This window comes from Scyliorhinus torazame, chromosome 1 (assembly GCF_047496885.1).
Source record: "Scyliorhinus torazame isolate Kashiwa2021f chromosome 1, sScyTor2.1, whole genome shotgun sequence".
Classification (NCBI taxonomy): Eukaryota; Metazoa; Chordata; class Chondrichthyes; order Carcharhiniformes; family Scyliorhinidae; genus Scyliorhinus; species Scyliorhinus torazame.
The window spans coordinates 46345100-46489278 of record NC_092707.1 but is presented as its reverse complement, the minus strand read 5'-3'; the positions used below and the strand labels follow the sequence as shown (position 1 = coordinate 46489278).

The window sequence follows — 144179 nt, the reverse complement described above, 5'->3', positions numbered from 1 at the left end:
GTCTGCCTTTGAAGTGCAGTATCTTTGTTGCCTTCATCTTACAGCATGGAAATGAAAAACATTATTATTTATAATACAGCTTCTATAACTGCAGTAAAAAGTCTATAAATCCTGCTGGGAGTGCAAACATCAGTTGTTAAAAGATTCCATACACATAAAACTTATTCTTTTATTGTGTGGATGTTTATGAAGACCCACTCCCCATAACCATCACCCAATCTCACCCCAGTCTCACCAGCCACTCAATCCGCTGCTTTTCCCAGTCTCTTCCCCTCCTCCCTACCAAATCACTTTTATTTTATTTCCTAATAGTTTGTCAATGTGCTGGGGGAGGGCAGGATGATTGGAGGGGAGGGACTGTACACTAATTCTCTTTGTAAAAGATCCCTCCCTCCATGTTGCAATCATGCCCTAAACAACATGGGTATTCTCAGCCCTCAGGTGTTTTCCAATGTTGACTGACTCAGTTTCCGTGTTAACCTAAAGCATGCAGGTTTCAGCAGCTGGTTAGCGGAGGAATTTCTCTAGCCTTGCGGCCGCTTTTGCTGGAGCTGGTACATATTTAAAGCAATTCTTCAATGCTTCATGATATTAAGTTTGACGTGCACCTTGGGTGGGATTCTCCGATATCGGCGCGATGTCCGCCGGCCGGCGCCAAAAACGGCGCGAATCAGTCCGGCATCGCGCCGCCCCAAAGGTGCGGAAGTCTCCGCATCTTGAGGGGCCGAGCCCTCATCTTGAGGGGCTAGGCCCGCGCCGGACTGATTTCGCCCCGGAGGGGGAGTCGGAGAACCCCGCCCCTTGTTTTGAAGTTAGTCTGGGTGATGCATCGCACTTGCAGCTCAGTCTGTCATTTGGAACTGAGAATCCAACCAATCGACAGGGGCCCTTATTACTTATTCATAAACGGCCGCATTTCCCGGCTTAAAGGGACAGGTACGTCAAAATGCAAAGACCATGAACAGGCCACAACTCTAGGTATTCTGAGATGAGTGGACATTGGGCAAAATTCGGTGAACTCTTGTTCTGGATTGTTGAATTACATCTACTCACTCGATGACAGAAAATCAAACCCAGGCTTATCCACAGATACAAAAGGCCCCCGTAATTCAGCTGCCTCCCCAGCAAGTGGTCACACGGGTTCGTTTTGAAAAACGTGAACCTGGTGGATGGGCTGCCGTGGGGACCCGAGGAGGGGAGCAGCCATCTTTGCTCACAAGCAATGAGCCCGGGAGCACGGGCCATGCTGTCCCTGTGGGTGGCAGCGGGGGGGTGCAGCCCCTGTTGGAGGTGGACTGCTATGCTGGGCTGGGGTTATCGGGGCTGGAGGGGGGGGGGGGGGCCATGCAGGGCAGTGGATGGGGGGGGGGGGGGGCGGACGTGCATGTGTTCCCGTATCAGGGGCAACCCTAGTCCTTGACTGTCTGCCCCACTAACCACCCATAACTCCCGCCGACCGTGGAGGCCTCTGGCCATGCAGCTGAAGGCTAACAGGGAATTGGTAATCATGGTTAAGGGAGCACTTCACACATCCCACGTGGATCCCCGTGGATGTGCGGCCCATGTAGCATGTGGCGCTCATTGCCTAGCATCCCAATCACTCCTTGATGCCTGGACACTGTGTTTGAACACTGCGGGAGGCAGCACCACAGACACAGCAGCCAACCTCCGAACACATAGGGGATGGGCCCCAGCCCCGAGCACATGTCCGTGGCCGGGTATGCGTGGGCAGGGCATGCTGGGCGGGGGCGGGAGGGGGGAGGGCGTGTCTGGGGGGATGGGGCATGGGATTGGTGGTTGACCCGCATCACGGAACAAAGAACCAGAGGCATCATATTGGTTGTGGTGAGAGTATTTGAATGTTTCTCATCCATGTGTACACCACTCCCTACTATCCCGATGGTTCCGTCCCACTATCCCCACCATCCTTCCGTCCCCCCAAAACCCCCACAAAGCCCCGTTCCCCCAACACACACTTATCTCCCACCCACCCTGGCGCCCCCAGTACCCTCAGTGATCATCGATGTGCTGGCCTTCCTTGCTCTACTACTACATCTAGGTGTGTCCTATCAGAGCTGGAGGCAGCAAGCTGCTTATCTCATCCTGTGGCCTTCGGTGCTCCTGGCTGGCGTTTTCTGGGGACTCTGGGGTTGGAGGGTCCTGGCACACTTGTTGGCAGCACATGCACAGCCGTGCCACCCTGTCCCCAGTGCTGACTGTGAGACGCAGCCTCATCAGAGGGGTGCAACTCGGGGGAGCTGGTGGCCACCATCGCCAGTCGATAGGATGGGTCTGGGTTGCCACTCATCACCCCTCCTCCGGCATAGGGCCCTGAGGTTCACCTCGGGATGGAGGGGCAGGTGGTTCAAGCCCCGACTGCTCCTGCATCCTCCGGCTCTGCCAGCCCTGGTGGCTCCCCAATGTCTGCACCATGGTGTCGATGCCCTCGGCAATGCTCCTCAGTGATTGGGACAAGCTCCGCAACGCCTCAGCCATTTCCATCTGAGAGCGGAACATGTCCCGCAGAACGTCATCAAGGCCAGCCTGGTATTGTGTCGCATTTCCCCATCGAGTCGGACATTCTGCAGAGTACCTCAGCCAGGGCCATCACCGACTGTGCGATGCCTTGGACACCTTCACTAATTCTACCAACGTTGTGCACCAGGCTCTCCACTGCAGTTGCCACTCTACCAGCGTTGTCTTCGGTGCCACGCATTGCTGGCAACGTCTCCTACGCCCGTAGCCTCTGGGACTCCTGCAATCGGCTAGTGACCTGCTGGAGTGACATCTCCTCTGAATGTCCCGCCGCTCCATCACGTCTCCATCAGCTCCATGTAAACATGTTCCTGAGGCTCATCATCTGACTGGGACCCAGGTGGGACCTGGGATCCAGCAGCCCTCTGACTGCTGTGGTCGCCTGGGGGTTCCTGCCTCCACCTGATGTGCATCAGCAACTGTGTGGTTCTCACCAGATTGTGCCCCAGAAGCATGTCCACTAATGTTTCCTATCAAGGTGTGTGTATCTGCACTGATGGAGGGTGGGGATGACAGCTGTGACATATCGACAGTGGCATCCTGGGAGCTCTCCTCCAAGGTGGTCTCATGGTAGACAGGGGAGTTGGGGCAACCCCGGATGGGCCATCGCCATTGGCTGAAGGACCTGCAGGGGAATGAACATGTGGTCATTGGGCGGGATGGGTCAGTGTGTATGGCAATAACAACTCACGTGCGACTGTCCATCTGGGTGAGGCCCAGTGGATCCTCACCTCTGTGGCATGCAGCGACCTCCACATTGCTGACCGCTCTGCCCCCGTAACCTCCAGGGCCCTTTGCTTGAAGGCTGTGTGGCACCCCTCCACCAATCAGAGCCCTCTCCCGTGATTGTGGGAGAGCTTCTCCTGTGGAGACACAAAGAGGGCATCATTAGGCTCATCCTTGGGGGTTATTGGGTGTGAAGAGAGGGTTGGGGTTATGGGAGGGCTGGTGTGAAGATAGGGGGGGGGGTGAATAGTGGGTTGGGGGGGCATATGGAGGGTTGGAGGAGGAGCTGGTCACCTTGGGGGTGGGATGTTTCTAGGGGGAGGGGCGGTAACAACTCACCTGTGCTGCTCAGTTTAGGTCATTAACCTTCTTGCGGCACTGGAAGCCAGGCCTCGTGGTCACGCTGCCCGAGCTTACGACCACTGCCCCTTCGTCCTAGGCGGTACTGGCTGCCCTGTGGCTCACCCTCCGGGACCCTTGGGGAACAGGACATCCCTCCTGGCCTCCACCAGATCTAGGAGCCTCCCCAGATCTGCATCCCCGAATCATCGGACCGGTTGTCTCAGCGCCATGGCTGTGAGCTGAGTGGGGCTGGCTGTACAAGAGCTGTTTAAGTGCTGTTTGACCTTGTTCGCGAGGGGGCTGCCGAGCACGGTCCCGGAAAATCGGCTGGTGATCCTTCATTTGCGGAACCTCTTAAGTGGACCAATTAGCGTTGAATAGCGTTGTCGGCAGTTCCCGCTCGCTTCCGCACGGAGAAATCTTTCCGGAGCATCGCGCCCTAAGTGAGGTGGCAGGCAGTTCCGGTGGCACCTGTCCCGCTGACCAGAATGACGCAATCCCGCACCAGATTCAGCACCAGCTTGTCTTCCTGCCCTCAGTTGGCGGGTTCGAATGTCCCGCCGCCGTACTTCGGCCACAGCCCACCACACTCATATCAGTCTCTCCAGCCCACCTGTCTTCACCAGATTGTGCAGGATGTCAGAAACCCAGGGGGAAAAGGCCCTCCACTATCAAACTCTCAGCATGGCATCATATACTCAAACAGCTACTCTCTTCATGGATCGCACGTATTCACTCACGGGGAACACATATCAACACTTACTCTCTCAGCAAGATTTTCACAACACCACCATCCCATCTGTCTTGTTGCCTGAACTTCAATTTCTGTCCCTTCTGGAGACGGCTCACTACACACAGGGGACCTGCATTTCACCCACCCTCTGCTCCACCCCCGCTGGTTACATCTCTTTTGTCTCCACACAAGCAAGAGTGAGTCCAGATAGCCGGAGGGTCAGCAGAGATCATCGTCCTCAACAAATTCGAGGAGGCTGCTGCAGAGCTCGCCGGTGAGGACTGGAATCACTCCTGTGGTGACACAGCGCTTGGACTCCCGCAAGTAACTAGCATGGCTTTCAGCTCCATCACTTCCCCCAATCCTTCAATTCATACTTCAGCTCATCCACAAAAACTTTTGTCTTTTGCAAGTACAAGCAGCCCATGGCAAGCAGCCAGCCCAGCAGCTCTCTGAGAATGAGCGTGCTCAGGAAGAACTGTCACAGTGTCCATCCGCATCCTCCACCAGTGCCGCGATACACACCTTGGTGGGGCATAGCTGTGGGTTAGAATGGGGGTCACTTTCTGGAGAACACCTCACAGATACGTCCCCGCAGCAGTCAGAGGCAGGAACAGCTCAGACCTCCCCGAGGGCCACCCGTTCAGTCCCAGTCAGATGCTGAGCCCTTGGAAGTGGCTGTCAGCTCACTTGTAGGGATACAAAGGGAGGCAGCGGAACATTGGGCAGAGCTTCAACAGTCACTCGTCAGAATAGAGTGCACGATGGAGGAGTATCCCCCCGCGTTCTGTCTGATGTTGTGGTTCTGACATGCGAGCGCCTCAAGGTCATCATGGATAGGTTAGCAGCCACCTTGAAGACCTGTGCAGCAGGTCCTGCTGAATTTGTACTCGGCCATGATCTCCATGGTGACACAATTCAGTAGGTACCATCAAGATGTAGGCCACATGGGGACGAGGTAACTTGACCTCCCTCCAGGTACCCCATCTCCTGCAGGAGTCATTTCAGGGCCCTCTGGCACCCACAGATTTCATCAGCAACAGTCAAACACCACAGAGGTCTCCACTCAGGATTCTCCAAGGATGCGCATCCACTCAGAGTCCCCTCTGCCTGTGCCTGTGCATGCGTCCACTTCAGCAGCGCAGCCCACTGAGAGAGCTTATGTCCATGGGCAGGAGACCCATATCACACTGGGCTCCTCCAGGAGTCGGGCCACCCCAGCGATGCTTACACGTGTGACTAGAATGCACTGATCTCTCTTTGATGTAAACATTGGGGTTTCAGCAATTAGAGCCACTCATCCATGAAGGGAGATGAATGAACCAAGGCTGCAGCTGTTTTGTGGAAGCTGTCAATCACAGCCCACTGCTCGAAACAAATGAATAGTTTGCAGCTAATGGATCTGAGGGGTTGAAAGACAGGTCATAACTGTTCTCCTTTCAGGAATGGACAGTGGAGCTTCCAGGTAAGTGTTACAGCTGTAATTGTTTTCACTAACCCTGCCTGGACTGCTCTCTAGCTTCCAGTTTTCTGGGGTGGGGGAGTGATGTGTTGGGTGTTCTGGATCACAAACAGGTCACCAACACTTGAAGTGGTGCAACTCTATTTTATTATAAGGTTAACTATATTAACATACTTGAACTGTGGGTAAATGCAATACCAGCTTTAACTGTTGACCCTTGCCTAGTCCTAACCAGGTGATGCACTCAGCACATGGTGAATGTCTGTGTTGCAGGCTGTGAGCTCTGTGCTCTGAGCTGGCTGCTACTAGAATGAGCGGGAACGTTCCTGTCCCCTGTCTTGATAGTGCGTGTGCTCTCACTGGTGATTGGCTGCGGTGTTGTGTATGCTGATTGGTCCCACTGCATGTCCATCAGTGTATGTGTGTGTGTCTGCACCATAATATACTGGTGTATATTATGACATCCCCCATTTTATATAAAGAACATGTGCCTGCGTGACAATAAATATTGTGTAGTGAATGTGCCTGACTATGTGTGTGCGTGTTATTTACATGACTATATACATGAGGCATAATATATATTTACACGGGAAGGTGCCTGGTCCAGAGAAATAGGGTGTCACACCAACAACAAAATGAACATTATATACAAACTACTGGAACGTTGAAACAGGATAACAGAACAGATCAAAGAGTCCAACATTGTAAAACTCATAAGTCAAGTCTCTGAGGTGGGCGACGAATTCTGGTTGATCGCCTCAAGGGTGGGTCAGGAGCCACCGGCTGAGGAACGGGCTGGGCCACGGCAGAGTGAGGAGGATACCGAGTATTCGGAATCTCCACATAGTCCAGGTTGGGGACAAGAGGAGGGCGTGGCACCGGTGGAGGATCACGTAGCGAGCGTGGAACGAGACAAAGGGCACGCCGATTGCGGAGGCGAATGGAACCATCTGGCAGACAAACCAGGAACGAGCGGGGAGCCACCTGCCGAAGAACCACAGCAGTTGCAGACCAGCCACCCTCCGGAAGATGGATGCGGACGTTGTCATCCGGCACCAGAGCAGGGAGATCAGTCCCCCGAGCGTCATGCGCCGCCTTGTGTTGTGCACGAGACTGTTGCATCCACTGAAGGACCGGAACGTAGTCGAAGTCTGGGACGTGAATGGACGGCACCGTGGTCCTGAGGGTGCGACCCATGAGCAGCTGGGCTGGCGACAGGCCCGTGGAGAGTGGGGCCGAACGATAGGCCAGCAAGGCGAGGTAGAAGTCGGATCCTGCATCGGCAGCCTTGCAGAGGAACCGTTTGACGATGTGGACGCACTTTTCCGCTTTGCCATTGGATTGGGGGTGCAGGGGACAGGATGCAGGATGTCACATGCACAAAGTTGTACCTGCTGGCAAAGTTGGACCATTCCTGGCTCGCAAAGCAGGGGCCGTTGTCCGATATCACAGTGAGTGGGATGCCGTGACGAGCAAAGGTCTCCTTGCAGGCACGGATGACCGCCGATGATGTGATGTCGTGCAGGCATACGACCTCCGGGTAGTTCAAAAAATAGTCTACAATCAGAACATAGTCCCTGCCGAGCGCATGGAACAGGTCAACGCCTACCTTAGACTAAGGGGACGTGACCAACTCATGGGGCTGTAGGGTCTCGCGTGGTTGGGCCGGCTGGAACCGCTGACAGGTGGGGCAGTTGAGCACTGTGTTGGCTATGTCCTCATTTATGCCGGGCCAGTACACAGCCTCTCGGGCCCTCCGTCGGCACTTCTCCACGCCAAGATGGCCCTCGTGTAGCTGTTCCAAAACGAGCTGGCGCATGCTGTGCGGGATCACGATGCGGTCCAGCTTCAGGAGGATACCATCGACTACTGCCAGATCATCTCTGATGTTGTAGAACTGCGGGCATTGGCCCTTGAGCCACCCGTCCGTCATGTGGCGCATGACACGCTGTAGTAGGGGGTCAGCCGCAGTCTCACGGCGAATGTGGATAAGGCGTTCATCCGTGGCTGGCAGATTGGTGGCCGTGAAGGCCACATGGGCGTCAACCTGGCAGAGAAACCCCTCTGGGTCACACGGGGTGTTGACTGCCCTGGACAGAGCGTCGGCTATGATCAGGTCCTTGCCCGGGGTGTATAGGAGCTGGAAATCGTACCGCCGGAGTTTAAGCAGAATGGCTGGAGGCGAGGGGTCATATCATTCAGGTCTTTTTGTATAATGTTGCCTAGCGGGTGATGGTCGGTCTCGACAGTGAATTGGGGGAGGCCGTACACGTAAATTTGTCGACCCCAGTCAACAGGCCCAGGCACTCCTTTTCGATCGGTGCGTAGCGCTGTTCCGTGGGGGTCATGGCACGTGACGCATATGCAACGGGGGCCCATGATGAGGCCACATCGCGTTGCAGGAGCACCGCCCCAATGCCGGATTGGCTGGCATCCGTTGAAATTTTTGTTTCCTTCGTGGGATCAAAAAATGCCAATACCAGGGCCATGGTAAGCTTGGTCTTAAGCTCCTCCCATTCGTGCTCGTGGGCAGGAAGCCATTGGAAGTCTGTCGTCTTCTTGACCAGGTTCCGGAGAGCTGTGGTGTGAGAGGCGAGGTTGGGGATGAACTTCCCCAGGAAGTTGACCATGCCCAAAAATTGGAGAACCGCCTTTTTATCTACTGGCTTCTGCATGGCCGTGATGGCTGCCGTCTTGTCCGCATCCGGCCGCACACCCAACCGGGAGATGTGGTCCCCTAGGAACTTGAGTTCCGACTGGCCGAAGGAAAATTTGGCTCTGTTGAGGCGAAGGCCTTGGTCCCGTATTCATTTGAAAACGTGCTGGAGGCGACTGATATGCTCCTGCGGGGTGGTGGGCCAAATGATGATGTCGTCAACATTGACGCGCACACCCTCAATGCCCTCCATCATTTGCTCCATGATCCGGTGGAATACTTCTGATGCCGATATAATCCCAAACGGCATCCTGTTGTAGCAGTATCTGCCAAACTGGGTATTAAAGGTACACAGCTTTCTGCTGGACCTGTCTAGTTGAATTTGCCAGAATCCTTTCGAGGCGTCAAGTTTGGTGAAGATGTTGGCCCGAGCCATCTCGCCCGTGATCTCCTCGTGCTTGGGGATAGGGTAATGCTCCCTTATTATGGTGCGATTCAGATCCTTTGGGCCGATGCAGATCCGGAGCTTCTTTACGCACACCATGGAACTGACCCAGTCGGTTGGTTCCTTCACTCTGGAGAGCACTCCTTGGTCCTGGAGGTCCTGCAGCTGCTGCTTGAGGCGGTCCTTGAGGGGTGCTGGGACTCTGCGAGGTGCATGAACAACAGGCGTGGCGTCTTGTTTGAGCAGGATTTTGTAAGTGTATGGAAGCGTGCCCATGCCTTCGAAAACGTCGCGGTGCTGGTCGATGATGGCATTGAGTTGCGCCCTGAAGTCCGCATCCTGGAAGGCAGACGTGTCCTCTCGAGAGAGAGAATGTACTCGTTGAACGAGGTTTAGGAGTTTGCACGCCTGTGCGCCTAACAGAGAGTCTTTCGAGGAGCCCACGATCTCGAACGGAAGGATGGCTTTTCGCGAGCTGTGCATCACTTCGAGTTGGCATGAACCGATAGCAGGAATGACGTTGCCATTGTAGTCCACTAGTTGGCAGGTCGACGGAAGAATGGTTGGTTTAACCCCAAGGGTCTGAATGTCTGACCACGCTAGGAGATTAGCGGAAGCACCAGTGTCCAGGCGGAATCGTATCTGAGATCGGTTGACCATCAGGGTGGCACACCACTCGTCTTCTGGATCAATGCTGTGCACCAACAGAGGCTGGTGGTTTTGATTCGGGGACGGCCTGTTCTTTGTTTTAACAGCGACTCGAAAAGGCTACCCCAGGTCCTCGGTGTCACTGGTCTGCGGGAAGTCGGAATCGGACTCGGTTTGGGTGTAGGTAACTGCTTGTTTCAGGGTTCTTCGCAGGTTTATTTCATTTCCTGGTTCAATTTGAGGCATTGTGCTGTCATTCCAGGTGAAGACAAGGTTGTTTTACAGCGTTAAAAGATTTTCTCTTTGGTTTGGGACGTTTCCCCTTTAAATGGGCATGGTTCAGGGCCTCAGACGTCATGACACACGTGACGTAGCACGTAGGAGGCGTTTGCACATGCGCAGATCGCGGTTCCTTTACTGATGGCCGTTTTCGTGATTGTGCATGCGCGGCGTCGCGTAACTGCGCAAGTGCAGTCCCTTTAGAAAGATGACTGCCGACCAAAATCGTTCTCGGCTCCGGGATTTCGGCCTCGAGGTGAGTACTGGCGCTTCTCTTACCTTTCCTTGCTGGTTGGAGTGTGTTTTCCTCACAGTATTTGCCGAATTTGTCCAGGACTGCCTGGCAGTTGCTCCTGTTTTGCCCCTTGGAGAACTTGAATGTTTAAAGATTTCTTCTGCTCTGGCACCGGCGATGGTGAGGAGAAGCTCTGTCTTTTAAGGACCGGCCAGGTCTTCTAGTTCGGCTGCCAGCAGGAAGATTTCAAACCTTTGCCGGAATGCCCGCCAGTTTTCGTGGAAATCGCCGTGGCACTGGAGCTGCTGCCGAACCCGGATCTTGAACATCTTGCCTGGGTATCGTTGCTGGTTGTCACTGTCTGCTGAGGTCTGGCTATCTGGACTGAACCAGTTCACTCCTGGTATCATGATATGTTGGGTGTTCTGGATCATAAACTGGTCACCAACACTTGAAGTGGTGCAACTCTATTTTATTATAAGGTTAACTATATTAACATACTTGAACTGTGGGTAAATGCAATACCAGCTTTAACTGGTGACCCTTGCCTAGTCCTAACCAGGTGATGCACTCAGCACATGGTGAATGTCTGTGTTGCAGGCTGTGAGCTCTGTGCTCCGAGCTGGCTGCTACGAGAATGAGCGGGAACTCTCCTGCCCCCTGTCTTGGGGGCAGCACGGTAGCATTGTGGATAGCACAATTGCTTCACAGCTCCAGGGTCCCAGGTTCGATTCCAGCTTGGGCACTGTCTGTGCGGAGTCTGCACATCCTCCCCGTGTGTGCGTGGGTTTCCTCCGGGTGCTCCGGTTTCCTCCCACAGTCCAAAGATGTGCAGGTTAGGTGGATTGGCCATGATAAATTGCCCTTAGTGTCCAAAATTGTCCTTAGTGTTGGGTGGGGTTACTGGGTTATGGGGATAGTGTGGAGGTGTTGACCTTGGGTAGGGTGCTCTTTCCAAGAGCCGGTGCAGAATCGATGGGCCGAATGGCCTACTTCTGCACTGTAAATTCTATAATAGTTTTTATAGTGCATGTGCTCTCACTGGTGATTGGCTGTGGTGTTGTGTATGCTGATTGGTCCCACTGCATGTCCATCAGTGTGTGTGTGTGTGTGTGTCTGCACCATAATATACTGGTGTGTATTATGACAGGGAGGGGGAGAGTCACTTTAGTCAAGGCGTAGCTGTGGGGGGGGGGGTTCACTTTTGTTATGGGGTCTCTGTGGAGTTTACCTTTAGTTAGAGCATCTCTGTAGGTGGGTCCCTTTAGTTCGGGGTCCCTGTTGGAGGGGGGGGGCCCTTTTAGTTAGGGGATCTCTGTGGCGGATCCTCTAGTTAGGGAGGCTCTGTGGAGAGGTTCTTTCAGTTAGGGGGTCCGTGGGGGGTCTCCATTTAAGAGGGTCTCTTGGATGGGTTCTCCAATTTGGGGGGTCTCTGGGGGGGGGGGGGGGGGGGAGGTTGTATAGGAGGGGTTGTTGCTCATTTTCGATCCCAACAGCCTCGCCAATACTGTTGCTAATATTAATGATAATGTTGGTGAGCCACAAGCCTTCCCTTATATCGATCAAATGACCACACAACCAGTTAGTTAGTTCAAAAGATGGTTTATTACGTACACAAGGATTATGTCGATATGCAAACACAATATCTACTACGAGTTAAACGACACCTATCAGCTACAATAACCTATACTTAACTTCAGGGTGACCGGCACGGTGCAAATGGATAAGGCCTTTATCTGGATTTCACTTGGCTGGTTCGAAGAAAGAGGCTCTGTCTCTGCTGGGCTCATCCGTCAGGTAGCGATCATTGGTCTTGAACTTAGCTGGCTGTTCCTGCTACAGTTGAGCTGGCACAGGCCGGGTCCAAAAGAGACAGAACACATGGCTGTGTCCTCTTTTATCCCTCTGGGATTTCGCGCTCTTTGGGGTGGTCCTTAACCTTGGACCCAATAATTCAACAGGGCTCTGATCACTGTCTTTGATTTCGGTCAATAAAGGGACCGGTGCTTTGGTAGCTGGGCGGGTCCTTAGCGGTCATTGACCTTGGCAGTTGGGCTCTCTGAGTAAAGGGAGTGGCGCCAATCAGTCTGTGGCTATACCGGTTTCTTGATTGGAGTTCGATTGTCCTGGGAAAATGGGCCATTAAAATGCAAACGAGCGGGGGGTTTTGATCAGGTCCAGTTACCTGTGTTTCAAATACACATAGGCTCTGTATCTGTCGGAGACCTGGGTTGGCCATAATTCCCATGGTTGTTTGCAGATGGCAATCTTAGATGGCTACAGAGTGGCCAGGTAGTGCATTGTGGGGGGGGGGGGGGGGGGGGGGGGGGAGGGTGGCCCTCGGATAAACTTTGGGAGCAACTCCCTTTAGGAGTTACCCACTTGGCCCACCGTGAGGTCCACCATGTCAGGCTCACATTTGGTGACCTGTAGTAATCCCTGCCCACATGAATACCAGCCCAGGGGACTGGGGAATCACGGAGGGCTGCAGAATAGAGTTCCGGCCTGCTAAATGGATGCAAATTGGTCATTATGACCCATTTGCATTCATTCACATCCTCCCACTGGCACGTGGGAGTGAACCTCGATCCCGCCACCAGCAGGGTTTGGAGCATCGCATTCAGATCGGCGTCCACAACACCCGGCACCAATCCCAATTTTCCGATTCTCCGCCACTACCGGTGGTGGAGAATCCAGGCCACAATGTTTTAGTCTCAATTACATCCATGGTAGCAAATTCCACAGGCTCAGCATTCTCTGGGGGAAGGAATTTCTCCTCATCTCGATCCTAAAATTTCCTTAGACTATGACCCCTGGTTTTGGACTTCCCCACCATTGGAAACATCCTTCCTGCATTTACCCGGTCTAATCCTGTTAGAATTTGATTTCTTGTCACATGTACCATGAAAAGTATTTTTCTGCAGCCAAGGGAACGTACACAGCACGTACATAGTAGACAAAAAAGAAAAATCGACAGAGTATATTGACAAATGGGAGTACATTGACAAATTGTACATCGACAGACAGTGATTGATTACAAAGCGGGACAAGGGGCCAAACAAAGCAAATACATGAGCCAGAGCAGCATAGGGCATCATGAATAGTGTTCTTACAGGGAACAGATCAGTCTGAGGGGGAGTTATTGAGGAGTCTAGTAGCTGTGGGGAAGAAGCTGTTCCTTTGTCTGGATGTTGACAGAAATCTTTGGATCCTTGACAGAAATCTTTGGATCCTCGCTGTCTTCAGGGGATGTCCCGGAGGACTGGAGAATAGCCAATGTTGTTCCTCTGTTTAAGAAGGGTAGCAAGGATAATCCCGGGAACTACAGGCCGGTGAGCCTTACGTCAGTGGTAGGGAAATTACTGGAGAGAATTCTTAGAGACAGGATCTACTCCCATTTGGAAGCAAATGGACGTATTAGTGAGAGGCAGCATGGTTTTGTGAAGGGAAGGTCGTGTCTCACTAACTTGATAGAGTTTTTCGAGGAGGTCACTAAGATGATTGATGCAGGTAGGGCAGTAGATGTTGTCTATATGGACTTCAGTAAGGCCTTTGACAAGGTCCCTCATGGTAGACTAGTACAAAAGGTGAAGTCACACGGGATCAGGGGTGAACTGGCAAGGTGGATACAGAACTGGCTAGGCCATAGAAGGCAGAGGGTAGCAATGGAGGGATGCTTTTCTAATTGGAGAGCTGTGACCAGTGGTGTTCCACAGGGATCAGTGCTGGGACCTTTGCTCTTTGTAGTATATATAAATGATTTGGAGGAAAATGTAACTGGTCTGATTAGTAAGTTTGCAGACGACATAAAGGTTGGTGGAATTGCGGATAGCGATGAGGACTGTCTGAGGATACAGCAGGATTTAGATTGTCTGGAGACTTAGGTGGAGAGATGGCAGATGGAGTTTAATCCGGACAAATGTGAGGTAATGCATTTTGGAAGGTCTAATGCAGGTAGGGAATATACAGTGAATGGTAGAACCCTCAAGAGTATTGAAAGTCAAAGAGATCTAGGAGTACAGGTCCACAGGTCATTGAAAGGGGCAACACAGGTGGCGAAGGTAGTCAAGAAGGCATACGGCATGCTGGCCTTCATTGGCCGGGGCATTGAGTATAAGAATTGGCAAGTCATGTTGCAGCTGTATAGAACCTTAGTTAGGCCACACTTGGAGTATAGTGTTCAATTCTGGTCGCCACACTACCAGAAGGATGTGGAGGCTTTAGAGAGGGTGCAGAAGAGATTTACCAGAATGTTGCCTGGTATGGAGGGCATAAGCTATGAGGAGCGGTTGAATAAACTCGGTTTGTTCTCACTGGAACGAAGGAGGTTGAGGGGCGACCTGATAGAGGTATACAAAATTATGAGGGGCATAGACAGAGTGGATAGTCAGAGGCTTTTCCCCAGGGTAGAGGGGTCAATTACTAGGGGGCATAGGTTTAAGGTGAGAGGGGCAAGGTTTAGAGTAGATGTACGAGGCAAGTTTTTTACGCAGAGGGTAGTGGGTACCTGGAACTCGCTACCGGAGGAGGTAGTGGAAGCAGGGACGATAGGGACATTTAAGGGGCATCTTGACAAATATATGAATAGGATGGGAATAGAAGGATACGGACCCAGGAAGTGTAGAAGATTGTAGTTTAGTCGGGCAGTATGGTCGGCACGGGCTTGGAGGGCCGAAGGGCCTGTTCCTGTGCTGTACATTTCTTTGTTCTTTGTTATGTGCGAGTCTTCAAGCTTCTTACCGTCTGCCTGATGAAAGGGACTGGAAGGGGGCAATGCCTGGGTGGAAGGGGTCTCTGATAATGCTGCCTGCCTTCCTGAGGCAGCGGGAGGTATAGCCAGAATCAATGTGGGGGTGGCAAGCTTGTGTGATGCGTTGAGTTGAGTTGACAACACTCTGCAGTTTCTTGTGATCTTGGACCGAGCAGGTGCCATACCAGGCTGTGATGCAGCCGGATAGGATGCTCTCTATGGCACATCTGTAGAAGTTTTTGAGAGTCAATGCAGACATGCCAAATTTCTTTATTGGTTTCTATGAAATCCCCCTCATTCTTCCGAACTCCAGCGAATATAATCCTAACTGACTCATCCCTCCTCATAGGTCAGTTCTACCGTCCCACGAATCAGCCTGGTAAACCTTTGCTGCACTCCCTCCATAGAAACAACATCCTTCCTCAGATAAGGAGGCCAAAACTACACACAATATTCCAGGTGTGGCCTCGTCAAGGCCCTGTCTAATTATAGCAAGATATCCCTCTTCAATCAACTACAAGAGACTAATTTGGAGTAAACTTGGCCAAAAGTGAATTTGCAACAGCTTAAGTCATATTCTTAGGCCATACAACTGGACATGGTCAGTTGGCTGTATGGAATGTGAAAATGTAAGTTATTGGGGAGTTTCCAATACCATCAACGAGAAAGGAAGTTCTGAGAATTTTGGGCATGAGAGATTTCAACAGAAATTTGTGCCAAATTTTAGCGGTGTGGTTGCTCCACTGACTGAACCTCTGAAAAAGCACAGGAAATTTCAGTGGATGTCAGACTGTCAGGAGGCATTTGGCAATCTGAAATCTGTTTTAACCACCACACCAGTGTTGGTGACACCTAATTATGGCAAACAATTTAAGGTGGCAATTGATGCGAGTGATGTGGGCATTTGGTGCTGTGTTATTACAGGAAGACGAAAAAAGAATAGAAAGGCTGTTGGTTATGTTTTTCGGAAACAAAATATTCATCAAAAGAAATATTCAACCATCAAGGAGGAGATATTGAGTTTGGGATTGGCATTACAACATTTTGACATTTATGTTGCTAACAATTCATTAGAGACAATTGTATCTACAGACCATAATCCATTAAAGTTTTTGGAGAAGTTTAAAGCAAGGCTGTTTAGATGAGGTTTGTGCTACAACCGTTTAGTCAGAGGCTTTTCCCCAGGGTAGAGGGGTCAATTACTAGGGGGCATAGGTTTAAGGTGAGAGGGGCAAGGTTTAGAGTAGATGTACGAGGCAAGTTTTTTTACGCAGAGGGTAGTGGGTGCCTGGAACTCACTACCGGAGGTGGTAGTGGAAGCAGGGACGATAGGGACATTTAAGGGGCATCTTGACAAATATATGAATAGGATGGGAATAGAAGGATACGGACCCAGGAAGTGTAGAAGATTGTAGTTTAGTCGGGCAGTATGGTCGGCACGGGCTTGGAGGGCCGAAGGGCCTGTTCCTGTGCTGTACATTTCTTTGTTCTTTGTTGTTCTTTAACTTAAAAATGATACATGTAGCAGGAAGAGAAAACGTGACTGCAGTTGCTTTATCACAATTTTCAAATGTGGGAAAATTGGTACGTTTGAAGGTGGAAAAGAAAGACTGAAATGGACTATACTCATATTACATTTACTCATGCAAATTTAACCATATGTATCTTATATGTAATATATGTATCTTATAGAGTATTAGTTGTGTTTAGTAATGAGAAATGTTCAGAGAGGAACGGCTTTGGTAAATGAAGCCATCTTTTTATATTGCTGGTTCATGTTTTGTAAGGAGGGAGGTGTGATAAATGTAAGAATTTCAATTATGTATTATATATGGGGCTGATTTAGCTCAGTGGGCTAAACAGCTGGCTTGCAATGCAGAACAAGGCCAGCAGCGCGGGTTCAATTCCCGTACCAGCTTCCCTGAACAGGCGCCGGAATGTGGCAACTCGGCGCTTTTCACAGTAACTTCATTGAAGCCTACTTGTGGCAATAAGCGATTATTATTATTATATAATTGGTGCATTAAGGTTTAACAGCCTGGGTTAGTGGACAATACAGTGGTGCAGTGGTTAGCGCTGCTGCCTTATGGTGCCGAGGACCCCGGATCGATCCCGGCCCCGGGTCACTGTCTGTGGGGCATTTGCACGTTCTCCCCTTGTTTGAGTGGTCTCACCCCCACAACCTAAAAATATGCAGGGTAGGTGAATTGGCCATGCTAAATTGCCCCTTAATTGGATTTTTTTAAAAAAGCCTTGGTTAGTGTCTGCATGACATCTGCAGTAGTGTTTATAAAAGTCTGGTTTTTCAAGAGAGTTGGGCTTTTTAGGAGGCAGAGGTCCAATGAAAGCATTGTAAAAGTTTGGGCTAATGGAGTTTGTTTATATTAAGATGATTCCCTGTGGAGTAGTTAATTCTAGACATTGTGTTCAGTTTAGGGAGATGATGTAGTTAATGAGAGTTAATGTTAATGGGAGTTATGTAGTTAATTTAGCCAGCGGCTAAAGCTGTCAAAGTTTTGAGACTTTTATTTTGTGGCTGGAAGGCAAGCTGAGAGGTTTCTGAAAAAATACAGCGAGAATTATTCTGACAGGGTTCAGTCTATCTTTTCAAACAATCTCAAAAGCCATCTCTACTTAGCACTGGGACTACGGCGCTGAGGACCCGGGTTCGAATCCCGGCCCTGGGACACTGTCCATGTGGAGTTTGCACATTCTCCCCGTGTCTGCATGGGTTTCACCCCCACAACCCAAAGATGTGCAGGTTAGGTGGATTGGCCATGCTAAATTGCCCCTTAATTGGAAAAAAAAATAATTGGGTACTCTAAATTTATATGAAAAAAAGACATCTCTACACAGTAAGTATTCCTGAGTCCAAACTGTATTTAAAAGTGGATTGGGATCTGAGATGGTTCTGTTGTTTGAGTGGGAAAAAAGATAACAGTGAAGGGTTATTGTGTCACATCATTGATTGACATTGTTTAAGCGGTAATTGTAAATTCTTTTCTTGGTGATGTTAAGGATATTTTAATACCGTGTTGGTAATAAAGTTTGTTTTAGTATACCATATCCCTATTTTGTGAAATCACTCCTGGAGTGAGGTATCCTTTTCTCATAGTCATACAAAAGTAAAATAAAATATTGGGGTTTCTGTCTGGTATCCTAGTCACTGTTGGGGTCTGGTCCGGGATTGTAATAATCTAAATCACAAAGAAGAACAAAGAAAAATTACAGCACAGGAACAGGCCCTTCGGTCCTCCAAGCCTGCGCCGATCCAGTACCTCTATCTAAAACTGTTGCCTATTTTCTAAGGATCTGTATCCCTCTGCTTCCTGCCCATTAATGTATTTGTCTAGATACATAGAACATAGAACATAGAAAAATGCAGCACAGAACAGGCCCGTCGGACCACGACGTTGTGCCGAACCTTTGTCCTAGATTAATCATAGATTATCATAGAATTTACAGTGCAGGAGGACGACATTCGGCCCATCGAGTCTGCACCGGCTCTTGGAAAGAGCACCCTACCCAAGGTCAACACCTCCACCCAACACATAGGGCAATTCTGGACACTAAGGGCAATTTATCATGGCCAATCCACCTAACCTGCACATCTTTGGACTGTGGGAGGAAATTGGAGCACCTGGAGGAAACCCACGCACACACATGCCATCATGCCCACCTCTACCACCTCCGCCGGCAATGCGTTCCAGGCACCCACCACCCTCTGCGTAAAGAGGAGCGGGCTGCAGAGGGCAGCAGAGTGGAGCTGCTGATTGGCTGTTGTGGGGAAAATTGGCATCAGTGCATTGCGGTCACTGTATCCAGAAGGTGTACCTGGGCAAGACACCCTCTGTGTTCAAGTGAAGGCAAGCATCCAGCAGAGGGCAGCAGAGCAGAGCCACTGATTGGCAGTTGCGGGGAAAATTTACATCAGTGCATTGCGGTCACTGTATCCAGAAGGTGTACCTGAGCAAGACACCCTCAGTGTTCAAGTGAAGGCAGGCATCCAGCAGACGGCAGCAGAGCGGAGCCGCTGATTGGCTGTTGCGGGGAAAATGTGCATCAGTGCATTGCAGTCACTGTATCCAGAAGGTGGTTTGTGGAGGAGCTGTTGTCAAGTGACAGTTAAACCCCAAACACTTCTTCAGTGTTTCCCTCCCTACCTCCTCCTCTAACCAAAAAAAAAACAACCATTGTAAGGATCCCAGCAGAGTAAAGATCAAGAGGGAGACTTGAGGGCAGGTAGAAGTAGAAAGAAGTTGAACCGTGATGTCACAGCCAGCAGGTAAGTGATTGGCTGGTTACTGGTAAGTAGTTTTTCTTTTCCCTGAGGTGTGCAGATAAGGTAAGGTTTTTCTATTTCTATTTTTTTTAATCATGGGATTGGTAACAATTTTTCTTTTTTTTTTTTCCTTTTTCATTTATCTATTATTTGATATTATAGTTGGACTAAGTTAAGCTTTAGATTAAAAATGGCAGGAGATCTCAGACCCATGACATGATGTGGGAATGTCCAGCCTCAATTCACATCGCCATTCTTCCTTGCTGGATTTTATGTTGACAGAGTGAGCACAATACCAGAGACACCGATGGCCACAGCTAAGATCTGACTCTAGTGAGTTGTAATCTCTTCGTGTCCAAGTGTGAATGCAGGACCCCTCCTCTCAACGATGGTTTGACTATTCCCGCAGAAGTCATGAATCAGCTTTGAGGGCAAGAGGAGATGTTTCCTGATGATCGACCTTTCCTTCTTTTGGAACCTTTCATCTATGAGGGTATCATGGGCATCCCTTCAACATCTCCCCTCCTCAATGGCAACTGTCCCTCAGCAAGTCCTTGGGATTCTTGCACCCCTTCTCATCACCTTCCAAGGAGAGCTCCTCCAGTTGACCCTTTGTCAGGGTCTCTCCTCTCTGCGTACCAGGTTGTGATGGGCACAGAAAGCTGTGATTATGCGATTAAACACCCTCCGGTGTATTTTAAAGAGAGCCACCTGTGTGGTTCGGACATCTGCATTGCAGCTTAAACAGTTCCATGGTCTGCTCTTGGAGGGTGTTGTGGCATGAGCAGCGTTGACCCTTTCCTCGGCTGGAATCTGAGGGTGACACACTGGAGTCATGAAAAATAAAATTCAGGTGGTGTGGTTTATACCATCACTGGCAGTGCGGGGCCTGATTGAGCCGGTATGGCAGGATCCATAGAGATCAACGCATCTGGATCGGTACAGAATATAAACATCCCAAATGCCCCCCCCCCCCCACAAACATAGGTGACCTCCCCCCCCCCCCCCCCCCCCCTCAGGGTGAAGCATCACGGGCTCTCCACACTCCCCCACCCACTCCCTCTCCCCCCTACCACAAGCAACAGCCATCGGGGGCTCCCCCTCCCTGCAATGATATGTCACCAGACATTCCACATTGGAGAGGGTGCAGAGGAGATTTACCAGAATGTTGCCTGGTATGGAGGGAAGATGTTATGGCTGAGGGACTTGAGGCTGTTTTCGTTAGAGAGAAGAAGGTTAAGAGGTGACTTGATGGAGGCATACAAGATGATCAGAGGATTAGATTGGGTGGACAGTGAGATCCTTTTTCCTCAGATGGTGATGGCTAGCACGAAGGGACATAGCTTTAAATTGAGGGGAGATAGATATAGGACAGATGTCAGAGGTAGGTTCTTTACTCAGAGAGTAGTAAGGGCGTGGAATGCCCTGCCTGCAACAGTAGTGGACTCGCCAACATTAAGGGAATTTAAATGGTCATTGGATAAACATGGATGATAATGGAATAGTGTAGATGGGCTTTAGGTTGGTTTCACAGGTCGGCGCAACATCGAGGGCCGAAGGGCCTGTACTACGCTGTAATGTTCTATTCTATTCTATGTAACTAAAGGGTTAATCACAACACCTAGCTTTGGCACTACCACTAGAAGGCATTACAAGACCCATTATATAATACAGCCCCCAGAAGCTCTCGCCCTCTTATCCAGCAGGAGTTACCAGAGAACAGCAGTGTAGGTGAGAGGATCTCAGCCGAGACACGTGTAGCTCAGATACAGTTTGTACAGCTGTTTACCCTTACTTTATTGCTATAGTTCAGTTGGACGCCGAACACATTTATTAGTTTTATCGTTACTTAATAAATTCTTTCAATTTACTTCGAAGACTCAAGTGTTCTTCAACATCATCTACAGTTATTAACGACTTATATTACTTAAACCCAGTAATATAACACTCCCAATGGGGCTTTGGGACAGCCTCCTGTCACAGGCTGGCACTGCCCGGGTTTATGTACCTCTCCCCCCGGGGGCTATACTTACCTTCGCAGCCCCTCGACTGATCTTCGTGTTTCCAAACCTGTTGTAAACCCTGCCGACATGACGGCACATCAGTGAGGTTTGTGAGGGGGCTTTGTGGGCATGAAGCTCATTCCGTCAACGGCGAGGGGCGTGGAAAATCGGGAAATCAGACCTCGCCGGCGAGTTCTTTCTGTCAGTGGACGTGGGTGGAAAACCACCCCCTAGGGCTCTTGCCAGATTCTCCATGCCTGCCCTGCACCAAACACGACCGGGCAGGTGTGGAGAATTCCGCCCAGAGTGGACTGTTCTGGAATTTGTTGTTAAAAGGTGGCTTTTGCTACTGTGTGTTTGAAACGGGGAAAGTGGAACACAGAAAGTGGGCAATTGGCCCATTGAGATTGTGCCAGTAAAATATGATTTAAAGGCACTCATTGTTAAAGCAGTCAATAACCTTTCATCAGTAAAACATAGAACTCCGAACAAGATCCTCCCCCTTCTCTGCTCCTCTCTTAACAAGATTGGATTGTGTGGAAAAGTGCAGCAGCTTGGCCACTTCAATAACATTTTAAATTCAATTTTCCAAACACCATACGACATAGGAGCAGGATTAGGCCACTCGGCCCATCGCGTCTGCTCTGCCATTCAGTCATGGCCGATATATTCTCATTCCCATTCTCCTGCCTTCTCCCCATAACCCCTGATCCCCTTATTGATCAAAAACCTATCTATCTCTGTCTTAAAGACACTCAGTATAAGACCATAAAACATAGGAGCAGGGGTAAATTTCCAAGAACAGTCCAGTCCCCTCAGATCCAATAATTGTCTAGGCTAAGAAGTTACTGTTGGCCTCAGTGAAGAGCTCAAAATTAGTTGTGTAAAATTAAAGTACACGGAATTGGGGGTAGTGTATTGAGATGGATTGAAAACTGTTTCTCAGACAGGAAAAGAGATGGAACAGACCAATCTTTTTCCAAGTCGCAGGCAGTGACTAGCGGGGTACTGCAGCGATCAGAACTAGGAAACCAGTTATTCACAATATACATTAATGATTTTGATTAAAGAACTAAATGTAATACCTCCAAATTTGCAGATGACACAAAGTTGGGTGGGAGGGTGAACTGTGAAGAGGATACCAAGCTGCTTCAGTGTGATTTGGACAAGTTAAGTGTGTGGGCAAGTGCAGGGCAGATGCTGCATAATGTGGATAAATGCGAGATTATCCACTTTGGTAGCAAAAGCAGAAGGCAGATTATTATCTCAATGGCAATATATTGATAGAGAGGAATGTGCAACGAAACCTGGGTGTCCTTGTACACCAGTTGCTGAAAGTAAGCATGCAGGTGCAGCAGGCGGTAAAGAAGGTAAATGGCATGTTGCCCTTCATAGCGAGAGGGTTCGAATACAGAAGCATGGATGTCTTCTTGCTGTTATACAGGGCCTTAGTGAGTGGAATGTTATGTGCAGTTTTGGGCTCCTTATACGTGGAGGGATGTTCTTGCTGTGGAGGGAGTGCAGCAAAGGTTTACCACACTGATTCCTGGGATGGCGGGACTGTCGTATGAGGAGGGATTGAGTCAGATCGGATTATATTTGCTGGAAGTTAGAAGAATGAGGGGAGATCTCAGAGAAACCTGTAAAACTCTAACAGGACTTGACAGGTAGATGCAAGAAGGATGTTCCCAATGTCAGGGGAATCCAGAACCAGGGTCATCACAGTCTGAAGATACGGGGTAAACTATTTAGGACAGAGATGAGGAGAAATATCTTCACCCAGAGAGTAGTGAGCTTGTGGAATTTTCCACCACAGGAAGTAGTTGCGGTCAAAACAAAATATTTTGAAGGAGTTAGATATGGCACTTGGGGCTAAAGGGATCAAAGGATAGGGGGGAAAAGACAGGAACAGGTTACTCAGTTAGATGATCAGCCATGATCATCACGGGCGGCATGGTGACACAGTGGTTAGCACTGCTGCCTCACAGCTCCAAGGTCCCGGGTTCAATTCCGGCCTCGGGTGACTGTCTGTGTGGAGTTAGCACTTTCTCCACGTGTCTGCGTGGGTTTCCTCCGGGTGCTCCGGTTTCCTCCCACAGTCCAAAGATGTGCAGGTTAGGTGGATTGGCTGCTAAATTGCCCCTTAGTGTCCAAAAGGTTATAATAATAATAATCTTTATTGTCACAAGTAGGCTTACATTAACACTGCAATTAAGTTACTGTGAAAAGCCCCTAGTCACCACATTCCGGCGCCAGTTCGGGTACAGCGAGGGAGAATTAAGAATGTCCAATTCACCTAACAGCACATCTTTTGGGACTTACGGGAGGAAACTGGAGCACCCGGAGGAAACCCACGCAGGTTAGGTAGGGTTATACGGGGATAGGGTGGAGGTGTGGACTTAAATAGGGTGCTCTTTCCAAGAGTCGCTGACTTGATGGGCTGAATAGCCTCCTACTCCTACTTTCTATTCTGATGACATTTCTCGGTCTATTTAACAGTGGTGCTAATTCATCCAGTTTAAATGAATTAGCAGGCTGGCTAACAAAGAATTCCGTATGAATAAAATGAATTAACATTGCCATTATTCCCATGCTTAATATTCACAAGGGAAGACATATTCAATATTACCTTCATAAATGTAAGTAAAATCAATCAAATTGATTGATTAAATTAATATAAAACTGCCTGAAAGGGTAGTAGAAGCAAATTCAATGGTTATTGAATCTATATTTGAAAAAGCAAAATTTGCAGAGCCATGGGGAAATAACAGGGGAATGGGAGTAACTAACTAGCCACTCAAAGAGGATGATGGGCTGAATGGTCTCCTTTTCTGTGATATGATTCCATCAAACTGAAGGCGGCCCAGAACGTCTTCAAATAGATAATAATATCTATGGAAGCAAATGGGGGCAAAAGCCCGCTAGATATTGAAGAAACAGTGGGATGCTGTGACAGGGAAGGCCGCGGTGCTTCTGGACGGATGAGTCAAGGTTGACCAAGTAGCTTTCTTCGTCTGTAATTGTCCTGTTATCATCCTTCTCTGCCCCTTTTCTTTCCTATCTTTGTTACAGTCAGTACTGGACACTTCCACATGGTGGCGCCACAGACCAACACTGAATTATTAAAAGAATTCATCAGGGTCACAAACCTGACTGAGCAAACTGTAACTCTGAATTAAAATAGGTGGAGAGAAATTACATTCATATGGTGCCCTTCCCACAGGAATCCCAAAGCACAACACAGCGAAGAAAGTACTGTTGAATTGTAGACCCGGTCATAATATAGGGAAACGCAGCAGCTAGACCGTAATTCTCCAGTCGTCGGGATTCACTTTTTCCTCCCCCGGCAGATTTCCCAGCGGCGTGGGGAATGCCATTGACAGGCGGCGAAAGGCACGGGGCCTAGAAACACGCGGCTGGGGAATGGGAGAATCCCGCCCCTAATTTACATTCAGCAATGCTGCATAATCAAAAATATGATAAATGACCAGACAATCCATTTGAGTGGAATTTAGTGACGAATAAACAGTGTTGAGGACACTGGGAGAACCCTTCTTCTTCAAATAATGTCGAACAAGAAACTACGCAATGCCTCGATCCTGCTCCGCCATTTAATATCGTGGCTGATGTGATAGTAACCTGAAATCCACATCCCACCTACCATCGATTACCTTTCACCCCCTTGCTTATCAAGGATCTATCCACCTCTGCCTTGAAAATATTCAAAGACTCTCCTTCCGTCACCTTTACTGGAAGAGAGTTCCAAAGACTCATGATCCTCTGACAGAAACGGTTTGGCCCATCTCTGTTTTAAACGAGTGACCCCCTGATTTTTAAACAGTGATCCCGAGTTCTAGAATCTTCCACAAGAGGAAACACCCTCTCCTCATCCATCCTGTCAGGACCTTGTATCTGATTGCCGCTTACTCTTCTAGACTCGAATGGGTACAAGCCCAGCTTGTCCAACCTTTCCTCAAAAGACAAACCGCCCATTCTCCAAAACTCCATCTACAAGTTTGCTGACGATACGACCATAGTGGGCCGGATCTCGTATAACGACGGTTCAGAATACAGCAGGGAGATAGAGAACCTAGTGGAGTGGTGTAGCAACAACAATCTCTCCCTCAATACCAGCAAAATTAAAGAGCTGGTCATTGACTTCAGGAAGCAAAGTACTGTACTCACCCTGTCAGCATCAAGGGGCCGAGGTGGAGATGGTTAACAGCTTCAAATTCCTTGGGGTACACATCTCCAAAAATCTGTCCCGGTCCACCCACGTCGACTCTACCATCAGGAAAGCACAACAGCGCCTATACTTCCTCAGGAAACTAAGGAAATTCAGCATGTCCACATTAATTCTTACCAACTTTTACAGATGCACCATAGAAAGCATCCTATCGGGCTGCATCACAGCCTGGTGTGGCAACTGCTCGGCCCAAGACCGCAAGAAACTTCAGAGAGTCGCGAACACCGCCCAGTCCATCACACGAACCTGCCTCCCATCCATTGACTCCATCTACACCTCCCGCTGCCTGGGAAAAGTGGGTAGCATAATCAAAGACCCCTCCCACCCGGCTTACTCACTCTTCCAACTTCTTCCATCGGGCAGGAGATACAAAAGTCTGAGAACACGCACGAACAGACTCAAAAACAGCTTCTTCCCCACTGTCACCAGACTCCTAAATGACCCTCTTATGGACTGACCTGATTAACACTACACCCCTGTATGCTTCACCCGACGCCAGTGTCTATGTTGTTACATTGTGTACCTCATGTTGCCCTATTATGTATTTTCTTCTTTTTCCTTTTCTTTTCATGTACTAAATGATCTGTTGAGCTGCTCACAGAAAAATATGTTTCACTGCACCTCGGTACACGTGACAATAAACAAATCCAAATCCAAAATCCATTCCAGGCATCAGTCTGGTGACCTTTCTCTGCACTGTTTCAAAGCATTTACATCTTTCCTTAAATAAGGAGACCAATACTACCCAGTACTCCAGATGTGGTCTCAGCAATGCCCTGTACAATTGAAACCTAACCTCCCTAACTTTGTATTCAATTCCCCTTGGAATAAATGATAAAATTCTTTTAGCTTTCCTAATTACCGGCTGTACTTGCAAGATGAGTCTTTTGTGATACCTCGATTAAGACAGCCAGATTCCTCTGCATCTCAGTGGGGTGATATGCCTGTGCACAGTTCCGTATATAGTTAGCAATGCAACCCCCAACCAGCTAATAATGATAGAGATCTATCATGTGACTCAACACACGGGCTAGTTGGTAGTAAGACGTACAAGATAATCACACTTCGAGTAGAACATAGAACATACAGTGCAGAAGGAGGCCATTCAGCCCATTGAGTCTGCACCGACCCACTTAAGCCCTCACTTCAACCCTGTCCCCTTAACCCAATAACCCTGCCTAACCTTTTTGGACACTAAGGGCAATTTAGCATGGCCAATCCACGTAACCCGCACGTCTTTGAACTGCCGGAGGAAACTGGAGCACCTGGAGGAAACCCACGCTGACTCCGCACAGATAGTGACCCAGCAGGGAATCGAACCTGGGACCGTGGCACTGTGAAGCCACAGTGCTAACCACTATGCTACCGTGCTCCAGGAGAATTCACTGAATTCATTTAGTAGCCATTGTCTGTATTATAGTGCAGTAGTTATCTTTTCTGCATGCTTGTTAATGAATCATTTTTATATTTAAACAATTACATGTTCTGTGTACACATTATATCACAGAACACAACACTCAAGGATGTACAGTTTCTCACCATTTAGATAATATACTTCCTTTTTATTCTTCTTACCAAAATGGACAATTTCACTTTTTCCCATGCTGATTTAGCTCAGTTGGTTCGTGACGCAGAATGAGGCCACAGCGCGGGTTCAATTCCCATACCAGTTGAAGCTATTCATGAAGGCCCCAGCTTCTCAAACTTGCCCCCGCCTGAGGTGTGGTGACCCTCAGGTTAAATCACCTCCATTCAGCTCTCCCCTTCAAAGGGGAAAGCAGCTCATGGTCACCTGGAACTATGGCAACTTTACTTCCTCCATTTTCCAGATCTTTGCCCACTCATTTAACCGATCTATAACTTCTTGTAGCCTCCTTAAGTCCTCTTCACAACTTACCTTATTAACTGTCTTTGTGTCTTCAGCAAATGTGGCAACCATCCCTTCACCCAAGTCATTTATATAAATTATAAACACCCGTTACATCTTGCCAACCTGAAAAAGACCCAGGTACACCTATTCTCTGCTTCCTGTGAGCCAGCCAATCTCTACCCATGCTAATATATCCTTTCTATCCTTCCAAAATATCCTGTATCCTTTAATATTCACGTCCCAATCCATGTCCTCCTGCAGCCATGTCTCTGTAATGTCTATCAAATCACATTTATTTCTATGTGCCCTCTCAGTTCAGCTGTTTTGTTTTAAATGCTTCATGCATTCAGATACAAAGCTATTAGTTTTATCGTTTTTACAACCTCTCGTCTCGTCTGTTAGAATTGTCACGGTCTGTTCTTAATTTCCTGTAATAATACCGTTCCTTTTTCCCTGTCTCTACTCTTTGACTCACTACATCTTCCCAAATGTGATACCTGGTCACTACTACTTAGTTTAAAATCATTTATGCTTCCCTAGTTGTATGGCTCACAAGGACAGTGGTCCCAGCACGGTTCAGGTCTTAACGTACAGATCCCACCTTCCCCAGTACTGGTGCCAGCGCCCCACAGCAACCAACATTGCCCACACCAGCCTTTCAGCCACGCATTCATCTTCATAATCTGATTTATCATATGCCAATTTGCAGGTAGCTCAGGTATTAATCCAGAGATTATGACCTTTGAGCTTCTGCTTCTCAGTATGGTGCCAAGCTCCTCTCAAACTGACTGTGCAGAACCTCCTTTGTCCTTCCTGTGTCATTCGTACTGACATGAACCACAGTGACGGGTGTAATGATATGTATATTGACTGGGGTGTAAAGAATTAACAAGTTAATGATAATGCTTCGTATCACTAGAGGGAACCACAGAACAGTCATATATATATATATATATCATGTGACCTGGGGGATTCTGGGAGTTAAGAGTTAGAAGATGGTGAGGCATGGGAGCAGTTGTGTACTTGAGAAGTTCTGCAGTTAGACATAGCATAGTTTAATATAGAAACCTTCTACTTTAGGAATGCGAATGAATCTTAGTTAGTAGTGCAATAAATTTATAGTTTTGTTCGTTAACACAGCTGTGTGTTATATCATAGATATCATAGAATTTACAGTGCAGAAGGAGGCCATTCGGCCCATCGAGTCTGCACCGGCTCTTGGAAAGAGCACCCTACCCAAGATCAACACCGCCACGCTAACCCCATAACCCCACCCAACACTAAGGGCAATTTTGGACACTAAGGGCAATTTATCATTGCCAATCCACCTAACCTGCACATCTTTGGACTGTGGGAGGAAACCGGAGCACCCGGAGGAAACCCACGCAGACACGGGGAGGATGTGCAGACTCCGCACAGACAGTGACCCAAGCCGGAATCGAACCTGGGACCCTGGAGCTGTGAAGCATTTGTGCTATCCACAAGGCTACCGTGCTGTTCTTTTATTCAACACTACGCATCAAAGCCATCCAGGTAAAGTAAAATAGAGAACACAACAATGGGATCCTCCCTCTCCCACTGCAGGTTACTCTCCAACCCCGAACAGATGTCCTGAACCCTGGAACCAGGCAGGCAGCACAGCAGTCCGGACTCATGCTCTTTGCTGCAGGAAACAATGTCAATCTCTCTGACCATATTTCCTCCGACTACCGCGACATTCCTTGTCATTCCACCTTCTGGAACAAAGCGTCCAGGTAACTTTCCCCTTCCCTGGTCTGCCTCAGTGTCTGCAGCGCGACCTCCGACTCAGTAACTCAGAGCCAAAATTCCTGCAGCTGGGAACAGTTACAGGAGATGTGTTTGTCCTGGATCACACACATCCAGAAGCCCCCACATCCTACAATCGCAGCCTTGCTTGCTCCAAAATGTGTTAATTAATTAATAGTTGCTAATTAATTTATAATAAAGCCAACGCATTTTAATAGGTTTTAGCACTGCCTGTAAACTTTACAATACAGATAAGGCAATACAGTACTTACAATACTGATATAACTGACACTTTGGAATAATTAATAACCTGCTCCTTCTAATGCACCATCATGGAAATGAAATACAGCAAGCTGAAAATAAGTAGAAGGAAAAAGCACTTCCTTCCTGCCCTTCGCCAAACTCCCCACTCAGCTAACTTCTTGCATTGAACATTACCTAAAGCACCTCTTTTCCCCCATGCACTGAATTCCCACTTTGAACCAAATTCGCAAATATACTCATAACATCTGTAAGGTGCTCTCCTTACAGATGTTGCCAGACCTGCGGGGTTTTTCCACCATTTTCATCTTGTTTCAGATTCCAGCATTCGCAGCATTTTGCTCATTCCCGAACATACTTAGTCTCTGTCTTGATCAGGTCGAAGCCTCCACTGTCACTGATGGTGCGCCTTTACAGATATCATAGGATGTTTTGCAAAAAAAAATGTAAACCACTTACTTATTGATATAAACGTCCACGTGGATATCGACAATTCCTAAACATTTGGAATTATTTTAATGCCTATCAATTTCCTAGCTTAATTGTAAATGTTGATGCAGAATCCGTATTGCTATAGAGAACTCACCTATTGATAAGGGTTGATTACGACAAATCCACATTCAGCAGGAGCATTGCAGGCAGAGGCGGGAGGGGACAGGGATGTGGAAGTTTGGAAAGAACGTTCAACCCATGTTTCTGGTGACTCCAGTCTGTTGGTGATGGTACCATTCTAGGGGATCAGATGGTTCATCCTCACTGGGGTTCCAGAATCCCCTGATTCGTATTCAGAGTTAAAATGGGCCCTGTAAATTTTCTGCCTCTAGCCCCTCAGCGACATTCATGACTTGGGGGCTTTTTGCAACTCTCCTGAATGCTGGGCACTGTCCCACTAGTCCCTGGTTGTGATCTCCTGCCGTTACTTACAGGGCAGCATGGTAGCACAGTGGTTAGCACTGGTGATTCACTGCTCCAGGGTCCCAGGTTCGATTCCCCGCTGGGTCACTGTCTGTGAGGAGTCTGCACATTCTCCCAGTGTCTGCATTGGTTTCCTCCGGGTGCTCCGGTTTCCTCCCACAGTTCAAAGATGTGCAGGGTAGGTGGATTGACCATGCTAAATTGCTTTTAGTGTCCAAAATGATGGGGTGGGGTTACTTGGTTATCGGGATAGGGTGGAGGTGTGGGCTTGGGTAGGGTGCGGGCTTGGGTAGGGTGCTCTTTCCAAGGGCCGTGCAGACCTGAGGGGCCGAATGGCCTCCTTCTGCACTGTAAATTCTATGTTCTACGTTCTCTCCTCCACTGGCCAGACAATCAATCAAACTGTACTACCCGTGTAAAAAAAAAAAAAGCTTGGTTAGCTCAGTGGGCTGGACAGCTGGTTCATGATACGGAGCGTCACCAACAGCATGGGTTCAATTCCTGTACTGGCTAAGGTTATCCATGAAGTCTGTGCCTTCTCAACCTTACCCCTCGCCTAAGGTGTGGGGACTCTCAGGTTAAATCACCACCGGTCATCTCTCAAAGGGGAGTGCAGCCTGGGGTTATGGAACTATGGCAACTTTCAAATTTCACCACAAGGTTGTTCAGGTTATTAAGGGCTGATGTGGAACTCGAGAAACTGTATGACCCACATGATGATGCAGAGTCCCGTGATGGTGTGCAGAGAGCATGAAGTTCCGACACCTTGACAGGCTATACCTTGGAGCAGTGGTGGTACACGGGCAGCCCATCGGAGTTCCGAGTGCAGCCCACGAGACATTTTATTGATCTTTGCCCACACGTGGGGTTGCCACAAATTCTGCCGATTTCCATCTTTTTCCTATCATATGACTGAAGCGAAACGTATGTAAAGCAAGGGCAAGTGAAGTCTGGTGCATGCTGATTGCTCACAATATTGACCATGAGATCCATGTGCTCCCTCTGTGTCCAAGGTATAATTTATTTATTTTGTTTTAACGATTTGAAGTTGATGATAAAAGCAACTTATTGCAGATGCTGGAATCTGAAACCAGAGAGAAAATGCTGGAAAATCTCAGCAGGTCGGGCAGCCTCTGTAGGGAGAGAATAGAGCTAACGTTTCGAGTCCAGGTGACACTTTGTCAAAGCTAAAAGACATAGAAAGTGGGAAATATTTATACTGTGGGGTGAGAGAATGAAAGATGAGTCATAGCCATAGAAACCATGGGAACAGAGTGAAGTTGATGATAGTTCTGCTGATAACATATAAATAATTTAGCATTTTCTACAACTTGTTATAAAATACTCAGCCTGTATTAAATGTAGTTAGTCTTATTCATGGGTCATGGTTAGTGAACAAGCCCAATTTCAATCTTGCAGCCCACTAGAGATGGAGGGCCACTCATACGACCCACTCACTCAGCTAGGTTGCCGATCATTGCCTCGGAGATATATATATATATATATATATATATATAGTTGTGTTTACTGTAAACATTTTGTCAAAACACACAAGCCTCCAGACCTCTCATTGAGACACCAAACAATCTTAAAAACCTGGGCGTAGCGACCAGGCCGGAGTCAGTCGACAATTATTCAGGGGATTTAGACTGGCAAGACCTCCATGCCCCGACCCTGCCGAATTCCCGGTCTCCTCCCAGGCTCACTGTTGTCTGGTTAATAAACTGAGACCATTATGACCATTACCATAACCCATTAATACATAGAACGTATTTTTGCAGGATTGAAACAAAAACTTGATGTATACCCAATTTACACGAGGAAGTCTCCCAGCAAAGGCAATTGCTATTATCTCGATTCCACCTTTGAATTTACATTTCAGCAAGATATAACAAGGCTCAAGCTTTTCGTCTGTGGCATTGAGAGACTGATAAGGGCTTAAAATATCTCAACTACTCTCCCTTAGAGTACTCCTGTTACAAAAATACAGCTTTTGGTCACCATGGAGATGCGACAACTATCTGGCCTTGGCATTATTTCCAGATCAGAAGTGGGAACTCAAGCCACTGTTTGGAAGCCTTGGGAAAGTGGAGTTTGTAACATAAAAAGTGTCTCTGGCCCAGCCCAAGCAACAGAGTGCAGCCTGCCTGCAAAATGACATTTTATTACAATTCTGACTCCTCTCCTTGAGGCCTGTGGAAGGCAATGTCCCCTGGCTAATTGAACAGGATCTGGATTAAGTTAAATGAAATGTTCCTGATCCATTTAAGCAAGGACGGTATCTGTATTCATCATTCAAAATGAGCCACACTTTCTTCATGGCAACCATCCACCCACACATGAAATGGGTAGCCACATTTTATGCTGATAAATCCCATATTTATAGGAGGGAGGGGAAGGGAGGGTGAGAATAAAGTGGAACATACCCTTGAGTGCAGTTCTGCCACTACATGGCTCAAATCTACCAGAAAGCCAGTGTGTGCAGTTGAGAGATTCTGGCTGGTGTAAGTCTCAGTTAAACAGTAACACAGATAGGGAGAGTAGTTGAGATATTTTAAGCCCTCATCAGTCTCTCAATGCCACAGACCAAAAACTTTAGAGCTTATCATATCTTGCTGAAATGTAAATTCAAAAGGTGGAATCGAGATAATCGCAATTGCTTTTGTTGGGAGATTTCCTAGTGTAAACTGGGTATACATCAAGTTATTGTTTCAATCCTGCAAAAATATGTTGGAACTGCCTAATGAAGCCTGAGGCGATACCTGGGGTTCCGCCTATCAGGCACATCTCCATTAATTGCTAGTAATTGAGACACGCACTCGTTGAACTCCAGTCACAGGCAAGATTGATTGGATTGCAACGGCAGTCTTTGCACATTTTGTACTAAATGCTGTGCGAATGTTCAGCAGTTATTAATATTTGCGAGCTTGGGCTGAGCAAACTGTATTTGTGTTACTGAGTGTCACAGCTTGTGCCCATCTACCTGATCATTATTAGCAGGCTCTGACAGGCAGCATAGTGTGGGCTCCATGCATTACGGTTCCTTCTGAAGTTCGCAGGGTGCGAAGGAACCACGGGTTGTACACTAATGACAGCATGGTTCACACAAACAAGCTGATGGCCTCAGCAAATGGAGGGTTTGACGGCCTCATTAAATGGAGAGTTTGACATCCCATAAGAGGAAACCTTGCCATCTTTTTTTTCCCCAATCACATCGTAATAAAAGGTGCTGGTGTGGAAAATGTTGTGTCTGCTGAGGCATTTTCACGGACCACCTTCTGCTCCTGCTCATTTTCTGAAGCATGTTCATGTGCTCAACAAAACCAAATGGGACAGTGATCAGAAACTAACTGAAGGCAACAGCATGGGACTAAACTGTTCAGGAGAAATTATCTCGCCGCATGTTTCCAACAGTAATCCAAAGGAGATGAGAACAAAATTCAAAGCTGATTGAGGAGGTATTGAGGGAGTGTTGCACTGCCAAGGGTGCCATCTTTCAGATGAGACCTTAAACTGAGGCCCTGCCGCAATTAGGTGGAGGTAAGTGATCCAAAGGCACTATTTTGGAGAACAACAGGGACGTTTCCTACTGTGACCCACCCAACATTTATCCCTCAATGAACATGAAAAATAAATTATTTGGTCATTACAGCATTGCTTATTTTCGGGATCTTGCTGTGCAGATTGGCAGCCAAGTGTCCTACATTACAACTGTGACAACAGTACTGTATTGGCTGTAATGCATTTTGAAACATCCTGTAGTTATGAAAGGCACTATTTAAGTGCAAGCCCTTTTTCATAGTGATTGAAAATACCTTTATATTCTCAATACCTTGCAGTTAATGGGCAGTGGGCAGCACGGTAGCATTGTGGATAGCACAATTGCTTCACAGCTCCAGGGTCCCAGGTTCGATTCCGGCTTGGGGCACTGTCTGTGCGGAGTCTGCACATCCTCCCCGTGTCTGTGTGGGTTTCCTCCGGGTGCTCCGGTTTCCTCCCACAGTCCAACGATGTGCAGGTTAGGTGGATTGGCCATGATAAATTGCCCTTAGTGTCCAAAATTGCCCTTAGTGTTGGGTGGGGTTACTGGGTTATGGGGATAGGGTGGAGGTGAGAGTTTAAGTGGGGTACTCTTTCCAAGAGCCGGTGCAGATTCGATGGGCCGAATGGCCTCCTTCTGCACTGTAAATTCTATGTTAACAGTTAAAACCTATCATTTTGATCAAGCTTTTGGTCACCTGCCCTAATATGCTCTTAGACGACCTAAAATTAACTTTTCAATGAATGCCCTGGTGAAGCATTTTGGGATGCTTTGCTACATTAAGGGCACTAGAAGTGCAGCAAAAACAGAAAATGCTGGAAAATCTCAGCAGGTCTGACAGCATCTGCGGAGAGGGAAGAGAGCTCAAGTTTCGAATCTGTACGAATCTTCAGCAGAGCCGAGGCATAAACGCAAGTGAACTATAAATACAAGTTGTTGTCAAATTCTCCGTGAATTCCTCTGTGAGATGTCTGACATACTTCTACAGAATAACGACTGACCAGTTAACAAAGACCAGACTATTTCTATAGATAATGCACTTAGGGCAAAGGGGATCAAAGGGTATGGGGGAAAGCGGGATTAGGCTAGAGTTGGATGATCAGCATGATCATAATGAATGGCAGAGCGGGCTTGAAGGGCCGAATGGCCTACTCCTATTTTTTTTTCTCTGTTTCTTTCTATGTTTCTATTGTTCACGGAAGTGGGATCCACGCTTACTTTAAAAGGTATTCACAACCTGTGTTCTTGCATGTGGCAAACCAATCATGGCTAGACCAGAGTCATAGTCAAACTGCAATCTGGACAACCACTCCCAGTGATTCAACAATTGTCAGAGCGACACTATGGTCACAAATTTACTAGGAGCATGATACAGGGAATACAAATAGAAAGAGCAAACATTTGAATACACTCAGGTCCTGCCAACACACAGCAGGCCTTCAATATCTGTAAATATAGGAAAGGACTATATAACCCTCTGTAGAAAAAAAACCCTGAAACCATAAAGATAAGCAAACATTTCAATCAGGGATATGGGCAAAATGGAGAAAAAAAAAATAACAGGTACTCCAAACGCAGGGAGAAAGTTCGCCACGTTTATTGAGGTTGAATGACCTCAAATTGTGTCATAAAAAAGCAGGAAATTGGGAGACAATGAAAGATCACATCAGTGAAAAGAAACAAAACTTGTATTTATGTGACGTCCTTCACAATCTCAAGACACCCTAAAGAACTTTACAAACAATTTGGGGCTTTTAAAATATTGGAGGAAATGAAGGAAGTATATGTAGGGAATGAAGCAGCCAATCTTCACAAGGAAAGACCCACAGACAGCACTGTGATAATGGCCAGGTAATCTGTTTCCGTGTTCTGGTAGAGGGATAAGTATTTGCTTGGATACCCCACTGTAAGGAGGGGAGTAAAAGACTTTCAGTGAACATGCAAAGAGATATGATCAAAAAGACATGGTAAAAGACATAGGTGTGATATGTATCAGAGAATACATCCATGCTGGGGTAAAGTGCTACGTGATGTGCAGTGACATCAGCAGGATGTTTGTGCAGCCCTTCCAAAGTTCTTCACCGTTGATTGTATGAGCAACACCTCCTAATAAAACCGCTCATCCTGTATGAAAGAATCCAGAGTGCGGGCACCTCCCTACCTTTTCTCTTTGTGGCACCCAAAGAAATGTAACACAAAAACTATGCCTTGGATTCATGATTAGCATAAAGTTGAGCCAGCTTATAAATGACCCTATTTTTCATGCCCCCAAAATCATGTTTTTTTGCACATACTCAGTGTAGTGATGTGCATCACTGTATATACACAAGGGTTTAATGTAAATACACTACAACTAAGTAACCACTAGAGGGAGCACCAGAGATGTATATATACACAGACCAACCGGAAGTCATGACACTCTTCACAGGAACGACAGCTGGTGAGCAGGACACAGACAGGCAACTCAGATGTAACATAGTATAAGCGCTGGAGAGAGAACAAGCTCAAAATAAAGCATCTACTTCAACTGTAAGACTACAAGCTTTATTCAGACACAAGGAATAATACATGGTACCAGGGGATTTCAGAATGATTACTAGAAGGTTATAAAAGATGCAGACAAAGCAAGATTGAAAACAGAAGAAAACTCGTACGTGGGAAGACTTCGCTGAGTCGATGAAACTCGTTCGAACTCCATCGCAGCTGAAAACATCCGGTAATTTAAGCCATAGATTGAAAATCTTTACACAAACGTTCGAACTGTATATCGTAACTAATGAGTTGAGCACAGCCTCAGAAGAAATGAAAATAGCACTTCTACTAGCAGGACATGAAGATAAGACAGAAATCTATAACTGCTTTAATTACTTGAAAGGTGAAGACAACACCAAATTAGAAGGAATACTTAAAAAATGTGAAGATTACTGTAACACCAGTAACAATGCTCTTTAAGACATTCAATGCTTGGAAGCCAAATTGCACAGGGAATGAGTGATGCGAAACTCAAACAATCATTATCAGATCAGAAAGGTTTAACGCTGGATATCGCGATTGACAAGCGCAGATCGCAAGAAAAAAATAACTTTAAGTTTTTAACAGGAAAAAACAGCAAAAATGTTCCTTTCCATGGGTCTGAAGAAGTTAAAATGGCATCTGAGCACATTCTAAACTGCCCGGGGAACAAAAGACGCAAATCTGTGTCTGTGCATGAGTAGGAAACGGCAGCCGCGCATGCGCAATTGAAAAAAAAGCAGTTTTGGGTGCTGATCGTTCTGCGCATGCGCAGTTGGACAAAAAGAGCGCACAGTTCAAAGAGGGATCTGCGCATGCGCAGTTTGCGAAAAAGCGCAGTGAAGGAAAATCGATTTGTGCATGCGCAAACGATTCCTACGCTTTACGTCACGAGCGTCATGGCGTCGGACAACTCAGAGCATGCCCACTTAAAGGGGAAATGCCCAAAAATCACGACCAAGACTCTTAAAGGCACAAAGCCAACAAATTTAACCTCAAAAGGCACAACAATGCCTGAACGTCTACCAGCAGTTGAACATAACTTTCGCAGCACCCTGGAACAAGCAGTTTGCAGCACCCGAAGTGAAGAGCACAATGACAAATCCGAAACCAAAGAAGATGATTTGTTCATTGACCATGAAGTGGACAATAACAAATGCAAAACAAATAAAGATGATTTGTTTCTCGAAAAATACTACTCAGACATGGCTGAGTTATTCGGATATGCTGATCATAGCATCAGTGACAAGGTTGAATAGCTCAACGCGGCTCTACTCATGGTAGATGAATCCAATACCATGATGCAATGGCAGATTGTTGATACATTGGATGACAGCAACCTGTCAAATACCCAAGAAGAAAACGATGCCACACAGCAAGTACTGAACGACTCCGTTGAGAGAGAGAGCACAGATCGACTCCAAAGAAAGAACACTGCACGACTCCACACAGAGAGCGATGAATGACTCCACACAGAGAGTGACGCAAGCCTCCACAGACAGCCTGTTGACAAACTCCAAAATGGAAGCAACTAAAGACTCCATAGCGAACGCCATGCATGAACAAGACCATGAAGGTCTACCCACCGTATCGGAGCAACCAGAAGCAGACTATGAAAGTCAACCCAGCTCATATAATTAACAAGAAGACAATGTAAGTCTGCCTATTGTATGTGAGACAAGTGACGAAGAAATCACAATTCCCATACAATATGTGCAAGATCACAGCGAGACTCTCAGATCTCAGCTCGTCTGGACTAAATAACTTGACAATCAAAGCACAACCACTCATGAGTCTAGTGAGACCGCATCAATTGAAATCTCATCTACTCTAAACTACCCACAAGAAAATGAAATCTTGAAGATTTTGACTCCAGAAGAGGAGCACCAAGAAACCAAAGATGATTCAAATGAACCAGAAATGATTCTAGAAGAGGAGTACCAAGGAAGCAAAGAAGAGGAATCAAATCCACCACAAATGACAGATGTCAGCAAGATCAATGCAACATCAGATCATTCCCAAAATCCTCAAGAGGAAACGCTCAATGAAACATCAGATACCACAAAGGACACTGACACCAATAAATTTGAAAATTACTCAAATTATCCACACGGAACAGTCATTGAGCACAACAAGAACAAAAACCACAAGAAGCACAACAGAAACAAGAACAACAAAAACCACAAGAAGCACAACAAGAACAAAAAAAACTACAAGCACAACAACAAAAACTACAAGGACAACAAAAACAACAAGAAGCATAACAAAGACAACAACAAGCATGACAACAACAAAAAGAACGAAAACAACAAAAACAGAAACAAGTACGACATAAACAACAAGTATGACACCGAAAACAACAAAGACAGAAACGACAGAAACAACAACAATGAGACAACGACCTGTACAACATGTTACAACTCTGCACATGAAGGACAATGCAATAGCCCATTCCAAAACAATGACAGGAGTACAAACATACCATGGCATGACAACGAATCTCACAAAGTCACATTTGCTCTGGAACAAACAAGCACACCAGCTTTCAAGGCAGATGACACACTTAAATCGATACAAGCACAGAAAAAAGTCCACGTCAGTCAACATCAGTGGTTCGACCACTCGAACACCTTGTGATGATTTGTTGCTAACTTGAAAACAAGAACACTGACGACATTCACAAAAAAAAAATTCAAAATCAATATCACCACGTCAACAACAGGAAAAAAAAACTCACCCGACCAAATTCATAAAGTTTGGACTCAATTTTTTAAAATTAAGATTGGACTCATAAATATTAATTGTCTTTGCATAATCATCAATATCATAACTTGTGCATATCACTTATCTACCTGTTTTGTACAATTTTCTTTAACAAAGTACAGAAAATATGTAAAAAAGAAAAAAGGGGTGGATGCAGTGATATGCACTGTATATACACAAGGGGTTAATGTAAATACACTACAACTAAGTAACTACTATATGGAGCACCAGAGATGTATATATACACCTAGACAAACAGGAAGTCATGACACTCTTCACAGGACCAGCAGCTGGTGAGCAGGACATAGACAGGCAACTCAGATGTAACATAGTATAAGCACTGGAGAGAGAACAAACTCAAAATAAAGCATCTACTTCAACTGTAAGACTACGAGCTTTATTCAGACACAAGAAATAAAACACTCAGCATATAAATTGACCCCCTTTACAGCCATGGTTTTGGGGGCATGAACAATAGGGTCATTTATAAGCTGGCTCGACTTTATTTTCATGTTTATATTAGCAGTCAGCCTCCATTTTCCACACCCCATATGGATGTTTTATTTACTGGTATATAACTGGCTGTAAGGAATCAAGCAGGTGATATGGGCTGTGTTGCAAAGATGTATGTGAGTTTGAGACACACCCACCCGGTGTGTCAGATGCTGATGACATTTAAAAATGGCGACCACTAGCAGTTCACTTGGGGCAGGATTTTTCATGCAACCCACCGAGAAATGGTGGCCCGCCATTGGCCGGCACGGCAGGGACCTTCTGGTCCTGCCATTGTGAACGGGGTTTCCTGTTAAATGCACCTGGAGGTCTCACCAGCTTGAGCTGCTAGAATGTTCTGGCTTTGGCGTGTAAGCCGCCCCCACTTTTGGAGGAACTTTGGAGTCTTCAAAGGTTGCCAATTATGCCAACATCTATAGTATCCAGAGAGAGTTCAAATCTTACTGCGGCAATTTGAAAGTCTGAATTCAGTTTTAAAAAATAAAGCATAAATGGCTATGAAGCTTGTGATTGCCATAAAAACCCAACTGGTTCACTAGTGTCCTTAGGTATGGTATCAGGGTTTTTAAATGGGAGTTTCTAACACAGATTGCGTATGGAAGAGTTAGAAAGCCAATGAGCTGGCTTGGCATCGAATGTAGTTGAGGATGCTGTTCTTTGGGGTGGGGTAGAGGTTTCATGGTGCTCAAGTTAAAAGAGGAAAATAAGCATTCTCTTTTCTCTCTGTCCTCGTCAGCTCATTGAACTTCTGCCACTTGTCTGCTCCTGGGGTTTAGGGATGCGCCACTCAGTATCAATGCCTTTGCCATCTACATATCTCTTTCAAACACTTCACAAGCTTCCTTCACTGTGAACTCTCTCATCAATGAAATCATGTAAACATACAAAATAGGAACAGAGTAGGCCATTCAGCCCCTCATGGCTGCTCCACCATTCGATAAGATCATGCCTGATCTGCTTGTTGCATGTTGAAAATTCCCACATACCCTGATTAATTTCCCTTGCCTAACAAGAATGTATCTATCTCCACCTTAAAAACATTCAGCGTCTCCTGAGGCAGAGTTCCAAAATCGCACAACCCTCAGAAAACATTTCTCCTCATCTCTTCCCCAAAAAGGGTGACCCCAAACTTTAAAACACGTCCCCTAGTTCTAGACTCACCAACAAGAGGAAATATTCTTCCCACATCCACCTTGTCAATACCGTTCAGGATCTAATATATTTCATTCAAGGCACCCCTTTCTTCAAAGCCCCAGTGGAAATAAGACTAGTTTGTCAAACTTTTCCACATCAGACAATGCACTCATTCCAGGTATTAATCTAATAAATCTCCACTCGACCACTTCAGATGCGTTGACAGGGTTCCTGAAATAAGGGGACCAAAACTGTACACATTAATCAAGATGTAGGCTGTGATTCTTCAAAAAAACAAAATGCTGCCGCGTGCGGGAAAATCGATGAGTTTCCCGTTGGCCCGGACAGCACGAATCGGGTGCTATTCAACGGCACTTGGAAACCTTTTTGGGAAGGAGCAATAAGGCGGCAGAGTAGCACAGTGTTCAGCACTGTTGCTTTACAGCACCAGGGTCCCAGGTTCGATTCCGGGCTTGGGTCACTGCCTGTGCATAGTCTGCATGTTCTCCCAGTGTCTGCGTGCGTTTCCTCCGGATGCTCCGGTTTCCTCTCAAGTCCCGAAAGACATGCTGTTGGGTAATTTGGACATTCTGAATTCTCACTCAGTGTACCCGAACAGGCGCCGGAGTGTGAAACTAGGGGCTTTTCACAGTAACTTCATTGCAGTGTTAATGTAAGCCGACTTGTGACAATAAAGATTATTTTTTTAAGTTTGGCACTGGCCTTCAGAGGGACGGGGCCTAAAAATGCTGGCATGAACGGCACCCAAATCTCAGAATAACACGAACTCCCACCCCAGCCTCCTCTCTTACCCCCACCCATCCTGGCAAAGCCACCTGCACCCCCTCTAATTGCTGGCAAGGCATCCCCCCCACCCCAAGTGAGGGACATCCCGTTATGGGCTCGCCAAATGTCCCCCTTTCGGTGCCCAATTTCAGGCACCTCCTTTTGGCTGTGCCAACCTGGTACCACAGAGGGGAGCAAGGATGTGAGTACCCTTAGGCTGGGGGAAGCTGAGGTCATGGGTCATTCCCAGAATGGGGGGGGGGGTGGTCATGCAGCCAGTGCTCCCTCTGTCATTGAATGACCCGTCAGATGACAGTGAAGGTTTTCCCTCTGTAGCCTTAAACCCTTTAAACTCGCCCCCAGCATGTCAAGTTCAAAGATCTGTTACATCAATGTGTTGGAAAGCTTTGAAGTGTTTTTCACATGTTCAATTTCGTTCCCCTTTAACTTTTTCAAGCTTCTGGGGTTACTGAGCAGCCTAAAAGCTTTCAACTGCATTTTCTACATTCAATTTCATGGTCACCTTTTACCAGCTTCTTGATTGACAGGTCCATGTTATTTCAAAGGCGGGATTAGCTTTGTTTTTATAAATCTTCACAGTCCATTAACTTGGAAATGCTTCCTCTTTGAGCAGGTGTTGTTTCGGACCGCAGAGGAGAGACCTTTAACTACAACTCGGCATGCTGAAAGAACGTTTCTCGATTTTCAAAGCTACAGAGGGAAAACCTGCTCCGACACAAACCTCAACCTGGGAAGAGACCCTGACCTGAGCCCCTTGAACCCAGCCCAAGTCCGCAGGCCCCCACCTTCCCTAAAGGACATCTTATGGCACCCTGGATGTAAGTATAGAAAGAATACTCACCCCTTTGCTCCCCCTCGGTGTCCATGGCTCCTGGCCCCCACTTTTGGAACCAGTAGTGGCGGGGGGCAGGAGCATTCTACTTCAAAACCCACTAATCACATTCAAATGAATTGGGCAGGATCCTGATGATGTTCCCAAGCGGTGGTGTGCCCAAGCATCTGCTGCCCTTCTCGATGGTAGCGGTCTTGGGTTTGGAAGTTTCTGCCTACAGAGCTTTGGCGAGTTCCTGCAGTACATTTTGCAGATGGTACACTGCTGCTATGCATCTGTGGTGGAGGGAGTGAATTTTTCGGGGAAGGGGTGCCAATCAAGCAGGGTGCTTTGTCCTGGATGGTGTCTAACTTAAGAGTGCTGTTGGAGCTCCAACATCTTGAAATGAAATGAAAATCGCTTATTGTCACAAGTAGGCTTCAAATGAAGTTACTGTGAAAAGCCCCAGGTCGCCACATTCCGGCTCCTGTTTGGGGAGGCTGTTACGGGAATCGAACCGTGCTGCTGGCCTGCTTTCAAAGCCAGCAATTTAGCCCTGTGCTAAACAGCCCCATCTTCTAGCAAAGCACAGCTCAGCACTGCATAGGCATGATTGTGGGGGAAGGTGCATGAGGAATATCAGAGTAAGGAGGAACACCAGTGCTGCCAAGAAGAGTAATTTTATTTCTCTCAGTATCCCACTTTCAAATCATTGCCAGCTCGGTGAGGAATTATACAATACGTTTTGTGGGAAAACAGACCTTCATTCAGAATCTTCCAACAGAACCTATGTCAAAGTCAAGAGTCCCAGTCCTCTAAACGGTGAAAACACCATTCCCTGGGGTATGGTGAGGAGATGATGTCAAACGCACTCATTCTATGACATGCTGTGCTGTGCTTTTCAAAAGTCCCTAAAACTCACAAATTGGGGCATTTTAAAAACATTTGCGCTCACCAGCCCACAGTTCAAATTAAATAATTCTGCAGCGTATCTGTTGTCAGAATGGACACATTAAACGTGTCCTTTTTTCAAATGTCAAGGGGCCTGCTGTGTATTTGCACCATTGGTTTTGAATTGTTCAGACAGTTTAAGAGTCCGGCACGTTTTGTCGGTCGCTTGGTGAACTTGAGCATTTAAAAACAAAACACGTCGTAAGCAATCTATAGACAAATAGATTTATTGAAAACCGGAACACACAAAAGATAAATCAGTCAAAAGCATAGGAAAACTGTTAAAAAGTTAAAAGAAACCCCATAGCCATCAGGCTTCCCAAATAGACACCAATCACTCCCTTCCTCCAGTTTCAATAATCTGATGGCCGAGTGATCTCCCCTCGCTGTAGGGCTGACACTAGGCACCGTTCCATTAGCAGCCAAGACACGTAATCAAACTTCACCTCTAACGGCACTATGCCACGGGCATGTTAAAGAAAAATAATTGTAACTTCACAACAGTTCCACAGACATTCTGAACTGATAAAAGTCCTTCAATGAGTAAGAACTTGCAACAGACTTGCAAAAGTACAGGCTTATCAAAACGAGTGGTTAAGAGTCGGATATTTTCAGAAGGTAATTTTGCTTCTCTTATTTCAGAGTTGTTGAGCCACGTGTCTCTCTCTCACCCGGTCTCACAGTATATTCCCAAACCTTTCAAATTAACATTTAATAAGTCCTCCGAAACATCAATCTGTTCATTGAATAATTCAGGTGACAGCAGATATTTCAAACATTAGTTAATTCTTTCCCTTCAGTCACAGAAACATGAAATCTCCCAATTCCTAGTCAAATGGAGCAGTCCAATTCATGATTTTTGTGATCATCTGCAAAGACAATACTCTCCACAAAAGAAAAGGGACAAGGCACCAGATACTTTCCTATGGCACAAAGGAGCATGTAACAGCAACAATTCAGCATCCAGGTCAACAACAGTGCAGCAGTGATTCTGTGTGGTAGTGGTTCTCAAACCATGGTCCCAAGGGGTCTACGGACTTTCCAAGGGGTCCACAAAATAACGTGCAAGTGCTTTCCAATGAATGCTTGGCCTGCAGTCAAGCTACGTGGGCCAGAGGGAAAGGATCGCAACATGGACAGCACAGATTGGACTGGCTTGTCTCACCTCCGAAGGAGCTCGGAAAGAAACATGAAGGTGGTCACCTCTGCAACCAAATGTCAAAGTAAAAGACAGTTTATCCAAATAGCATTATTAAAAACATGCTTTTCATGCATCCCTTGCATGTTCTGTTATACAGGCACATTATCCAAATTCTGGCTGTTGAAAACTGGCCATTTTTCTCTCCGGGGAGTTGGGCGCTATTTCTTGGATAGAGTGCGGGAATGAAATGGCCATTCTCGGGCTAATCCCAGTGGACAGACTCAGCAAGCGCTGTGCACACAGAGCACCAAGGTCCATTGCTTCCAATCCCCCACCATCCCAAATCAACAGAGCGGCGGCGCCAGGATTCTCCTCCATAAAGGTTTGCAGTGTTAGGGCGATGGAGCTGCGTTCCATGTACTATGCACAGATTTCCGACAGAATAAAACATTTAGCACAGTTGCCTCAAGGCACCAGTGACCTGTATTCGATTCCAGCCTTGGGTGACTGTCTATGCAGAGTCTGCATGCTCTCCCTGTCCAAAGATTAAATTATGGGGTTATCGTGATAGGAGTATAGTGCTCTTTTTAAAAAAATATAAATTTAGAGTACCCAATTCATTTTTTCCAATTAAGGGGCAATTTAGTGTGGCCAATCCACCTAGCCTGCACGAATTTGAGTTGTGGGGGCGAAACCCATGCCATCACGGGGAGAATGTGCAAACTCCACACGGACAGTGACCCCGAGCCGGGATCGAACCTGGGACCTCGGAGCAGTGAGGCACCAATGCTAACCACTGTGCCACCATGCTGTGATATAGTGCTCTTTGAGGGTCAGTGCAGACTCAATGGGCTAAATGGCCTCCCTCTACATTGTCGGAATTCCCTGATTAGCAGACTCATTTGGCAATGTTTGAAAATAACTCCTGGCTCCAGGAGCAGGCGCCATTAATGCCTTCCAACTGGGATCCATTTCTTTTCTCCCAAATCCAGGAACAGGGGTGAGATTCTGACAAGCAACCTTGAACCTCCATCAAAACAGCCCAATTCTAATGGTGGATCATCCAAAAATTCAGAATCCAACATAGAGGGGGCTGGATGTTAGTTGGTGAAAGCGCCTGTCTTGTAAACAGGAGATCCAGAGTTCAAATCTCAGCGGTGCGTTTCTACATATATGTTCGACATTTCATGATGCAAGCTGACAATTTTGGGCGGCACAGTGGTTAGCACTGCTACCTCACAGCTCCAGGGGCCCGGGTTTAATTACGGCCTGGCGTGACTGTGTGTGTGGAGTTTGCACGTTCTCCCCATGTCTGCGTGGGCTTCCACCGGGTGCTCCTGTTTCTTCCCACAGTCCAAAGATGTGCAGGTTAGGGGGATTAGCCACGCTAAACTACCTGTTAATTGGAAAAAATGAATTGGGTACTCTAAATTTATATTTAAAAAAGAGCACTATATTCTCTCTCAAAGGTTAGGTGGGGTTACTGCGTTATGGGGTTAGGGCGGAGGCATGGGCTCTTTCAAGGGCCAATGTAGACTCGATGGCCTGAATAGCCTCCTGTTGCACTGTCAATTGTATGTAGGCATGTTGGATACCCAACCTGTTAGATAGTAAGGCCTGGGCTTACTGATCCATTTGAAGTAGAGTCCTTCAACCAAAAATATTTACGAACCACTGCCTATAGTGATTAGGCTTACGTCCCGCAACCCCGCCTCAGACCCTCTTCTCTCTACTGCCGACAATGAAATTCTTCCTTGAAATGCATGATGGAATGGTATAGCAGGAATTATCCTTTACATATGTGAGTGGCTGATGGGACAAGTTCTCCGAATGAGTGGAGCTTTTCGCCACTAATATTATTCCATTGTCACATAAGTCACCAAAACATCTGCCATCGTTTTGTTGTAATCTGTAATATGGCCTCCGAAGGTGAGACACTCCGTCACACACAAAAGGGTGACGGCCAGCGTTTATTTGAATATTATCCATGTGGTGTACGCTCTCTAAACCTGCTGGGCCGATCTTACTAAAAGCACTTTGCAGTATTTTAGGCAGCCTCCAACACCTTACTTTAAAGGGAAATGGTTGATTTTTCCACTTAACTGTTTAATGCGCACGGAACTAACCTGCATCTCGCCACCCATTCACCAAAAATGGAGCAAGTTGGCTCTGTAACTAAACAAAAGGATAGCTTCTCTGCAGGTTAGCTGTGTGTGCATTAAACAGTTTACCAGTCCTTCGGCAAAAAAAAAAGGTATTGTGGCACAGTGGGTAACGTCCCTGCCCCTGAGACAGAAGATCCGGGTTCGAGTCCCACTCCAGGACTTGATGGCTATGGGAAGTGTGTTCATAACTTGGCCAAACACAGGTGGAGTATCAACCTGTAAATCCTTCCAATATGCCAATGGCAGATGGCAAGAGCAGGTACAGAGTGTCTCCTGGTCAGTCATGCTTTACATGGAGTGGTGCCCCTCAAGCTATAGTCTTTGGTGACAGGGCAGCGACCTGCTCCATGTAAAACTAGCTGCGGAAACAGACATAAGCACGTGTGCTTTGTCTGCCTCGGCCATTAGATGTGTGAAAGCTTCAGAGTCTAACCCATTTACGAAGCAGAGCAGCCCAGCACTCCTCGCCAAAACTGATGGAAGTCGTCAGGCTAAACATATTAGGGGAGGGGAACTTTTGTCCTGCCATTGCTACTAAAACGAAAAACATTAAGGAACACATGTGGCAAGTAACAAACCTATGCTGTAAGTCAGAGAGGAAGGCAAGAGGGAAGCTTCCAGGAGAGGCTTCCAGCTCATCCGACGCAACATTTTGAAGTGCAACAGCAGCAGCCCCAGAAATTTGTACAGTGTCTACATTTACCTGTGGTTTTTCCATCAAAGTCACACAAAATGAGAAGGAGAATTTCCACCACCCAACTCCTTAATACCAGTCAGCATTTTTTTTCCATATGTATATAAATATCTTATGCCATATTTTTAATTAAATATTTATACTACCAAAACGTCAACATATCCAGTAGGCTCTGGATGGGTTGACAGTCTACAAGGCAAGGGCTGAACAATTGTATAGAAGAGAAAGGGTGTCAAGCTTTGTTTGAGGGAAAGACTGGCCCCAAAGCAGAGTTCCTTTAATCAAATGACAGGAGGCATCCCCTCCCCGGCACTATTGAAAGACTGCATTAACATGGGGAGACCATGCCTCCTCTCCCATTCATTGTGGCCACCTCCAAATCCAGACTGCCAGGTCCTCCTCTTGCACACACCCGTCTAATATGCAGCTTTGAATAGGTCCCCCTTCAAGATCCTGCGTTTCAGCTCATTCCATAAGAGTACCCGTTCCCTTTGGGTTCCTGCCACCATGCCCCTGTTTTCCTGTGCACGCCTGGACAGGTAGGGCAAAACCTCTTCCACTGGACCATAGGGGACATATTTGTACACTGGGTACCCAGCTTGGCCTGTGGAAGACAGAAAAAAGAGGGTTAATTTAAGAGAAACACTCCCTGCAGCATTGGTAAGGCCCAAAGTGACCTTATTCCAGATACTTTGGGATTCTTAAAATCCACAATTTTAAATGAGTTCTGAACAGGCTCCAGCAGTTACCAGTTGGATAACATTACAGCTTCCTGACCGCGTCAGAGAGTTAAACCCAGCCATGTCTCCCAGCACCCTTTATGGACACCAATGCCCAATTTTTCCAAGCAGAAATAAACTTTAGGTTGCACCACAAATTATCTTCCATAATCTCAATGGATTACCATTTCTGGAACATATCCCAGGAAGTGGGAAGCACTAGAGGTTAGGATCCAACACTGGGATCCCCAGGAAAAGGAACACCCCACACCTGAGTAATGTTCCTGGCGGGGAGCGTACCTGGACGCTGGATTGACTGTGAGGTTCTGTTACCCAGCCGTTAATTTCGTATCATTTATTTCTCGTTCACATACCAAGGGGGAAGCTGATCTGATCAGACATGCCCAGCAATTGGCCAAAGTAGATTTTCTTAGAAGACGGATGTAGTCCAAGTTCGTGCATTCTGTGAGGAAAAGAACAGTAGTTAGTAAGTAATTAATAGAAATTCAAACGGGCACATCTTGAGGTTAGATTTACTTCCTGCAGAAGCAGTAGGGACAGTGGGATGTCTAATCAATCAGGTCACAATCTCAACAGATCCCCTCTGTTCATTAACACCTTGATTATGGATTCCACAGCCAGGCTCAAGGACACGACTGATATCACACGATCCAAGACATCAAGGCAGGATTCCCCCTTCTTTAACGTAACCACATTATCCCAGAATTCCTTATCCCAGAATCACAATTCAGCACCCAAAACGGTGCCATGGTCAAGCATTCCCCCATTACCTGCGCAGTGTATATGCAACGGATTTCTCATTGTGCGAGGCCACCATTACGTTGGCTTTCCTATTCACTTTGATTTCATCCAGGATGTAATCCAAGCACCTGAAATGACAACAGCAGAAGGTCAGAAACTCCAGTATCCCACACCCGCCCATCAGGTACAAGGACAACACAGTAACTCACAGGTGTAACCAAACTGCACGGCGACTTCATTGAATGGCAGCAGCATGAGCGACACGGTGGTACAGTGGTTAGCACTGCTGCCTCACGGCGCTGAGGATCCGTTCGATCCCGGCCCCCTGTCCGTGTGGAGTTTGCACATTCTCCCCCCTGCCTGCGTGGGTCGCACTCCCACAACCCAAAGAGGTGCAGGGTAGGTGGATTTAACATGCTAAATTGCCCCCTTAATTGGGGGGAAAAAAATAATTGGGTACTCGAAAAAAAAAGTGTTTTAAAAAGGCAGCAGCAACCTTGGAGGAAGTCCTTCTCCTGCATTCTACCATATCATTGAATTGCTGTGTGTGAGAGTGTGAATGCGCACGAGAGTGAATGCGCACGAGTGAGTGCGCGCATTTTCTTTAACATGACATGACTAGTTGGTTAATCCACAACCAAGCCATAAGACTTGGCAGTGCCAGGTAACCTGTCTTAAACAGGCCACAGTTCCTCCAAGCAATAGTCAAAATACTCCTTGCTGTTGAACCAAGACGTGTGTAACATTCATCTGCAGAAACTTCCCAAGACTTGTATAATTATTAACATTCCTTCCCGTCAACTAGTGCAATTATGGTGATCTTCCTATGCAACTGCAAGGAGCCCCTCTCATCAATGTAGAGATAGACAGAAACTCCTCTCACTGCAGGGGCATAAACGAGCTTGCTTCATTCCTCTTGCACAGTAACAGAAAGGATCCCTACCGGTGATACACGGCATTCGTGTCTTCATAGGTTTTGTTGATGGGATCCTGGTATCCAATCTCCTTGGCCCGTTTTCTTTCCTGGGCCATGTATGCACCCCTCACCAGCTTTGCTCCAAAGTACCAGTTTTCGCGGCGGGACAGTTCCACGTCCATAGTTACATTATCATAAGCATCCTGGGGGGATAGAAAGGAAATGGAAAACAATCAGTACAGCTTTGGTGAAGCCTTAGGAATGCAGTTCAGTGACAGAATCAGCCAGTGTCAAATTGGTTGGTTCAAAGCTTGGTTCACGTTCCCCCGCCCCTTACTCTGCTACTGGACACTCTGCAATCCTCTGGGGTGCTCAGACCTCCATTTGAACTCCTTATCTCGCTTCCTAGGTGAGGTCTCAGTTGGTAGCATACTTGGAAGGAGCAAACAGCTTAGAGCTCTAGTCCCATTTCATGACTCAAGCACATAATCTCGGATGGCACTTCTGTGCCGTATTGAGGGACGGCTTCACTGTTAGACATGCCATCTTTTGGCTGAGGCATTAAATGAGGTTCACTCTGTCCTAAAGATCATCCTTCTCCTCCTCCTTACCTGCATGCACCACCCACCCCCCCAAAATCTCCCCACCTCTCCCGCCCACTGCCTTACCTTCAGGTAGCACTGGTAGGTATTGAAGATGACGGGCTTCTCGATGTTGAATTTCCGCTGCATCTCCAGGGTCAGTCTGCTGATAGCCGGTTGGAAATAGGTCTGCTCGGCATCGATCATGAGGCGGACCCTCTTCTTCAAGGCTTCCTGTGGAGAGCGAGAATGTCAATACATGATTATTTTCACCCCGAATCGCAAGGGGCTGGAACATCTCCATGCTTCCCCGCAGCACAAATAAAACGCGAACTGCACCGGAGGTCGTCATACAAAGCCATGTCTTTGGCTGCTTCATCTTGAAGTCGGCATCTAAATTCATACAAATTGTGGTCACTGGCTTACTGACTTGAACACAAACGAGGGTCTAAGTAGAGAACATTTGTGTGGGAGAAATACAGGAGGCTGGGAAACATGGCCATTGCGGTTTAGATGATCCGAGCGCCCCTGCCACACCGTTAAAACACTTCCCAGCGGAACTCCCTGTGCTCTTTGAACTCTCTTACCTTTGCCAGGACATCCATTCTCTGCAGCATCCTTTTCATCTGCAGCTCCTCCTCCTCGGTGAACTGGAGGAGAAGTGGTTCAATCTCACCCGCCTGCAAGGAAATTACAACCAGCCGTTACTCCAATCGTCACAGCCGTTTCTTGGCTCGGATGTGCAGGTTAAAACAATCGCAAGATGCCTGCAGCAACTGCACACGAAAATAACTTGTATTTAATATAGCGCCTTTAATGTTGCAACACATCCCAAGATGCTGCACAGGGGTTCGCGAAAAAGAATTGCCATGGAGTCAAAGATAGGTTAGTTTGGGCCAGGCGGTCAAACGCTTGGTCAAAGGAGGATTTTTTTAATGTAAAGGAGAGTGTAAAAAGAAGAGGAAGATAGAGACGGCATTCCCAAGCTTAAGAACCTAAATAGCGAGGCGTGCAGTCAGGCGTTACTGCTGCCACAGATGTGACTCCAGGGTGCTGTGTTGCCTCGCTGGTGCCAGGGTGAAGGCTGCTACTCCGAAGGAGGGTCAACAGTTGGAGAGCGTGATTCAGATTGGTAGAAAGAGGGATGAGGTTCTGCAGCAAGAATTCTAGGGAGCTAGGTAGCAGATTGAAAAGCAAGACCTCAAAAGGCTGTAACCTCCAGTGGTGTACCGCAGGGATTGGTGCTAGTCGTAGTGTACAATAAATGATCTAGGTGGCAATTAATGTGGGGGGTTATGATCAGCAAATTTGCAGATGACAAAAAAATTGCTGGTGTAAATACTGAGGAGGGAAGCTTCAGATTACAGGCCGATAGAGAGAGGCTGATCAGATGGCAGAACAGTGGCAAATAGAATTTAACCCTGAAAAGTGTACGGGGATGCATTTTGAGAGGACCAACAAGGCAAGGGAATACACAATGAACGGGTAGGATGCTAGGAAGTACAGAGGACAGAGGGACCTTAGGGTGCATGCCTATAGATCTCGGAAGTCAGCAGGACAGGTAGAAATGGCGGTTAAATAGGCATATGGGATACTTTCCTTTATTAGACGAGGCATAGAATAGAAGGTTATGATGGAGCTGTATAAAACGCTCGTTGGACCACATCTTGAGTACTGCGTGCAATTCTGGTCACCACACGATGGCAAAGATGTGATTGCAGAAGAGATTCACCAGGATGTTGCTGGGCTGGCGCATTTCAGCTATGAAGAGAGGCTGGTTAGGCTGGGGTTGTTCTCCTTACGGCAGAGGAGGTTGAGAGAGACCTGATTGAGGTGTGCAAAATTATGGAGGACATAGATAGGTGGAAGAGTCCTTCCTTTTATTTATTTTGTTCCCAGTTCTTTCATTTTATTATTTATGGTCTGTGGACACATAATCGTAATGTATCTTTAAGCAGAAGAGTGCTTGCCAGGACAGCGTGTTCCTAGGTTTTGCACCTTGGAGAGTCTTAGGAAACAGCTTTGGAGGCAGTTGGTTCGATTGGTTGGCTAGGGACAGTGTTCTGCCTGACAACAGTAACTAATCGGTTCTGCTGATGCTTTCCGAGAACTGGGCAGAAGTGATTAGACCTTGGAAGAAGACCTCTCTCGCTTGACGAAGTGACTTAACTGCTTTATTTTTGTCAAAAAACCGTGGGAGTGCCTGGCACATTATGCTGTAAACATGAAATGATCCTGAATCTACAGAGAAAGTAGACAACCTTGCCAGAGAAAACCATCTCAAGCCTAGAAGGAAGTGCAGATATACACACACGTATATATGGAAGAAGTAAAGGCAGGGGCTTTGGAAACGGGGTAGTAGATAGTCAGCTACGTTTTTATGTCAGTTTAATTATAATACTGCAGCTAATATAAAGTTGCTTGTGTTAAGGTTACAAACCTGGGGACTGCAGTTTATTGGGCTCAGCCAAGAACCTCGGGTATTTAAAATAAAATCTAATTTTATCTGTGTTGCGACTCCGGGTCAAGGAGGGCAGGAATTGACCTTGCACTAGCCCAGGGCGTTGTGACAATAGAACATAGAACATAGAAAATACAGCACAGAACAGGCCCTTCGGCCCACGATGTTGTGCCGAACCTTTGTCCTAGATTAATCATAGATTATCATTGAATTTACAGTGCAGAAGGAGGCCATTCGGCTATTTGAGTCTGCACCGGCTCTTGTAAAGAGCACCCTACCCAAACTCAACACCTCCACCCAACACCAAGGGCAATTTTGGACACTAAGGGCAATTTACCATGGCCAATCCACCTAACCTGCACATCGTTGGTCTGTGGGAGGAAACCGGAGCACCCGGAGGAAACCCACGCAGACACGGGGAGGATGTGCAGACTCCGCACAGACAGTGACCCAAGCTGGAATCGAACCTGGGACCCTGGAGCTGTGAAGCAATTGTGCTTTCCACAATGCTACCGTGCTGCCCTTAAGAACAAATTAATCTACACTATATAATTTTACCATAATCCATGTACCTATCCAATAGCTGCTTGAAGGTCCCTAATGTTTCCGACTCAACTACTTCCACAGGCAGTGCATTCCATGCCCCCACTACTCTCTGGGTAAAGAACCTACCTCTGATATCCCTCCTATATTTTCCACCTTTCACCTTAAATTTATGTCCCCTTGTAATGGTTTGTTCCACCCGGGGAAAAAGTCTCTGACTGTTTGCTCTATCTATTCCCCTGATCATCTTATAAACCTCGATCAAGTCGCCCCTCATCCTTCACCGTTCTAATGAGAAAAGGCCTAGCACCCTCAACCTTTCCTCGTAAGACCTACTCTCCATTCCAGGCAACATCCTGGTAAATCTCCTTTGCACCTTTTCCAAAGCTTCCACATCCTTCCTAAAATGAGGCGACCAGAACTGTACACAGTACTCCAAATGTGGCCTTACCAAAGTTTTGTACAGTTGCATCATCACCTCACGGCTCTTAAATTCAATCCCTCTGTTAATGAACGCGAGCACACCATAGGCCTTCTTCACAGCTCTATCCACTTGAGTGGCAACTTTCAAAGATGTATGAACATAGACCCCAAGGTCTCTCTGCTCCTCCACATTGCCAAGAACTCTACCGTTAACCCTGTATTCCGCATTCATATTTGTCCTTCCAAAATGGACAACCTCACACTTTTCAGGGTTAAACTCCATCTGCCACTTCTCAGCCCAGCTCTGCATCCTATCTATGTCTCTTTGCAGCCGACAACAGCCCTCCTTACTATCCACAACTCCACCAATCTTCGTATCATCTGCAAATTTACTGGCCCATCCTTCAACTCCCTCATCCAAGTCATTAATGAAAATCACAAACAGCAGAGGACCCAGAACTGATCCCTGCGGTACGCCACTGGTAACTGGGCTCCAGGCTGAATATTTGCCATCCACCACCACTCTCTGACTTCTATCGGTTAGCCAGTTCGTTATCCAACTGGCCAAATTTCCCACTATCCCATGCCTCCTTACTTTCTGCAGAAGCCTACCATGGGGAACCTTATCAAATGCCTTACTAAAATCCATCTACACTACATCCACTGCTTTACCTTCATCCACATGCTTGGTCACCTCCTCTAAGAATTCAATAAGACTTGTAAGGCAAGACCTACCCCTCACAAATCCGTGCTGACTATCCCTAATCAAGCAATGTCTTTCCAGATGCTCAGAAATCCTATCCTTCAGTACCCTTTCCATTACTTTGCCTACCACCGAAGTAAGCCTAACTGGCCTGTAATTCCCAGGGTTATCCCTCGTCCCTTTTTTGAACAAGGGCACGACATTCGCCACTCTCCAATCCCCTGGTACCACCCCTGTTGACAGTGAGGACGAAAAGATCATTGCCAACGGCTCTGCAATTTCAGTTCTTGCTTCCCATAGAATCCTTGGATATATCTCGTCAGGCCCGGGGGACTGGTCTATCCTCAAGTTTCTCAAAATGCCCAACACATCTTCCTTCCTAACAAGTATTTCCTCGAGCTTACCAGCCTGTTTCACACTGTCCTCTCCAACAATATGGCCCCTCTCATTTGTAAATACAGAAGAAAATTACTCGTTCAAGACCTCTCCCATCTCTTCAGACTCAATACACAATCTCCCACTACTGTCCTTGATCGGACCTACCCTCGCTCTAGTCATTCTCATATTTCTCACATATGTGTAAAAGGCCTTGGGGTTTTCCTTGATCCTACCAGCCAAAGATTGTTCATGCCCTCTCTTAGCTCTCCTAATCCCGGTCTTCAGTTCCCTCCTGGCTATCTTGTATCCCTCCAACGCCCTGTCTGAACCTTGTTTCCTCAGCCTTACAGAAGTCTCCTTCTTCCTCTTAACAAGACATTCAACCTCTCTTGTCAACCATGGTTCCCTCACTCGACCATCTCTTCCCTGCCTGACAGGGACATACATATCAAGGACATGTAGTACCTGTTCCTTGAACAAGTTCCACATTTCACTTGTGTCCTTTCCTGACAGCCTATGTTCCCAACTTATGCACTTCAATTCTTGTCTGACAACATCGTATTTACCCTTCCCCCAATTGTAAACCTTGCCCTGTTGCACGCACCTATCCCTCTCCATTACTAAAGTGAAAGTCACAGAATTGTGGTCAATATCTCCAAAATGCTCTCCCACTAACAAATCTATCACTTGCTGGTTCATTGCCAAGTACTAAATCCAATATTGCCCCTCCTCTGGTCGGACAATCTACATACTGTGTTAGAAAAGCTTCCTGGACACGCTGCACAAACACCACCCCATCCAAACTATTTGATCTAAAGAGTTTCCACTCAATATTTGGGAAGTTAAAGTCACCCATGACTACTACCCTGTGACTTCTGCACCTTTCCAAAATCTGTTTCCCAATCTGTTCCTCCACATCTCTGCTACTATTGGGGGGCCTATAGAAAACTCCTAACAAGGTGACTGCTCCTTTCCTATTTCTGACTTCAACCCATACTACCTCAGGGTAGTAGATAGGGTAGATAGGAAATAATTTGCCCTTAGTTGGGGTCAATAACTAGGAGGCATAGATTTACAGCAATGCGCAGGAGATTTAGTGGGGATATGAGAAAAACCTTTTGCACTCAGGTGATAGTGGGAATTTGAAACTCACTGCCTGAAAGGGTGGTAGAGGCAGAAACCTTCAGAACTTAAGCATTTCGATGAGCATTTGAAAATCCATAGCATCCAAGGCTACGGACCAAGTGCTGGAAAACAAGATTAGAATAGATCGGTGATTGGTGGCCAGCACAGGTACGATCAGGGTCAAATGGCCTCCTTCTGTATTGTAAACATTTGGTGACTCTGTGATGCAATAGGAAGCTTCACTTCACATCTCACTGAACAATGGTGAAGAAAAACAGATGGAGCTTAACCTGTATGTAGAGGATAGATATTGCTGTCCATTAAGTCAAAATCTTCCAGCAAGCAACATGGGGGACAAAAAATAAAGAACTTCAAATCAAAAACATGCAGTACAGCTTGGTTAAAAAAAAAACAGGAAGAAAGGCGTCAAGGAAAGATCACGCCTCATCAAGATACAAGAGTTTCTAAAACTCATGGGGCTTGAGGTAGAAAAAGACTCTTAACAACATCCAGAGGACTAGAAATTTGGAATAGTTACCTCATTCTGCTTGGACCTGTGCCCCTTCAAATTATGACCTTTAAAATTCTGGAGTGGGAGAGGGTCTGAGGGGTCTTACCCTCTCACCTTCAGAAGGGTTGTGGAATCTGGGAGAATACTAGAGCAGGAAATTCTGCTCACATGGAACCTGTGCCGGCTCTCGGCAGGGATCGGTTCCACTATTGACTGAAAGGAGATCCAAAGCCGACACTGGATTAGTTAAGCAACCCTGGAGGAAGCAATTCCTTCATTCATTCTTTACAGACAAGGTGTTAAACAACTGGAACCAGATTTCGGTTTTCCTTCACTTCCTGTGGGCCATTCTGACTGCTGCCAGGTGAACTGGGGTGGTGAGCACTGTGGCACACATTGCAAGTGTGAGGCACCACTTCAGTTAGAACATAGAACATAACAGCACAGTACAGGCCCTTCAGCCCTCGATGTTGCGCCGACCTGTGAAACCACTCTAAAGCCCATCTACACTATTCCCTTATCATCCATATGTCTATCCAATGACCATTTGAATGCCCTTAGTGTTGGCGAGTCCACTACTGTTGCAGGCAGGGCATTCCACGCCCCTACTACTCTCGGAGTAAAGAACCTACCTCAGACATCTGTCTCATATCTATCTCCCCTCAATTTGAAGCTATGTCCCCTCGTGCTAGACATCACCATCCGAGGAAAAAGGCTCTCACTGTCCACCCTATCCAGTCCTCTAATCCTCTTGTATGCCTCAATTAAGTCACCTCTTAACCTTCTCTCTAACGAAAGCAGCCTCAAGTCCCTCAGCCTTTCCTCATAAGATCTTCCCTCCATACCAGGCAACATTCTGGTAAATCTCCTCTGCACCCTTTCCAATGCTTCCACATCCTTCCTATAATGCGGCAACCAGAATTGCACGCTACTCCAAATGCGGCCGCACCAGAGTTCTATACAGCTGCAACATGACCTCATGGCTCCGAAACTCAATCCCTCTACCAATGAAAGATAACACACCGTACGCCTTCTTAACAACCCTCTCAACCAGAGTGGCAACTTTTAGGGATCTATGCACATGGACACCGAGATCTCTCTGCTCATCCACACTGCCAAGAATCTTACCATTAGCCCAGTACTCTGTCTTCCTGTTATTCCTTCCAAAATGAATCACCTCACACTTTTCTGCATTAAACTCCATTTGCCACCTCTCAGCCCCGCACTGCAGTTTATCTATGTCCCTCTGTAACTTGTGACATCCTTCCGCACTGTCCACAACTTCACCGACTTTGGTGTCATCTGCAAATTTACTCACCCATCCTTCTACGCCCTCCTCCAGGTCATTTATAAAAATGACAAACAGCAGTGGCCCCAAAACAGATCCTTGTGGTACACCACTAGGAATTGGACTCCAGTCTGAACACTTCCCATCAACCACCACCCTTTGTCTTCTTCCAGCTAGCCAATTACTGATCCAAACCGCTAAATCTCCCCGAATCCCATGCTTCCGTATTTTCTGCAGTAGCCTACCATGGGGAACCTTATCAAACTCTTTACTGAAATCCATATACACCACATCAACTGCTTTACCCTCATCCACCTGTTTGGTCACCTTCTCAAAGAACTCAATAAGGTTTGTGAGGCATGACCTACCCTTCACAAAACCGTGTTGACTATGTCTAATCAAATTATTCCTTTTCAGATGATTATACACCCTATCTCTTATAAACCTTTCCAAGATTTTGCCCACAACAGAAGTAAGGCTCACTGATCTATAGTTACCGGGGTTGTCTCTACTCCCCTTCTTGAACAAGGGGACAACATTTGCTATCCTCCAGTCTTCTGGCACTATTCCTGTAGACAAAGATGACTTAAAGATCAAAGCCAAAGGCTCAGCAATCTCCTCCCTAACTTTCCAGAGAATCCTAGGATAAATCCCATCCGGCCCAGGGGACTTATCTATTTTCACACTTTCCAGAATTGTTAACACCTCCTCCTTGTGAACCTCAAGCCCTTCTAGTCTAGTAGCCTGAATCTCAGTATTGTCCTCGACAACATTTCCTGTGTGAATACTGACGAAATATATTCATTTAGCACCTCTCCTATCTCCTCGGACTCCAAGCACAACTTCCCACTACTGATCTTCCCTCCTCGGTGATTTGGGGTGTGGATCTCCAGACTTAGGCGAGGGTGGAAGACAAGTGCATTAGTGATGCTGGTCTCAGGCGAAACAATCCACCAAGCTCTAAGCTAAAGACAGCAACGTGGCAGTGGTTACCACCCTGATTTACACAGGCATCATTTTGACACAAAATGTCCCACACAGGCCTCTCACAACCCTCCCGATCTACACATTTGCTCACAGTAATAAGTCACGGTTCCGCACCTGGTTTGGAACTACAAAGAGCTTGGCAACTTTTGTGCGGTTGTCGATCAGATTGTTCCAGTCCAACAGGTCAACAGTGCTGAAAACAGGAGAACAACATATACAAAAGTCAATACTATGATAAAATATGCACCCACGTCAGCAACCTGACACAAACAAATAGTGAGCACACGCGTGACAAATTCCCCACAGGACATGTGCACCAGTGATCCAAAATGGATGCCATTTTCATTATTTTCAGCAGTTCTTCTGCTACCTCCTCCCATGTCAACCTCCTTCATTCTCGTCGTGCAGACATGCAGTTTCAGCGATACCATTTCTTGGATACTAACAGCCATTACAAATTCACCCAGGGAACAAGTATTCATGAGTGGCAGATAACATTTTGTGGCGAGTTGATACACTTGGGAGGAACGGGGAGAGGTAATATAAAAGATAATGTGGGTGCAGGAGCAGAATGATTAGAGGGTATAGGTGCACACAATATTGTAGATGATAGGGCAGATTGAGAAAGTTATTAATAAAGCATACAATAGCTTGAGCTTTAGAAATAGGAGCCATAGAGTACACCAGCAAGGAAGTTAAGGTGAACATTTATAAACACCGGTCCGTCCTGAACTGGAATGTTGTGTCCAATTCTGGGCACCAGCCTTTCGAAAGGATGCAAAGGCTTTAGAGATGGTGCAGGAAAGATTTACGAGATTGGTTCCAGGGGATTATATGCGTCATATAACATCAATTATATGTAAGAAGTGGGGCGGTTCTACTGGGAGAAGAGAGTCGAACTTCAGTGGTAGGAAAACTATTGGAAAATTTCTTAGCGGCAGAATTAAACTCCACTTGGGGAAGCAAGAATTCATCAAGGTTAGTCAGCATGGCTTTTTCAATGGGAGATCATGGCTTACAGATTTGCTTGAATTATTCGAGGAGGTGACTAGGTGTGCAGATGAGGGTAGTGCAGTTGATGTAGCTTGCATGGACTTCAGTAAGGCTTTTGACAAGGTCTCGCCTGGGAGACTGGTCAAGGCGGCAAGAGCCGATGGGTTCCAGAGCAATTTGACAAATTGGATCCAAAATTGGCTCAGCGGCAGGAGTCAGAGGGTGATGGTCGAAGGTTGTTTTTGTGACCGGAAGGCTGTGACCGGAAGGCTGTGTCCAGTGGTGTTCCACAGGGATCGGTGCTGGGTCCCTTATGGTTTGTAGCGTACATTAATGAAATGGACATGAATGTAGGAGGTATGATCGGTAAGTTCGCAGGGGACACAGAAATTATCGGCATGATAAATAGTGAGGAGGAAAGTCTTAAGTTACAGCACGATATAGATGGGCTGGTTAGAAGGGCAGAAGAGTGGCAAATGGTAACCCTGAAAAGTTTGAAATAATGCAATTTGGGAGGATTAACAATGCAAGGGAATACACAATGAATGGTAGGATGCTAGGAAGTAGAAAGGATCAGAGGGACCTTGGTGCGCACGTCCATAGATCTCTGAAGACAGCGGGACAGATAGATCAGGTGGTTAGAAGGCATATGGGATACTTGCCTTTATTCGCCGAGGTTTTGGATACAAGAGCAGGGAGGTTATGATGGAGCTGTAGAAAACGCTGGTTAGGCCATAGCTGGAGTACTGTGTGCAGGTCTGATCGCCACACTCCAAGTAGGAAGGGCGGGACTCGCCGTTCCCCGATGCCGATTTTGTAATCGACGATCGGGCAGAGAATCCTTTTTACGCCCAAATTGGGGGTGGTGCCTGTTTTCGGATGCCCCGCCCCCTCCAAAACACCGTCATCAATGAGTACGCCGAGTACCGTTGGGACGACCTCAGGACGTTACTTGAAGGCCCTCCCCCAATGCGCCAGGTTCCCGCCCGCATGGTAGGCGGGTGGTCTCAGCAGTCGGGAATTCGGCGTGGCGGCTGCGGAATGTGTCCAGCGCCGCCAACAGTCGGGCGAGAGCCGTGCTGCTGTATGGCGCAGCCGCGGACCAGGCAATTCTTCAGCCGTTTATATCAGGAAGGTCGGTGCGTTTTACCTGGTGTGGCTGCAACCCCTCACCGGTCGGAGAATCGGTGCTGGGGCTTCGCTGATTTTTCCCACTTAAAAAGGCCACAGATTCTCCAGATATAGCCCCAAACTCGGAGAATCCAGCCCGAAGTGTTTGCACTAGAGAGGGTGCAGAGGAGGTTCCCCAGGTTTCGCCTGGGCAGGAGCGCAGGAGCGTTTCAGCTATAGAGACAGAGTAAACTGGGGTTGTTTTCATTGGAACAGAGAAGGCTGAGGGGGGACCTGATTGAAGTGTGTTAAATTCTGAGGGGTATAGGTAGAGTGGATATGAAGGAATTTTTCCCCTTAGCGGAGGGGATCAAAGATTTAAGGTAAGGTCCAGGACGTTCAGAGGGGACGTGAGGAAAAACGTTTTCACCCAGAGGGTGGTTGAATTCGCTGCCTGAAAGAGGGGTAGAAACCCCATAGCATACATGGCTACAGACCAAGTGCTGGAGAAGGGGATTAGAGTAGGTAGATACTTGATGGCTGGCACAGACACAATGGGCCGATTGTCCTCTTTCTGTGCTGTAAAAACTGACTCTAGGTGTTCAAAATAATGAGGGGTATAGGAATATAGGGGATATAGAATATAGATAGAAACGGTTCCCATTGACAGGAGGGTTAGGAATAAGACAACGCTGATTTGATGGCGATCAGCAAAATCACCAAAGATGACATGAGGAAATGCTTACGCAGATCTGAAACGCTGTGTCCAAGTGTGTGGCGGAGATGGATTCATTCGTGGCTTTCAAAAGAGAATTGAATGAGCTCCTGAAGGGAAGGAAAAAGACGGGGCTATGGGAAAAGGAGAGAGCGGGACTAGTTAAATTGCTCTGGGGAGAGCTAGCGTGATCAGGTCAGGCCATATGGCCTCGTTCTGTGCTTCAACCATTCCACGGAGTGTGTGAATCTGGACAAGGTGAGTCATCAGGCTATTCAGCCACACAGGAAATTAAATTCGCCCTGGATTCTGTCCTCATTTGCAATGTGGTGGAGTCATCGACATTTACAGCATGGAAACAGGCCCTTCGGCCAAGCTTGCCCATACCGCCCACAGTTTCTATTACCAAGCTAGTACCTTAAACATATGCCCTCTAGTTCTAGACTCCTCTACCTTTGGGAAAATATGTTGAGTATCTACCTTATTTATGCTCATTATTTTATAGACCTCTATAAAATCACCCCGAAGCCTTCTACACTCCATGGGAAAAAAGTCCCAGCCTATCCAGCCTCTTCTCAGATCATCAAGTACTGGTAGCATCCACATAAATCTCTTCTGCACTCTTTCTAGTTTAACAATATTCTTCCTATAATAGGGTGACCAGAACTGAACACTGTATTCCATGTGTGGTCTTACCAATGTCTTGTACAACTTCAACAAGACGCCCCAACTCCTGCATTCAATATGCTGACCAATAAAACCTAGCATGCTGAATGCCTTCTTCACCATCCTGTCTACCTGCGATTCCACCTTCAAGGAGCTATGAACCTGTACCCCTAGATCTCTTTGTTCTGTAACTGTCCCCAACTCCCTACCATTAACTGGATAGGTCCTGCCCTGATTTGATCTACCAAAATGCATCACCTCACATTTATCCAAATTAAACTCCATCTGCCATTCATCGGTGCACTTGCCCAATTGATCAAGATCCTGGTGCAATCTTATATAATCTTCTTCACTATCCACTATGCCACCAATCTTGGTGCCATCTGCAAACTTACAAACCATGCCTCCTACATTCTCATCAAAATCATTAATATATATAACAAACAACAGTGGACCCAGCACCAATCCCTAAGGCACACCGCTGGTCACAGGCCTCCAGTTTAAAAAAACACCCTCCTCAACCACCCTTTGGCCGCCAAGCCAATTTTGTATCCAATTGGCTACCTCACCCTGGATGAGATTTAACCTTTTGCAACAACCTACCATGCGGTACCTTGCCAAAGGCCTTGCTAAAGTTCATGTAGACAACGTCGACTGCACTGCCCTCATCTACCTTCTTGGTTACCCCTTTAAGAAATTCAATCAAATTGGTGAGACATGACTTTCCCCTGACAAAGCCATGCTGACTTTCCCTAATTAGCCCTTGTCTGTCTAAATGCCTGTAGATCCTGTCCCTCAATGCTCTCCAGTAGGTCTCACTGCGCAACAGCCAGGAGCAGCTGATTTTACCCTTCTCTGGTCCAGGGGTTCTCCGACTATTGATAATCCCCTTCGCTGAGATCAACTAACTCAATACAGACAGAACCTAGGGCCTTGCTGGCATGTCTGGAACAGGAAACACACTGGCTCACTAAACGTGTCCAAGAATGAGCTTCTCTTCTTGGCACAAAAGCCCAGGATTTGCTGCAGTGGAGTCGTAGTATGCCTCATTATTTAAATTTCCTCCCTCATCCTTTGGCTCAAATAGCTTTGTCCCACAAGTTGCTGGAAGTGTGAGCTGCTAATAAGGATGACAGGGCATCTGGACCCTGGGGAGAACAGTCCAGCTCCTTAAATCTGTTACTGAGGAATGACACAGAAGGAAACTGGATAAATTAGAGTCAAATTCGATACCAGAAAAAGAGAAAGGGAAGGAAGATATGAATGAGCAATGGGGGGGAAGAATAGAAAAAAGTGAACATTTAAAACAAAATTGAAAAAAACATCTGTAACAGCAATTTACTGCCTGCAGGAGTGACACTCCACATTTTCAATTACTACATGCCAGGTTAGCAGCCCTCGACAACAGGGGGGGGGGGGGTTTGTTAGGAGGGCGCACGTGCACAGGGCAACTGACCATCGCGTTAACAGAGTTCGACCATACCTGTCAGAATACCGGAGGATACCTCTTTTACGCTGGAGGATCCCCTCATGTGACTGATTGATAAAACTTGTTCACGCGCTACATCTCCTCCTGCACTTGAAAACTCGCACTTCCCCAAGTGGCCTTTGCGTGGGTGCCAGGAATCTCCCTCGTATCTCTGCTGTGTAATTAACGTTAATGTCAGCACTGCTGGCTCAGCCTATGAAACTTGCACAGAACATTCCAGAAAAGCAGAGGATGTCAGTAAACTGCGCCCACAGACGTAAACACAGTGAGATGCACAGAAATGTGCTTGAACGAGGTGCTTACCCAGACAGTCCAATGTTCTCTCTCGTAAACCAGTGGGTAATCTCTTCCAAGGTGGCTATGCCAAGTTTAGCCAAGCTCTTCTGTGACACAAAGCAAAGAGAAAATGGTTTGAATGTAGAGAATGGAGAAATTCATTCACTCAGGGTGGAGAATGGAGAAATTCCCCACACCAGGCCAAGGCTTTGCCTCCTTTCCTCGATACAAGAACAGCAGCCAGAAATTCCCTGAACCCTTATTTGCTGGAACAGCAGCGAGGTCAGGATTTGCCACCTCTCGCCCACCCTCAGCACCAAGATTTTCCCAATGCTGGCACGAGGATTTACATAAAGGGGGTCAGGAGCAGACCATTTTCACTCTCCCTAGATGTTTCCTATCAGCGGGGAAAAGGATTAACAACACGATTAACTCTTAATACAAAAATGAAGGCAGTGTTAACTATTGCCAAATCAGAAATTGGCACCGTGCCTTCAATTTGGGCAAGATGGACTGTGACAGCAGGTTGTTTGACGAGGGATATCATCGCTGTAGTTCCATAGAATCCCTACACTGAAGGAGGCCACTCAGCCCATCGTGTCTGCACTGACCCTTAGAAAGTGCACGTCACCCAGGCCCACGAGCCCACCCACTCCCCTGCCCCCCCCCCCCCCCATAACATCAGTTAACCTGCACATCTTTGGACGTTAAGGGGCAATTTAGCATGGCCAATCCACCTAACCTGCACATCTCTGGACTGTGGGAGGAAATCGGAGTACCCGAGGGAAATGCACACAGACACGGGGAGAACGTGCCAACGCCAGGTTCAATTCCACCCGAGGCTGGAATTGAACCCGGGTCGCTGACGCTGTGAGGCAGCAGTGCTAACCACTGTGCCACCGTGCCGATTGTGTTAATGATGTAACAATAGAAGCAGGTTGGTGGAGAGGAACAAGGGACAGACACCTGGCAGGTCCAGCCTCTGGCTGAAACTTCGAACCACCCACTTGGTTTGCACCAACTCAGGCCCCAGGAATAACAAAGATAACGGCAATGTCGAAAGTTGTGCACTGATGTTAGTATGATGAAGACAAGTCGTGGTCTGAGCAAGTTGGCACTGCAGCACAGTATGGCTGATAATATGCTATTTGCCCCTTTCTCCGCCCCAGCCATGCCCAAATGCTCCACCAAGCAGCCATCCACGCACTCACCTGCAGTCTCTCCATATCCAGCTTTGTGTCCACAGCAGCCAGACCACCCTGCCCCTGCTCAGCAGCAAGACGGCGAAAGAAACTGCGCCACTTCACCAGGACCTCAGAGAACTGGAGCTACAAAGACGGGAGAAAAAGCACAAGGCTTGCAGAGGGCTGACAGAACACCAGGTTCAATCTCACATCCCCCCTGCAACTCGTCCCACCCCTCACTCCCCCCCACAAACCAGGGCGGTCCGAGATCAAGCAGCCATTCCCTAACCCACCAGCTGAAGGAGGGAATGCCACAGGTGGTTCCAGGGCTGTTGGGTTTTTCCAACACTTACAGTTCAATGTTGAGTCAGGCACATTAAACCAAGGTGGAGTGGAATACACCCACTCATTCTTGTGTGAGAGACAAATCCAGTCATGGAATAAACGGTCAGGCTTGAAAATGAATATTAAAAGCACAAGGAGATAGACAATGCCCCCCCCCCCCATCCCCCAGAGCTTAAACCAGCACTCCAGCTCATTCCATCAGCTTTATTGCTAACACATCTGTTACAATTCAGAGGGATATTCTTCAAGTTGGATGACTCATCGTCTGTCCCCCAACAAGTTATTCCGGATCAGACAATCAACTTTGGGTCCGAGTCCTCCAATTGTTACAAACATGACTAGAATCCTACCAGGAACTGCGGTCTCCCCAGTGCCGTCATCTTGATGGCAGAAAATCCATCCTCAGAACTCCCACCTGTAAAGGACATCAAGACGGGTTAAGAATCATCAGAGAACCGAGCAATGTGTCACCAAACTCCGCATTGAAAAGCACAACCAGCCAGGGAAGGAGTGACCCACACTGTACAGCAGCATTGCTACCACTGAACAGTGAGAAAACGCCAGTGTGGAACAACACACTCGCTGGCAGAAATTACTGGACGAGCTGCCACGCCCCAACAATATCTACACAGATCTCAAGCAAGATGTCCACCCAAGTTGGTGCCATAAGCCGAATCAAGTGCGTTTAATAGCTAGCCGTGTAAGAGTGCAAACCCACCAAAGCCTTTAGCCACACAGAGCCTATCCACACGATGCATTCCAAGTGCCCTGAGCGGCCAACAAAATGGAGTCTTACCAGATGCTGCGATACATTTCAAAAAGGTCTCCATGTACTGGTCACATTTGGACTCATCTGCGTAGAAATATGTCCGAGCACTAAAGACATTTTCTCTGCGATCTCCGAATTGCCGATGAGGCCGGAATTTCTTCTCTCGATGAATGTCGCCTGCAGAGATGAACAACAGTTTATTAGAATGTTCTGGGAATACCATCAGACACAATGCAGGAAACATCGGAGTCTAACTGAAAAATGGTAATCACAACGGGCAGGTCTCGGTAGAATCACTAAGGAGGCCATTCGGCCCATCGAGTATGCACTGATCCCTTGTATGTGCACTCTATCTAGGCCCACTCCCCCATCCTATCCCCGCAACCCTGCGCATTGATCATGGCCAATCCACCTAATGGGAACACCTCTGGATTTTATATCTATTTTTCTTCTTCAAAGAAAATTCATTTTCCCTCCTCCTCCTTTGAAGACACACAGGTGGGACTTTGCAGTCCTTCCCGCCAGCGGGATTTGAAGGCTACACCTCCTCTCCTCTCCCCCCACCATGGCAGGTTGCCCAGTGGTGGGATGGGCGAGCCACACACAATGGAGTCGACATCGATGGGACTGGAATATCCCTTCCCCCACCCCCCTCCCCCCACAGGGGTGGGAGTGAGAAATTCCACCCTCTGGTTATTGGGCTGCATCTTTCAGAGGCATCGACTATACGTCATCTGCGTCCGAGCCTCAACCAAAGGCTCATTACAGATAAACTCACACCTTCACCAGCAAGTCACTGTACATCAGGGGATCGGAATCCACGTTTCCCAACTGCAAGTCTTTTTTCCGCTCCCTACCCTGGAGGCATGGGGTCTAATGAGTGCAGTACAGGCTGAAAGCAACTGAGCAGAGAAACGCCTTGCATTATGCAGTTAAACTGGTCTTCAGTTTGTTCACTTATTCAACTGGCCAGGCAGTATTAATCGAGACAGAGATTTCTTTACAAAATGACTTCAAAAGAGCAGTTTGTTTCGCTGCTTGGGCCGACAAACCCTCCAATACTCCCAGTTTCTCAGCACCATCCATTTGCCAGAAGCTCACCGCAGCAGTCAATCGTCACGCATTAGCCCAAGTAGTGAACGTCGTCAGCTTATACTGACAGCCAACAACTTCAACTGAGGACTGGAGTCTCAGTTGGGACCACTCTTCCCCTCGGAGTCACATAGTTCTGGGTTCAAGTCCCGCTCCAGGGCTGGAGTCCAGTCTAGTACTGACAGCGTGCCGCACTGTTGGAGGTGTCATCTTCTTGTTAAACAATGGTCGCAACTGACAGCTCAAGTGGATGTTAAAGACCCCATGGCACCATCATCATTTTCAAAAGCAGGGAAGCTCTCCCCGCTGTCCTGGTCAATATTCATCCCTCAATCAACATCACAAGAAACAAGATTATCTGGTTATTGTCACGTTGCTTTTTGAGAGAGTTGACGGTGTACAAATTGGCTGCTGTGTTTCTTACATTACAATAGTGACTACGCTTCCATATTGTTTAACTGGCTGTAAAGTGCTTTGACATGTCTGATGATTGTGAAAATGCTATATAAATGCAAGTATTTTTCCCCTCCAAGAAAACAAAATTTGCCCTCCCCCTCTTTAAACCTGTGAGCCTCATGGTGTTTCCGGATCAGGTACTCGTGTCTAAAGCTGCTGAGGGATCAGGGAAACGCACTCGACTTCAGTATAAAATGAAAAAAGAAAAGAAAATCGCTTATTGTTACTGTGAAAAGCCCCTAGTCGCCACATTCCGCCACCTGTTCGGGGGGGCTGGTACGGGAATTGAACTGGCACTGCTTGGCCTGCTTTAAAAGCCAGCTATTTAGCCCTGTGCTAAACCAGCCCCAATGAAGGTTAGGGAGTAGGTTAGGGAGTGCGAAGGAGAAAGGGAACACATCAGGCCTCCTGGAATAGCAAATTATCTGTAAAATACAGCTGCAGTTACCACTGTAATGGCCACGACTGCCAAATAATCTAGGGACTGCAAGCTGTGGATTGATAATAAATCCTTTCTGATGAAAGGGGGGTTGACCCAAAATGGTAATTCTCTTTCTCCCGCCGCTGACACTGCTGAGCATTTCCAGCAATTTCTGTTTTTATTCCGAATTCCCATCAACCGCGGGATTTTGCTTTTGTACGACGAAGAAGCCATTGTCTTAGAAAACCTGACCTCGGGCTCAGTGTTTAATTGCAAGATTGTTTCTCAAGCTCCCAAGGCCTAAACTCACTGAGCCATCCCCACTGGAAAGTACGAGCAAACTGCAGACGTCAGCCTTACCTTTAACTTCCTTCTCGGCCAGAGACTCGCACGACCTGGAGAAGAAAATCAAAACAATTGCAATTGGCAACAGTGCTCGAAATGAAGCAAAAATGTTTGTTTTGCTGCAATGAAGGAATACAATGGGAATCTGCAGGGAGAAGAGGAAAAGTGGGGGTGGGGGGAAAAGAGTAAACAGTGCACAGCCTTAAGAGGGAAGATTGGCTGTCAAGTCACTGCCAGGGAGTGGGGAGCATCAGGGGGCAGAGCATCAAATTAGCAACCCTGATTGAGCTGATTTAAACCATTGAGAACCATTGATGCTCAACACATTGTCAAAACTCTCTACAACTGGACAAAGAGAAGAAAGAATTCAGTAAAGGCAGGGGAAGTGTATTATTCTGTATAAACAGTGAGAAATAAGAGAATCTATCAGCACAAATAGATCATTAAATCAGCCTGGTTTGGTTCTTAGACACATTGCTTCAGGCTGGCGCAAACACTATCCCAACTGCTCTTGAATTACATAATCATTTGGAATTTCTTATCACGCAGGGTTAAACCAGAGATGCGACAACATCACAATCTAATAATAATCTTTATTATTGTCACAAGTAGGCTTACATTAACACTGCAATGAAGTCACTGTGACAAGCCCCTAGTCGGCACATTCCGGCGCCTGTTCGGGTACACAGAGGGAGAATTCAGAATGTCCAACTCACCGAACAGCAAGTCTTTCGGGACTTGTGGGAGGAATCCGGAGCACCCGGAGGGGAAACAGACACCGGGGGGGGGGGGGGGGGAACGTGCGGACTCTGCACATTGAGAACATAGAATATATGCAGTGCAGAAGGAGGCCATTCGGCCCATCGAGTCTGCACCAACCCAATTAAGCCCTCACTTCCACCCTATCCTCGTAACCCAATAACCCCTCCTAATCTTTTTGGTCACTAAGGGCAATATATCATGGCCAATCCACCTAACCTGCGCGTCTTTGGACTGTGGGAGGAAACGGGAGCACCCGGAGGAAACCCACATAGTGATTCAAGCCGGGAATCGAACCTACGACGCTGGCGCTGTGAAGGAACAATGTTAACCACTGTGCCTTGTGTCTTCATACAGGCTTCAGAATCCCTACTATTCCAATTATCTGTGGTCTTCTCACATGATTCGCACCTCAAGTCACAGGGCAGCATGTGGATCTGGCTACTTGTTATGGGCAGGGACAAGGACAAAAGAACTCAATCACTCGCTATGTGGGTAGGACTGCCAGCACGAAAGAGAGAGCTGAAAAGTCAGAGAGACCATTAATGAGGACGCTCGGAGGACGTGGAATTGAAACATTGCTGCTTCGAATATATGTACTGACCCTAGACTGAAAAGGAGGAATGTGCAAGGTTATGAGGGATAAGGCAGGAGAGCGAGACAAGGCAGAATGCTCTTTCAGAGGGCCAGTACAGACCCGAGGCACCAAATGGCCTCCTCCTGCACTGTAAACATTCTGTGATTATGTAAACAACTCCTACAAACTACTGTGTTTCTCATGAGGTGGGAGAGCACAGCCATATACTGCCTTCTTATAAACTCAACCCTCCACTTCCCCGACCAATACTTCCTGATTGACATGCTTCTTTTTCTTTTCAGTCTTTTTGTTGCTACATTTGTCAGGTTTCAAGACGTGGAGATTCTTTTCCTCTTGGGTTTGGCGTTTCAAGTTCTTCCCATAAGAAGTCAGTCAGCCACGATAGCCGGGAGGGGGGGGTGGGGGGGAAATCAAAGCCACAGAATGCTTACATTGGAATCGGAATGGAGTGCTTTCTTCCCTCCCTTGATAGATAGAGTAGCTCAAACGCTGTCTCTGAACAGATTACCCAGCAACTCAAACACCACTGAGTGCCTGCACTGATTCACACGACTTTCTGCACGCAAGTGTCAATTGCATTACAAGGCTTTCCGATGACAGGAAAACTATTTTAAACGGGAAACCTCAATTCGGTCAAATGGAAACATGTAGAATCCAAGTGGCTTCGTGCCAGAATTAGCAAAAGAATGCTCCATGAATCAATGCAGCAAGGAAGCGACAAGAAGCAGTTTTCATCTTCACCCTGTATTAGCAAATGACCCCAGAAAAAGAGTCGCCACACATCCAGGGTACAATGATTACACAATTATAGAGTCTTACATGGTATCTGAAGCTTAAAAGGGGCTAATTTTAAAGAAATAAGAGGAAGTAAAGCAAATGGAATGGAGGAGGACGTTCAATAATATTTCACTGGAAGTTAAGTGGAGCACCTTCAAAGGAATAACCCAGAGAATGAAGGATGAATGATTACCGAAAATAGGAAAGATCAGGCTAAACATACTTGACCCTAAATGAATTAGCAAATCAAAAGGTTTTTTTTTAAAAAACGTTTCGTAAGAGAAAGGACATGGGATTCATTGAAACACATTAAAAAATGGCCAGAGACCTGGAGACAGGGGCGGTCAGAGAAAAGGTAAAATCCAAATTTATAAGTAGGTTCAAAACTCGAGGATAAGCATTGAATAGTTAAAATTCTGGACACTCACTTCCTTCAAATGCTTACCACGGAAAGCTTCAGCATCATGAGCTACCCCCCCCCCCCCCCCCCAAATCTCCCAAAAAGGTAAATCAAGGTGGACTTAATTGCGTCAATATAAATAAGGTGGAAGCGCGAGAGTCAATGAGAGCAAATACGAAAAATCCGGAGGGTTAAATACAACTGTCTCCCAACATGAAGAAAGGTTGGAGAGTTGGAAAACATCCAAGATTTTCCATCAAACACATTGAAACAAGGAGCCAGAAAAGCTCGAAGCATGAAATCACATGGGTGTAATTTAAAGGAAATGAAACATCGTCCCGTGTTGGCCGTGTTTAGCCGGGTGTTTCCCAGCATTGGCAGTGCAGAGAATGACCCCGCTATTAAATGAGACTCTGCTTCTTGGCCCTCGCCAGGGTGCCCTCATGAGCGGGATCCAGATTGTGATGCCTCGCAAAATCTCGTTAGGCGTTACAAGACCGTTCTTACCAGCCTTGTCCCGTCCCGAGTCGGGCATGAGGAGGCCAGGCCGGTAGATCAGACCACATATTTCCTAGAATCAGCATGACCATGTAAACACCACAGCAAACCCTCAATGGCGAAATCTACGGTGGATGAGAGGTAAATATTGAAAGCTGCCAGAAGTGACAGCTAAGGTGTTTGTCATCACCAATTAACAAGCTACAATAAAGATTAGAAGCTTTAATAGCACCATCACATTATCTATCTGTCCCATTACTACACCTCATACTTAGCCAACTGAGTCTCCCGACAACCATCAGCTGCACAAGCAGCCAATGCAGTCCTTAATCTTCCAGTGATTAGCAGCAGCCTGGTGTTATAAATGACTGTGTGTATCCAACTGCAAACATTCAAGATTCTAAGAATAAACCCTCTAACAGAACTCATTACACTCAGGATCTAAACTGGTCGATTAACTAGAACAACAGTTTCCAATCTGTGCTGTGCGTCACAATATGCATTCGGACATGGTCACATGCACACACACCACACACACAAGTAGCCATCAGTTTCAACCCTTCGTTTTGAACTCAAGCTGGGAGGGGTTGCTGGACCAACTAGCGTAATAAGCAATCAATTCGACCTCAAAATGAAAGAGCTTAAGCAGACAATTGTTCCAGGGATCCTTCAGATAGGATCTTACCCCCTGCAATAAATATCCTGGCCGTGAAATTTGCTAGTGTCGCACGGGACGGTTTAAATAATGTGGCAGAGGGGTGGGAACTGGAGCAATAGGTCAGAGGTTAAATAACGGAGGGGGAAAACTAGAGACTAGGGCCACACTCAAGAGGAAGAGCAAGCAGGGAGATGTTGCTGAACACAGCGGGACTGGTGGTCAGAAGTGCATTTGTTCCAATGCGAGAAGTAGAACAGGTAAGTTTGGATTAGTTCTTGGAACTATGATGTTGTTGCCACTACAGAGACTTGTTGAGGGAGGGACAGGATTGACAGCTAAACGTTCCAGGATTTGGGTGTTTCAGGTGGGATAGAGAGTGATGTAATAGGGGTGGAGGAGTTGCATCACTGGCCAAGGAGAATATCACAGCAGCTATACGGAGAGGGGGACACCTCAGAGGTCTCATGCAGCGAGGCAACATGGGTAGCACTCAGGGATAGGAAGGGGGCAGTCACAATGTTGGGGGTTTAGTGTAGGCCTCCCAACAGCCAGAGGGAGATAAGAGGAGCACATATTTGGAAAGATTTTGGAAAGGTAACAGCAACAGGGTTGTTGTGGTGGGTGATTGTAACTTCCCCCAAATTGACTGGGACTCACTTAGTGTTAGGGGATTGGAAGGGGCAGAGTTTGTAAAGAGCATCCTGGAGGGCTTCTTGAAACTATGTAGATAGTCCAACTGGGGAAGGGGTCATACTGGACCTGGTATTGGGGAATGAGCTCGGCCCAGGTGGCCAACGTTTCAGTAGGAGAGCATTTTAGGAACAGTAGTAGCCCTCGGGCAGGAACTGTAGAATCTAGATTGGGGGCGGATGTTTTGAGGGTAAATCAACATCTGACATGTGGGAGGCTTTCAAATATCAGTTGATAGGAATTCAGGACTGGCATGTTCCTATGAGGAAGCAGAATAAGCATGGCAAGTTTCAGGAACTTTGGATAATGAGGAATATTGTGAGCGGAGTCAAAAAAAAAAAAAAAAAGGGTGAGAAGGCTGGGAACAGACAAAGCAAGAGTGGAACAGAATGAAGGTAGGAGGGAGTCAGGAGGGCTAAAAGGGGTCACGAAAAATCATTGGCAAACCGGATTAAGGAAAACCCCAAGGCTTTTTATACGTATATAAAGAGCAGAAGGGTAGCCAAGGAAAGGGTTGGCCCACTCTAGGACAGGGGAGGGAATCTCTGCATGGAGCCAGAGGCAATGGGCAAGGTACTAAATGAGTACCTTGCATCAGTATTCACGAGAGAGAAGGACTTCATGGATGAGGAGTTTGGGGAAGGGTGTGCAGATTGTCTGGGTCACGTGAGATCAAAAAGGTGTTGGGCGTCTTTCAAAAAGGTGTTGGGCGTCTTAAAAAATATGACGGTAGTTAAGCCCCCAGAACCTGGTGGGATCTACCCCTGAAAACTGGGGAAGGAAGGGAGGAAACTGCTGGGGCCTTATCAGAAATCTTTGTACCCTCATTGGCTAAAGAGGACTGGAGAATAGCTGATGTTAGTTTGTTTAAGAAGTCTGGATAATCCAGGAAATTATAGGCTGGTGAGCCTTACAACAGTGGTAGGGAAATTATTGGAGAGGATTCTTTGAGACAGGATTTACTCCCATTTGGAACCAAATCGATATATTAGTGAGAGGCAGCATGGTTTCGTTAAGGGAGGCCGTGTCTCTCTAACTTGATCTAGTTTTTTGAGCATTTGACAAAGTTGATTGAAGGTAGGGCAGTGAATGTTGTCTGTGTAGACTTCAGCAAGGCCTTGGAAAAGGTCCCTCATGACAGACTGGGACAGAAGGTGAAGTCACACAGGGCAAGAGGTGAGCTAGAAAGGTGGATATAGAACTGGCTAAGTCATCGGAGACAGAGTGTAGCTGTGGAAGTGTGCTTTTCTGAATGGAGGGCTGTGACTAGTGGTGTTCTGCAGGGATCAGTGCTGGGACCTTTGCTGTTTGTAGTATATATAAATGATTTGGAGGAAAATGTAACTGGTCTGATTAGTAAGTTTGCGGACGACACAAAGGTTGGCGGAATTGCGGATAGCGATGAGGACTGTCAGAGGATACAACAGGATATAGATCGGTTGGAGACTTGGGCGGAGAGATGGCAGATGGAGTTTAATCTGGACAAATGTGAGGTAATGCATTTTGTAAAATCTAATACAGGTGGGAGGTATACAGTAAATGGCAGAACCCTCAAGAGTAAAAGGCAGAGGGATCTGGGTGTACAGGTCCACATGTCAGGTGGAGAATAGTCAGTCAGGGCATTGAGTATACAAATTGGCAAGTCATGCTGCAGCTGTATAGAACCTTAGTTAGGCCACAATTGGAATATGGAGCTGGATTCTCCACAGCCCCGTGCCAAAATCACGTTTGGTGCGGGGGCAGAGAATCTATGTTTATTTTTTTTTAAGATATATTTTATTCAAGATTTTTTGGCCAAACATAACAGTACATAGTGTTTCCTTTATACATCAATAAAACAATATAAATAACAATGGCCAGTTTTAAACAAATAAATAAATAATTTGAACAAAATCAAAAACAAAACTAAATGGCAACTGCCTTGTCCACGATAAATACTCTCCAAAAATACAATCTAACAATCCAATATACAATTACATATACCAAATACCTATGCATATACAATAACATCCCTGAGAGTCCTTCCTCCCCCCCCCCCCCCCCCCCCGGGTTGCTGCTGCTGTCTTCTTCTTTTCCATTCCCTCTATCTTTCTGTGAGGTATTCGACGAACGGTTGCCACCGCCTGGTGAACCCTTGAGCCGACCCCCTTAGAACGAATTTAATCCGTTCCAACTTTATAAACCCTGCCATGTCATTTATCCAGGTCTCCACACCCGGGGGCTTGGCTTCCTTCCACATTAACAATATCCTGCGCCGGGCTACTAGGGACGCAAAGGCCAAAACATCAGCCTCTTTCGCCTCCTGCACTCCCGGCTCTTCTGCAACCCCAAATATAGCCAGCCCCCAGCTTGGTTCGACCTGGACCCCCACCATCTTCGAAAGCACCTTTGCCACCCCCACCCAAAATCCCTGTAGTGCCGGGCATGACCAGAACATGTGGGTATGATTCGCTGGGCTTCTCGAGCATCTCACACACCTATCCTCTATTCCAAAAAATTTACTGAGCCGTGCTCCAGTCATATGCGCCCTGTGTAACACCTTAAATTGTATCAGGCTTAGCCTGGCACACGAGGACGATGAGTTTACCCTACGTAGGGCATCAGCCCACAGCCCCTCCTCAATCTCCTCCCCCAGCTCTTCCCATTTCCCTTTCAGCTCATCTACCATGATCTCCCCCTCGTCCCTCATTTCCCTATATATGTCTGACACCTTACCGTCCCCCACCCATGTCTCTGAGATCACTCTATCCTGCACCACCTGCATCGGGAGCTGCGGGAATTCCCTCACCTGTTGCCTCGCAAAAGCCCTCAGTTGCATATACCGAAATGCATTCCCTTGGGGCAACCCATATTTTTCCGTCAGCGCTCCCAGACTCGCAAACGTCCCATCTACGAACAGATCTCTCAATTGTGTTACCCCTACTCTTTGCCATGCTCCAAATCCCCCATCTATTCTCCCCGGAACAAACCTATGGTTATTTCTTATCGGGGACCGCACCGAGGCTCCCGTCTTTCCCCTATGCCGTCTCCACTGCCCCCAAATTTTCAGTGTAGCCACCACCACCGGGCTTGTGGTGTATTTCTTCGGTGAGAACGGCAACGTCACCATAGCTTGTAGGCTAGTCCCCCTGCAGGACGCCCTCTCCAATCTCTTCCACGCCGCTCCCTCCTCTTCTCCCATCCGCTTACACACCATTGAGATATTGGCGGCCCAGTAGTACTCACTTAGGCTCGGCAGTGCCAGCCCCCCCCTATCCTTACTACGCTGCAAAAATCCCCTCCTCACTCTCGGGGTCTTCCCGGCCCACACAACTTATAATGCTCTTCTCAATTCTTTTAAAATAAGCCTTCGTGACCACCACCGGGAGGCACTGAAACACAAAGAGAAATCTCGGGAGGACAACCATTTTAACCGCCTGCACCCTCCCTGCCAGTGACAGGGACACCATGTCCCATCTCTTAAAGTCCTCCTCCATCTGCTCCACCAACCACGTTAAATTTAGCCTATGCAATGTACCCCAATTCTTGGCTATCTGGATCCCCAAGTACCGAAAGTCCCTTGTTACCTTCCTCAACGGTAAATCCTCTATTTCTCTGCTCTGCTCCCCTGGATGCACCACAAACAACTCACTTTTCCCCATGTTCAATTTATACCCTGAAAAAACTCCAAACTCCCCAAGTATCCGCATTATCTCTGGCATCCCCTCCGCCGGGTCCGCCACATGTAACAACAAATCGTCCGCATACAGTGATACCCGATGTTCTTCTCCTCCCCTGAGTACTCCCCTCCACTTCCTGGAACCCCTCAATGCTATTGCCAGGGGCTCAATCGCCAGTGCAAACAATAATGGGGACAGAGGACATCCCTGCCTCGTCCCTTTATGGAGCCGAAAATATTCAGACCCCCGTCCATTCGTGACTACGCTCGCCATCGGGGCCCTATACAGCAGCTGCACCCATCTAATATACCCATCTCCAAAGCCGAATCTCCTCAGCACCTCCCACAAATAATCCCACTCCACTCTATCAAATGCTTTCTCGGCATCCATCGCCACCACTATCTCCGCCTCCCCCTCTGGTGGGGGCATCATCATATACCCCTAGCAGCCTCCGTATATTCGTATTCAGCTGTCTCCCCTTCACAAACCCAGTTTGGTCCTCATGGACCACCCCCGGGACACAATCCTCTATCCTCATTGCCATTACTTTGGCCAGAATCTTAGCGTCCACGTTCAGGAGGGAAATAAGCCTATAGGACCCGCATTGCAGCGGGTCTTTTTCCTTCTTTAGGAGGAGCGATATCGTTGCCTCTGACATAGTCGGGGGCAGCTGCCCCCTTTCCCTTGCCTCATTAAAGGTTCTCATCAGTAGCGGGGCCAGCAAGTCCACATATTTCCTATAAAATTCAACTGGAAATCCGTCTGGACCCGGGGCCTTCCCCGCCTGCATGCTCCTAATTCCTTTCACTACTTCCTCCGTTTCAATCTGTGCTCCCAGTCCCACCCTCTCCTGCTCCTCCACCTTAGGAAATTCCAGCTGGTCCAGAAAACACATCATTCTCTCCTTCCCATCCAGGGGCTGAGCTTCATATAATCTTTCATAGAATGCCTTGAACACTCCATTCACTCTCTCCGCTCCCCGCTCCATCTCTCCCTCCTCATCTCTCACTCCCCCTATCTCCCTCGCTGCTCCCCTTTTCCTCAGTTGGTGGGCCAGCAACCTGCTCGCCTTCTCCCCATATTCGTACTGTACACCCTGTGCCTTCCTCCACTGTGCCTCTGCATTACCCGTAGTCAGCAAATCAAATTCTACATGTAGCCTTTGCCTTTCTCTGTATAGTCCCTCCTCCGGTGCCTCCGCATATTGCCTGTCCACCCTCAGAAGTTCTTTCAGCAACCGCTCCCGTTCCCTACCCTCCTGCTTTCCTTTATGTGCCCTGATTGATATCAGCTCCCCTCTAACCACTGCCTTCAGCGCCTCCGAGACCACTCCCATCTGGACCTCCCCATTATCATTGAGTTCCAAGTACCTTTCAATACACCCTCTCACCCTTAAGCACACCCCCTCGTCCGCCAATAGTCCCATGTCCATTCTCCAGGGTGGACGCTGTTCTTTTTCCTCCCCTATCTCCAAGTCCACCCAATGTGGAGCGTGATCCGAAATAGCTATAGCCGTATACTCCGTCCCCGTCACGTTCGGGATCAGCGCCCTTCCTAAAACAAAAAAGTCTATCCGTGAATAAACTTTGTGGACATAGGAGAAAAACAAAAACTCCTTACTCCTAGGTCTACTAAATCTCCAGGGGTCAACTCCTCCCATCTGCTCCATAAAGTCCTTAAGCACCCTAGCTGCTGCCGGCCTCCTTCCGGTCCTGGACCTCGATCTGTCCAGCCCTGGTTCCAGCACAGTGTTAAAATCTCCACCCATTACCAGCTTCCCCGCCTCTAGGTCCGGGATACGTCCTAGCATGCGCCTCATAAAGTTGGCATCATCCCAGTTCGGGGCATATACGTTCACTAAGACCACAGCCTCCCCCTGTAATTTGCCACTCACAATCACGTATCTGCCCCCACTATCCGCCACTATGGTCTTTGCCTCAAACATTACCCGCTTCCCCACGAGTATAGCCACCCCCCTGTTTTTCGCATCTAGCCCCGAATGAAACACCTGCCCCACCCATCCTTTGCGTAGTCTGACCTGGTCTATCAGTTTCAAATGCGTCTCCTGTAGCATAACCACATCTGCCTTAAGTTTCTTTAGGTGTGCGAGTACCCGTGCCCTCTTTATCGGCCCGTTCAGCCCCCTCACATTCCACGCGATCAGCCGGGTTGGGGGGCTCTTTACCCCCCTTGTCGACTAGCCATCCCCTTTTTTTAAACCAGCTCCTCACCCGGTTCCCACGTAGCTGTGTCCCCCCCCAGGTGGCGCCCCTCCGCCCCGCCCACCCCAGCCCATACCAGCTCCCCCTTCTCCCCAGCAGCAGCAACCCAGTTAACCCCCCCCCCCCACCCCCCCAGCTAGATCCCCCACTCGCGTAATTGCACCCCCCATGTTGCTCCCAGAAGTCAGCAAACTCTGGCCGACCTCGGCTTCCCCCGTGACCTCGGCTCGCACTGTGCGACGCCCCCTCCTTCCTGCTTCCCTGTTCCCGCCATAATTATCATAGTGCGGGAACAAAGCCCGCGCTTCCCTTTTGGCCCCGCCCCCAATGGCCAACGCCCCCAGCTCCTCCACCTCACTCCCTCACAACAAGGGGAAGAGAGAAAAGTTACCGGGTTGCAGGATTAACAACTTAAAAATCATCTCTCCTCTCCCCCCTCTTCGCCCCCCATATTCGCCCCACCACTTTGTCTCAAACGTTCTTTTTTTATATAACCCATTTATTCCAATTTCGCTTCGGCAATAAATGTGCATGCCTCATCCGCCGTTTCAAAGTAGTGGTGTTTCCCTTGATGTGTGACCCACAGTCTTGCTGGCTGCAGCATTCCAAATTTGACCTTCCTTTTATGAAGCACCGCCTTGGCCCGGTTAAAGCTCGCCCTCCTTCTCGCCACCTCCGCACTCCAATCCTGATATACGCGGATCACCGCGTTCTCCCACCTACTGCTCCAAGTTTTCTTTGCCCATCTGAGGACCATCTCTCTGTCCTTATATCGGAGAAATCTCACCACTATGGCTCGGGGAATTTCTCCAGCCCTTGGTCTTCGCGCCATAACTCGATAGGCTCCCTCCACCTCCAACGGACCCGTCGGGGCCTCTGATCCCATTAACGAGTGCAGCATCGTGTTCACATATGCCCCGACGTCCGCCCCCTCTGCACCCTCGGGAAGACCAAGAATCCTTAAATTCTTCCTCCTCGCATTATTCTCCAGCACCTCCAGCCTTTCCACACACCTTTTATGGTGTGCCTCGTGCATCTCCGTCTTCACCACCAGGCCCTGTATATCATCCTCGTTCTCAGCAGCCTTTGCCTTCACGACCCGAAGCTCCTGCTCCTGGGTCTTTTGCTCATCCTTTAGCCCTTCAATCGCCTGTAATATCGGGGCCAACAGCTCCTTCTTCATCTCCTTTTTAAGTTCTTCCACGCAGCGCTTCAAGAACTCGTGTTGTTCAGGGCCCCATATTAAACTGCCACCTTCCGACGCCATCTTGGTTTTTGCTTGCCTTCCTTGCCGCTGCTCTAAAGGATCCACCGCAATCCGGCCACTTTCCTCTCCTTTTTCCATCCGTATCCAGGGGGGATTCCCTTCTGGTTTACCGCACAGTGCTTTTAGCCGTTAAAATTGCCGTTGGGGCTCTTAAGAGCCCAAAAGTCCGTTCCACCGGGAGCTGCCGAAACGTGCGACTTAGCTGGTCATCGCCGCACCCGGAAGTCCAGAATCTATGTTTATGACCGAATTGGGCCCTGCGGCACTTACGCAATTCTCCGGAGAAACGCACGCGTGCAAATTACGTGGCGCGGCTAGGGGGCTATTGCCAGAGGCCCTCCCAGCGACACTCCGGACCCGACCAGCCGAATTCCCGACGGCGTGGTTCTAACCACGTCTGGCCGGTCGGGACTCAGTCCGCGGCCGCCCTGGTGGTGGGTGGGGGGGGGGGAAATCAAGCACCGGGGGGGGGGGGCCTTATGGGCAGCCGGAGCGGCGACCGGGCAGGTCAGATGGAGCGGCGCGGGGCAGATCAGTGGGACCTTGTTTGTTGGTCAAGATGACGAATGTGATATGAAATAGTTAGTTCAAATATTAGTTACAGTAATGTAGATGTAGGCCAATTTAATTCTGGTGAGTTCACAAAGGACAAAGCACAAAGGAATTCAGAAAGCATGGCAAGGAAGATGGGGAAAAGGATGCTGGATAACAAGAGGCCCAGGGTTAAGGAATGCGAAGGAATACGAAGTGAGCCAATCAGGATGTATGGCCAGGTCAGGAGGGGTAGAGGAGGACCTATGGGAATCATGTATGTGAAACTTGATGCCATTTGAATGTATTTGCAGAGATCTCTTCGTCTCCGACCTCATTCGTTTTCGAGGGGTCCAGGAGACAGTTTCTGTGTTCTGAGTCTCTGTGAAGCGAGTCAGCCTTGCAAGTTGGTTAAAATAAATAATACTATACCTACAAATCCATCTAGAATTTTATTGAGGCCAGACTGACAGGTAAAGAATTCAATATTGTCATTTGATGCCGAAACCCGGGATTTCCCCAGACGGTCACCGACCAGCTGCGAAATCAGAATTAGGCTGATGTTGGACAAGGAAAGTGGAAAAGGGCCCACAATGTGTGGCTGGAAAATGACCAAACATTGATTTTCCCCTCTTCTCATGGTCTGGTCACTCGCGGTTGGTACGGAACAATCATCTCTACGAAATCAAAGGTCAGTCTGGGGATTAGAAAATTAAACTGATGGGATATCATAAATTGATAGTTCAGTTTTGGGTTAATTTTGGAATTGATGGGACATCGGATGATGGTTTAATTCCATGTGTGTAGTTTTGGGATTGATGGTATATCGGATGATGGTTTAATTCCACATGCAAGTGTTTTGGAAACTATAGTTGATAAGCTAAAATTGTATCCTTGGACTGTAGTGGCGTGAAACGCAGTCTTATGGATTAGTTCCGAGATTATGGGGAATTGCTTGGATAACACGAGTGATCCAGGCAGTCCAGTGCAAATATTGTGATATTTATCCAGATAAAGCGAGAGATTTTAGGAAAATGTCAGCAACCTTAAGGAAGAAATTGGGTGATGAATGGCCACTAGGGGGGCACTAAAGACCTGGACATCATTAAGAAAATTCAGGGAGAAATCTGGAAAAAGGGCCAAAGTATGAAAGCAAAAGAATTAATTGGATTATGGAGACAATATTGTCAAGAGGAGAGGGATAAGATCATGTTATCAAGTTGGCAAGAAAATGCCCTTAAAATGGGAATTCCAATTAGTGAAGGGGGGGAACCAGAAAACTCTGGAAATCTTGAAAAAGGAGTGTGCATTCAAACAACGCGCAAGTAAAGAGTGGGTGGACTCATGTAAAAAATTTTTAAAAATGGGCGACGTAGTTCAATGGCTGGCCTTGCATTGACAGACGCAGATGATGACCTAGAGAATTGGACCATGTCGGTTGGAGTCCCGACTGCACCAGTCGCACTGTCTGCACTAATTCCGGAACCACCAAAGGTATCATAATTTATATCCAGTCACTGCTCCCCAGATTCAAATCATGCCAGCCTCTCCAGCCCCTTCGGTTGATAGCTTGGGTCCTATTTCAGCATCTTCACCATCTGTTAGAGAAGGGGAGCTCTGTTCCACAAGCCCAGTTAGCTCTAGGACCCGATCTCAGACAATGAGAGAGGGGCCTGATCCTATCCAGAAACAATCACGTATACCACCTAGATCCCTTCAGACCGATATGGTAGGACAGAAAAGTATGAGAACAAAGAAAGAAAACGGGAATGGTTCCGAGGAGCCGGAGCTCCCCCTATCGGAAGGGAAAGACGTTGAAGTCTTTGAAGAGCCAGAGGAATCCGCTAAAGCGCCCCCTAGTGAGATTCTGAGACAGTTGCCGATTAGGGAAATACCCAACCCTGATGCTGCAACAGCAGCAGCCCAGCCCACGATAGTAGTTTATTTCCCATGGAGACCCAGTGAGATGATGGCTATTCTGGCTGCAATCCCAGACAGGAAGAAATATCCCGCTGCTTTCGTGGACTGAGAACTACCATCTCAGTTTATCAAGCTGATTCAAGGGACCTCTGGGCCCTAGTCCAGCAGGTTTTAACCCCAGCAGAGTACCGCAATCATCTCAATCACTTGAATTATGCTAGCCACGCCGCACTTCAGCAAACCCATGCTTTGGACGATGATAGACGGGCACAAATCCTGAATGCGTTGCATGTCACATTTCAAAAGCCCATAAACATTTCTGCTATCTTAGACCTCAAACCTAAAAAGACTGAAGAGCCAGAGGAATTTCTGGAACGTTTTAATGAAATCTACAGTGGGCAGTCAGGCGACTTGCCGTACCAAAATAGTCAGAATTCCCCTCAATATTGTGCTATGTTAATGCATTGCCTACCACCTTTCGTGGCTACTGCCGTGAAATGTAATAACATGAATTGGACAGAGAACGACCCTTCTCAGGTGGCCAGGGCAGTCAGATTTTATTGGAAGGAGGGTGTAGGCCAGGAAGGAGGCTCAGTTACAAAGATTAAAACTGAGTATTTAATGAAAGGATGATCTGAGACCCCAGTCAGCGGCAGATATGGTGGCTTACCAGCTGGAACCCCAATATTGTGACCTTGGGTGGGTGGATCAACAAGGGGAGGGAGGATATCAAACCCACCTAAATGGGCCCTCAGCTCCTCTTTATGGCCCACCGTATGCACCAACAGCTTTACAACTGCCGCCCCTCTGAGGGGTCATTGGTCTACTGGGAAAAGAGGAGGGGGCAGATATAGAGGGAACAATACATTTTTTCATTGTGGCCATGCAGATCACTGGCATCAGGAATGCCCCTTTAAAAGACAGGCAGCAGAAGGAGACTACCCGACCCAAAGGAGGGGGTACCCACCAAGGGGAGGACAGGCGAGGTACACGGACTTCTCCCAGACAAAGCCTTTCCCATCACAGGATTGACTAGCGATTTAGTCATAAGGACTCTCCAATCGGACAGGGAACCTATTATTTCTCTGCAGATAGGAGATCAACGTCACTCATTTGTAATCGACACTGGAGCAGCCATATCTTCGGTGCAATCAGAACTTCGACTACCACTATCCGACCACACCATTTGTCGGTGTTCCAAGGACAGGTGTGTGAGTATCCGATTTCTGAACCTGTGACAGTCACTTACGAGAATTAGTCTATGGCTCATCAGTTTGTGACGACTACTGGATTGGACTGTAACTTGTTGGCCCGAGATTTACTGTGTATCTTCCAGCTACAGCTAGAGTGCGGAGACGAAGGGGTAACGGTTCAATGATGGAGGATGAGACAACAGTGCTATATTTCTCACACCCCAGTGGTGGACGTTAGATATTGAACATTCACTGCACCACGTTACCCTGGCCTATGACAGAACCGGACAAAACAGAGAGTTGGAGGACAAATACCGGCCGTTAATTGGGACCGAATGGCCAGTCAAGGTTACAGCCACAGTCACGGGAAAAGGTACAGCCGATTTTTTTACAATACCACCACATTTATAGCCACAGTCAGTTTCTGTAGGCCCTCATATTACACGTCAGGTCCACGACCAGTACCATGCCAAGGGTCTGGGGCCTATGGTAAGGAGGGCAGTGGGTCATTCAGATCCAACAGAGTGCGCACTTCAAGTCATGCCAGACGGCACTTCCATAAAATATTTTGAGGTCCCTGAAAGGATGAACACTCGACTTCAGCATCACCTGGGACGTGACGTTTTGGAATATGTCAACCCACAGGTCTGGGCAGAATACCCTTCACAAGTGGGACAGGCAAATGTTACACCCATTAAGGTAATGATTAAGGACCATGTAACGCTGCCTTCCATTCAGCAATACCCCCTGAAACCCCAAGCTGACCCGTCTATAGACAAATTAATCCGAGAGCTGTTGCAACAGGGTATTTTGCCAATCAGAATGCAACACCCCCATACTTGCTGCGCCTAAACCAGCCAAACCAGATCAGTACCGATTAGTACAGGATTTACGTTCAATCAATGCCATCTCACAGCCATTACATGCTCTTGTCCCTAATCCTGCCCACATACTGGCTCAAATTCCAGCTCGAGCCCGGGTCTTCGCCATAGTTGACCTTCAGCACGCTTTCTTTGCCCTTCCACTCGCATCTGAAAGCCAATATTTGTTTGCCTTCACTTACAATGGACAGCAGTATACCTGGACCCGACTGCCTCAGGGGTTCGTCAACTCACCTACGCTCTTCTCCAGATGTCTGCAGACCCAACTCCAGGCCTTGACATTGGAGCATGGTTCCACTCTAGTGCAGTATGTAGATGACATATTGGTAGTGAGTCCCGACGAGCCAAGTAACAGGGATGATGTGATCCAGTTATTAAACCACCCATCCTCGTTGGGTTATGTTGTTTCACAATCAAAGGTCCTGGTGGCTCAGACAAAGGTCAAGTTCTTAGGAGTTTTACCTACAGCCACAGAAAGAAGTCTCAAACCCAGTAGGATTGAACCAATATGCCAATTCCCCGCCCCTACCACAGTCAAGGAGGTCCGTCATTGGCTGGGTATGGTGAATTATTGTAGGCAGTGGATACCAAACATCGCTGTCTATACAAAGCTGCTGACGCCTTACACTAGTGAAGGGGGGAATTTTACTCTCACCACCGAGGCACTCAAAGCCTTCCGTTGCCTGAAGCAGGCCTTGTTACAAGTACCGGCCCTCGGTAGCCCCCTGTACGACCGAATGTTCCAGATATACTGTACTGTTCTGGAAGGATGTTCAACAGCGGTACTCACCCAGCAACATGGGGATCAGCACCGGCCCGTAGCATATTACTCTTCCAAACTTGATCCAGTGGCGTTGGGCCACCCTGTTTGCACCCAGATCTTGGCAGCGATATATAATAGTTTGCAGGCTGCTGCCAATATAACTCTCCAACAGGATATTACGGTGTATAGCTCCCACTCGGTCATCGCACTATTGGGGCAACTGCAGACTCAGCATCTTACCGCAGCTCGTCAGAATAGGTATGAGATATACCTTTTGAACAATCCACGTCTGACATTTAAATACTGTACCACTATCAATCCAGCCTGTTTTCTTGGCGTCCCCGTCCATGAAGACGCACCTGGCCACGACTGTTTAGCCTTGATTCAGGAAACTACCACAATAAGAGACGATCTGAGTGATATTCCGTTAGAACAACCTGACATGATTATGTATGTTGATGGCAGTGCATTAATAAGCCCCACTGGCTGGAGACTGTCCGGTTACGCAATCGTAGATCAGGATGGTCTGATTCTATAAGCGGCCGCTTTTCAGACCCCTTATTCAGCCCAACAAGCCAAACTTTTTGCCCTTATCCGTGCATGTATACGTAGATGCTGGGGTAGATCGTCGGGTAAATATTTATACTGACTCCCGATACGCCTTCGGGGTAGTCCATGACTTCGGACAGCTCTGGAAGAATAGGGGATTCCTTACCTCGGCCGGCACAGAAATATCCCACCGGGGTTTAGTTAATGACCTACTGCAGGCTCTCCTTATGCCCGCGCAGATTTCCGTCATTAAATGTGCTGCCCATACAAACGGCAAGACCCCAGTTGACGTTGGTAATGAACAAGCAGATTGTGCAGCGCGGACAGCCGCGCAAATTCAGCAAGTGATGGTGCCTAAAATGTTAAGTCAGACTAAACGATCTGCTATAAATAGGTCTGCTTCTGACAAGCCAATGCCAACCGTCCAAGACGTCATAAGGTTACAGGAGGACTCTCCTGAGAGTGATAAACAAATGTGGAAACGGTTAGGTTGTACATATGATTCGGTTTCCTCTTTATGGACCACACCTGCACATCAGACTTGTATGTCTGACGTACTGGCTTTATGGGTCATCGAATGTGTACACTTTGCAACTCATTGTGGGGCTTGGGGGACTAGTGATTTGTTGCTGGACTCTTGGTGGCACCCTAAAATGCAGGGGCTGGCCCAGAGTATCAGTCATTGGTGTTTGATTTGTCAGCAATATAACATCGGCAAAGGTATCCCTTGTGGTATGGGGCAAACCCCATTGCCCAATGGTCCCTTTGAGTCGCTCCAAATGGATTACATCGAGTTAGAAAGGTGTCAATGTTATAAATATGTTTTGGTCATTGTGGATGTGTTCAGCAGATGGGTCGAGGCGTATCCGACTACTGATAATAAAGCTGCTACTGTGGTTAAAGTTCTGATGTGGGAAATCATTCCCCGGTACAGTATACCAGCTCAGTTAAGTTCTGATAACGGGCCTCATTTTATTGGACAGATTAACAAAGAGTTATGCTCCCAGTTGGGCATACGCCAGCAGTTACACTGTGCGTACAGACCGCAGGCGGCTGGGTTGGTTGAGAGACACAATCAGATCCTCAAAACTAAATTGACTAAATTAAGAGCAGACACGGGACTGACATGGCTTAAGTTGTTCCCCGTTGCCCTCTTCCAGCTGCGGGACCGTCCCGGCTCTTTCCTGCCGAGATCCTTTATGGCAGGCCCCTTAGAACTCCCTGGAACCTGCATGTTCCCAGACTGGTTCAGTTTCACCATATGACTAAGAAATGACCACCTATGTTCTAGCCCTCACTAATGTCCTCAAGGAGCTCCATGGCCAGGTCTGCGAGGCTTCCCTACCACCGCCCCCATTACCTAGCTCACTTTCAGTGCAGCCTGGTAGTTATGTCATGGTCAAAAATTGGACTCGGAAAGGGTCGGAGCCACGATGGGAGCGGCCCTTCCAAGTTCTCCTTACCATCCCCACTGCAGTTAAAGTGGAGGGGCGGAGTGCTTGGGTCCACCTCCACCACTGTAAAAAGGTCGTCACTAACCTGCCTCCCTTCCCCAGCGCTGTTTTACAGGTGTGAAGCATGATGGGGTGGCTACGCACCGCCTGTGTAATCTTCAGCCTCGCCTCGCTTGGAGTGACATCGGCGACGGACATGGAAAGGGGAAATATCATCTACATCTGTAACCCCAACCAAACTAGTTATGCAGAGGTGACGTTCTTCGATGCCCCCATATACGAGGACATGGTATCGACTCATGGAAGGTCATCAGGTTAACGGACAATGCAGGACTCATGAAGCAATTGCACCGGTCCCGGTGATGGGAAGGGAACATTACATGGACATTGCCTTGTTTTTGGAGTACATGTAAATTTGATTTTGGATGTGTTAAGATTGGTGCCATAAAGGTAAAGTCAGACCGTGCGGAGAGGGTAGGAAGAGATTGTGAGAGAGAGAGAGGGGGACTAGAGAGAGGACGGAGCGTGTGAGAAGGGGAACTAGAACGTAGGTTATCAGGAGATACACTTAATTCAGAATGTGGAAAACCCGGGTAGTATGAATCTCTTCTACCAGCTTTACCACCGCTTGTATGGCCAGGGACGGGTTGTCTGCTACCCGAACCCCGCATCGGTGTTGAGGTTATTTTCTGTTTCACCGCTTTGGGGCACTCCCCAAACAGTGGTTCATTGTCAGCGTTCCGAGCCACCGCCCGAGCAAGTCACTCTTCCTTACGATCCGGGTTCAGCACCACCGGCTATTTGCCTTCCCCTTCCTCGGGATGATTCCCACTGACAGTATGATAGGCTGCAACGGTGGAGGGCGTACATACCTAGCCACTTCACTCCCAATAGAGACTCCCGGTCGTACGAGAATTGTTTCAGCAGTGACGGGTGCGGCTGTTTGCTGATAAGAGGTGGAAACGAATATACCATGTCTGTTCCCCACCTGTACGGACAGGAGGTGTCATATCACTCAGGCATCCGGCCACTGCGTCTGTTACAACACCACCTGCGTTCCATTGAACGCCAGCCTACAGCCCCTTTGTGGCTGGGCGAATGTCTCTCACATCACTGTTGGGACTATGGCTTTCCGCATTGCTGGGAGGCCCAAATGGACGTTCCAAAGCTGGATAAACTGGGCTACTGGGGGATCCCTACGCAACCGATATACTGATTGTGATGCTAGCGTGTACACGGAGCAAGGATACTACTTTTTTTTTAAATAAATGGCACAGCGACCAATGTTTTGTCACACCCATTTCCCCGCCAAATTGCTATCGGGACTCTAGTCCCTACCACCAGTCCCCTGCCCCTCGGCGTGGATGCTGCACAATCAGTTAGCACGCCGGGCAGTCTCAACCGAATTCTGCGAGAATTTTTAAAAACCTCAGGTTCTCGCACCCAACCAGATGGGGTATTCTGAGCGTCTTGACACTGGGAGGTGTGGGGGGGTTCCTTGGCGGTAGCGATAAGAATTAATTTATTTGTGGCCTTACCATCCTGGGAAACGAAACCTTGGAAGCCCTCGGGCAATAACCAAGAAATTGTCTCAGCTGCGGTTGTTTGCAAAGCAGAACCGGTATGCTCTTGACTATCTTCTGGCCTGTGAGGGTGGGGTATGTGCCATAGTGCAGGGCAAGCGTATCATGGGAGTTCAAGACCTAACCGCTAACATCACTAAATTTATGGATCGCATACGGGATCACCTGGATGGTATGCAGGACCCTGGCACTTGGGGTAACTGGGGATTCGGAGGTTGGAAGGACTGGTTGATAAACATGGCCATGTATTTAGCAGTGGCACTCGGCTGCATCTTTGTGGGCCTGGCCATCCTCAAATGCGTGATGGGTAGAATGCAGGGTGCACAGGAACAGATAGACGCCCCTAGAATCTTGGCTGTTAGGATCCACGAGGGTGCAGCGGATGAAGGGGGGCTGCAATAGGAATTGGAAATGCAGCGACAAATCTTTTTAGATGAGGGGCCGTAGCTACGGATTGAATAGATAGGTTATCATGAAATGATAAAAGGAGGGAATGACGAATGTGATATAAAATAGTTAGTTCAAATATTACAGTAATGCAGATGTAGGCCAGCTTAATTCTAGTGAGTTCAAAGGACAAAGCACAAAGGAATTCAGAAAGCATGGCAAGGAAGATGGGGAAAAGGATGGTGGGTAACAAGAGGCCCAGGGTTAAGGAATGCGAAGGAATACCAAGTGAGCCAATCAGGATGTATGGCCAGGTCGGAAGGGGTATAGGATGACCTATGGGAATAGTGTATGTGAAACTTGATGCCATTTGAATGTATTTGCAGAGATCTCTTCGTCTCCGACCTCATTCGTTTTCGAGGGGTCCAGGAGACAGTTTCTGTGTTCTGAGTCTCTGTGAAGCGAGTCAGCCTTGCAAGTTGGTTAAAATAAATAATACTATATCTACAAATCCATCTCGAGTTTTATTGAGGCCAGACTGACGGGTAAAGAATTCAATATTGTCAAAGACGCCTCTTAAACATCCAAGTCCGCCATCGCGTTCGGTGCGGCCGCTGGAGGCTGCCGCTGTGCACATGCGCGGACTCGGAACTGGGAGTGCGGGGGCCCGTATCTGCAGCCAAAGCTGCGTGAAACTCCCCAGGTCCCTGCCAGCCATCTGCAGGTAGGTGAATTGCTCAATTTTATTTTTCAGAAAAGTCTGGAGTGAAACGCCAGCGTTTTTATGCCAGCGTGGAGACGTAGCCCCATTTTTGCAGAATCCAGCCCATGGTGTTCAATTCTGGCCGCCACACTACCAGAAGAATGTGAAGACTTTGGAGAGGATACAGAGATGGATTGCCAAGATATTGGCTGGTATGAGGAGAGGTTGGATAAACTTGGTTTGTTTTCAACTGGAACGACGGAGGTTGAGGGGCAACCTGATAGAAGTCTACAAGATTATGAGGAGCACGGACAGAGTGGATAGTCGGAAGCTTTTTCTCAGGGTGGCAGAGTTAACCACAAAGGGACATAGATTTACGGTGCGAGGGGCAAAGTTTAGAGGACATGTGCAAGAGAAGCTTTTTTTATACAGAGGGTGCCTGGAACCCGCTGCCGGAGGTGCAGGTGGTGGAAGCAGGTACGATAGTAATGTTTAAGGGGTGTCTTGACAAATACATGAATAGGATGGTAATAAAGGGATACGGTTCTCGGAAGTGTAAAAGGTTTTAGGTTAGATGGGAAACACAGGCTTGGAGGGCCGAATGGCCTGTTCCTGTGCTGTACTTTTCTTTGTCCTTGTTCCAATAAGGGCACAAAACAAGTCTGCATAGATGCTCCCCATAGAAATGCTGCATTCCTTATGCAATCAAGCCCTCAGCCTCGGGTGCGTGTGAATCGAAATGGAGTGCGTACCTGTGTCTATTAGGAGGGGGGCAAAAACATTTGTGTATACGTGGGCTGGTAAATGGCTGTTTCATCCAGTCATAGGTTTACAGAACAGAAAGAGCCCTTCGGCCCATTGTCTCTGCGCCAGCCATCAAGCACCTATCTAATCTACCCCTATTTTCTAACACCTTGGTCTGTAGCCTTGTGTGCTATAGCGTTTCAAGTGAACGGTGGGGCTGGAGGGATGGTGGAGTGCAGGGGTGGCACTGATCTGTATCCAAACATTCCGTTAAGGCAAAGAAGGAAAAATCAGAGACGCAATAAAAATGTGAGTGTCAGAGCCCAAGAGATGTTAACTGCGGAATCAGATATAATAAATATAATGCGTGTGTATTATTTTTAAAGATTCTCCATCTGCTGGTGCCTGAGAGGAAAACGGAATTCAAAAAAGTATTTAATTTTGGTGCAGGAGGAAGCATTTTCTGAAACGTATTTATCAATGACTACAAATGCCGTATAGTCACACAGCTTCCCTACAGAACTGCTGAAACAAAATAAGTGGAAATTTTCCACCTGGATTCGAGCCAAAGGTTATGCAACATTCAGATATTTGGCATCACTGAATAAATACTTTCTCCTCTTAATGGCCCCCTGCCCCCCCCCCCCCCCCCCCCGGTCATGGTACCAGCTACCAATAAGAACAGCCCACTCCCCAAACATTGGTACTGCTACTTCTAAAAGGTCACACAACTGAGTTAGGAGATTTACATATCCAGATTTAGATTAACTTTTAGAAAACATTCTTTTCCCTTCCTTCCCATACCTCGCAAACATTTCTCACACACACACACGTACAGCATTGGTACAGTTCACTGCAAAGGCATGGGATGGATGTTGTCTGCATGATCTTCCACTCTTGCAATTCCTCCCAACTTACTGAGAAAAATTGTAAGTGAAAGTTTTTTTTTGGAAGATAATTTGGGTGCCATGCCAGTGTTAAAAATCATTTAACTGAGCCACAGTCAAGAAGATCCCAGCTTCAATCGCCGGTGGGTCACTTCAGGAGCTCGGTCAACTGAAATTCAGAGCTGAAGTTGAAGTTCACCAGCTCCAGGAGATGGGAATGGAGGCAGGAGTGGGGGAGAAACTGGTTCAGGATGGCTGCCTGTTACTATCCCGCTGCCAGGGAAGGTTCCCCAACAATAGGCAGAAGCGGGGCCCCTGATCAATGGTGGCAGGCAGCCAATTGAGTAATTGTGCTGGATCAGCTGATCTCAAACTTTGGCTACAATCGGGTTAGAATTAGTTAAATTCCTACAGTGCAGAAGGAGGCCATTCGGCCCATTGGGTTTGCACTAACACTCTGAAAGAGCAGCCTACCTAAGCCCACTCTCCCCTGCCCTATCCCCATAACCCCACCTAACCTGCACATCTTTGGACTGGTTGTTTCAATTGTCAACACTGCCCTTTAATTAGGGGCAGGGGAAGAAAATCCAGTTATTTCAACTGGGGAAAAAGCATCTGTGTCAGTACATACATTGATCGGATGGGGGCAAGCCGCTTTGGATAGGGAGCTATCTCACAAAGTTCGCAGAAGTCTGGCTGTTAAAATGGAACAATATTTCTCCAGACCCTCAGTTATTCTGCTGGCTTCTCATCGAGTGAATATTCCCTCCACTGAGCCTGGATGCCAGATCTAATTTGAGAAATATTAAAAGACAGACTTGTATTTTACATAGTGCCATTCACAATTTTAAGACAGCCCAAAGTACTTTACAGCAAAAGTAGCGTGGTCAGTGTAGTGATTGCCCCTTTAAAGGGCAATACAGCAGAGTAAGGGTCACATGGTCTGTGCGACCAATCGGGACTCAAGAGGGTGGAAGCACCCCGTGGAGAGACTCTTGGGCACAGAGAATGCTGGCCCTCAGCAATTAGACTGCTGTACAATTCTTATCAATAAATACCTTATGAAGTTTGTGAAAGTGCATCTTTACATCTGCCGATGTATAGAAGTTTCATGTTATCGCTGTCTTTGGTGTGACACCTGCGAGTATCTGTTTTTTAATGGAAATCTGAAAGAAAGAAAAAGTACTCACCAGAATGCCTCCCTTTGGTGAGCAGATCCATTTGACTCGTCCACGGACGACTGGACACAATATGCCGAGCGCCTTGGTTTTATTTCCAAGCAAAGATAGTAGAGGAAGCGAAATGCAAACCGATCTCCCAAGTGTTTGCGGAACTCAGACTTTTAACCTTATTTGCAGTCCCAAGTGCACTCGATTCCAAATCATTTAGTGAACACATGGATTTAGTGAAGGTTCAATTACAACCTCAACCATCAGTCATACTTCAGAGATTCAAATTTAATTCAGAGGACGAGAGCCCCAGGCAAATCAACTGTGACTTACATTGCTAAATTGAAGCAATTATCGGAGTAGTGAGATTTTGGAGCCACCTTAAACAATGTGCGACTGGATAGGATAGCCGGTGGCATGAACAACAATGCTATTCAACGCGGATTGCTTGCAGAGACTAAGCGAGCAACGAAGACAGGCACTGGCCATGGACAGCACTGAAAAAGGTGCACAAGAGCTGCAAAGCTCATCAACAGGGAGGACAGCAACCTGCAGCCAGCCACGGTGCCAAACAGCTGTGAAGTGATAAACAATTTCAGTTACCAACAAAACAAAAAGGTGCAGAATAGGCAATAAGTAATGCTTAAAGTGGAATGTGGAGGTAACCCCACTCCTGAATCCTGTCGATTTAAGGAGGCAGTGTTTTTATCATCACAGAAGAGGACATTTGATAAAGCAGTGCAGAGCTAAGTCAAGATTGGCAAGCAATCAAGCAACCAACCAAGATGCTACAAGCATACAATGTGGAAGAGCCTAGCACCTGTGATAGTGGTATTCACTCTGTTTAATCTAAAAACTGACAAGATGGACCCTATTACTTTATAGGGTAAATGGGCAACCTCTGAAGATGGAAGTGGATAGAGGGGCTTCAGTCACTGTGATGGGCGAGCGTACATTTCAGTACCTCAGAGTGGGAGTCCAACCATTCAACTTGAAGAGCATTTCTGTCGAGTTGAAAACTTATGTGGTAAGCAATAGAAATAAAAGGCAGCACATTGGTACCTGAAAGGTATGGACAACAGTCTAACCAGCTCCCAGTGATATTAGGGATAGGTGAAGGACCAAGCCTTCTCCGCTGCGATTGGCTTAAAGACGTCAGGTTGAATTGGGCTGAGATTTTTCAAATGTGGGAAGAGGGACTGCCCAAATTTATATGAAAATAGGAGAGCGTCTTCTGTGATGAATTAGGCAAAATCAAAGGATTACGAGCTATGATTTATGTGGGTCCAGAGGGGATACCCTGGTTCTTTAGGGCAAGATCGGTACCATATGCCTTTCTATAGAAAGTGGATACGGAGTTAAACAGGTCGAAAGAAGTAGGCATTATTCAGCCAGTTCAATCTCAGAAAGGCTGGCACCTAAAGTCACTGTATTGAAAAAGACCAAGACCATCCAATTTGCAACAATTGAGAGTTAACAGGCTACCAAGCCGGATACATATCCTCTCCCGACTATCGAAGACAGCTGACAGGCAGTCAATCTTACACAAACTGGATATGAGACAGGCGTACCAGCAACTCGAATTAGATGTGACGCTCCCCGGGGTATGTAATGATAAACAAAAGTGCTCGCTCTTGCCTTTTTTACGTGTCTTTGGCATGTGCAACATTCCAATGAAGAGTCTGCAACCGGGGCTACAACAGGTTGCAGTAAACTTGGATGATGTCCATATAACCGAATTGACAAAGGCCTGCCGAGCATCTAGCAAGCTTAGAAGAGGTGTTAAAGAGATTTTAGGAGGCTGGAGTTCGCCTAAAATAAGAGAAGTGCACCTTTCAAGCCACTGCGGTGACCTACCTGGGTCACTGTGTAAATTCACATGGATTATACCCTGTAGAAGACAAAGTCAAGGTGATAAAGGAGGTGCCGCCCCCATAAGCAATACTGACCTCAAAATACTTTTGGGAATGGTAAACTACGATGGACGTATTCTTAACCAAATCTATTGAAGGCATTGGCCCCCTTGCATATTCTGCACAAGAAACACCATCTTTGGTTTTGAAAGGCTCCCCAGGAGGAAGCTTTCAACAGAATAAAGCAATTGTTGCATTCCTCAAACCTGTTAGCACACGTTGGCCCATCTAAAGAACTGCTATTGACATGCAACCCTCTCCAAATGGTGTTGATGCAGTGTTGTCCCATGAGATGGGCGAGGGTATGTGTCAATAACCCACTCAAGAGGCCGAAAAAGGCTACTCACAAATAGAGGTGGTTGGACAATCAATAGTCTTTGGCGTCAAAAGATTTCACTAGCACCTACATAGTAGACACTTTATCATCGTTTCTGACCACAACCGCTCTTCAAAGAGGACACGGCTATCCCGCCGCTTGCCTCAGCAAGAAGTCAACGATGGACGTTAATTCTGTCCGCCTATGAATAAAATTTCAAGCACTGACCTGGATCACACATAACTAATGCGGATGCTCTTGGGCTCCTACCCTTGCAAGGAAGTACTACCAGTATTCCAGTGCCACAAGAAATCATCATGGCATTAAATGTTTTAGACACGTTGCCAGTCTTTGCAAAGCGGATCAGGAACTGGACGAATAGAGATCCACTTCGGTCCAAAGTGAGGGACAAAGTACTTGGTAAATGAGCCAGTTTCTGAGGAAATGAAACCATTCTTTGCCCACAATAATTAATTGAGATATCAGGATGACATCATACTCTGGGGAGAAAGAGCAGTCATTCCTGTACCAGGCAGAGAGATGCTCTTAACTGAATTACACAGCACTCATCCTGGCATCTCTATGGTGAGCATGCTTGCAAGCATTGGCCTGGTATCAATGCTGATATCGAGAAGCTAGTCAAACACAGTCAACAGTGCCAACTGCAACAAAGATTACCTGCTTACAGCTCCACCCTTGGGAACAGCCTGGCTGGCCATGGGCACAAATCCATATCGATTACGTTGATCCATTCCTGGGCACAATGTTTTTGCTTGTGTTTGAAGCACTTTTTTTTTTTTAATTATCTTTATTAGCGTCACAAGTAGGCCTACATTAACACTGCAATGAAATTACTGTGAAAATCCCCTAAACGCCACACTACGGCGCCTGTTCGGGTATATTGAGGGATATTATATTGCATGCTATCATCAAAAGATTACATAAAGCTTTTCAACTCATGGATTATCTGAAATCATGAGTTTCAAAACTTCCATTCTCAACGGTATTAAACACGTTCGAACTGTGCCTTACCACCCAGCATCAAACGGACTAGCCGAGTGAGCCATCCAAACTTTTAAGACTGGCCGAAAGAAACTGTCAGGAGGAACCTTGGAGACCAAAGTCTCAAGATTCCTCCTTACCTATAGTACCTCTCCACGTGCAACAATGGGAGTTCCACCAGCAGAACTGCAAATTAAACATCTCAGAATGAAACTGAGCCTCGTGTTTCCAAATTTGCCAGGGAGGGTGGAAGCCAGCCAAAGTAATCAGAAAGCAAGCCAGGATTCACACAGTACAGCGCAATGGTAAATTAAGCCGTACATGTGAGAATCTTTAGTAGTGGATCAAGTTAGATCCCCGGAATGATTGTCTCTCAGTCCGGACTCCTTTCATACCAAGTGGACATGGAGAATGGATTGTTCATAAACACGTGCACTTGAGGAGTGCAGAGACGTTCCAGCAGTCAGTGTTGCATTCTAAACCCATAAGCACCGAAGTACCTGATTGACCTGTGAATGACATTACCGATGTCTCTGTGAAAGCAAATAGTGATGAATCATCTGTGCAAGAAGAGGTAACTGTTATTTATTGCAGATCTTGTTAGTGTCAATCCTATGGAAGCATCTCAGACAACAGAATTACGCTGCTCGACAAGAAACAGAAAACCCCCTCAAAGACTGAATGTCTAATTGTCCAACTCACGTACATAATGTTTAGCTAATATTTAGGACCGAGTGAATTAGTTATTGAAGATTGTATAAAAGAGTTGAGGGAGGGATGTGGTGATTGTCCCTTTTAAGTGCATTACAGCAGAGTAAGGGTCACATGGCATGTGATCAATCAGGAGTCTGTAATCACCATACGGAGAGAGGGGCTCCGAGGTGGAGACATTTTGGGAGCTAGCTACAGCCTGCTCTACAATGCTTATTAATAAATCATTAATGAAGTCTGTGAAAGTGCATCTTTGAAGTCAGTGTTGTAAAGCAGTTGATTTAATCCGAACTATTATTTCATAATTATAAAACAGATAAGCTTGCGGTTTGGTTGATAAAGCAGTGTGTTGAAATTGGCTGACTGCTTTGGACAGTGGGAGGAAACTGGAGCACCCGGAGGAACCACACAAATGCACTGTGAGAAAGTGCAAACTCCAGTCACCCAAGGCCGGAATTGAACCTGGGTCCCTGCCCAATGCCGTGAGGGGCTGCTGCCTGTGTAAGTGTGTGTCACCTCGTCTTGCAAGGGAAGTGTGTCAGTGAGTGTGGTGCAATGCGCTTGGCTGTCATAGTTCAACAGCTGGCAGTACAAGCAAGCTATGAGAATGTAGATATGGGACTTGTATCAGTGCTAAGTGCATGAGAGTGAGCTGAAGCTATGAATGTTAGGTACAAGTTGTGACAGTGGCTGTTGGCAGTGATTGATGGGGTGTGGTGCATTGAGAATGATTTGAGGCTATTCGTGGAATTTAGCATTTGAAGAGGAATTCACCGACCTCTGCAATTTGTGCAAGGTAATCGAATGGCTTGTGGCACTACCTCCAGGTTCACATGCTTCGACTCCTGGCTTTATCTGCTCCCACTGCCTTCAGTTCAAGCTCAGCTGCAAGCTTATGGAAAACACCACAACAGTTTCTCTGACATCCAGTCTGAGGAAACTAGGAGACTCATGTTCAAAATATTGTGCGTCAACCTTAAACCGTGGCTGGGGAAAGATATGGTATTGATGACAAGACAGAGTTTGTCAAAATAAAATGTGCGCTTTATGGGGTGAGTGGTGCCCTTTCCCAGAGGTATAATGGAGCTAGGAATTTTCCCACAGTGAAGGAACGTCGATAGGCTTCCAAGTCAGGGTGGCGAGTGACTTGAAGGAGAATCTGCAGATGGTGGACTTCCCAGGTACCTGCTGCTCGTCCTTCTAGATGGTAGTGGGTGTGGGTTTGGAAGGTGCTGTGTAAAGAACCTTAGTGAGTTACTGCAGTGCATCTTGTAGACGGCACATGTGGCTGCCATTGTTCGTCGGTGGTGGAGGGTTTGAATGTTTGTGGAATGGAGAGCAAATCAAGCGGGCTGTTTTGTCCTGGATAGTGTTGAGTCATGTTAGAGCTGTACTCATCCAGGCAAGTGGAGAGTATTCTATTACACTTCTGACTTATGCCTTGTAGAGATGGACAGGCTTGCAGCGGGGGAGGCAGAGGTCAGGAGGTGGGTTACTCACCGTGGGACTCGTAGACTTTGACCTGCCCTGGTAGCCACAGTATTAATGTGGCTAGTCCAGTTCAGATTCTGATCAATGGTGACCCCTCACTCAGGATGCCGATTGTGGGGGATTCAGCAATGGTAATGCCACTGAATGTCAAGAGGCAGTGGTTAGATCCTCTCTTGCAGGAGATGGACATTGCCCGACACTTATGGCACAAATGTAATTTGCCACTTGTCAGCCCCAGTCTGGATATTGTCCAGGTCTTGCTGCATTGGGACATGGACTGGTTAATTATCTGAAGAGTCACGAATATTGCTGAACATTGTGCAGTCATCCGCAAACATCCCTACTTCTAACCTCATGATGGAAGGGAGGTCATTAATGAAGCAGCTAAAGATGGTTGGGCTGAGGACACTACCCTGGGGAACTCCTGCAGGGATGTCCTGGAGCGGAGATGATTGGCCTCCGACCACCACAACCATCTTTCTTTGTGCCATGTATGACTCCAACCAGCGGAGAGCTTTCTTCCTGATTCCCATTCACTCCAGTTTAGCTAGGGCTCCTTGATGCCATATGCAGTCAAATGCTGCCTTGGTGTCAAGGGCAGTGACTCTCACATTAACTCTGACATTCAGCTCTTATGTTTGAACCAAGGCTGTAATGAGGTCAGGAGCCGAGTGACCCTGGCAGAATCCAAACGGAGCGTCCATGAGCAGGTTATTGCTGCATAAGTGCCACTTGATAGCACCGTTGATGACTCCTTCCATCACTATGTTGATGATGGAGAATAGGCTGATAGGGTGGTAATTAGCTGTGTTGGATTTGTCCTGTTTCTTGTGTAGAGGACAGACCTGGGCAATTTTCCACATTGTTGGGTAGATGCCAGTGTTGTAGCTGTATGAGAACAGCTTAGCTAGGGGTGCAGCATGTTCTGGAGAACAAGTCTTCAGCATTATTGCTGGAATATTGTCAGGGCCCAGAGCGTTTTCATAATCCAATGCCTTCAGCCGTTTCTTGATATTACGTGGAGAGAATCGTATTGGCTGACGGCTGACATGTGCGCTGCTGGAGACCTCTGGAGGAGGCGGTGATGGATCATTCACTCGGCACGTCTGACTGAAGATTGTTGCGAAAGCCTCTGCCGTGTCTTTTGCACATATGTGCTGGGCTCCTCCATCATTGAGGATGGGGATAATGGAGATATTTGTGGAGCCTCCTCCTCCAGTGAGTCATTTAATATTGTGGTTGAGTACAATTCTGCTGCTGCTGATGGTCCACAGCCCCTCATGGATGCCCGGTCTGGAATTATTAGATCTGTTTGAGGTCTATCCCATTTAGCACGATGGTAGTGCCACATAACACGATGGGAGGTATCCTCAATGTGAAGACCAGACTTTGTCTCGACAAGGACTGTGCGGTGGTCAATTCCCATTGAGACAAGACATATAGGCCAGACCAGGGGAGGATGGCACAATTCCTTCCCTAAAGGACATTAGTGAACCAGATAGGTTTTAACGACATCAACAATGGTTTCATGTTCATCATTAATTCCAGATATTTTATTGAGTTTAAATTCCATCACCTGCTGTGGTGGAATGCAAACACTGGTCCCCAGATCATTATCCTGGGTCTCTGGATGACTAGTGCTATGGGCCAGGGTTTAGAGAACCCCAAAGTGTGACATGGAGTTCACCTGACCCACAACTTTTAATAGATTGTGGTATGAGGAGCACACGGCCCACTCTACAGGTGTAGTACAGCAGAAATGGAAAAGTATTTTTTAAAGCAAAACAATGTTTATTCTATGAACTCGAGATTAACTTTTTAAAACATAGTGAACATATTAGCAACCATCAATTCAAATACAAGCTCCAAAGAATACAACATTAAGTAATACTTAATAACTTCCCAAACAACATCCAGAAGACAAAAGAAACACCTTTTAACAGAAGCACATTAGGTTTTCATTCACTAGTGAGAACATTTATAATTCGGAATTCACCAAATGATCAGGAGATAATCTTTTCATGGCAGAGAGATCAACAGTACACCACTCTGTCTAGCTTCAGCTCCAACATTGAAAACGAAACTAAAACACACCCTGCAGCAAACAGCCTAAAACGAAAGTAAAAAGCTGACAGACAGCCCAGCTCCACCCACACTCTGACATCACTGATAAACACTCATTTCTGAAACACCCATTTCTTAAAGGTACTCTCATATGACACTAGTCCAGTGACAATATTACTATGCCACCATCTCTCGCTATTCATTGGCTGTGAAATTTAAGAGGTTCCAAGAACGAATTATGACAACACAACTACTATAATGCAAAATTAACATGTGCCCATTGCTTCCCATGCAACATACAAATTTCATGCAGTTTGCTGATTTACATACAAACCACATGCAGTCAGGGCCCAAGGTTGACTTATTTGAGCCCCACTTAAAGCTAACCTGAAGCTCTGAAGAGGGAGGCATATTCTGACAGCCAACCACATATTCTGCACAACACGCCTAGCTCCTTATGCAACACCACCCTCCTTCACCTTTTGTACCTCAGCCCATCTGTCTTCAAGCGGCATGGTGGCGCAGTGGTTAGCGCTGCTGCCTCACAGCTCTAGGGACCCGGGTTCAAATCCGGCCTCGGGTGACTGTCGGTTTGGAGTTTGCACTTTCTCCCCATGTCTGCATGGGTTTCCTCCGGGCGTCCGGTTTCCTCCCACAGTCCAAAGACGTGCAGGCTAGGTGGATTGGCCATGATAAATTCCCCTTGGTGTCCAAAAGTTTAGGTGGGGTTTCTGGGTTACAGGATAGGGTGGGGATGTGGGCTGAAGTAGGGTGCTCTTTCCAAGTGCCGGTGTAGACACGATGGGCCGAATCGCCATCTTCTGCACTGTAAATTCTATGATTCTAAGCCCCTTATCCATCCCTTGGCCATCTCAGGATCTGTCTAAATTGCCTGCACTCATTATTACCCTTCTCTCTGACCTTGATTTTCCCTACAACATTCACAAATTTAAAATTGTCATCCTTGTACTAATTTGCCTTTGCTCATCTCTGTAACTTCCTCCAGCCCCACCCCATGCAAATTCTTCAGTCCTTTGATTCCAGCTTCCTGTGAACTTCCAACTCCATCTGCCCACTATCGATAAGATGCACCCTCAATGGCACCCTCTTTGGCAGGTAGGATTAAGGATAACCCTAAAGCTTTCTATAGACATGTCAGGAATAAAAGAATGACTAGGGTAAGACTAGGGCTAGTCAAGGACAGTAGTGGGAAGTTGTGCTTGGAGTCCGAGGAGATAGGAGAGGTGCTAAATGAATATTTTTCATCAGTATTCACACAGGAAAAAGACAATGTTGTCGAGGTGAATACTGAGATTCAGGCTACTGGACTTGAAGGGCTTGAGGTTCATAAAGGAGGAGGTGTCAACAATTCTGGAAAGTGTGAAAATAGATAAGTCCCCTCGGCCGGATGGGATTTATCCTAGGATTCTCTGGGAAGCTAGGGAGGAGATTGCGGAGTCTTTGGCTTCGATCTTTAAGTCACCATTGTCGACAGGAATAGTGCCAGAAGACTGGAGGATAGCAAATGTTGTCCCCTTGTTCAAGAAGGGGAGTAGAGACATCTCCGGTAACTATAGACCAGTGAGCCTTACTTCTGTTGTGGGCAAAATCTTGGAAAGGTTTATAAGAGAGAGGGTGTATAATCATCTGGAAAGGAATAATTCGATTAGACATAGTCAACACAGTTTTGTGAAGGGTAGGTCGTGCCTCACAAACCTTATTGAGTTCTTTGAGGTGGTGACCAAACAGGTGGATGAGGGTAAAGCAATTGATGTGGTGTATATGGATTTCAGCAAAGCGTTTGATAAGGTTCCCCATGGTAGGCTGCTGCAGAAATTACGGAAGCATGGGATTCAGGGAGATTTAGCAGTTTGGATCAGAAATTGGCTAGCTGGAAGAAGACAAAGGGTGGCGGTTGATGGGAAGTATTCGGACTGGAGTCCAATTACTAGTGGTGTACCACAAGGATCTGTTTTGGGGCCACTGCTGTTTGTCATTTTTATAAATGACCTGGAGGCGGGCATAGAAGGATGGGTGAGTAAATTTGCAGATGACACTAAAGTCGGTGGAGTTGTGGACAGTGCGGAAGGATGTTACAAATTACAGAGGGACATAGATAAGCTGCAGTGCTGGGCTGAGAGGTGGCAAATGGAGTTTAATGCAGAAAAGTGTGAGGTGATTCATTTTGGAAGGAATAACAGGAAGACAGAGTACTGGGCTAATGGTAAGATTCTTGGCAGTGTGGATGAGCAGAGGGATCTCGGTGTCCATATACATAGATCCCTGAAAGTTGCCACTCAAGTTGAGAGGGCTGTTAAGAAGGCGTACGGTGTGTTAGCTTTTACTGGCAGAGGGATTGAGTTTCGGAGCCATGAGGTCATGTTGCAGCTGTACAAAACTCTGGTGCGGCCGCATTTGGAGTATTGCATGCAATTCTGGTCGCCACATTATAGGATGGATGTGGAAGCATTGGAAAGGGTGCAGAGGAGATTTACCAGAATGTTGCCTGGTATGGAGGGAAGATCTTATGAGGAAAGGCTGAGGGACTTGAGGCTGTTTTCGTTAAGAAGGTTAAGAGGTGACTTAATTGAGGCATACAAGATGATTAGAGGATTGGATAGGGTGGACAGTGAGAGCCTTTTTCCTCGGATGGTGATGTCTAGCACGAGGGGACATAGCTTTAAATTGAGGGGAGATAGATATAGGACAGATGTCAGAGGTAGGTTCTTTACTCAGAGAGTAGTGAGGGCGTGGAATGCCCTGCCTGCAACAGTAGTGGACTCGCCAACACCAAGGGCATTCAAATGGACATTGGATAGACATATGGATGATAAGGGAATAGTGTAGATGGGCTTTAGAGTGGTTTCACAGGTCGGCGCAACATCGAGGGCCGAAGGGCCTGTACTGCGCTGTAATGTTCTATGTTCAATCACCCAACAACCACTGGCAGGTGCCCGCCACCATTCTATCCTTCCCTCCTGCCTGGAGGAATCTCCTGATTGAATGTGAAGGGAAGGGACGTGAAGGGACACAATTCTTCGAGGACAGCTGACAGCAAGACGGAGGCTCAGAAAAGGAGCCCGAGAAAGGAATACCAGCGGTCTAGCAAGGACTGCTCCCACCTCCCGTAAACACCTGCCAAGAATGCAGTCGAAGATGCGCCTCTAGGATCGGCCATGCAAGATGCAAGCCATGCCATCGGCCATGCAAGCCATGACCAGTAACACGGAGTTTCTCTGGCGTACAATCATACTCATTAGCGAGTGATCGCCGAAGACAATGACCAAGCCGTTCTTTGTCTTTACACCCTTTTGGTTTATGACGACTCCACTGCGCTGCACCATCTTAAGTGGTCAGTAATACAGAGTTGTTACCGATGCAGCAGCTTGAACTGGGCCCTGTGCCAAAACCCTCCCACCACCCTCACTAATCCACACTGGCTGTGTGAACAAACTGGAGCTAAAATAATCAGCTTCATCTTCAAATATCTGGAAAATCTCCTTTTGAACCCTTCAAGTCCACAGAGTGCAGCAGTCTGTGCATCTCCCTCATCACTGGTGTACAGCTTTCAGACCAGCTCAACCCAACTCTTTGGTACACCCTCCCTGAACCTCTCTAGCTTTAAAACACTCCTTAAAACATAGCCTTTCATCATCTCTCCAAACTATTCCATCATTATCGGTTTCTTCATATTTGGCTGAACCATTCTGTTTCCACCCGTGTGTCATGTTTGACCCTAAGATGTGCTTCTGACCACATGTCTGCACCATCACCAAGCCTGCCTTATATTCACCTCCCTAACACTGCCAACTCCATCCTTATCTCAGCTAATCTGCTGCCGACAGCCTCATCCTAATCTCCTCCAGCCTCAAAACCCTCCAAGATATCTGTACTCCCTAATATTGGCCGAACATTTCTGATTTTAATTGCTCCACCACTGATGGCCATGTTTCCAGCAGCCATGCTTTGGAATACCCTCCAAAATCTCTTTGCCTGTCTTTCCTCCTTCAAAGTGCTTCTTAAGGTACCTCTTTGACCAAGCTTTCAGTGACCTATTCCAATATCTCATATGGATTGGTATCAAAATTTGCAAAGCACCTTGGGATGTTTTATTACATGAATGTAAAAGTTTGTGCTGTTCTGCACAGCACCTCGAGACTCTTCCCTGCACTAAAGGTACCATCAACATCCTGGGGGTTATCATTGACCAAAAACTGAATTGGACTCACCGTAGAGATACTGTGGCTACAAAGTCAGAGGCTAGGAATCCCGCGGCTAGTAACGCACCTCCCGACTCCCCGAAGCCTGTCCACCATCTACAAGGTACAAGTTAGACGTACGATGCAACACTCTCCACTTGCCTGAAAGAGTGCAGCTCCAAGAATACTCAAGAAACTCAACACCATTGTAGCCTGATGGCTATTCGTGAAGACACCAGCAAAGCCTGATGGTTAAAAAGACTAATTCTGCACCAGCATGAGCAGCATAGAACAGCGGGGCTCTGCAGTGAAGGACGGGATGTGCAGCCAGGTAGTGGGCACGGGAGCCAATTGGACAATGGTTGTTGTTATGCCCGGGACTGACCGGAATTAAACACAGACGCTCGTCTGTCCTGTTTAAGAGATTTAGGACATCCAGAATGAGTCACGACTCTTTGAACATTAAGGACATTGACTGAGTCCTGTGAATATTTGACAGGAAGCATGAGCAAGATCTGTGTAAAAAGGAGGCAAATAGACTTTTGAAGCCATAACCTACAGGATTAACCATTGTAAGAAGCTGTGCCTTTTGTCCAGGGCACAGGGAGAGCATCAGGGTCCATCAGGAGGGAGTCTGATCACCTCACCTCGAAACGTGTGGTTTTTCGGTCCAAGCTCTGAGTTTTGATACCCTTGTAGAACAGCGTTTTGATACTTTTGAGGTAACTTGGTAAGGTACAAGAAAGGAGATTGTTGTATGATAATTTGAGAGTAGAGTGTTTTATCCAAAATGCTTGTTGACCAAAGTTTGAGGGGCAACACCATCCAGGACAAAGCAGCCCACTTGATGAGCACCCAGTGCTCCAATATTCCCTCCCTTCACCACCGATGCACAGTAGCAGCCGTGTGTACCATCTACAAGATGCACTGCAGGAACGCACCAAGGGCCCTTCGGCAGCATCTTCCAAACCCACGGCCAGTATCATCTAGAAGGACAAGAGCAGCGGGCTAAACAGCTGGCTTGTAATGCGGAACAAGGCCAGCAGCGCGGGTTCAAATCGTGTACCGGCCTCCCCGAACAGGCGCCGGAATGTGGCGACTAGGGGCTTTTCACAGTAACTTCATTGAAGCCCACTTGTGACAATAAGCGATTATTATGATTATCTTGGAACCCTGTTGCTGGGTCAGAATCCTGGAACTACCTCCTTAACAGCACCGTGTGTGTACCTACACCACATAGACTGCAGTGGTTCAAGAAAGCAACTCATCGCCACCTTCTGATGGAATAATGGGCAATAAATGCTGGCCTAACCAGCGATACCCACATCCAGTAAATGAATAAAAGAAACTGTGAATGCACATTGTTAATTATTGTTCTTGGAATTCAGGGAGCAGTGGACTGAGACAAAGATAGAGAATAAAACGATGTCAGTGATAACCCTGGAGCAATGGAAGGAAGTCATCTGCATCAGTAACATCAGAGTTAGAAGATGAAGACCAACTTTTTTTGACCACACTTCACCCGTGGCAATTAGAGCCAATAAAAACTGGGAATAATGATGCAACAGGCTAGAGGAAGCAACAGGAGCATTAAGACAGGCATTGATGCTTCTTTTCAATAAGAATGCTTAGTGGCTCCAACTGTGAACTTACGGAAGTTACAAGCAGAAATAAAATGGGTTTCCGGGTGCTTCAGGCTGATAAAGACACCAGGCGCAAAAGGCAGAATTTTTACAAGGCAACAAAGAGCAAGCACAACTGAACCCAGATGCAAGAGACCAGCAGATCTGGCCCAAGAGGAGGAATGAGAGGATCGCCAGAACACCAACTGTGCTGCATGGCTTATACAGCCAATCAAAAATTGGAACTCACACTGCAGCATAATAGTCTGACAGACTGTTACGGTTGAGAATTTAAAAATATTGCAATATTACACAATTATCACAGCGAAGGATTAAGGCAGAGTTGTGTGGGGAACAAGATTGTTGTGTGTTCACGGGTAACACAGGAGGTAACAGTGAAGCTAAAGCATCCAGTTGCAAATTGTTTTTCTGGGCAATGTGTCTTAACCCCCACCTCACACTCCTTCTCCTTGCCTGTCCCTGTTGCTTTAACGATCAACTTGGGAAAGTTAATGCTGCAGAGAAAGGGCATCGTTTTACTCGCAAAGCTTTTGGGGAAATGATCCAAACGAATATGATCCAGACTTAAATTAAGATTGGGACACTTTGCTCGGGTCCTGTCTATCTCCCACCCACCAACATATAAAGCTGCAACTTGCAACATGGTCAGTAGGAAATTTAAACCAACACTTACTCAGTTCAAACTAGCAACTAAACAGAGTTGGATCTGGTAACATAACTCTCTAATTACTACGATGTGGAGATGCCGGCATTGGACTGGGGTGAGCACAGTAAAACGTTTTACAACACCAGGTTAAAATCCAACCGGTTTGTTTCAAATCACTAACTTTTGGAGCACTACTCCTTCCTCAGGTGACAACTCAGTGATTTGAAACAAACCTGTCGGATTTTAACCTGGTGTTGTAAGACTTCTTACTCTCTAATTACTATGTTGTGTACCACTGAACACACGAAAGAACTCGCTTTCCCAGTTCTTAAAGCTGCTTCCGTGTTCAAGCCCAGGGATCACTGTCCTATTGGATCTTCTTTGCTAATTTGTCCTGTTTTGACATTTGTAGGCTGAGCGCCTAACTTCAGAACTTCGGCCAAATCCGAAATTAAACAATGCTTGTAGGAACAATTTGAGATATACGCAGTTTAACAGGAATGTCGTACAGGTTTGACAATATAACCTTGATGCCAACCTCAGTGCTTCCCACCCCCATGATAAGTCTTGACCAGATGCAATGCATCATCACGCAATTCACCCTTTTTACTGCAGTGTGAAACCCATCAATCTTTTACAGCTTTCCTGGTGGGTGGACGGAGGAGTGCTTCCCGAGGCCTCTCAAGAATCCATTCATCCTCCTTCACCCCAGTGGCTACCAGCAGCACCCCCTCCAACTCTCTCCCCATCTGCTGCTGTTGTCGCCTTTCCACTCCCCTGATTGCCAGGGCTCATTCCCAAGAGTCTCCTGTTCCCCATATTCCTTTTGAATGCCAGCCAGACTGGTAATTTGGTCTGCTGCTGGGCGGCAAAGAGAACAAATGAAATGACAGTGAAGTTCCACCGTTAAGCTGAACAGGAACTCCGCATCTCCTCATTGCAAATATTGCTTAGACTCTTTTAAATTTAGCAAATGGTCAAAACGATAAGCATCAAACGAGGGGGTCATTGCCCCTGCTGGGGCACCATAACCAAAACAAAATCTCAAAGGAAACTAATTAAATCAAAGTAGTATTCCCGAGTGTGATGCACCCCAGCCCCCACTGGTCACAGAAGGCCTGAAGCATGCCAGTGGACACTGCATGCTCCCTTTCCAAGGCCACGCAGCCGTGAATGTACGCACGGTAGAGGGGCAGACAGCCGGATCAGACAGCTCCCTCAACTGCCCACTGCCTGGACCTATAAAAAAATGGTCAGCTCAGCCAGGCCCAGGAGCAAGCTTACAAGGAGGTCCTCCCTCCCTGCTTCTCCCACCTCTCATTACCAGGTGAAATATTGCTTACATGTGCCCTCTGCGGCTTGACAACATGCGCCATGTGGCCATAATCTAGGATAGATCTGGTTTAAATGAACCTGGGATAGAATATATTTGGACCGAGTTACCATGTAAACAGCACAGAGAATTTTAAATGGTGAGTACATACCACAGTCTCAAGTCTCATTATTTGACCAGTTTAATTACTAATCAAACAGATAGCTAAAGTACAGTAAATGGTATTTAACTTTGCCTAATGTATTGCGGAATGGAACATGAGACTTGTACACAATCCGAGTCCTATTTTGAAACTTCATCAGCAACGATGCAACAGGATACGGCTGTGGCTATCAGCTGCTCACTGTAAATTTCCATTCAATGCTGGTTATCAACAAGCTCACCAAGTGCTGAAACACAGCGCAAGGACACGAGTTTGAAAGGTTATATTTGCTATGCACTATATATTACTGAGCCACCACAAAGAACATTATGCAAAAATATCAGCTATCGTATCACTTCGGATTGAAGGTTAAAAGGACAGGTACTTGCTGTTGGGACAATGAATGGGTTACATAGAACGATACAGCGCAGTACAGGCCCTTCGGCCCACGATGTTGCACCAAAACAAAAGCCATCTAACCTACACTATGCCATTATCATCCATATGTTTATCCAATAAACTTTTAAATGCCCTCAATGTTGGCGAGTTCACTACTGTTGCAGGTAGGGCATTCCACGGCCTCACTACACTTTGCGTAAAGAACCTACCTCTGACCTCGGTCCTATATCTATTACCCCCTCAGTTTAAAGCTATGTCCCCTCGTGCCAGCCATTTCCATCCGCGGGAGAAGGCTCTCACTGTTCACCCTATCCAACCCCCTGATCATTTTGTATGCCTCTATTAAGTCTCCTCTTAACCTTCTTCTCTCCAATGAAAACAACCTCAAGTCCATCAGCCTTTCCTCATAAGATTTTCCCTCCATACCAGGCAACATCCTGGTAAATCTCCTCTGCACCCGCTCCAAAGCCTCCACGTCCTTCCTATAATGCGGTGACCAGAACTGTACGCAATACTCCAAATGCGGCCGTACCAGAGTTCTGTACAGCTGCAACATGACCTCCTGACTCCGGAACTCAATCCCTCTACCAATAAAGGCCAACACTCCATAGGCCTTCTTCACAAACCTATCAACCTGGGTGGCAACTTTCAGGGATCTATGTACATGGACACCTAGATCCCTCTGCTCATCCACACTTCCAAGAACTTTACCATTAGCCAAATATTCCGCATTCCTGTTATTCCTTCCAAAGTGAATCACCTCACACTTCTCTACATTAAACTCCATTTGCCACCTCTCAGCCCAGCTCTGCAGCTTATCTATATCCCTCTGTAACCCGCTACATCCTTCCACACTATCGACAACACCACCGACTTTAGTATCGTCTGCAAAATTTACTCACCCACCCTTCTGCACCTTCCTCTAGGTCATTGATAAAAATGACAAACAGCAACAGCCCCAGAACAGATCCTTGTGGTACTCCACTTGTAACTGAACTCCATTCTGAACATTTCCCATCAACCACCACCCTCTGTCTTCTTTCAGCTAGCCAATTTCTGATCCACATCTCTAAATCACCCTCAATCCCCAGCCTCCGTATTTTCTTCAATAGCCTACCGTGGGGAACCTTATCAAACGCTTTGCTGAAATCCATATACACCACATCAACTGCTCTACCCTCGTCTACCTGTTCAGTCACCTTCTCAAAGAACTCGATAAGGTTTGTGAGGCATGACCTACCCTTCACAAAGTCATGCTGACTATCCCTGATCATATCATTCCTATCTAGATGATATTAAATCTGGTCTCTTATAATCCCCTCCAAGACTTTACGCACTACAGACGTGAGGCTCACCGGTCTATAGTTGCCAGGGTTGTCTCTGCTCCCCTTTTTGAACAAAGGGACCACATTTGCTATCCTCCAGTCCTCTGGCACTATTCCTGTAGCCAATGATGACATAAAAATCAAAGCCAAAGGTCCAGCAATCTCTTCCCTGGCCTCCCAGAGAATCCGAGGATAAATCCCATCAGGACCCGGGGACTTATCTATTTTCAGCCTGTCCAGAATTGCCAACACCTCTTCCCTACGTACCTCAATGCCATCTATTCTATTAGCCTGGGTCTCAGCATTCTCCTCCACAACATTATCTTTTTCCTGAGTGAATACTGACGAAAAATATTCATTTAGTATCTCGCCTATCTCTTCAGACTCCACACACAACTTCCCATCCCTGTCCTTGACTGGTCCTACTCTTTCCCTAGTCATTCGCTTATTCCTGACATACCTATAGAAAGCTTTTGGGTTTTCCTTGATCCTACTTGCCAAATACTTCTCATGTCCCCTCCTTGCTCGTCTTAGCTCTCTCTTTAGATCCTTCCTCGCTACCTTGTAACTATCCATCGCCCCAACTGAAACTTCACACCTCATCTTCACATAGGCCTCCTTCTTCCTCTTAACAAGCGATTCCACTTCTTTGGTAAACCATGGTTCCCTCGCTCGACGCCTTCCTCCCTGCCTGACCGGTACATACTTATCAAGAACACGCAGTAGCTGATCCTTGAACAAGCTCCACTTATCCAGTGTGCCCAACACTTGCAGCCTACTTCTCCACCTTATCCCCCCCAAGTCACGTCTAATGGCATCATAATTGCCCTTCCCCCAGCTATAACTCTTGCCCTGCGGTGTATACTTATCCCTTTCCATCATTAACGTAAACGTCACCGAATTGTGGTCACTGTCCCCAAAGTGCTCTCCTACCTCCAAATCCAACACCTGGCCTGGGTCATTACCCAAAACCAAATCCAACGTGGTCTCGCCTCTTGTTGGCCTGTCAACATATTGTGTCAGGAAACCCTCCTGCACACACTGTACAAAAAACGACCCATCTAATGTACTCGAACTATATATTTTCCAGTCAATATTTGGAAAGTTAAAGTCTCCCATAATAACTACCCTGTTACTTTCGCTCTTATCCAGAATCATCCTCGCCATCCTTTCCTCTACATCCCTGTTGTGTGTGAATTGTAACTACTCGGAATGAAATGGTATTAAGGCAAGACAAATGTCCAAAAATATCACTCAATTACGTTTAGGAACACATTTTCAAAATGTTTTCTTCCCAGGAATTCAACGTGACGATCATCAGGAAGAGTGAGTCCGACACAAAGTGCACATCATCTTTAAGGATTGCTCCGTTGAAAAACTCAAAATAATTGGAATTGAGCCTCGACATGTAACAAGTTTAAATGGTCCGAAAAGAACAATCTTTTGAGAGGCTATCATAGCATTGTCAGAGAGACATGATAAAGAATTTCTCTAATGTATAGCTGTTGATTCCACCTGTTGATTCCCTTACTTCCCATTTCTTTTATGTTGTCATTAGCATTTTTGATCCATGGATATTTAATGGACATACATCTTAAGTCGAGCAGAGGTGAGGAACTCAAAAGTTGCTAAATAGTACATTGCATTGGAGATTTGGGGCGCGATTTAACGGCTGCATTGCACCATTCATATATCTGTGTGGGGCCGTTTAGATCACGGGAGAGGCCCAAATCAGGAACTGCACCTGGCGGCAAGCGGTTTGCAACCCAAGCGGCCCGCTCCTGTTGGCAGGATCTGGATCCCGCTTGGACACGGCACACATGTCCATCTCATTAGCTACATGGAAGCCCCTTCTAACGGCATCCCGTGATCGAACCAGCTCCCAGGGAGAGGTCACGCGGGCACGGATTAGTACTGGTCCACAGAAACATGGGCCAGGCATCACGGCATCTGGGAGGATTCCCAGGTCATTGGAGACCCCTGGGTGGTCAGGGACACCTTGGCTCTCCCCCTGGCACCTATTTCAGAGGCGACATGGCCGGTGGCCCTATTTCAGAGGAGACATTGCCGGTGGCCCTATTTCAGAGGAGACATTGCCGGTGGCCCTATTTCAGAGGCGACATTGCTGATGGCCCTATTTCAGAGGCGACATTGCCGGTGTCCCTATTTCAGAGGAGACATTGCCGGTGGCCCTATTTCAGAGGCGACATTGCCGGTGTCCCTATTTCAGAGGAGACATGGCCGGTGGCCCTATTTCAGAGGCGACATGGCCGGTGTCCCTATTTCAGAGGAGACATTGCCGGTGGCCCTATTTCAGAGGAGACATTGCCGGTGGCCCTATTTCAGAGGAGACATGGCCTGTGGCCCTATTTCAGAGGAGACATTGCCGGTGGCCCTATTTCAGAGGCGACATTGCCGGTGGCCCTATTTCAGAGGAGACATTGCCGGTGGCCCTATTTCAGAGGAGACATTGCCGGTGGCCCTATTTCAGAGGAGACATTGCCGGTGGCCCTATTTCAGAGGAGACATTGCCGGTGGCCCTATTTCAGAGGAGACATTGCCGGTGGCCCTATTTCAGAGGAGACATTGCCGGTGGCCCTATTTCAGAGGAGACATTGCCGGTGGCCCTATTTCAGAGGCGACATTGCCGGTGTCCCTATTTCAGAGGAGACATTGCCGGTGGCCCTATTTCAGAGGCGACATTGCCGGTGTCCCTATTTCAGAGGAGACATTGCCGGTGGCCCTATTTCAGAGGAGACATTGCCGGTGGCCCTATTTCAGAGGCGACATTGCCGGTGTCCCTATTTCAGAGGAGACATTGCCGGTGGCCCTATTTCAGAGGAGACATGGCCTGTGGCCCTATTTCAGAGGAGACATTGCCGGTGGCCCTATTTCAGAGGCGACATTGCCAGTGGCCCTATTTCAGAGGAGACATTGCCGGTGGCCCTATTTCAGAGGAGACATGGCCTGTGGCCCTATTTCAGAGGCGACATTGCCGGTGGCCCTATTTCAGAGGAGACATTGCCGGTGGCCCTATTTCAGAGGAGACATTGCCGGTGGCCCTATTTCAGAGGAGACATTGCCGGTGGCCCTATTTCAGAGGAGACATTGCCGGTGGCCCTATTTCAGAGGCGACATTGCCGGTGGCCCTATTTCAGAGGAGACATTGCCGGTGGCCCTATTTCAGAGGCGACATTGCCGGTGGCCCTATTTCATAGGCGACATTGCCGGTGGATCTATTTCAGAGAAGCCAGTCTGGCTAACAGGTTCAGCTCCGCAGTGATGAAAATAATTCTACGTGTAGGCTAGCCCGGAGATGAACTCCCAGGGCCCACAAAATTGACTAAGTGTGGTTAGATAGGGGTGGGGAACGCGCCGACTGAGTCAGGGTGAAACTCCCAGCCAAACCCGCCTAAAATGAAACTTTTCCATTAAATCCCGCCCATAACTTTTGAACAGAGATCGATCGGAGGGATTCGGTTCGATTGGCTGGCGGGTGGCCAATGAATTGGCAAAAGGCTGTATTCAGCCCGGCAACAGCAGGCGATTGGGTCCTATCCGAGTGGGGTGGTTTTTAAAGGACGCAGGCAGTGAGAGCCAGATCCTGGACGCTGAAAGGAGTAGCTGTGAGTGTCTATCGTTTTCTTATAGGGTGGGGCAAGGTAAAGAGGGGTTCAGAGTTGGATAATAGTTAACCAGTTATATAGAGCACAGAACAGCGCAGCACAATACAGGTCCTTCGGCCCACGATGTTGTGCCGACCATATATTCTAATCTATGATCAATTTAACCTACACCCCTTCAATTTACTGCTGTCCATGTGCCCATCCAAGAGTCGCTTAAATGTCCCTAATGACTCTGACTCCACCACCTCTGCTAGTAGAGAATTCCACACACCCACCACTCTCTGTGTAAAGAACCTACCTCTGACATCTCCTCCAATCACCTTAAGATTATGTCCCCTTGTGACAGCCATTTCCGCCCTGGGGAAAAGTCTCTGACCATCCACTCTATCCATGCCTCTCATCACCTTGTACACCTCTATCCCTTCTTCACTCCAGTGAGAAAAGTCCTAACTCCCTCAACCTTTCTTCATAACACATGCCCTCCAGTCCAGGCAGCATCCTGGTAAATCTCCTCCGCACCCTCTCCAAAGCACCCACATCCTTCCTATAACGAAGCGACCAGAACTGGACACAATATTCCAAGTGCGGTCTAACCAGGGTTTGAAAGCTGCAGCAAAACCTTGCGGCTCTTAAACTCAATCCCCCTGTTAATGAAAGCTAACACTCCATACGCCTTCTTAACAACAGTATCAACCTGGGTGGCAACTTTGAGGGATCTATGGACGTGGACCCCAAGATCCGTCTGTTCCTCCACACTTCCAAGAATCCTGCCTTTAACCCCGTATTCAGCATATTTAATTATAGTTCCTAAGAAAAAATAATTGTCTTTAAATTTACAAACCTGGTAACTGTAGTTATTGGCAGCCAAAGACTAGAAACTGCAGATATTTTCATAGAATCTACGGTGGAGGCCATTCGGCCCATCCGAATCTGCACCAGCCCTTAGAAAGAACACCTACCCAAGCCCACGCCTCCACCCTATCCCATAACCCAGCAACACCACCTAACCTTTTGGACACTATGGGGCAATTGGCCAATCCACCTAACCTGCACTTCTTTGGACTGTGGGAGAAAATTGGAACACCCGGAGGAAATTCACACAGACACTGGGAGAAAGTGCAAACTCCACACAGTCACCCGAGGCCGGAATTGAACCTGGGACCCTGGAGCTGCGAGACAGCAGTGCTAGCCACTGTGCCACCGTGTAATTGAAGAAATATTTGCTCATTTCAATTGTGTTGAGACTCCGGGTCAAGTAGGGACCACGCACTAGTCCAGGGGGTCTTAAAAATAGTCCTGTTCTGGTGCCCTTTTCCTCATTAGGTCAAATGTAATTTGAAACAAACTTACTCCATTTCTTTTTTCTCTGCTTCCTCTTGAGTCAGGTCTTCTTCAACGCTGTAGTCCAGGATGGAGCCCACTCCAAATGAACTATTATGCCGGATCAAGGGCTTGATGTCATCTTGGTCCACTCCAGCCACAAACTGTCCATAGAAGGTCATCCTCATGATCTTCTCGAAGAGCCATTTCCCCAGCACCACCCTACTCAGATTGATGAGCTGCAAGAGTAACCCAATAGACTTCACTGAACAACAAATGACTACACGTTTCACTTTCCAAACAAACATTCGGCAATACAGAGAACACTCCCCATCGTATCGAACATACCTCGAACCCCAGCATAAATTTGTTTCACAGCAACTATGGAAACGCAAAAGAGACATCATAGGGGCTGTTTAGCACAGGGCTAAATCGCTGGCTTTGAAAGCAGACCAAGGCAGGCCAGCAGCACGGTTCGATTCCCGTAACAGCCTCCCCGAACAGGCGTGGAATGTGGCGACTAGGGGCTTTTCACAGTAACTTCATTTGAAGCCTACTTGTGACAATAAGCGATTTTCATTTCATTTCATATAGCATGCTCAGTGAGGAAGCCTGGCTGATGTGAATGAGTAGGATTCTGAAATTACCAGAAGGCTGTTTGTCCAGTTCCACGTATCCACAGAATCCCTACAGTCCAAAAGTAGGCCATTTGGCCCATCAGGTCTGCACCAATCCTCTGAAAACGAATTTTACCGAGGCCCAATCCCCCACAACCCTGCGCATTGATCATCGCCAATCCACCTAACCTGCGCATCTTTGGATAATGGGAGTTAATGGGAGCACCTGGAGGAAACCCACAGACAGGGGGAAGGAGGTGCAAACTCCACAGTCACCCAAGGCTGGAACTGAACCCGGGTGCCTGGTGCTGTGATGCAGCAGTGCTAACTACTGTGCCACCATGCTGCCAGGATATGCAGACTCTGTCGCTGTCCATGGGTCTGCAACACACCACTGACCATCTTCCAGCTACTTCCCCAATCAGACTCCTAAACGACCCTCTTATGGACTGACCTCATTAACACTACATCCCTGTATGCTTCACCCAATGCCGGTGTTTATGTAGTTACATGGTGTACCTTGTGTTGCCCTATTATGCATTTTCTTTTTCATGTACTTAATGATCTGTTCAGCTGCTCGCCTCGGTACATGTGACAATAAACAAAATCCAATCCCAGTGTCACTGCGCTACTTGTTTCCCTGTAGTCCTCAGCAACACTGCCCCCACCCCACCCCGTGCCACTGCCGTTTCCCTGTCGTCCTTGTCCAAGCCAATGTATGCAAGCCTGTGCAACCCTGCCAATGTCACTGACCCCAATGCACATCTCCCCAGGCTGTTCTATTGTCTATGGGCCTGTCCCCCTTGCAGCCTGAGTTGCTGTCAGTGCTGGTGCCACCTCGGCACACTGGCACTGCCAGTTAGGAGCCAACGCAAGTGCGGGAGACGGTTTAGCTCAGTTGGCTGGACAGCTCGTTCGTGAAACAGAGAGAGGCCAACAGCACGGGTTCAATTCCTGTACAGGCTGAGGCTGTTCATGAAGGCCCCTCCACGAGGTGTGGTGATCCTCAGGTTAAATCTCCAACAGTCAGCTCTCCCCCTCAAAAGGCAAAGCAGCCTATGGTCATCTGGGACTGTGGCAATATTACTTTGCAACGCCAGCGGGACTGGCAATCGCTGAATGGGAATGCCCAGGAATGCCAGCAGAATAAACTATTTAACTGACTGAAAGCAGCAGGGAATCACAAACAGGTACTGACAAGGAGAAGCAGGAATCTGGGAAGTAAACCACTGCTTTCCTCCACCACAATCTGTGCCAAACTAATCGGAGTCACCGCTTTCAGTTCTTCTTCTTAGCTTACAGAATTTAAGAGCTTTGACCTTTCAGAAGAGAGGGATTAATTCTGACAAAGGTTATAACTTCGAAACTTTTTGCATTACATTCCCGAAGAAAACTGCCGGTTTCAACGAGAAGGCCGATGATGCAGTGTTAAGAGTGAAGGAAGGGCCGTGTGTTTGAGGGCACTGGTTTTCTCTGGATGGTTTGTAATATGAGCAAAGGAATGTGGGTGTGAGAGTTTGCACCAGTCACAGAGCTGAGCCCACCCGGAGAGGGGGAGGGAGCTCCTTCCAGGAAACCAGCAACGTTTCTTCGAAAGAGCAAAAATAGGCAAGAATCAGTAACAGTGAATGTACGAACCGCAGAGCAGGCTCTTTCCAGCCCCGCCCCCCCCCCCCCCAATGTGTCCTCCAGATTGTAAACTCTGCGACTCCAGAGATTCACTTTTACACTTGCTGAATCACAACATCGACACATTTGAAGCACATGAACATCACCCTCATCTCCCCTCCCTCCCTCTCCCTCCCTCCTCACCTCCGTCCTTCCCTCTCTCCCCACCTCCCTCCCTTCCTCCCTCGCCTCCTCCCCTCTGTCCCTCCCTCGCCTCCTCCCCTCCCCTCCGTCCCTCCTCCCCTCCCCTCCGTCCCTCCTCCCCCCCCTCACCCCCCCCCCCCCCTCCTCTCCCTCACCCCCCGTCCCTCCCTCACCCCCGTCCCTCCCTCACCTCCGTCCCTCCCTCACCTCCGCGTGAACATCACCCTCATCTCCCCTCCCTCCCTCTCCGTCCCTCCCTCTCTCCCCACCTCCCTCCCTTCCTCCCTCGCCTCATCCCCTCTGTCCCTCCCTCGCCTCCTCCCCTCACCCCCTCCCCTCCGTCCCTCCTCCCCTCCCCTCCGTCCCTCCTCCCCTCACCTCCTCCCCTCCCTCCCCTCCTCACCTCCTCCCCTCCCTCCCCCCCCCCCTCCCCCACCGTCCCCCCCCTCACCCCCCGTCCCTCCCTCACCCCCCCGTCCCTCCCTCACCCCCGTCCCTCCCTCACCTCCGTCCCTCCCTCACCTCCGTCCCTCCCTCACCTCCGTCCCCTCCCCTCCGTCCCTCCCTCCCTCCCCTCCCCTCCGTCCCTCCCTCCCCTCCCTCCCCTCCCCTCCGTCCCTCCCTCCCTCCCCTCCCCTCCCTCCGTCCGTCCCTCCCTCCCCTCCTTCCCCTCCGTCCCTCCGTCCCTCCCCTCCCCTCCCCTCCGTCCCTCCCCTCCCCTCCGTCCCTCCCTCCCCTCCATCCCTCCCTCCCCTCCCTCCCCTCCCCTCCCTCCCTCCCCTCCCTCCCTCCCCTCCGTCCCTCCCTCCCTCCCCTCCCCTCCCTCCCCTCCGTCCCTCCCTCTCCTCCCCTCCGTCCCTCCCTCCCCTCCCCTCCGTCCCTCCCTCCCCTCCCCTCCGTCCCTCCCTCCCCTCCCCTCCGTCCCTCCCTCCCCTCCCCTCCGTCCCTCCCTCCCCTCCGTCCCTCCCTCCCTCCCCTCCGTCCCTCCCTCCCTCCCCTCCGTCCCTCCCTCCCCTCCCCTCCCCTCCGTCCCTCCCTCCCCTCCCCTCCGTCCGTCCCTCCCCTCCCCTCCGTCCGTCCCTCCCCTCCGTCCCTCCCCTCCCCTCCCCTCCGTCCCTCCCCTCCCCTCCGTCCCTCCCCTCCCCTCCGTCCCTCCCCTCCGTCCCTCCCCTCCCGTCCCGTCCCCCCTCCCTCCCTCCCCTCCCGTCCCGTCCCCCCTCCCTCCCCTCCCCTCCGTCCCTCCCTCCCCTCCGTCCCTCCCTCCCCTCCCCTCCCTCCCCTCCCCTCCATCCCTCCCTCCCCTCCCTCCCTCCCCTCCCCTCCCTCCCTCCCCTCCCCTCCCCTCCGTCCCTCCCTCCCTCCCTCCCTCCCTCCCCTCCCTCCCTCCCCTCCCTCCCTCCCCTCCGTCCCTCCCTCCCCTCCCCTCCGTCCCTCCCTCCCCTCCGTCCCTCCCCTCCCCTCCCCTCCGTCCCTCCCCTCCCCTCCCCTCCGTCCCTCCCCTCCCCTCCCCTCCGTCCCTCCCCTCCGTCCCTCCCCTCCCCTCCGTCCCTCCCCTCCCCTCCGTCCCTCCCCTCCCCTCCGTCCCTCCCCTCCCCTCCCCTCCGTCCCTCCCCTCCCCTCCGTCCCGTCCCTCCCCTCCGTCCCTCCCCTCCCGTCCCGTCCCTCCCCTCCGTCCCGTCCCTCCCCTCCGTCCCTCCCCTCCCGTCCCCCCTCCCTCCCTCCCTCCCTCCCCTGCCGTCCCGTCCCCCCTCCCTCCCTCCCCTCCCTCCTCTCCCTCCCCTCCTCCCCTCCGTCCCTCCCCTCCGTCCCTCCCTCCCCTCCCCTCCGTCCCTCCCTCCCCTCCCCTCCGTCCCTCCGTCCCTCCCTCCCTCCCCTCCGTCCCTCCCTCCCCTCCCCTCCGTCCCTCCCTCCCTCCGTCCCTCCCTCCCTCCCCTCCGTCCCTCCCTCCCCTCCCCTCCGTCCCTCCCTCCCCTCCCCTCCCCTCCGTCCCTCCCCTCCCCTCCGTCCCTCCCTCCCCCTCCCTCCCCTCCCCTCCGTCCCTCCCTCCCCTCCCCTCCGTCCCTCCCTCCCCTCCCCTCCCCTCCGTCCCTCCGTCCCTCCCTCCCCTCCCCTCCGTCCCTCCCTCCCCTCCCCTCCGTCCCTCCCTCCCCTCCGTCCCTCCCTTCCGCCCCTCCCTCCCCTCCCCTCCCTCCCTCCCCTCCCCTCCGTCCGTCCCTCCCCTCCGTCCCTCCCCTCCCGTCCCCCCTCCCTCCCTCCCTCCCCTGCCGTGCCGTCCCGTCCCCCCTCCCTCTCTCCCCTCCCTCCCCTCCTCCCCTCCGTCCCTCCCCTCCGTCCCTCCCTCCCCTCCCCTCCGTCCCTCCCTCCCCTCCCCTCCGTCCCTCCGTCCCTCCCTCCCTCCCCTCCGTCCCTCCCTCCCCTCCCCTCCGTCCCTCCCTCCCTCCCCTCCCCTCCGTCCCTCCCCTCCCCTCCGTCCCTCCCTCCCCCTCCCTCCCCTCCCCTCCGTCCCTCCCTCCCCTCCCCTCCGTCCCTCCCTCCCCTCCCCTCCCCTCCGTCCCTCCATCCCCTCCCCTCCCCTCCGTCCCTCCCTCCCCTCCCCTCCGTCCCTCCCTCCCCTCCGTCCCTCCCTTCCGCCCCTCCCTCCCCTCCCCTCCCTCCCTCCCCTCCCCTCCGTCCGTCCCTCCCTCCCCTCCCCTCCGTCCCTCCCTCCCCTCCCCTCCGTCCGTCCCTCCCTCCCCTCCCCTCCGTCCGTCCCTCCCTCCCCTCCGCTCCGTCCCTCCCTCCCCTCCGTCCCTCCGTCCCCTCCCCCCCTCCCTCCCCTCCCCTCCGTCCCTCCCTCCCCTCCCCTCCGTCCCTCCCTCCCCTCCCCTCCGTCCCTCCCTTCCGCCCCTCCCTCCCCTCCCCTCCGTCCCTCCCTCCCCTCCGTCCCCCCCTCCCCTCCCCTCCCCTCCGTCCCCCCCTCCCCTCCCCTCCGTCCCCCCCTCCCCTCCCCTCCGTCCCCCCCTCCCCTCCCCTCCGTCCCCCCCTCCCCTCCCCTCCCCTCCGTCCCCCCCTCCCCTCCCCTCTCCGTCCCCCCCTCCCCTCCCCTCCCCTCTCCGTCCCTCCCTCCCCTCCCCTCCGTCCCTCCATCCCCTCCCCTCCCCTCCGTCCCTCCCTTCCGCCCCTCCCTCCCCTCCCCTCCGTCCCTCCCTCCCGTCCGTCCCTCCCTCCCCTCCGCTCCGTCCCTCCCTCCCCTCCGCTCCGTCCCTCCCTCCCCTCCGTCCCTCCATCCCCTCCCCCCCTCCCTCCCCTCCCCTCCGTCCCTCCCTCCCCTCCCCTCCGTCCCTCCCTCCCCTCCCCTCCGTCCCTCCCTTCCGCCCCTCCCTCCCCTCCCCTCCGTCCCTCCCTCCCCTCCGTCCCCCCCTCCCCTCCCCTCCCCTCCGTCCCCCCCTCCCCTCCCCTCCGTCCCCCCCTCCCCTCCCCTCCGTCCCTCCCTCCCCTCCGTCCCCCCCTCCCCTCCCCTCCCCTCCGTCCCCCCCTCCCCTCCCCTCCGTCCCTCCCTCCCCTCCCCTCCGTCCCTCCCTCCCCTCCCCTCCGTCCGTCCCTCCCTCCCCTCCGCTCCGTCCCTCCCTCCCCTCCCTCCCCTCCGTCCCTCCCTCCCCTCCCCTCCGTCCCTCCCTCCCCTCCCCTCCGTCCCTCCCTTCCGCCCCTCCCTCCCCTCCCCTCCGTCCCTCCCTCCCCTCCGTCCCCCCCTCCCCTCCCCTCCGTCCCCCCCTCCCCTCCCCTCCGTCCCTCCCTCCCCTCCCCTCCGTCCCTCCCTCCCCTCCGTCCCTCCCTCCCCTCCCCTCCGTCCCTCCCTTCCGCCCCTCCGTCCCCTCCCCTCCATCCCTCCCTCCCCTCCTCCCCTCCCCTCCCTCCCCTCCCCTCCCCTCCATCCCTCCCCTCCCCTCCCCTCCTCCCCTCCCCTCCCCTCCGTCCCTCCCTCCCTCCCTCCCGTCCCTCCCTCCCCTCCGTCCCTCCCTCCCCTCCGTCCCTCCCTCCCCTCCCCTCCGTCCCTCCCTCCCCTCCGTCCCTCCCTCCCCTCCGTCCCTCCCCTCCCCTCCGTCCCTCCCCTCCCCTCCGTCCCTCCCCTCCCCTCCGTCCCTCCCCTCCCCTCCGTCCCTCCCCTCCCCTCCGTCCCTCCCCTCCCCTCCCCTCCGTCCCGTCCCTCCCCTCCGTCCCTCCCCTCCCGTCCCCCCTCCCTCCCTCCCTCCCCTGCCGTCCCGTCCCCCCTCCCTCCCTCCCTCCCCTCCCTCCTCTCCCTCCCCTCCTCTCCCTCCCCTCCTCCCCTCCGTCCCTCCCCTCCGTCCCTCCCTCCCCTCCCCTCCGTCCCTCCCTCCCCTCCCCTCCGTCCCTCCGTCCCTCCCCTCCGTCCCTCCCTCCCTCCCCTCCCCTCCGTCCCTCCCTCCCTCCCCTCCCCTCCGTCCCTCCCCTCCCCTCCGTCCCTCCCCTCCCCTCCGTCCCTCCCCTCCCCTCCGTCCCTCCCTCCCCTCCCCTCCCTCCCCTCCCCTCCGTCCCTCCCTCCCCTCCGTCCCTCCCTCCCCTCCCCTCCGTCCCTCCCTCCCCTCCCCTCCGTCCCTCCCTCCCCTCCCCTCCGTCCCTCCCTCCCCTCCCCTCCGTCCCTCCATCCCCTCCCCTCCCCTCCGTCCCTCCCTCCCCTCCCCTCCGTCCCCCCCTCCCCTCCGTCCCTCCCTCCCCTCCGTCCCTCCCTTCCGCCCCTCCCTCCCCTCCCCTCCCTCCCTCCCCTCCCCTCCGTCCGTCCCTCCCTCCCCTCCCCTCCGTCCCTCCCTCCCCTCCCCTCCGTCCGTCCCTCCCTCCCCTCCGCTCCGTCCCTCCCTCCCCCCCGCCATCCCCTCCCCCCCTCCCTCCCCTCCCCTCCGTCCCTCCCTCCCCTCCCCTCCGTCCCTCCCTCCCCTCCCCTCCGTCCCTCCCTTCCGCCCCTCCCTCCCCTCCCCTCCGTCCCTCCCTCCCCTCCGTCCCCCCCTCCCCTCCCCTCCCCTCCGTCCCCCCCTCCCCTCCCCTCCGTCCCCCCCTCCCCTCCCCTCCGTCCCCCCCTCCCCTCCGTCCCCCGTCCCCTCCCCTCCGTCCCCCGTCCCCTCCCCTCCGTCCCCTCTCCGTCCCCCCCTCCCCTCCCCTCCCTCCCCCCCTCCCCTCCCCTCTCCTCCCCTCCCCTCTCCGTCCCTCCCTCCCCTCCCCTCCGTCCCTCCCCCTCCGTCCCTCCATCCCCTCCCCTCCCCTCCGTCCCTCCCTCCCCTCCCCTCCGTCCCTCCCTCCCCTCCGTCCCTCCCTTCCGCCCCTCCCTCCCCTCCCTCCCTCCCCTCCCCTCCGTCCCTCCCTCCCCTCCCCTCCGTCCCTCCCTCCCCTCCCCTCCGTCCCTCCCCTCCCCTCCGTCCCTCCCTCCCCTCCCCTCCGTCCGTCCCTCCCCTCCCCTCCGTCCGTCCCTCCCTCCCCTCCGCTCCGTCCCTCCCTCCCCTCCGTCCCTCCATCCCCCCCTCCCCTCCGTCCCTCCATCCCCTCCCCTCCGTCCCTCCCCTCCCCTCCGTCCCTCCCTCCCCTCCCCTCCGTCCCTCCCTCCCCTCCCCTCCGTCCCTCCCTCCCCTCCCCTCCGTCCCTCCCTTCCGCCCCTCCCTCCCCTCCCCTCCGTCCCTCCCTCCCCTCCGTCCCCCCCTCCCCTCCCCTCCGTCCCCCCCTCCCCTCCCCTCCGTCCCTCCCTCCCCTCCGTCCCCCCCTCCCCTCCCCTCCCCTCCGTCCCCCCCTCCCCTCCCCTCCGTCCCTCCCTCCCCTCCCCTCCGTCCCTCCCTCCCTCCCCTCCCCTCCGTCCGTCCCTCCCTCCCCTCCGCTCCGTCCCTCCCTCCCCCCCTCCCTCCCCTCCCCTCCGTCCCTCCCTCCCCTCCCCTCCGTCCCTCCCTCCCCTCCCTTCCGCCCCTCCCCTCCGTCCCTCCCTCCCCTCCGTCCCCCCCTCCCCTCCCCTCCGTCCCCCCCTCCCCTCCCCTCCGTCCCCCCCTCCCCTCCCCTCCGTCCCCCCCTCCCCTCCCCTCCGTCCCCCCCTCCCCTCCCCTCCGTCCCCCCCTCCCCTCCGTCCCCCCTCCCCTCCCCTCCGTCCCCCCCTCCCCTCCCCTCCGTCCCCCCCTCCCCTCCGTCCCCCCTCCCCTCCCCTCCCCTCCGTCCCCCCCTCCCCTCTCCGTCCCCCCCTCCCCTCCCCTCCCCTCTCCGTCCCCCCCTCCCCTCCCCTCCCCTCCGTCCCCCCCTCCCCTCCCCTCCCCTCCGTCCCCCCCTCCCCTCCCCTCCGTCCCCCCCTCCCCTCCCCTCCCCTCCGTCCCCCCCTCCCCTCCCCTCCCCTCCGTCCCCCCCTCCCCTCCCCTCCCCTCCGTCCCCCCCTCCCCTCCCCTCCGTCCCCCCCTCCCCTCCCCTCCGTCCCCCCCTCCCCTCCCCTCCCCTCCGTCCCCCCCTCCCCTCCCCTCCGTCCCCCCCTCCCCTCCCCTCCGTCCCCCCCTCCCCTCCCCTCCCCTCCGTCCCCCCCTCCCCTCCCCTCCCCTCCGTCTCCCCCTCCCCTCCGTCTCCCTCCTCCCCCCTCCCCTCCCCTCCGTCTCCCCCTCCCCTCCCCTCCGTCCCCCCCTCCCCTCCCCCCCCTCCGTCTCCCCCTCCCCTCCCCCCCCCTCCGTCTCCCCCTCCCCTCCCCCCCCCTCCGTCTCCCCCTCCCCTCCCCCCCCCTCCGTCTCCCCCTCCCCTCCCCCCCCCTCCGTCTCCCTCCTCCCCTCCCCTCCGTCCCTCCTCCCCTCCGTCTCCCTCCTCCCCTCCCCTCCGTCCCTCCTCCCCTCCTCTCCGTCCCTCCTCCCCTCCCCTCCGTCCCTCCTCTCCTCCCCTCCCCTCCGTCCCTCCTCCCCTCCCCTCCGTCCCTCCTCTCCTCCCCTCCCCTCCGTCCCTCCTCCCCTCCCCTCCGTCCCTCCTCTCCGTCCCTCCTCTCCTCCCCTCCCCTCCGTCCCTCCTCTCCTCCCCTCCCCTCCGTCCCTCCTCTCCTCCCCTCCCCTCCGTCCCTCCTCTCCTCCCCTCCCCTCCGTCCCTCCTCCCCTCCCCTCCGTCTCCCCTCCCCTCCCCTCCGTCTCCCCTCCCCTCCCCTCCTCTCCTCCCCTCCCCTCCGTCCCTCCTCCCCTCCCCTCCGTCCCTCCTCCCCTCCCCTCCGTCCCTCCTCCCCTCCCCTCCATCCCTCCTCCCCTCCTCCCCTCCCCTCCCCCCCTCCTCCCCTCCCCCCCTCCCCTCCCCTCCGTCCCTCCTCCCCTCCCCTCCGTCCCTCCTCCCCTCCCCTCCGTCCCTCCTCCCCTCCGTCCCTCGTCCCTCCTCCCCTCCCTCACCTCCTCCCTCCTCCCCTCCCTCACCTCCTCCCCCTCACCTCCTCCCCTCCCCCCCCTCACCTCCCCCCCCTCACCTCCTCCCCCCTCCCCCCTCACCTCCTCCCCTCCCCCCCCTCACCTCCTCCCCTCACCCGCCCTTCTCCAGTCCCTCCCTCCTCACCTCCGTCCTTCACCTCCAACCCTCCCTCCTCACCTCCTTGTGCCGGTCTACCAACACGCTGTATGAGCAGAGGCGGAACACCAGTAGGCTGCGCACCAGCTCGGCGCTGCTCTTGCTGCGATAGGCTTCTCGGTGGTTGCTGAAATCGGGGATGAGAGGCGCGGCGGCGGGAGCAGCGGCCGGGTGCCGGGCGCTCTGCAGGAGAGGGGAGGTCTTATGCTTCGAGGGGGAGGAAGGGGCGGCGGTGGAGCAGAGCCTGGTGAAGAGGCGGCGCGGCCGGAGGACACGGCTCGCCATCTGGGCTGGGGGCAGAGGGAATCTGATCCTGTTCCCACTGCGGAGGAACATACGCTCCCTCCCGGCCCGCCTGCACCCGGGAGGGGCCAACCTGTAACCATTTGTCAGGCTGCCCAATCCTGTGCCAGGGCGCCAAGTTTCCATTCACAAAGGAGCCGGCCTGGCCCCGCCCATCCTCTGACTGTCCCCTCCCACTCCCGTCAAACCCGGGTCCCTGGCGCTGTAAAGGCAATAGTGCAAACCACTGTGCCACCAGGGAACACAAACAATATACTGCAAATTAGCAGGAAAACCAAACCACCAAAACTGCCCGGTTTAGCACAGGGCTAAATCGCTAGCTTTGAAAGCAGGCCAGCAGCACGGGTACAATTCCCGTACCGGCCTCCCCGAACAGGCGCCAGAATGTGGCGACTAGGGGCTTTTCACAGTAACTTCCTTTGAAGCCTACTTGTGACAATAAGCGATTTTCATTTCATTTTCTTCATTTTCAAACCATAATGTTGCTGCCAGTGCCAATTCCACAGAATGCCTCGAGCATGCTGGCAGTCATGTCATGCTCCCGCGCCAGAGACACCTGAGAATAGACTGAGCAAGGACTTGCAATTCCCCCGATTAACTTTGAGCTGCATTATTGTTTCTGGAAGTTACCTCCACCCCCCCCCCCCCTGTTGTGTTGGGCGCTCTGGATTCGTGGAACACATAGAGGTCACCAACACTTGAAATAGTGCAACACTATTTTATTGAGTCATTAACAGTTTAACATACTCTCACTGTGGGTTGACACAATACTAGCTTTAACTAAAGACCTTTGCCTTGTCCTAACCTGTCGATGCACCCAGCACATGGTGAATGTCTGTGCTGCAGGCTGTGAGCTCTGCCCTACTTGGAAGCTGCAGCTCGAATGAGCGGGAACTCTGATGCCCCCTGACTTTATGGTGCGTGTGCTCTAACTGGTGATTGGCTGCGGTGTTGTGTGTGTTGATTGGTCCCACTGTGTGTCCATCAGTGTGTGTATCTGCACCATGATATACTGGTGTATATTATGACATCCCCCTTTTATAAAAGAATGTACATGCGTGGCAATAAATAGTGTGTGGTGAGAATGTCCCGAACTACGTGTGTGCGAAAGACATATTTACAGGACTATGGACATGAGAACTAAGCTAAGTACATGGGAAGATCCCTGGTGCAGAAAAACAGTATGCAACAAGAATTACGAGATGAACACTATATGCAAACCATGTAAACGATCAAACCGAAGAACAGAACAATTCAGAAAGTCTATAAATCTACAATGTTCACAAATTAAGTCTCTGAGGTGGGCGACGAATTCTGGTTGACCGCCTCAAGGGTGGGTCGGGAGCCGCCGGCTGAGGAGCGGGCTGGACTGCGTCAGAGTGAGGAGGATGCAGAGTGACAGGGTTCTCTGCATAGTCCATGGCAGGGTCAGCAGGAGGGTGAGGCGACAGTGGAGGATCACGTAGCGAGGGTGGAACGAGACGAAGGGCGCGTCGATTGCGGCGCAGAATGGAGCCATCCGGTAGACGAGCCAGGAACGAGCAGGGGTCCACCTGCCGAAGGACAACAGCGGTTGCAGACCAGCCACCATCCGGAAGATGGATGCGGACGTTATCATCTGGAGCCAGAGCAGGGAGATCAGCTGCACGGGAGTCATGAGCCGCCTTATGCTGTGCACAAGACAGCTGCATCCGCTGAAGGACTGGAACGTAGTCGAGGTCTGGGACATGAATGGACGGCACCATCATCCTCAGGTTACGACCCATGAGCAATTGGGCTGGCGACAGGCCAGTGGACAGTGGGGTGGAGCGATAGGCCAGCAAGGCGAGGTAGAAATCGGACCCTGCATCGGCAGCCTTGCAGAGGAGCCGTTTGACTTTATGGACTCCCTTCTCCGCTTTGCCGTTGGATTGGGGGTACAAGGGACTGGCTGTCACATGGGCGAAATTGTACCGCCTGGCAAAGTTGGACCATTCCTGGCTTGTGAAGCAGGGGCCATTGTCCGACATAACCGTGAGCAAAGGTGTCCTTACAGGCACGGATGACTGCAGACAATGTGATATTGTGCAACCGTATCACCTCCGGGTAATTTGAAAAGTAGTCCACGATCAAGACATAGTCTCTACCCAGCGCGTGGAACAGGTCGATGCCCACCTTGGTCCAAGGTGACGTGACCAACTCATGGGGCTGCAGGGTCTCACGTGGGTGGGCACTGGCTGGAAGCGCTGAAAGGTGGGGCAGTTGAGCACTGTGTTGGCTATGTCTTCATTAATGTCGGGCCAGTACACTGCCTCTCGGGCCTGTCGGCGGCACTTTTCCACGCCAAGATGGCCCTCGTGTAGCTGTTCCAGGACGAGCTGGCGCATGCTATGCGGGATGACAATGCGGTCCAGTTTCAGAAGAACCCCATCTACTACCGCCAGCTCATCTCTGACATTATAGAACTGAGGGCATTAGCCCTTGAGCCGCCCGTCTGTTAGGTGGCGCATGACACACTGTGGCAAAGGGTCAGCAGCCGTCTCGCGGTGAATTTGGACGAGGCATTCATCCGTGGCAGGTAGATTGGAGGCCACATGGGCGTCAACCTGGCAGATGAATCCCGCTGGGTTACATGGAGTGTTGACTGCCCTGGAGAGAGCGTCGGCAATGATGAGGGCTTTGCCTGGGGTATATACCAGCTGGAAGTCATATCGCCGGAGCTTGAAAAGAATACGCTGGAGGCGAGGCGTCATGTCCGTCAAGTCTTTCTGTATTATATTGACCAGCGGGCGATGGTCGGTCTCGACGGTGAATTGAGGATGTCCATACACATAATCGTGAAACTTAACCACACCAGTCAGAAGGCCCAGGCACTCCTTTTCTATCTGCACGTAGCGCTGCTCCGTGGGGGTCATGGCATGTGACGCATATGCAACAACGGGGGCCCATGATGAGGCCTCATCGCGTTGCAGGAGCACTGCCCCAATGCCGGATTGGCTGGCATCGGTCGAAACTTTGGTCTCTTTTGCTGGATCAAAGAAAGCTAAGACCGGGGCCGTGGTGAATTTGGTTTGGAGTTCTCTCCATTTGCGCTCGTGGGCAGGGAGCCATTGGAAGTCTGTCATCTTTCTGACCATGTTCCTGAGAGCCATGGTAAGAGAGGCAAGGTTAGGGATGAACTTCCCTAAAAAGTTGACCATGCCCAGAAATCGGCGGACCGCCTTCTTGTCCTCTGGTGTTTTCGTGGCTGTGATAGCAGCCACCTTGTCCGCATCCGGCCGCACACCCAATTGGGAGATGTGGTCCCCGAGGAACTTGAGTTCCGTCTGACCAAAAGAGCATTGGGCCCTGTTGAGTTGGAGGCCCTGCTCACGTATACGTTTGATACGCGCTGGAGGCGACTGACATGCTCCTGCGGGGTGGTGGACCAAATGATTATGTCGTCGACATAGACGCGAACACCTTCAATGCCTTCCATCATTTGTTCCATAATCCTATGGAACACTTCTGAAGCAGATATGATCCCAAACGGCATCCTGTTGTAACAATATCTGCCAATGGGGGTATTAAATGTACACAGTTTCCTGCTGGATTTGTCGATTTGGCAGAATCCTTTTGAGGCGTCGAGTTTGGTGAAGAGCTTGGCGCGAGCCATCTCGCACGTGATCTCTTCGCGCATGGGAATTGGATAATGCTCTCTCATGATATTGCGATTTAGATCCTTGGGCTCAATGCAAATTCTCAATTCGCCGGAAGGCTATTTTACACATACCATGGAACTGACCCAGTCGGTTGGTTCCGTGACTTTGGAAATCACTCCTTGGTCCTGGAGGTCCTGCAGCTATTGCTTGAGGCGGTCCTTAAGGGGTGCTGGGACCCTGCGAGGTGCGTGCACCACAGGCGTGGCATTCTGTTTCAATAAGATCTTGTAGGTGTATGAGAGCGTGCCCATGCCTTCGAAGACGTCGTGGTGCTGGTTGATGATGGCGTCGAGTTGCGCCCTGAAGTCGGTGTCCTGAAAGGCAGTCGTGTCATCAGGAGAGAGAGAGCGAACTCTCTGAACTAGGTTCAACAGCTTGCATGCCTGCGCGCCAAGCAGGGAGGCTTTCGAGGAGCCCACGATTTCAAAAGGAAGGATGGCTTTGGGTGACCTGTGCGTCACTTCAAGTTGGCATGAGCCTCTGGCATCAATGGCATTGCCATTATAACCCAATAGCTGGCAGGCTGATGGAAGGATGGCTGGTTTGACACAAAGGCTTTGGAAGTCAGACCACGCAATGAGATTGGCAGAGGCACCAGTGTCCAGGCGGAATCGTATTTGGGACCGGTTGACCGTCAGGTTGGCACACCACTCATCGTCTGGATCGATGCTGTATACCGACAGCGGCTGGTGTCTTTGCTTCGGGGACACCCTGTTTTTTGTCACGATACCGACTCGAGAAGGCGCCTTCGGGTCCTCGGTGTCACTGCTGTGTGGGAGGTCCGCATCGGACTCGGTGACCGTGGGTTGAATTGCCCGGACATTCCTGCGAGGCTGGCTGAAGCAATATGAATTGGCAGGCTGAACTGCTCGGCATAAGGCAGCATAGTGGCCAAGTCTGCCACATCTTAGGCATTGTCGAGATTTGGCAGGGCATTGCTGTTTTAAATGGGCGGACCCAGACAGATGCATAGCCTATGTGTATCTAAAACACAGGTAACCAGACCTGACCGAAACCCCTGCTCGTTTACATTTTAATAGCCCATTTTCCCAGGACAATAGAACTCCAATCAAGCAACCGGTACAGCCACAGATTGATCGGCGCCACTCCCTTTACTCAGAAAGCACAACTGCCAAGATCAATGACCGAAGAGAGTGATCAGAGTCCTGTCGAACTATTGGGTCCAAGGATAAGGACCACCCCAAAGAGCGCAACATCCCAGGGGGATAAAAGAGAGCGCACCCATGTGTTCTGTCTCTCTTGGATCCGGCCTGTGCCACCCAATTGCAGCAGAAACAGCCAGCCAAGTTCAAGACCAACGACCGCTACCTGACAGCTGAGCCCAGCAGAGCCACTTCCTTTGAACCAGCCAAGTGAACTCCAGATAAAGGCCTTTATCCATTTGCACAGTGCTGATCGCCCTGAAGTTAAGTACAGGTTATTGTAGCTGATAGGTGTAGTTTAACTCATAGTAGATATTGTGTTTGCATGTTGAGATAACTCTTGTGTATGTAAATAAACCATCTTTTGAACTAACTAACTGGTTGTGAGGTCATTTGATCGATATAAGGGAAAGGCTTGTGATTCACTGAGATAAATAAATAGAGCAACATGTCCCATTGAGTCGGACAGTCTACCGAGGCCCACAGCCATGGCGATCACCGACTGCACCACGCCTTGGACATCTCTGCTGATGCTGCCAACGTCGTGCACCAGGCTCCCCACTGCGATCATCACCCTAGAGGTGTTGGCCTCAGTGCCACACATTGCCGGCGACATCTTCCTCGGAGTGTCCCGGCGGAACCCGAGCCTCTGTATCAGCTCCGGGTAAACCTGTTCCAGATGCTCAGCATCTGACTGGAATCCAGCTGGGTCCTGGGATCTAGAAGCCTTCTGTCTGCTGTCTCACCTGAGCGTTCCTGCCTTCACCTGATGTGCATCAGCAACTGTGATGTGCTCACCAGATTGTTCCCCAGAAGCCTGACCACAAACATTGCCCATCAAGGTGCGTGTCTCTGCGCTGTTGGAGGGTGTGGTTGACAGCTGTGATGCATCGATGGGAGCTCCGAGGTTTCTCCTGGGAATCAGGGGAGATGGGGGGGAACAACCCCGGATGGGCCGCATTGTCGGCTGCAGGGCCTGAGCGAGAATAGACATGTGGTTAGTGTGAGGGATGGGTCAGTCTGTATGGCAATAACAACTCAGGTTTGACAGATCCTCTGGGTGCGGCATGGTGGATCCATATAGGGACATTTTGAGGGGGGGGGGGGTTTGCTCTTGTTTCTTTTTGATTCGGTGTGGGTGGTTCGGTGGGTTGGGCACTGTTTTGGTTGGGTCTGTCGGCTGGGCTCTTGGAGGGGGACAAGTAAATGGAGTAGGGGGTGGATGGCCGGTAGGGGGCCCTGCGGGGGAGGGGAAGGCCCGAGTCGGGGGTGAGGGGACTGGGCCTGTAAAAGGAGCTGCGTCAGAGGTGGCGGGGCCGGGCAGGTGGAAAGCGCGGGCTTTTTCCCGCCCTGAAGGCTGGAAGGGGCGGGGCCGGGGCGGGTTGTTTCCCACGCTTGGGATGGAAGGGGGAGGCGGAGAGCCTGCTAATGGGTAATTGAGGAGGAGGGGATGTCCCACAATGGGAGGAGTCGAAGGAGAGGCGGGAGTGGTCGGGGTCAGCAGGAGTCAGCTGACTTGCGGGAGCGCAATGGAGGGGAACAAGGCAGCTAGGGGGGCTCCTAGCAGGGGGTTGGGGGGGGGCATGGGAGGGAACCGGGTTGCTGCTGGCAAGGTCAAGGGGGAGCTGGAGCGAGTAGAGGGTTTTGGGACGGGTGTCTGCCGCCGTGGGGAACGGGCTGGGTGTGGGGTGCGGGCGTGTGGCTGGCCGAGGAGGGGTAATGGCTAGTCGGCGGGGAAGGGGGGCGGGTAGCCCCCTGATCCGGCTGATAACCTGGAATGTAAGGGGACTGAACGGGCCGGTCAAGCGGGCCCGGGTGTTCGCGCACCTGAAGGGGCTGAAGGCGGATGTGGTCATGCTCCAGGAGACACACCTGAAGGTGCCAGACCAGGTAAGATTGAGGAAGGGGTGGGTAGGTCAAGTGTTTCATTCGGGGCTGCATGCCAAAAATCGGGGGGTGGCGATCTTGGTGGGAAAGAGGGTGTCGTTCGAGGCGTCGACCATTGTGACAGACAATGGTGGCAGGTATGTAATGGTAAGTGGTAAGCTGCAAGGGGAGTGGGTGGTGCTGGTCAACGTGTATGCCCCGAACTGGGACGATGCGGGTTTTATGCGGCGCATGTTGGGTCGGATCTCGGACTTGGAAATGGGGGGCCTGATAATGGGGGGGACTTTAACACGGTGTTGGATCCGGCACTGGACCGTTCCAGGTCTAGGACGGGTGGGAAGCCGACGGCGGCTAAAGTACTGAGGGGGTTTATGGACCACTTGGGAGCGGTGGAGCCTTGGAGATTTGCAAGGCCGGGGGCTAGGGAATTTTCATTCTTCTCACATGTTCATAAGGCCTATTCTCGGATCGATTTTTTTATTATGAGCAGGGCGCTGATAGCGAGAGTAGAGGATACCGAGTACTCGGCGATAGCCATTTCGGATCAAGCCCCGCATTGGGTAGACCTAGAGCTGGGGGAGGAGAGGGACCAGCGCCCGTTGTGGCGCTTGGAGGTGGAGCTGTTGGCGGACAAGGAGGTGAGTGAGTGGGTCCGAGGAAGCATAGAGAGATACCTGGAGGCCAACGATAAAGGGGAGTTCCAAGTGGGGATGGTCTGGGAGGCGCTGAAGGCGGTGGTTAAGGGAGAGCTGATCTCCATTAGGGCCCACAAGGAGAGGAGAGAGCACAGGGAGAGGGAGAGGGCAGCATGGTAGCATTGTGGATAGCACAATTGCTTCACAGCTCCAGGGTCCCAGGTTCGATTCCGGCTTGGGTCACTGTGCGGAGTCTGCACATCCTCCCCGTGTGTGTGTGGGTTTCCTCCGGGTGCTCCGGTTTCCTCCCACAGTCCAAAGATGTGCAGGTTAGGTGGATTGGCCATGATAAATTGCCCTTAGTGTCCAAAATTTCCCTTAGTATTGGGTGGGGTTACTGGGTTATAGCGATCGGGTGGAGGTGTTGAGCTTGGGTAGGGTGCTCTTTCCAAGAGCCGGTGCAGACTCAATGGGCCGAATGGCCTTGTTCTGCACTGTAAATTCTATGATTCTCTGAGAGGCTGGTGGGGGAGATGACAAGTCGGATGCTGGCGCATCAGCTTCGGAAGCAGGACGCAGCCAGGGAGGTCGGGAGTTAAGGATAGGGGAGGAAGTGTGGTGCGGAGTGGGGTTGACATCAATGAGGTCTTCAGGGACTTTTATGAGGAACTGTATCGGTCCGAGCCCCCACTGGAGGAGGGAGGGATGGGCCGCTTTCTGGACCAATTGAGGTTCCCGAAGGTGGAGGAGGGACTGGTGGCGGGATTAGGGGCCCCAATTGGGCTGGAGGAGCTGGCCAAAGGGATAGGGAGCATGCAGGTGGGGAAGGCACCGGGGCCGGACGGATTCCCGGTCGTATTCTACAAAAAAATATGTGGACCTGTTGGGCCCGTTGCTGGTTAGGACCTTCAATGAGGCAAGAGAGGGGGGGGGGGGCTTTGCCACCGACGATGTCCTGGGCACTGATCTCCTTGATCCTGAAGCGGGACAAGGATCCCATGCAGTGTGGGTCTTACAGGCCGATTTTGTTGTTAAACGTAGAAACCAAGGTGCTGGCGAAGGTCTTAGCCACGAGAATTGAGGATTGTGTGCCGCAGGTCATCCACGAAGACCAGACGGGGTTCGTGCAGGGGAGGCAGTTGAACGCGAATGTGCGGAGGCTCCTGAACGTTATTATGATGCCGGCGAGGGAGGGGGAGGCGGAGATAGTAGTGGCGATGGACGCTGAGTAGGCCTTCGATAGGGTAGAGTGGGGGTACTTGTGGGAGGTGCTGAAGGTGTTCGGGTTTGGGGAGGGGTTCGTCAGGTGGGTTAGGTTGTTGTACGAGATCCCAATGGCAAGTGTGGCCACGAACAATAGGAGGTCTGAGTACATTTGGTTGAATCGAGGGGCGAGGCAGGGGTGTCCCCTGTCCCCCCTGCTCTTCGCACTGGCGATTGAACCCCTGGCTATGGCACTGAGGGAGTCGAGGAACTGGAGGGGGCTGGTGCGTGGTGGGGAGGAGCATAGGGTGTCGCTCTATGCGGACAACTTGCTGCTATATGTGGCGGACCCGGTGGGGGGAATGCCGGGGGTAATGGGGATCCTCAGGGAGTTCGGGGATTTCTCAGGGTACAAGCTCAACATGGGGAAGAGCGAGTTGTTCATGGTTCACCCAGGGAACCAGGGAGGGGGATTGGCGAGCTCCCACTAAAAAGGGCGGAGAGGAGCTTCAGGTATTTTGGGGTCCAGGTGGCCAGGAGCTGGGGGGCCCTGCATAGACTTAATTTCACGAGGCTAGTGGAGCAAATGGAGGAGGAGTTTAAGAGGTGGGACGCATTGCTGCTGTCCCTGGCAGGTAGGGTGCAGTCAGTTAAGATGACAGTGCTCCCAAGGTTTTTATTCCTGTTCCAGTGCCTCCCCATTCGTATCCCGAAGGCCTTCTTTAGGCGGGTCAACAGGAACATAACGGGGTTTGTGTGGGCGCGAGGGACTCCGAGGGTGACAAGGGTGTTCCTGGAGCGGAGTAGGGATGGGGGGGGGGGCTGCCACTGCTCAACCTCTGTGGGTACTACTGGGCCGCCAATGTGACGATGGTGCGCAAGTGGGTGATGGAGGGGGAGGGGGCTGCATGGAAGAGGCTGGAGACGGCATCTTGTGTGGGTACGAGTCTGGAGGCGCTGGCAACGGCGCCACTGCCGCTCCCTCCAATGAGGTATACCACGAGCCCGGTGGTGGCGGCTACCCTCAAAATCTGGGGCAGTGGAGGCGGCACAGGGGGGGGAAGTGGGGGCCTCGGTGTGGACCCCGATACAGGGGAACCATCGGTTTGTCCCAGGGAGAATAAATGGAGGGTTTTCGGGGTGGCACAGGGCAGGGATAAATAGGTTGGGGGACCTGTTTGTGGATGGGAAGTTCGCGAGCCTGGGTGAGCTGGAGGAGAAGTACGGGCTCCCCCTGGGGAACACCTTTAGGTAGCTACAGGTAAGGGCGTTTGCCAGGCGGCAAGTGGTGGAATTCCTGCTGCTGCTGCCACGCACGGTACAGGACAGGGTGCTCTCGGGGGGGTGGGTTGGAGAGGGGAAGATCTCGGCAACTTACCAGGTGATGCAGGAGGAGGAGGAGGCCTCGGTGGTGGAGTTGAAAGGTAAGTGGGAGGAGGAGTTGGTGGAGGAGATCGAGGCGGGGATGTGGGCAGATGCCCTCGGGAGGGTGAACTCTTCCTCTTCGTGCACAAGGCTCAGCCTCATACAGTTTAAAGTTCTGCACAGGGCACACATGACCGGAACAAGGATGAGCCGTTTTTTGGGGGGTGAGGACAGGTGTGTCAGGTGCTCAGGGAGCCCGGCAAACCACACCCATATGTTCTGGGCATGCCCAGCGCTGGAGGAGTTTTGCAAGGGTGTAGCAAGGACGGTGTTGAGGGTGGTAGGATCCAGGGTCAAACCGGGCTGGGGGCTTACAATATTTGGGATTGCGACTTCCGGTTGCGGCTATGCGGAGCTAAGCCGCACGAATCGGCAGCTCCCGCGAAGACGGACTTTCGGGCTCGATAGAAGAGCCCCAATGGGATTTTTTACACAGCCAACCCGTGGGGAAGAGAGGAGAGAGGTCCCCCACTAACCTGTATGGACCGGACCCGCAGTGAAACTGCCCAAAAAACGGCACTGGAGCAGCGGGAGAAGAAGGGTAGAATAAACAAAATGGCGGCGGCCAGGGACAAAGAAGAGATGCAAGAATTCATTAAGCGCTGCTTCAAGGAGCTGCGCAATGAGATGGTAGTGCTGATGTTGGCTTGAATTGAAGGACTTGGTGCAACCCAGAAAGCCCACGAGGTGAAGATCCAGGAGATCCAGGACAAAGTGAGTGAGAATGAGGACGAGCTCTTGGGCCTGGCGGTGAAAGTGGAACGGAACGAGGCGCTACACAAGACCTGGGCGGGAAGACTCGAAGACCTGGAGAACAGGTCGAGGAGAAACAATTTGAGGATCCTGGGTCTCCCAGAAGGAGTGGAGGGGGCCGACGCCGCGGCGTATGCGGGCACGATGATCGGGGCGCTGATGGGCGCGGAGGCCCCCCCGGGGTTGCTGGAGCTGGAAGGGGCGCACCGGGTGCTGGCGAGGAAGCCCAAAGCAAACGAGCCGCCAAGTGCGATGGGGGTGAGATTTCAACGGTTCACAGATAGAGAGAGAGTCCTGAAATGGGCCAAGAAGGAGCGGAGCAGCAAGTGGGACAATGCTGAGATTAGAATATACCCGGACTGGAGCACGGAGGTCGCTAAGCGGAGAGCGGGCTTCAACCGGGCCAAAGCGGTGGTGCATCGGAAAGGGGTGAAATTTGGAATGCTGCAGCCAGCGCGACTGTGGGTTACACATAATGGCCAACACCACTACTTCGAAATGCCTGAAGAGGCGTGGACCTTTATATTAACTGAAAAGTTGGACTCTAATTGAGGGTTTGCGAGGGTGTGGGGTATTTGAGGGTTGAAGTATGATGACGGTTGTATATAGGGGGGTAAGCACGCGCAGGGAAGGTTATATGGGCTGGGGACGAGAGACAAGGCCGCAACAGAAGCTGCGTCAGGGGGGAGCGGGGCAGGCTCTGGAAAGCGCGGGGTTTTCAGGTTTCGCGGCGGACCAGGTTAGGTTAAGAAGGGGATGGGTAGGACAGGTATTTCACTCGGGACTGGACGCGAAAATCAGAGGGGTGGCAATTCTGGTGGGAAAACATGTGTCATTTGAGGCCAAGACTATCGTAGCGGACAATGGAGGGAGATACGTGATGGTGAGTGGTAGGTTGCAAGGGACGTGGGTGGTGTTGGTAAATGTATACGCCCCGAACTGGGATGATGCTGGATTTATGAAGCGCATGTTGGGGCGCATTCCGGACCTGGAGATAGGAGGACTGATAATGGGAGGGGACTTCAACACAGTGCTGGACCCAGCACTAGACCGCTCCAGATCAAGGACGGGAAAGAGGCCGGCGGCGGCCAGGGTGCTCAGGGGGTTTATGGACCAGATGGGGGGAGTGGACCCATGGAGGTTCGCAAGACCGCGGGCCAGGGAATTTTCTTTCTTCTCCCACGTGCACAAGGCATACTCCTGGATAGACTTCTTTGTGCTGGGCAGGGCGCTCATCCCAAGGGTTGAGGGGATGGAGTATTTGGCCATAGCCGTTTCGGACCATGCCCCGCACTGGGTGGAAGTGGGGCTGGGAGAGGAGAGGGACCAATGCCCGCTGTGGCGGATGGATGTGGGACTGTTGGCAGATGATGTGGTGTGTGGTAAGGTAAGGGGGTGTATTGAAAGGTACTTGGAGGCCAACGACAACAGGGAGGTGCGAGTGGGGGTGGTATGGGAGGCGTTGAAGGCGGTGATCAGGGGAGAGCTCATCTCCATCAGGGCTCATAGGGAGAAGACAGAGGGCATGGAAAGGGAGAGGTTAGTGGGGGAGATTTTGCGAGTGGACAGGAGATACGCAGAGGCCCCGGAGGAAAGATTATTTGGGGAAAGGCGACGGCTCCAGACGGAGTTTGACCTGTTGACCACGGGGAAGGCGGAGGCACAGTGGAGGAAGGCGCAGGGGGCGACCTACGAGTACGGGGAAAAGGCCAGTCGGATGCTGGCACACCAGCTCCGTAAGAGGGCGGCAGAGAGGGAAATAGGGGGAGTCAAAGATGGTGGGGGAGGTATGGTCCAGAGTGTAACGGAAATAAATAAGGTGTTTAAGGCCTTCTACGAAGAGCTGTACAGATCCCATCCCCCAGGGGGAGAAGAGGGGATGGGAAGATTCCTGGACCAACTGCGGTTCCCGAGGGTGGAGGACCAAGAGGTGGCTGGTTTGGGGGCACCAATCGGGTTGGAGGAGCTGAGTAAGGGTTTGGTTGAGTAAGAGGCGGAAATAGTGGCAGCCATGGACGCGGAAAAGGCCTTTGACCGAGTTGAGTGGGAGTACCTCTGGGAGGTGTTGCGTAGGTTTGGGTTTGGGGGAGGGTTTATTAGCTGGGTTAAGCTCCTCTACAGCGCCCCAGTGGCGAGTGTGGTGACGAACCGGCGGAGGTCGGAGTACTTTCGGCTGTACCGAGGAACGAGGCAGGGGTGCCCTTTGTCCCCCCTGTTGTTTGCATTGGCGATCGAACCCTTGGCCATATCACTGAGGGAGTCTAATAAATGAAGGGGGGTGGTCCGCGGGGGGGGGGGGGGGAAGAGCATCGGGTGTCGCTATACGTGGACGACCTGCTGCTGTATGTGGCGGACCCAATGGAGGGGATGGTGGAGGTCATGCAGACTTTGAGGGAGTTTGGGAAGTTCTCGGGCTATAAACTCAATATAGGGAAGAGCGAGCTTTTTGTACTACAGGCAGGGGACCAAGCAAGAGGGATAGGGGACCTACCGCTGAGGAGGGCGGAGGGGAGTTTTCGGTATCTAGGGATCCAGATAGCCAGGAGCTGGGGGGCCCTACACAAACTGAATCTGACGAGGTTGGTGGACCAAATGGAGGTGGACTTCAAAAGATGGGACATGTTGCCGCTCTCGTTGGCGGGTAGAGTGCAGTCGGTAAAAATGGTGGTCCTTCCGAGGTTTTTGTTTGTGTTCCAGTGCCTCCCCATCGTGATCACCAAAGGCTTTTTCAAGAGAGTAGGTAGGGGTATTATGGGGTTTGTGTGGGCGAACAAAACCCCGAGGGTAAGGAGAGGGTTCTTGGAGCGCAGTAGGGACCGAGGAAGGCTGGCACTGCCAAACCTAGGGATCTACTACTGGGCAGCAAACGTGGCGATGATCCGTAACTGGGTTAATGAGGGGGAGGGGGTGGCATGGAAGAGGATGGAGAGGGCGTCCTGCAAAGGAACGAGCTTGGGGGCGCTGGTGACGGCGCCGTTGCCGCTCTCGCCATCAAAGTACACCACGAGCCCGGTGGTGGCGGCAACGTTAAGGATCTGGGGCCAGTAGAGACGGCATAGGGGTGCAGTGGGAGCCTCGGTGTGGTCCCCGATCAGGGGTAACCACCGGTTTGTCCCGGGGAAGATGGACGGGGGGTTCCAGGGCTGGCACCGGCCGGGGATTAGAAGAATGGGGGACCTGTTCATCGACGGGACATTTGCGAGCCTAGGGGCACTGGAGGAGAAGTTTGAGTTACCCCCGGGAAATGCCTTTAGATATACGCAGATGAGGGCCTTTGTGAGGCGACAGGTGAGGGAATTCCCGCTGCTCCCGACACAGGAAATTCAAGACAGGGTGATCTCGGGTGTATGGGTCGGGGAGGGCAAGGTTTCGGCAGTACACCAAGAGATGAAAGAAGAGGGGGAAGCGCTAGCAGAAGAGTTGAAGGGTAAATGGGAGGAGGAGTTGAGGGAGGAGATCGTGGAAGGTTTGTGGGCTGATGCCCTGGGTAGGGTCAATTCCTCCTCATGTGCCAGGCTCAGCCTGATACAATTTAAGGTGGTTCACAGAGCGCACTTGACGGGGGCGAGGTTGAGTAGGTTCTTTGGGGTAGAGGACAGATGTGGAAGGTGTTCAGGGAGTCCGGCGAACCATGTCCATATGTTTTGGTCATGCCCGGCACTGGAGGGGTTCTGGAGAGGAGTGGCGGGACCAATATCTCAGGTGGTGAAAGTCCGGGTCAAGCCAAGCTGGGGGCTAGCAATATTTGGAGTAGTGGACGAGCCGGGAGTGCAGGAGGCAAAAGAGGCCGGCATTCTGGCCTTTGCGTCCCTAGTAGCCCGGCGAAGGATCTTGCTAATGTGGAAGGAGGCGAAGCCCCCTAGCGTGGAGGCCTGGACAAACGACATGGCTGGGTTCATAAAGTTGGAAAGGATTAAGTTTACCTTAAGGGGGTCTGCGCAGGGGTTCTACAGGCGGTGGCAACCGTTCCTAGACTACCTCGCGGAGCGTTAGAGGAAGGTCGGTCAGCAGCAGCAGCAACCCTGGGGGGGGGGGGGGGGGGGGAGGGGAGGGGGGAACGAGAGATTGTTTGAGGGGACGGACGAGCGGGGGATAACATGGAGGGCGGGGGAAACTGGCACGAACGGGTGAGAGCCAGTGTATAAAGCTCTGTAAATATTTCATCTTACCATGTATATATCTTGCTCAGGGCGATTTTGTGTTATTTTGTTACAGGGGTGGGGGGGGGGTTCATTGCTTGAAAGGGGAAAAAATTGTTTTGTTTTGTTAAAAAACTTTAATAAATATATTTTCCAAAAAAAAATATTTGGGGTTGCAGGGGAGCCGGGAGTGCAGGAGACGAAAGAGGCCGGTATTCTGGCCTTTGCGTCCCTGGTAGCCCGACGAAGGATTCTTCTTCAGTGGAAGGATGCGAGGCCCCCAAGCCTGGAATCCTGGATCAACGATATGGCAGGGTTTATTAAATTGGAAAGGGTGAAATTTGCCTTAAGGGGATCGGTACAAGGGTTCTTTAGGTGATGGCAACCGTTCTTGGACTTCCTGGCAGAACGGTAGACAATGGTCAGCAGCAGCAGTAACCCGGGAGGGGGGAGGGGGGGGGGAGAAGGGGGGGGGGGTTCTATTTTATTTTTGTTTGTCTACACTGGGGGATCTGAGGGGGTGTATATATTTGCTATGTTTGCTATGTGTTAATTCGGGTGTTAATTTATTATTTATGTACAGGGGGGAGGGGGGCACGGGGTTGTTTTATTCTGTTTTGTATTTAATTCTATTGGGTTCCTTTTTCATTTTGTTGTTGATATTTTGTGAAAACTTCAATACAAATTATTTTTTTTAAAAAATGAGATCATGGCTGATCTTTTGTGGACTCAGCTCCACTTTGCGGGCAGAACACCATAACCCTTAATCCCTTTATTCTTCAAAAAACTATCTATCTTTATCCTAAAAACATTTAATGAAGGAGCCTCAACTGCTTCACTGGGCAAGAAATTCCATAGATTCACAACCCTTTGGGTGAAGAAGTTCATCCTAAACTCAGTCCTAAATCTACTTCCCCTTATTTTGAGGCTATGCCCCCTAGTTCTGCTTGCACCAGCCAGTGGAAACAACCTGCCCGCATCTATCCTATCTATTCCCTTCATAATTTTGTACGTTTCTATGAGATCCCCCCTCATCCTTCTAAATTCCAATGAGTACAGTCCCAGTCTACTCAACCTCTCCTTGTAATCCAACCCCTTCAGCTCTGGGATTAACCTAGTGAATCTCCTCTGCACACCCTGTTGCTCGTTTTAGCCTCAGTTTATTTGCTCTAATTCTGTCACCTTTGCTCATGAGTCGCCAGGTATCTTTCTGATACCGCCACGTGGTTCAAGTCCAAGTAATGATTAATAATGCAACACACCACTTAGTAAGATTTAAATCAACGCTCATTTATTATATACAGCAATTAATACTTATACAATAATTCTACTTCTAAACTACTACCTACAACTAAAAGGCCAATACTTAACTTTGGAAATGGCCCACCAGGTCAGGGAAGCGAATGGTCTTTCGAATGGGTTCTGAGCCTACGGGATTCAAAGGCTGGTACAGGTCGATAGTCAGGAGTGTCTATCTGGTAGCGATCGTTGGAGTAAAACTTACGGTCTTCTTGCAGCAAGGGTCTTGAAGGGTGCGGAGAGGAGGAGAAGGGTCGAGTTGAACTTGGCCCCTATTCTTATAGTCCCCAGGGGCTTCCCGCCTCTCGGGGCGGACCTTGTACCTGGTTCCAAGTGATTGGATTTGGTCCCAATCACTTGGTTCGATATTCTCCAATACTGGGGCGATTCCTTGATCGGGAGGTGGTCGTTTACCTTTCTTTGTGTCTGCTCCTGCTGGCGCCGAAAGGTCTGGGTCGGCTTTGAGTTGCTAATTTGTAGCAATTGTTCCCGGGGATGGCTGCTTAGTATGCAGATTGCTGGGGTGTTGTGATGTTGATGGCTGCAGGTATCGGTTTGGTCTGGCTTCTCCAGAGGCGAATACACTGTTTTACCTGCAGCTGTCCTGTTGGCTGATTTTCCCATCAGTCTCTTCCGTTCGCCATTTTAAATCGGGGTTTGGCCATTCTAATCGGGAGTCAGCCATTTTATATGGCTACAACCCTCCAGCGCCAGTACGTCCTTTCTCAGGTAAGGAGACCAAAACTGAACACAATGCTCCAGGTGTGGCCTCACTAACACCTTATACAACTGCAGCACAATGTCCCTAGTCTTAAACTCCACCCCTCTAGCAATGAAGGACAAAATTCCATTTGCCTTCTTAATCACCTGTTGCATCTGTAAACCAACTTTTTGCGACTCATGCACTAGCACACCCAGGTCTCTCTGCACAGCAGCATGTTTTAATATTTTATCATTTAAATAATAATCCCTTTTGCTGTTATTCCTACCAAAATGGATAACCTCACATTTGTCAACATTGTATTCCATCTGCCAGACCCTAGCCCATTCACTTAACCTACCCAAATCCCTCTGCAGACTTCCAGTATCCTCTGCACTTTGTGAACAATTGTGGGCCCAACACTGATCCCTGAGAGACACCACTAGCTACTGATTGCCAACCAGAGAAACACCCATTAATCCCCACTCTTTGCTTTCTATTAATTAATCAATCCTCTATCCACTACTTTACCCTTAATGCCATGCACCTTTATCTTGTGCAGCAACCTTTTGTGTGGCACCTTGTCAAAGGCTTTCTGGAAATCCAGATATATCACATCCATTGGCTCCCCGTTATCTACCGCACTGGTAATGTCCTCAAAAAATTCCACTAAATTAGTTAGGCACGACCTGCCCTTTATGAACTCATGCTGCGTCTGCCCAATGGGACAATTTCCATCCAGATGCCTCGCTATTTCTTCCTTGATGATAGATTCCAGCATCTTCCCTATTACAGAAGTTAAGCTCACTGGCCTATAATTACCCACTTTCTGCCTACCTCCTTTTTTAAACAGTGGTGTCACGTTTGCTAATTTCCAATCCGCCGGGACCACCCCAGAGTCTAGTGAATTTTGGTAAATTATCACTAGTGCATTTGCAATTTCCCTAGCCATCTCTTTTAGCACTCTGGGATGCATTCCATCAGGGCCAGGAGACTTATCTACCTTTAGCCCCATTAGCTTGCTCATCACTACCTCCTTAGTGATAACAATCATCCCAATGTCCTCATCTGTCATAGCCTCATTTCCATCAGTCACTGGCATGTTATTTGTGTCTTCCACTGTGAAGACAGACACCAAAAAACCTGTTCAGTTCCTCAGCCATTTCCTCATCTCCCATTATTAAATCTCCCTTCTCTTCCTCTAAAGGACCAATATTTACCTTAGCCACTCTTTTTTGTTTTATATATTTGTAGAAACGTTTGCTATCTGTTTTTATATTTTGAGCAAGTTTACTCTCATAATCTATCTTACTCTTCTTTATAGCTTTTATAGTAGCTTTCTGTTCCCCCTAAAGATTTCCCAGTCCTCTCGTCTCCCACTAATCTTTGCCACTTTGTATGCTTTTTCCTTCAATTTGATACTCTCCCTTATTTCCTTAGATATCCACGATTTTCCCTCTTTCTACCGTCATTCCTTTTTGTTGGTATAAACCTTTGCTGAGCACTGTGAAAAATCGCTTGGAAGGTTCTCCACTGTTCCTCAACTGTTTCACCATAAAGTATTTGCTCCCAGTCTACCTTCGCTCGTTCTTCTCTCATCCCATTGTAATCTCCTTTGTTTAAGCACAAAACACTAGTGTTTGATTTTACCTTCTCACCCTCCATCTGTATTTTAAATTCCACCCGCTTGTGATCGCTCCTTCCGAGAGGATCCCTAACTATGAGATCATGAATCAATCCTATCTCATTACACAGGACCAGATCTAGGACCGCTTGTTCCCTCGTAGGTTCCATTACATACTGTTCTAGGAAACTATCACGGATACATTCTATAACTCCTCCTCAAGGCTGCCTTGACCGAACTGGTTAAACCAATCGACATGTAGATTAAAATCCCCCATGATAACTGCTGTACCATTTCTACACGCATCAGTTATTTCTTTGTTTATTCCCTGCCCCACCATAATGTTACTATTTGGTGGCCTATAGACTACTCCTATCAGTGACTTTTTCACCTTACTATTCCTGATTTCCACCCAATGGATTCAACCTTATCCTCCACAGCACCGATTTCATCCCTTACTATTGCCCGGATGTCATCCTTAAATAACAGAGCTACACCACATCCCTTACCATCCACTCTGTCCTTCCGAATAGTTTG

The 144179-nt window shown here is 49.7% G+C and overlaps 1 protein-coding gene across 1 annotated transcript; it reads right to left on the bottom strand.

Moving 5' to 3' along the window:
• Window positions 1-43397: 43397 nt before the first annotated feature.
• Window positions 43398-125237, bottom strand: LOC140401834 (proline dehydrogenase 1, mitochondrial-like). Its single transcript, XM_072489826.1, has 14 exons — window positions 124853-125237; window positions 114897-115105; window positions 68460-68494; window positions 66158-66307; window positions 65712-65776; window positions 65044-65160; window positions 63860-63939; window positions 58698-58776; window positions 50752-50844; window positions 50252-50398; window positions 49611-49786; window positions 48697-48795; window positions 48280-48368; window positions 43398-47790 (listed from the first exon to the last, which is right to left on the bottom strand). Exons 1-14 carry the CDS (start codon window positions 125165-125167, stop codon window positions 47603-47605), a joined length of 1842 nt encoding a protein of 613 aa, XP_072345927.1. The 5' UTR covers window positions 125168-125237; the 3' UTR covers window positions 43398-47602.
• Window positions 125238-144179: the final 18942 nt, after the last annotated feature.

What these genes read in the sequence shown, in the direction of transcription:
- LOC140401834 (XM_072489826.1), bottom strand. Translation starts at nt 125,167, where the DNA reads ATGTTCCTCCGCAGTGGGAACAGGATCAGATTCCCTCTGCCCCCAGCC. An exon ending in TGGTAGACCGGCACAAGGAG is followed by an intron (nt 115,106 to 124,852) that starts GTGAGGAGGGAG and finishes TTACTCTTGCAG; the next exon opens with CTCATCAATCTGAGTAGGGT. An exon ending in TCTTTGTAGTTCCAAACCAG is followed by an intron (nt 50,845 to 58,697) that starts GTGCGGAACCGT and finishes ATTTCCTTGCAG; the next exon opens with GCGGGTGAGATTGAACCACT.